This window comes from Melanotaenia boesemani, chromosome 18 (genome assembly GCF_017639745.1).
Source record: "Melanotaenia boesemani isolate fMelBoe1 chromosome 18, fMelBoe1.pri, whole genome shotgun sequence".
Lineage (NCBI taxonomy): Eukaryota > Metazoa > Chordata > Actinopteri > Atheriniformes > Melanotaeniidae > Melanotaenia > Melanotaenia boesemani.
In genome coordinates, this window is record NC_055699.1 from 14,955,743 (window position 1) to 15,077,638 (window position 121,896).

Genomic DNA, 121,896 nt, shown 5'->3' on the forward strand with positions numbered 1-121,896 from the left:
TCACCCACCCACTTTGATGGGAAATGTGACATCATTAATGGACTACATCAAAGCGCCAACAAAGACACAGTATAATACAGAGAATGCAGTATTATGTGTTTCACATAGACATGGCTGCAGAAGTATAGTCTATGTCTTCACATTAAGGCTGAGACAGTGAAGTTTACAGAAGGCTAAAAGGAGGAGGTGCTGCAGTGCTTTTCAACTTGTACATGTCACAGTAAAGAAAAAGATGTGCACATAGGATATTGAATTGTTAGCAGTTTTTCACCCCATTATCTTTTAAGAATTAAGAAGAAGAAGACTAGCTCTGTGATGGGGACAGGTCTGGACGTACTGGAGCTGGTTATCCAGAGACTGCACAAACTGCTGAGCATTATAGAAAATTCTTCACACCCTCATCCGCACACAGAGTGTGTTGAGTTAGAATCTGACCAATTCCTATAAACAACATTAGAAAACATTGTATGAGAGTCTAGTAATCTTGTATGTATTTATATGATTTTTAGTTTTTTCTTACATTCTGTTTGGCTTGAAATACATACTGTTCATTTTTAGGTAATGTTTTTATTTAAACTAGTTATTTTTATTTTTATTTTTATTTTTATTTAATCTGACATTTGCTCTTCAAAGCCACAGCCATCTTTTTCATCCTGACCTGCTATTCCAAACAAAGTTTTCTTTGTAGTTCACTGTGACATTTTCAACAGCAACATCACTCAGTGCCATGTAACTGAGTGAAATGTATTACACTCAAACAGTGTGGAAAATTCGCAAGGCTGAAATGGAGCAGGTATGTTTAAGGGTGAGGGGGATCTCTGCAGACATGCTCTGTATTCAAACGCCGGGGCAAATATGAAAGGTCATGTCTTCGTTCTACAAAGAGCCCAGCTGGCATTTCCACAGAAATGAGTTCTTTCCATGCCAGCTTACTGTGGGGCTCCGTGAACACAGGATGAAACCACTTTTACATTCCCACAGTTGGAGTAAGGAAGGGTGAATTAAAATAAATACATTTTTACAAAAAAGTAAACTGAAGCAGACTTCTTGTTTCAGGCTAATTACTTCAGCTTATGGCAGCTAAAAAAGCCCTCTGCTTGCAACCATCAACCATATGCACACTACTGCAAAATTAAAGGGGAAAAAAGACGTATAAAGTTATACTAAAACTAGATCTCCAACTTTTATTCCCTCCAGAAAAAATATGCATACTGTAAATAGGTAACGCATCAATATTCACACTATTTAATTAACCATTTAAAAGGATGTTAATAAAGAAACTGAGTTATTCTCTGGACATTTTATTAAGCAAGCTGAATATTTTCTAAAAAATGTTTCCCACTAAATTCAAATAAAACTCTAGATGAAATTAACTTTGTTATGAACCCTTTTAAGCCAAAAGAAAATATAATTATATGATGCAAATATAATGTAATATATTTCAATTTCAGCACTCACCAACAAGACTAAAACAGAGGCCACTGGAGATTATGGATACCTACAATTATTTACCATTGCAGCTTATAATATGTCCTCTTTTAAGTGTTGAAAATCTTTGTTTAAACCTTTTTTCTATTTCATGAGACACACTAGAGCACCAAACATGATGCTCTAGTGTGTCTCATGAAATAGAAAAAGTGTACCTGCATCAATAAACTTATTTATGTAGAAGTCTATTGTCTGGTCTCAGAAACCTTTTTAAGCCAAATATTTATTAAGTATGTAGTAATTTTGGTCCTTATAAAGTATTTAACAGATTAGCAGTCTGATGGTTGTGATGACTATGGTAGCCTATCAGATGTCATGATATCATGGTGATGCTGCTACTGTTAGTGGGTCCGCTCCTTTACCGTCAACCGGGTGATTACCCGGGGAGAAGTGATGACGAGTGGTGGAGGAGGAGTTTAAATGAAGAGGAAAGCTTTTGCTGGTGGAAAGAGGCTCTACCAAAACAAAAAAGGCATGGATCTTTCAGGGTGAAACTGATCATAAAATAATAAAAAAGTTAACAATAAAGCCATAATTTTGTACGCATTTCTTTGAGGTTGTAGTCTGCAAAGTGCAACAGCGTCCATTGCAGGTCTGTTAACATATAAGGACAATTAATTGTATTGGAACAGAACTTCGCTGCCTAGAGCAGCTGAAAAGAATCAAAAGTAGTTAACGTGAAATTATACATTATCTCCCTGTTATCACCCGTCCTTAACAGAGAGAAAACTCCGTTCACCCGGCTTGTTGCCGGTTCGCCGGTTTAATGCAGGTTATTGCACATAATGTTTAATTATATTTATCATATCACTATTACATATTATATTCTATTTCTATTTAAAAATGTAAATAACCATATATTAATTTGTAGTTTGTTTTATTATTTTTTAAATATTAATTTTTATAATATTTTTGTTTAATTTACTCATCAGTATAATCTATTATTTTGTTGTGATCTGATTCGTGCGCTGGTTATTGCCCTCATGCTGCTCACCTGTTTTGTATTCATGGTATTTCCTTCTCTTGTGTCCTCCAGCGTCAGAATGTCTGTTGCCATTTGTCCAGCAAGCCAGCATCATTCACCACTTTTAACACAATGTTAATGACATTTTTTGCCTTATGGATATTTTTTTTTTTTTGCCTTGCCCCTGGGACTTATGCCTCCTTGTTAATGACCCTTACCTGCCTTGACCTCATCTGGCCCCCTTCCAGTCTTTTTGTTGTTGTTGTTTTTTTTTTTTTTTCTTTGTTTGTTTGTTTTTTTTGTGCACAGCCTCTGTGTTTCAGATCTCACAAGTTTACTTCTTTAAATAACAGATTAGTGGTGTATTCAATGACAAATGTGAAATAAAAATTTTCAACTTCTAAGTAAACAATAAAATAAAAGAAACACCAATAAATATCAGAATTTCAAAGTAAGCATTAAAGTCTTACCAATTTCATTTTTTATTTAATTAATTAAAGTCTTTTAAAAAACCAATGAGAATTCACTGCTGGTAGGAAAATAAAACTAAAAAACAAGTGCAAATTTCCTTCTTCAGAGTTAGTGTGAATGGGGTAGAGGTCCTTAAAACTAATCAGATAGAAAATTCAAACAAAAGTGAAATTTAAAAAGGAAATAAATAAAAATTTCTAAAGTTCAGGGACTGACTCAGATCCCCCTGTTCATGTTTAAATAGTTTCATTAATTATGATGCTCTGCTGATATAAAGATTGTATTGTGTTGCTTTTTTTTCTGTTTCCAATTATACTCATTTCAGTTCTTTGGATTTATGTTGTTTTTTTTTTTGTTTTTTTTTTTTTGTTGTTTTTTTACTTAAAAAACTTTAAAGATTAACAGCATTTAGTCTTTCTCTCGTTTTGAAGCCTGAATAATTAATTGATATAAAATAAATTGTGATGAAAATTGTTGTTGAATCTTTCCTTTACAACAGTTGTTCTCAAACTTTTTAAACCACAGTCCCAAGATAACATACGCTGATGTTTCTTTTGATCACTGGTGTAATTTTGAAAACGTAGCCTTGACATTTTCTTAGAATTATCTGGCAATACGATGGCTTTTTTTGTGTGTTTGTGTGTGTGTCCAATATGATTTCCTTTAACTATGCTCTATTTAATCTTTTACACCTTTTCTAATCTCTCACAAATAGAGATGGCCACACTTTTTTAAGACAGAAAGAGTGAGAGAAAGCATTGGGCTTAAAATAGCATGCTGTGTTGCAAAGCAGCAACAGGCCCTCCGCAAAAATGAAGCCACAGGTACTTTATGGGCTATCATCTGATGGAATTATTTTCCTACTGGCTCTAGGTGCAGGACCAGGATAAAGGCAGTCCATCACCTCAGACCCAGACAGCTAATGTAGCATAAAGGCTGGCATAGATTGTGCCCATGGACAGATCCTCTTTTTGTCGCTGGATTCTGTCTAATGAACTATAATGCACCTGGGATGAGGAGTCTTTTTTTTTTATTTATTTACGTTCAGGTTGACACAGTTAAGTGCATAACTAATAGGGTTAATTTGAGTCCCACTGGGCAGGAGGCGCTGTCCCCTGTTAGACTGACAAAAAAGCACAAAGTGCTTATGATAACATTAAAAGTGAATGCTCTATTTATTCATCAGGTTTCAGCTGACTGGAGAGGATACAGTTTATTGCTGTTTTAAGAAAATCTAACAGAATAGTTTCTGTTGTGACTGCCTGTTCTATGTAAAGCTCATCAGCACTGATGTTTAAGGGGGCAACTGGACTATATAAAATTGCAAAATTTAGCTTGAGATGTATCAGCAAAAGGAGCACAAAATTGACACTTTATACGATACACCTTGCTAGTAACGGGTTTGACCCCCTTTTGCCTCCTGAATTTCTTTAATTCTTTGTGGCATAGGTGTATGCCACAATGTATTGGAATTTGTGTTGGAAACATTCCTCTGAGATTTTGCTCTAAATTGACATGATAACATTCCACAGTTGCTGCGGATTTGTTGGCTGCACATCCATGATAAGAATTTCCCGTTCTACCACATTCCAATGGTGCTCTATTGGAATGAGATCTAGTGACTGTGGAGGCCATAGTCCAATTAACTCATTGTCATGTTCAAGAAACCTGTCTGATGATTTGAGCTTTTTTACATGGTACATTATCCTGCTGGAAGTAGCCATCAGAAGATGCTACACTGTGGTTATAAAGGGAAGGACATGGTCAGCAACAATACTTGGGTAGCTTGCAACATTTAAACTATGCTCAGTTCTTACTAAATGGCCCACAGTGTGCCTACAAAATATCTCCCACACTATTACACATGCAGCAGCCTGAATGTTGACACATGGCAGGATGGATCCATGCTTTTATGTTTAAACCAAATTCTGACCCTACCATCTGAATGTTGCAGCTTTCATGGAAACTCATCAGATCCAGAAACATTCTTAAATCTTCTGTTGTTTGAATTTTAGTGAGTCTGTTTGAATTGTAACTTCAGTTTCTTTCTAATGGCACCCGGTGTCTGCTCCTGGACAGTATTCTGCACACCTTGGCTGTACCCACCAATTATTTGATTTAAATTTTCCTTTTCTTATATCATTTCCAACCAATTTGTCCATTATCCTCTGGCCTCTGAAATCAATACAGCATTTTCCTCCAGATAACTGTCACTTAAATCCCTTTTCTTCCCCATTCTGATGCTCAGTTTAAAATTCAGCAAGATGTCTTGATCATGTCTCCATGACTAAATGTATTTAGTTGCTGCCATGTGATTGGCTGATTAGGTATTTGTGTTAACATGCAAATTAACAGGTGTACCTAAAAAAATTGTCTGGTGGATCTATGTAATTACTCCCTGCTTTGATGTGCCTATTTCGTTAAAATGTGTGTTGCAAGTTAAATATATGGTCCTGTGCCTGTAGATGTCCCACTTCTCCAGACTGATTACAAATTTCAGTGAGCCCAACACAGCACAATAATCTTTTCCGGCCAAATAACAGACGTCCATAATGAAAAAATTGCAGACTTTGAGTCTGCTGTTGAATCTGTGATTCCCAGTGCTGTTGAGTCATAAAGACTGTTTACACAACCAAACTAGAAGCTGTTAAATTCAGCAGGGCTATTGTTGCATATAGAGGAGCAGATAAGACCTATTTAAATAATTCCCATCTAGCACTGCTGCTTTATCTCAGAGTTTACCCATCAGAAATGTGTGGTGCTGTGTTTATAAAGTTGTCAAATGACACAGCATCATTTTTTTAAATCAATAACAAGCTTTGGGCATCACATTGTATTTTGGCTCAGATATTGCCAAAATCCCCTCAGACTGTAAGATCTATAATAGGCTTTGCCTCTGCAGTAAAAATTGACATTTTAAAATCTTTGAGACTAGCAGTTTTTGTTGTCACATTTTTGGAGAAAGCAAAGCGAGCTTCACTACACTGCAGGTTTTTAGGCTTCATGGGAGTTCACTTTACTGTAGCAAGAAAGTGGCTAAGCTTCAATTCTGGTGTGTGGAGGTCTAAATCCCAAGGCCATTATATTGCTGTGTATGACAGATTAACAGAAGGCTAACAGCTGAAAAGAGTTTCCTTCTCTTACATGTATTTTCAAACACAGTATGGCACCTGCAAAGTCTGTTTTACATCTTATAAAAGCAAACACTTTAGAAGCAGACCAATCTCTGTGAGAGGAGGTACTTTAAAGAACTGTAGAGATGCTATTAAGTATTTTTTAAAGAAATCTCAGATGGGTTTACGCACTAAAATGAGCAGACAAAGTTGTTTCATAAACATCTCCTGTCCTTAATTGTCTGAATTAACATGATCCACACTAGGGAGCAAATGCCAACCAGTAGCTTTAAACGTGCGCACTGAGGAATGGAGTCCAAGACTGCATCTGCAGCAGGAGTATCAGAAGATGGATATTGTCTCCTGGGTGCCAAGACTATTTTGGGAGCCTGAGCCCCTGAGTTGTCCCTGGACACCCTCTGATCAGCTTTGTCATCAGGTGTGAGAACGAGTAAGGGTGTGGATAAATTCATACTGACATGCACACTTCAGGAAAACAATCTCACTTATTTCAAATAAGAGAGACAAATGCAGTTTCTGTGCCTGCATCTGTTACCTCTCTTTTCAATGTAGACCAAAAACATGCATAAAGAAATCTTATGTTGCCTTTAATTAAAACATTTAAAGTTGCAGCAGCTTGTGTTTCAGGCTGCACTAAATAGAAAACAAGAAGACTGTTTATGATCTAAGCCTTTGTTTATGGTCTCTGCATTTCGTAAGTTTATTTAAGTTTTCTTGTTGATTTATTTATTTTGTTTATTTTTTTATTTTTTGTTTGATCTGCCTGTGACTTCCTTGTTTACCTTATTTTCTTTCTCGGTGCCTTTTTTTGCTTACCCTACCTTTTTTTTTTTTTGAGTTACATCCGCGAGTTATCATGATGCTACTTTTGCTTTATTTTTTAAACACACACACACGCGCGAGCGCGCGCACACACATTAACACACATGTGTACCCGTGTGTGGATGACGCCGTCGCGGAGAAGTTTTTCCACGCGTGCGTCAAAAGTGCGCGAGCGCGGTGGCGCATTGGTCGGCTGTAGTCGGGAACTGAATGAAGGAGGCAGATCGCACATTAACTCCTGCTGGCTGCGGGAACTCTTTATTTGACAGAAGCCAAGACAGAGGGGGCACGCGCACACCACCACTGGCAGCCTTTTGAGAAACACCGAGGCGACAGATGAAACCCAAACAAAAATCCCACATAGCGCTTTTTTTTCTTTAACAGAAAAAGAGAAAGGAAAACAGAAAAAAGAAGACAGTCCTATATTTTGGGAATCTTTACGCACCACAAAAGAGTAACGCAAACGCCGCAGAGATGAGGGTTTCATGGTCTTGCGTGCTTTTGAAGGATCCCCGCTCTTGATAAAGGGACAAAACAAGGCTCTTCGTGACATTTTCCAAAAGAAGATCGCAAAGGTGGAGCGATTAGAGAAGGGCTGATGAAGGGAGTATTAATCCTTTCAGTGTACCCAAAGCACCAAAGGGTATTAGAAGCGTTTGGATGGAAATCGGGCGAGTGTTTGGAACTGTTTTTGGTTTTATATGAAACTGGTGATTAGTTGTGGCACGTTTTTTTTTCTTCTTCTTCTTCTTCTTCATCTTCATCTTCTTTTTTTTTTTTTAATTACTCGCGACTAGGAGTATTTCTTCATCTTCTTCTTCCACCGAGAGAATGTATCATATGGACGTCTAAATTTGCAAAGAAAAAGAAAAAACCTCTCACCTGTCTTTATATATTTTTTTCTTTCCAAGTATTCCTTAATCTAAATGGAATTAGTTGAGTCTGAAGCCGTTTGTGAAAGGAACAGACATGGTACATGGGCACAGCTTCCAGTACGGTAAGATATCATCCATCAACTGAGGCACACTCGCTCAAAAGCTCTTTTTGCTCGCTTTAGAGTCGCACATAAGGAGTCCAGTAATCCTTTAATCAGTTCTGGGTGGACTGTAAATATCAAAGCAACTGATTAAAGTGAAACTAAGGACCAAACAGAGATTTATCAGCAGAAACAAATGCCCATACTGATTGCTTTCTCGTGTAAAGAAAACTTATTTGTGATATTGATGTTTTGCCAATAAGTGGTGATAATTATGAAAAGAAAAACAAACACAGATGAGTGATGCTTATGTTTGGACAGAGTTTTTATATCTGCCTATTTGTTATGTTCAGAGAGAAACCAAAATCCTTTATTTTAAGCACCATGTGCTTCTTTATTATTTCATAAGGTTGCAGCCAGGAGAGGTTTACTATGATCATAATGGGGGCTTTGCTGACTCAGACTTCAAACCTCAATAAAATATATATTTATCCTTCTGATGTTGCAGTTGTTGCAAGTCTGCTCATATTTGGGTTGTCTGGGGCAACGAAAAAGGATTCAGCTACAGGTAATTTCTACTTCCTGTGTTTATTTTCTGTTGTTTTTCCTTCATCAGTATCCTCAAAGCTTTTCTGTTCATTTTTGCTGTGCCTTGGTTTAGTAAAAAACAATTCTGGAGTGAAGCCTGCAGGTCAGTGTGGAGCATGGGTGAAAGAACCAGAAGGAGGACTCTTTACTTCGCCCAATTATCCAAACAAATACCCACCGAACACAGAGTGTGTTTACATCCTTGAAGGTGAATATTATATTTATACACAGGATTTATTTATTTTTGTTGTTGTTGTTTAAATGAGGGCAAGGTGATGCAGCTATAATTATTCCCGTGGTTTTCCTGATGAAAATCCACTAAATGATTAAGTGTTTTTCTTATTAATGTACAAGAGGCTTTTTTTCCATGCTGAAAGATGTGATCTGATTTCACATAATCTGATTAGATTATTATCAACGTGGAGCTAACTCTTCTGGTGTTTTACAAATGAGCTAACAGCCAGGACTGAAAGTGCAAATAAAATGTGTGGACTCGCAGTTAATGAAAGAAATTCATCACTCAAAGCATGACCAATATTTTTTGCTATGTGCTTTGGGATAATTGTTTTCATTGTGTCTTCCAGCTCCCCCGAGGCAGTGTATTGATCTACACTTCGATGACAATTATTCCGTTGAGTCCTCTTGGGAATGTAAATTTGACAACATTGAGGTTCGAGATGGACCGTTTGGCTTCTCCCCAATGCTCGGCCGGTACTGCGGTCAGCACAGCCCACCAGACATCAGAAGTAGCGGCCGGTATCTGTGGATAAAATTTGTAACTGATGGAGAACTGGAAGGGGTGGGATTTTCAGCAACGTACAACTTCACTGCAGGTATGGTTTTACTTACTTTTTGAGCAGATTTGTGTTTTGTAGCTCAAACTGCGAGACTCTGAACGAATAACAAAAATAACACTTCCAACATGACCTTTTGGGAGCTTCCTTCAGTTGAATTGATTTGTCTGTCAGCATACAGCCGTGTTACCACTAGCAGCATACTGCCAGTGACTGCCTTGGGATGGCTTTGACTGCTTTCTTCTCCTCATCTGTTTTTGTTTGGACTGAAATGGAACGGTGTCATTGACTCCACTACTTCTCACGTAAGAAGCAGAAAACTGATCAGTCCTGTCGAACACAACCTTTTCCACTTTAATTGCATGTATAACCTTGATTTTCTTAATTCGCCTCATCTTTCGTTTGAAATCCCATTACAGAGGCAGTGTGTGAGGATTGACGACAAAGAATTGGGTCATAACAATGATTTAATATTCCTTCACCCACACTTGACTGGGTTTAATAACACTATCAACGTTTTTAGTGTGTTTGAGCCTTGAAAGGCACACTGCCAGAGAAACATGAAGTGTATGCCAATTTGTCTCCACGTACACTGCACCTTCAGGGGCATTTTGCCATTGGATATTTGAGTGTGTCATTGTTTATGTGATGAACACGCATGGAGTACTAAGACCTTTCATCCGATAAACATGCTACCAGCCGCAGGCTGTTGAGAAGAAAGCAGTCGAGGTGAACAGGGGGCTATAGATTTATCTCTAATGACTGTTGTTATTGAGAAATCTGAATGGCTAAGCTCTTTATGGTAAAATTACTGTGAGGAAGTGCTGCTGGTAGCAATGAGGTAAGTCAAGCTTGATCCATCAAAGTAATCACAGTAACAATCATAGTGTTACATGGTCAGCTGTTGTTATATTTTCAAGAAGTCAGAGGGAAGCTTGAAATCTTTGCACTTTACTTAATATTACTCAGTGTTAAGTCAGATATCTGTTGTGCCTTTGTACTTTTATTATTATTTTTTTATTATTTAATTGTTTTAAATAGTTACTTCAGTGTGGAAATGTCCTGTCTTGTCTCCACCGTGGGACAGTGGGAAACATAATTTCAATTCCTTTGTATGTCTTGTACATGTGAAGAAATTGACAATAAAGCTGACTTTGACTTTGAAAGGAAAAAAATACATATAAGTTTATTAAATAAAAGATGAGTGAAAATGCTTTCTAACTAATGTTACATTAAAAAAGAAAATACACTGTCCTTGTTTGGTCCTAAAGATTTATATGTTAGGACATAAAAAAGAGAAAAACATGTACTTAGAAGCCTTAAAGCTATCAAATAGAGCCTCACATCAACAATTGATATAATAACTGTCATTATCTCTGCAACAAATTCAAAACCAAATTGCAAAAACAAAGCACTGGAAGAAATAAAGTATGGATGGATATGAGTTGGGAGATTAAGCAGCAGCCAGACACTATTTAAATTAACTTGTTTAGCTGATCATGGTCAAGCGTGAGTCCCCTCCGTTGAAAGCAGACAAAAAAGACGCTGTCAATCTGAAAACAGCTGCCTATCATGCCAGGTGCAGATGTCTTAGGCCTTGTTCACACATAAGAATTTTTTAATCTTATGAGATTTTTTATCTGGTCGAAATCTCACACGTGAAGATAAAAAATCAGGCGTTGCTCGTAACACACCTCAGACCAAATGCCAATTGTACAGGAAAATCTTATAAGACTGACGATAATTGGGCGTTTGCCATCCTTGGTCGGGAAGAGGCAAAATCATGACAAAAACAGCCCAAAAATCCTTATGTGTGTACCAGGCCTTAGAAAGTTCACCCAAGGTCTCAGAAAAAAAAAAAAAAAAAAAAAAAAACTAAGAGATAAGTCTCAGACTCTACAGGCCTCATTTAGCACTGAATAAGGCTAAACAAGTTAGGAGTGGTTGCAGCTTAGGTTAGCAAAGTTGCATCTGAATAAACTGCATGACTTCTGGAACAACATCCTTTGGAAAGACACGATAAAAATGGCCATAATACCATAGTTTGCATGTTTGCCCCCTGCATAAATAAGATTTATTTGGTTATCCATGTTAGGTTAATTTGCTACTCTAATTTGAAGTAAATCTGCATGGTTGTTTAACACCTTTATGATGGCCTGGTAATTATTCCAGTGGCCTATACTATGATACATGATAATTGGCTTGTTGAAGAAATTTCAAGTTCACCTCTGGATTTTTGGTGTCAGCAGCTGGTTTGGTCCTGACCGTTGTATCACCATGGCAACTTTGTCTGAAAAGGTAACCTTCTCCAGAGCGTATGTAGTCTCAAATGTAGTTTAATTACAACAAAACAAGCTTCTATGGATCTTTAAATATTATAAACTAACTTATTTGTATTCTTTACAATGTTCACTAAGCTATAAAAGATTTCCCTTTGTCTTCTCTGTGTGTGTGTGTGTGTGTGTGTGTATCAAACTGCAATAAATAATGTCTGCACATCCCTATCCAAGCCAACTAATATCTTAAAACTCATTAAAATCAATGGATAAATTCAGTCAGAGTCTGGATGACAGAAAGTGAACTTGGACATTAACAATAAATCACCTGACTGGTTTGAATCACTTTTACTTTTCCTTTTATTAGTTGCAGAGATTGTTCAAAACAGTCAGTGTTGCATCTGATAGAAATAAGATAGATTAGTTTTATAATGTATCTCAGGAATACACACACACACACACACACACACACACAACTATTGTAAATTATTAGATCTACATGAGCTTTAATGATGCAACATGATGTTGACCAGCTTTTTCGTTTATACTGTCATAAAGTCTGCACTTTGTCATATTTGGCTGCAGTAGCCATGTTTCTTTTCAGCCTGCAGAGATATATGATTGATACTGGTCATCCGTGATCAACTTCACCCGATTTACATAAATATGCACACATCCAGAGTCACAAAACCAGAGTTAACTGAGAGAATTGATTATCAGCGTTGTGCTACCGCTTGCTGAGATTTTCTTGTTTGGGTTAGTTAAGCTGGATCACTTAAAATACCGTTGAACCCGCTTCGTAGTGTAGACTTGAGGGTGTATGACGGTTAAAACAAGCCCCAGCAACCCTGAATAGGATCAAGTAGAAGATTAATGGACTTCATACTAACAGTAAATTAGTCATTGCTGCTAAAGGTGCTTCAACACACTGTTAAACAATGGTGGGTAATTAGTTTTTCACATATAGTGTTCACTATAGTAGCAGTTTTGTCAAGCAACAAATCACCATGTCTACAACTAGTAAACTTATGTTTTTAAGTAAACTAAGCATTTTCCCTTTCTTTCCAGCATTTAACCAGAAATAATGGTGAATGTTCTGGATTTGTTAAATATATTTATTTTGGCTTATCCAATGTCTAAAAGAAACTGTAAAAAAAATTTGATGTTGAGTGGAGGGTGGATATATTTCCACCACGTGTCTTTATATAATCCCAATTCCAAAACAAACATTAGGACACTGTGTAAAATATAAATAAAAACAGTGCAATGATTTTTAAATTTCATAAACTCATATTTTATTCCCAATAGACCATAACCAACACATACGATGTGAAAACTGAGTCATATTAACATTTCATGAAAAATATTAACTTATTTTGAATTTCGAACAAGGGTAACAAAAGGCTGGAAAAAATAATTGGCACAATAAACAACTGCAGGAGCATCTGATAACTAATTAGGTTAATTGCCAACAGGCCAGTAGCATAACTGGGTATAAAAGGAGCATTTCAGAAGAGCAAAGCCTCTTAGATGAAAAGATGGACCGATGTTCACCAATCTCCAACAAACTGTGTCTAAAAATTGTGGAACGTTTTAAAATTTAATTGTGAAATTCTGACAATCTACAGTGTATAAGATCAAAAGATTGAGAGAATGAGGAGGAATCTCTGGGTGCAAGTGACAAGACCAAAGGTCAAAACTGGAGGTTGGTGATCTTCAGGCCTTCAGGTGGAACTGTATTAAAATATGATTCTGAACTAGAACTCACTGCGTGGGCTCAGGAACACTTCCAGAAATGACTGACTGTGATCACAGTTTGACCAGCAAAGTGGAAAAGTGTTGTGTTGTCAGATGAATTAAAATTTGAAATTCCATGGACGCCATGTCCTGCAGACTAAAGAGGAGACAGACTGTTCAGCTTGTTGTCAGCAGGTAGTTTCATCTCATTTGTTTAAAACTCCAGCTATTGGTCTTCTCACTTCCCAGATATTTACAAACAGGAAGAGGGGATGCTAAACATTACTTCGTTATAATTTTTTGAGATGTCAAAATGAAAATGACCTCATGTTTTTCATGGAATGGTAAAATGTCATAGTTACAACATCTAGTATGTTGTTTATGTTATATTGGGAAAAAAATATGGGTTTATGCGATTTGTAAAGCACTGCATTCTGTTTTTATTGACATTTTACACAACATCCTAAATGTTTTGGAATGTGGCTTGTACATTTAGTTTGAATTAAAGCTATTAAAGGTAGTAAAGTGACAGTTTACGCAATGTCTAGTCCCAGTCAGAGCATTGATTTAGTCTGTACATCTATGCTTTCATCAAATTTTGCTCTGAGCAGTTGTTGTAAAAAAAACATTTTCATCATCAAACTTGGTCTTTACAAATCAAGCAAACTCATGTAAAAATAGCCTTTGATGCTTATATTTAAAAGACATCAGAGATATGAATAGGTTTGACACATGAATTTAATTTGCACTTGTATAATCATATTTATTGAAATTTGAATAATGGACACTTAAGCTAGTGTTGGTATATGGTGTAAGGTTTATGTGATCATTTGATTAGAACATGTTCACAACTCAGCTGGAAAATATGTTAATCAAAAGTCCATTTACAGTAAACTAAATTGTCATTGTGCAGATGTGAAAAACTTAAGTTCACACTAAAGATCAAGCTAAAGTGTTAGCTTTCATTCGCCACTTCTTCTCCTGAATCTTATATCAGGTACAAATATTAGTCTATGACAGAATAGTTCCCTTTTAATCTGCATTCACTGGAAATGCGTACCCTTATTGTTAAGTATGACAGCGTGTGTTGTATTCAGTGATCTCTGGACTTTTCCATTTTCTCTTCTATTTCATCTCATTTGTGTTATATTCATATTGTGAAGCAGCTCGGGGACATGTGCAAATTCTTTATGCAGATCTTCATCTCAGCTCCCACCACACCATGCTAATCTAGCCTATTAATTCACTGTGCTGATTTTTGCTCATGTTAGTGTGTTCCTCATCATCATTGAAAAGTTCACTGAAAATCTTGTATTTGTTGTTGGATTTCAGGTAAGCATTGCTTTCCATGTGGCTCCTTAAACCAAGTAGCTGCTGGCTTCACATTACATTATATTGTAAGTCTTCTCATTCTTGTGAGAATAAATGAAACTACAGATTTCATAGATTAGATTACGATTTCCTTTGAAATGTAAACTCTGATGAAGTGAAGGTAGATTGTGTAAGAGAACATATTGAAGAATGTATAAATATGGTTATCACTACTTTTAAGATCTAATCACGACATTAATGAAGAAAAAACAACTAGAAAAGAAGGATTATTTTCTTTTTTTCTATCATGAGAAACAGAGATAAATAATGTGGGCCACTTTTCCTGTAATGTGCAATTCAAGGATTGTTTCTTCCTCCTGCTTCTCTTGGGAGTCTTAGTTAAACTTGCTGAGAGGAAAGAAAAAAGATCTTTGCCTCTCGACTTGATAGGAAATATCTGTGGCATATGATTTACATAATTAAAGAAGATAAAAGTCTTGAATTCACTCGCCTTGATACTCTGAAATCTGGCAATATGAATAGTGCCTCACATCTGCAGCTGCTCTGCTAGCCATGCTAATTCACACAGCCTTCCTCTGGTGAATAGGAGTGAAAAAAACTGGCAACAACAGTGACATGAATCAGTTCCTTTTACTCTATTTTCTCAGACATTTTAGGAACAGAGAGATAAAATAAGCCTTCTCCTTATCCTTCTAATTCTCTTTTCAGAGCGTAATGCTCTAGATGACGAATGCAGCTGGTAACGTTGCTTGAGAAATAAGCACCAGTGAGTGGAATCTTGCAATACAGAGGATCATATAATCCCTGATATTCCATATTAGTGTGTACTTACCCATAACAAGTGTGTATGCTGGACAACAAGGTAATAATAGTTTTGGATTCTTCATTAGTTTTAGTTTTTATTTCGTTTTGACTTTTTGTTTCTTAAATTCTAACTTAAATTCAGTTAGTTTTTTTTTTTGACATTTTTTATTTTTATTGAGAGAGCAAGATGATACATTGCTTATTTGTTCTATTACTTCTGCTACAAACAATTTTTTTCCTCTTTCCCCCCTTTTTTATATGGAAACAGAACAGAGAGGAGAAGATAAAAAGAAAAGAAAAAAAAACTGTGTTAATTTTGATAACTGAACAAACTGGGAAAGAAAGGTTTAAGTGGAAAAGCTTGTATTGGGGGATCAGTCAAACTAGAATGTTCAATATCCTTCAATCTAGCTTGGAAGGATGGATAACACAAATAATTTAGGGTCTAATTTGAGCTGCATAATAATAATCTTAAAAATTAGGTAGAGACAGTCCCCCTTGCTCTTTAGGGAGTTGTAGAGTTTTAAATCTAATCCTGGGATTTTACTCTGCCAAATGAATCTAGAAATAATCTTGTTCAGGTCTGCAAATTGTTTTGAGGAGATTTCTATGGGGAGTGTCTGCAATAAGTAGAGATATCACGGAAGAATATTCATTCTTACAGATTCTATTCTATGAAGACTAAGGAATGAGATTGAGATCCATCTGTCTTCTTGGATTTTCTTAAAGAGGGGGCCGTAATTTCTGCCAGTGTTTGAATTCTTTTTTGAAAGTTTATTCTTAGATATTTTAATGTATTTTGATCCAGTTGATATTATATTTGTTCCTAAGGTGCTTTGTTGGTTGATAATTGATTGTTAAAATTAGTGTCTTTTGGCCATTTAATTTATATCCTGAGTAATTACCAAATTTTTCTAGAATGGCCATTAATTTGGGGAATGAGTTGGAAGGGTTACTTAAATATACCAGGACATCATCAGCATATAGCGCGACCTTATGGTTTTCTCCATTAATGCAGATGCCATTAATATTCTGGGACTGTCTTATCCAAAGGGCTAGGGGCTCTGTATAGAGTGCGAATAGCAGGGGCGAGATTGGGCATCCTTGTCTTGAGCCCCGTTCCACTGAAATGGTGTCAGAAAGATGTCCATTTATTTTTATTCGTGCAGATGTACGGATCCCTCTAATAAAGTTGTTGTCCATGCCAAATCGCTCTTAAATTTTATAAAGGAAAGGCCAACTCACCTTGTCGAAAGCTTTTTCTGCATCTATACTAACCAAACAGGCTTCAATATAATTTTTTTGGATGTACACTGGACACTGCATCCAGTCTAATGTTGTCATGAGTCTGTCTTTGCAAAATAAATCCGGTCTGATCCTTATGTATAAGTTGGGGGAGGACTTTGTCCAGTCTTCTGGTTGTGTAAAGTTTATAGTCAACGTTCAACACCAAGATAGGTCTGTATGAGCTACACTCTGATTTATTTTTTCCCTCCTTAGGAATAAAGGAAATAACAGCCTCATTTCAAGATGCAGGCATTTTAGCATGTATTAATGTTGTATTGAAAGCTCAGAGAAGGATTGGCGCCAGCTCAGTTTTAAATGCCTTGTACCACTCTAAGGGGTTACTAAGGGGTAACCATCCAGACCGGGCAATTAGTATGATTTCAGGGTGGAAGTGGCCTTATTTAGCTCTATCTCCGTTATAGGGGCTGTTGGTGTTTCATTTTGTTCTTTTGATATGGATGGTGAATTGAGGGATTTTAAAAAATCTTCAGTTTGCTGATCACCTTCTAATTGGGGTTGTGTATACAAATGCTTGTAGTACTCTTCTTGTTTATACTGTATGGTTTTAGAAGCTACGTCTTTAATCTTGTATATTGTGTTGCCTGCTCTTTGTTTTTGCAATTTTCTAGCCAGAAGTTTTAGTGATTTTGCACCAGACTCATAATAAATTTGTTTTGGGAAGATCTTTTTTTTTTTCCAACTTCCTGTGCATATACCAAATTTATTTAATTTCTAACAGCTTTAATTATGTTCCACCTTGCTCTCTGAGACTTACAGAAATAATAGCATGGGTTTGTAATTGCCTACATTTGCCGACAAAGGCACATCAGTCCTTTCTTCCACAGGCTGCATGAAAAGGGCTTTTGACAGCTTATCAGCAGGAAAGTGAGCAAGATGATATTCACAGCTGAAGTATTCCATTCCTCAAAAAAAAAAAAAAAAACATTAACATTGACAAAACATGGATGCTTTTCCTTGCCGGGTATGTTTATGTCACAGCTGGTGTGTAAAAATGCACACACAGATCCAGCAGACAGTTTCATCTGCAGTGGGAAATTGTAGCTTCCCTTTTAACATTTTACCACACTGAAGCATTCATGGTGCCTGATGTTTTATTTCAGACCTTGCATCCTGTTGTTGGTCTAAATATTGAGTGATATGTCATTTTTATCCACAATTAATCAAACAAAAAATTACACACTTGTACATTTTTCACTTTTAAGAATATTTTTGTTTTCCTGCAGATCCATAAATTATTCATTGCAACCAGCAAACCTGTGTAATATCAGTTCTTGATAAATAGCATCCTACTGTGCTTTATATCCAGGAAAATGTGTTATGATTTTATCAAGCATACACCAATCTAATATTGTCAACTTCACAGTGCAGTCAAAGTCCTGCTACCTGACATCTGTCACGTGAGGGGGTACAGATCCTACACTGTTAAAAAAAAAAAAAAAAAAAAAAAGCAAAGACTTAAATTCCAGAAAATTCCAGTCCCATTTCTTAATAAAAATAGAGTTTATACATTTATTTTACATAGGTTTTTTTCTTTTTTATTTTGGATTTTTAATGAAAGATGATAGTGCAAGTAATAACATTTCAGTTGGTTGCCAGTTCCGGTAAATGAACAAGGATCCTCTAGCCTCAAGTCTACCTACTTAACTTTAAGGTCAACAATATATGTGTTATATAAATAAATTTACTATACATTAACAGTAAGGCAAATTTATTAGTATAGCACATTTCATGTACAAGACTATTCAAAGTACTTTACATAAAACATTACAGCAGGGTGCAGAAAGCAATACAAGTGCATTAAAAAAACTGTTTACTGTTAAGATTTTTAACATTATTTTACATTAGACATGTAAATTGGCATTCTTTACCTAAACTTATTAGTATTTGTCTTAAAAAAAGTCAAAACTGTGAAATAGCACAAAAAACTAAAATCGCAGATACTTTTACAGTGCAGGTGGCAAACTTTACTGTGGATATGTCAGTTTTAAAGCTCTTCAGTGAAACATTCAAGTTCTCATGATTAATATAAACTGATAAAGCATCTTGAGAAGAAGACACCCTGATGTAAAAGAAACTAGAAAGTAATCAGATTCCAAATTAACTTGACTGCCTCAGTGATGACACATGTTATCAAATAAGCTAATCCCAGATGGCTCATTTTTTTTTCTTTTTTTTTTAATTACAAAGTGAAAGCTGTCTTTATTTTCACTTGGTTCAGTGCTTCACATTGTTTTGTGCAAACAAAAAGTCTGCATTTTTATGAAAATTTTGCCCAGTGGCTCTTTTTTTTATTTTATTTTATTTGTTTGTTATATTTGTAGTTTGTGTAGTAGCATTGACAAGTGACGGCATGGATGAGATGTGGTTTTACCAAAAAACTAATTTTTTAGATCTATGGTCATAGTTAAAAAAATTCTTGACTGTGAACTCTGAACATTCTGAAGTTTAATCTGGCTCTGTGTTGAATTTGAACACAGCACAATCCAACTAAATGTGCAACAACAGCCTGATTTTCAGAAGACAGAAGTTTCCAGACTTTGCACTGAGCAAACAGGCTGTAGGTCGTAGCTTTATATGCAAGAAAAGAAAGGCAGTATTTATTTTCTCATCTAACTTCTGGCAAGACAGCGGGAATAAGCATATTCATCAAAATGTCAAACTGTTCCTCTAAGTTTATGAGAGTCTTAAAAATACCAAAATGCAGACCTGTAAGTGTATTTCAGAAGTCACCACATTTTCTTTTACAGCAATCAAGTCCATTTATAAAAGATTATTCAAGTCAATACAGAGAGGGGAGCAGGAGACAACTGAATAAGCAGCAAACTCCCCACATAAAAATATCTTTAGCAAAAAGGCTGAAAACCTTAAGCAAGAGGGCAAAGCCTGTTTGAATTTGAAAAAGACTTAATAATAATTACCAATAATATTATTATAAAAATACTTGTTTTTTCTTTGTTTTTACTTTGAGTGTTTTCCATAATATATATTTATTGAAACAATAATTTTGTTAAGTAATGAAAAAATGGAAATGTGACATTTAGATACCACCTTGATGCTAATTTCTGCCATGTGGTGATTCAGAGCACCCGAGCAGTGGCAGCTTGTTAATACAGGGTACTGGTGCGCCGCCCCCATCAAGACAGCAACTTCTGCTGTAAATCATATATTTATTACATTATGTAAAATTATTATTAAGGTAGAATAATTACTCATACAGTCAGCATTTACTGATGTTAAGTCCGTTCAGACAATGGCACCTGCCAGTACCCTTTTAACAGGTCCAGCTTAGTTACGAACGTAGCAGATCCAACACTATCCACACAATCGTCTACTCTAGGCAACGGATAAGCATCAGTAACAGTCACGGCGTTTACCTTCCTGTAATCCGTAATGAAACGGGGTGAGCCATCGGGTTTAGTCTCCACCAAGCAGGGAGAACTCCAGGGACTTTTACTGGGTTTAGCAAAACCGTTTGTCAGTAAATAATCTGTTTCCTGTTTCATTAATGCACGCTTACTTGGATTACAACGATACGGATGTTGCTTGATGGGTGTATTGGTGACAACCTCAATGTCATGAGTTATTACATTCGTGCGTGATGGAACGTCGTTAAATAGCCAGTGATGCTGTGAAATCAATGAACTTAAATCGGCCCTACACTCAGGGTCGAGATGACTGATTGTCTCTGGGAAGGAAACCAGCATCTCGGAATTGGCCAATCGTGGCGTCAATTTCGCCTCAATCTTCTCACACAGCGTTCTGTCGGAGGTGAAGGTTTCAGCCACAGTAACCCCCACACTTCGAGGAACGGTATCGGTCTGAGTCGTGGGCTCTCCCACCGAAGGTGGAGCATGATCCTTCCGGGTCATGTAAGCCTTCAGCATATTTATGTGGCACACTCTGGTTTTACGGCGGCGCTCAGGGGTTTCGATCACATAATCGGTTTCACTTAAACGGTGTTTCACAAGGTACGGACCTGAAAATCTAGCATTCAATGCCGTGCCTGTCACGGGAAGTAAAGCCAACACTTTATCTCCTTCGCGAAACACCCGGAGACGTGCCTTTTTGTCATATCGGCGCTTCATGGCCGCTTGAGATGACGTCAGCGCTACTAAAGCAAATTCGCGAGTTTGTTTGAGTCGTTCACGGAACGAAGCCACGTACTCCGAGACATTTTGTTTTGGTGACATCTGTGTTTCTAGTAGCTTGTCTTTCAAAACTTTAAGGGGACCCCGTAACTCATGCCCGAATACGAGCTCGGTTGGACTAAAACCAAGCGATTCCTGTGGAGCCTCGCGAGCTGTGAATAGTAAAAAAGGGATTACCTCATCCCAATGACGTCCTTCCTGTCCGCAGTATTTTTTTAACATTGACTTTAACGTCTGATGCCACCGTTCTAGGGCCCCCTGGCTTTCAGGATGGTACGCAGACGAAGTCACGTGTTTAATGTTTAGTTCACAAAGCACTTGTTTAAATACTCTCGACATGAAGTTACTCCCTTGGTCAGATTGGATCACCCGAGGTAATCCAAAAGTGGAAAAGAACTTCAACAACGACTTAAGCACAGAACGAGTGGTTATCCGGCGCAATGGAATTGCTTCCGGGTAACGAGTCGCGACACACATCAAAGTGAGCAGAAACACATTTCCCCCACGAGTTCGAGGCAACGGGCCAACACAATCTATTATTAGATGTTCAAAGGGTTCCGACACTACCGGAACTGGATGCAAAGGTGCACGCGGAATTTTCTGATTAGGTTTTCCCACTATTTGGCACACATGACAGCTACGTATGTGAGCAGCAACATCTCCTTTTAATCCCGGCCAGTAAAAATGTTTTAGCACTCGGCTGTAAGTTTTTCGTATGCCTAGATGTCCCGACCAATGATCATCATGAGCTAGCGCTAAAATTTGGGGACGGTAGAGCTCCGGAACAACGATCTGGGTCTCCACATTCCAGTCAGCTCCAGGAATTATCACCGGACACCAACGTCTCATAAGTACTCCATCCTGTACGTAAAACTTACAACTGCCTGTGGTCAAGCTGTCAGCACTCACCACCTCTTGGTAACAACGTTGTAGCGTGGGATCCCCCTCCTGCGCCATACGCAATCGGTCACGTGATACCGGAAGAGTGGGGCCAGCCCGGGGCAGCGGAGTTTCCCGAGCTTTTATGTCGGGGACCTCCACCCCCTTAGTGGTCTCCCCCTCCTCCGCCTCACTCGGCACAGCAGACTCTAAAAAGGAAGATAAGAGAAAGCTGTCAGAGAGGTTAACGGTTTTGTCTTCAGACTCTTTTTTCCGAGCCACGCCCACAGAGGTTAACTTATCTTTTTCTGGTTTGTCCAGGACTTCCAGGGCAGGAACCACTTTCCCCCCTGCGATGTCGTTTCCCAGCAGGACAGTCACATTCGCGATGGGCAGTGCAGCACAAACAGCCATAGGGAATACACCTGAAACTAAGTCAGTTTTTAAGCACACATAATGAACTGGATGGGGTGCATAACCCATCTCCACGCCTCGTAAGATCACACTGTAGCCCGCATATGACTTCTCCGTAAAGGGAAGCGTATCGGCCAGAATGAGTGTCTGAGAGGCACCCGTGTCCCGCAGAATACAGACCTGTTTTTGGTCAGCGTCAGACACGTTCACTGACACAGTTCCCACCATAGAAAAAGGTTTAAAGCAAGGATCCACTCCGCAATCCATAGCGTTAGTGGTTTCCAGCTTGCTTACAAGGCCCACTTCCTTATTTGGAAGGGAGGCTGACTCTTTTTGTTTTAGCTGCGGACACTGAGCAATTAAGTGTCCCGGCTTACGGCAACAGAAACAAACTCTTTCAGATGAGGGCTTGTTTCTCATGCGATTAGAAGCCTCAAATACAGTCGGTTTCACTGTTTCTTTCGGTTTCAAGAGAGTTCACACCGCATGAAGCACACCAGCGGTCAAACAAATTGCTTTTCTCTCTTGCAAACTCAACATAGGTGTGGCGTTGGTCTTTTCGGAATCCTCTAAATTTTTGTCTGTATGCCTCAGGAACTAATTCGTATGCTTTTAGGATGGTGGCCTTCACAATATCATACCGCTGACTATCCAGCAGCGGAAGAGCGGCAACCACCTCCTGAGCTTTTCCAGAAAGTTTACATTGTACGAGGAGTGCCCACACATCTTGCGGCCAGTGCAACGCTAAAGCGATGCGCTCAAAAGCAGAAAAATAGCAGTCCACATCAGATTCTCTGAAGTTAGGCACAAACTGGATGCACTTAGAAATATCAAATAGACCAGAGGGAGAGGTAACAAGCTGGGGACCGGCTGAGGTACCAGCGCGGGGCGTCGCAGGAAAACCTGCTTGAGCTTCTAGCTCCAAGCGGCGCAGATGGACAGCCTTGTCAGCCTCGATTTCCAGTCGTCTGATCTCGAGCTGCACCTGCCGTTGCTGGGCCTTTTCCTGGGCCTCCAGATGCAGCCTGGCTATTTTTATTTTCACCTGGGCTTCTACCGGGGAGGCTCCAGAGCTACCTTCGGGGGTAAACGGTTCAAACCGGGGAAGAGTAACAGGTGTCTCGGGCCTGTCATCTCCCACTGACCCTTCATCAGAGACATCCGACTCAGGCGGATTCTCCGGCTCAGCCTTCTGGAGCCCCGCCTCCACAGGCAGGCCTTTCACACAAGCCAGCTCTGTCTGCACACCCACAGCCTTCAGCACCTGTCTCTCCACCAGACCAGCCACCACTGCTGCCCTCATCTCTGCCTTTTTCAGAGTACGGGTCAGAGGAATCTCATAAAAGTCTGCTATCACGGCCAAGTCATCCTTTCGGCAAGCGTTTACCTGCTCCAGAGAGGGGTTCTCCTTAAACACCTCCAGGTCGAAACGAGCCATCATCTCGCAAGCCACTCCTAGTGCAATGTAACGATTCACAATTCAGTGAAAAGAGTCTCTCCACACACCTGCTACCAATAATCTCCCGGACGAGCCCCCACTTTGTTACGTCCTCCCCGCTAGGGGTACAAGGAAAACGCAGCAAAAGAAAATAAAGAAATAAAGATCCAATGTAATAAGGAAAACAAGTATTTATTCTACACAAAATCCAAATCAAAATCCGGTCACAAAACACACCGGGAGCCTTAAAGGTAACAGAAAAGATCCTATGAAAAGAAAAACCCGCAAAATATGTACAATTACAAATCTAACGAAAAGTGTCCTTCTTCAGGTATTTAGCTATTACAATTACACAAATCAAAATCAACCAGGAACCCTGGGATGCACAAAATGAGAAAACAAGGAATAAACTTAACTGAGAGAGTCTTTTCACACTTTATAAACAAACCAGAATGCTCAGCTTCCAAATCCACCATCTACCAATTTAACTTTCGATTCCACACAGACCAAAGCCACCCTTGGCGCACTGGTGTTACCCAACCACACAGCCGCCCTGTTAGGTAGACAATGACCAGCTTTTATGTGCAAGTGGTCCCTCTGGGCGGTCCTCCGGGTAGTGTCGCCATCCAATCCGGTCACTGGAGGGAGGGAACTTTGCGGACGTCTTCAGCCAATGCTGGGAGTGCTGCCACACAGCAGCTTAACGCTCTCTGCAGGTTCTGCAACTTCGACCCAAAGGCCTGGGGTCGTAACAATTGAGAATCATTTGCATTTGGTTATTTAATTCTGTGTAAATGTATAAGTTTAATGGCCGAGGGGCACACAAAATGGGTGTGTATCAGACTTCAAACTTCTGACAATCAGGTGACTTGAGGCTGCTCTCTCTTATTGGTTGTGCCAAGATCCTTTCCGGAACGCAGCACTCTGCACCCCTGGCCAATCAGCATTGTTTTAAATAATTTTTTTTATCTATCGGTATTGATACTACACCTGTCACTATACCTGAATGTCACAGCACAAAGAGGATGGTGAACGAAACAATGCAAACAGACACACCTAAAGAGCAATTACAGTTTTACAAGTAATTAAAGAAGAATCTGTAATTTCTTTACAGTAAAAAATAAATAAATAAATAACCTGACATACAGCGTTAACTTGGAGGGAAAAAAGAAGGATAAAGGAACTGGGCCCAGACCAGCTTGATTAAAAAATCCAGCAGCAGTCACATTACTGAGAATGGAGTTAGTCCTGGGGCTTTAGAAGCAGAATGAGAATACCCTTTATTGTCATTGTAAATGGTAAATGTATTCATATAACACTTTATATAGCGCTTTTCTGTACCTGGAATGATACCCAAAGTGCTTTACACATACACATTTACACACTGATGGCGGATGCTGCCATGCAAGGTGCTATCCACGTCCCATCAGGAGCAATTTTGGGGTTCAGTGTTTTGCTCAGGGATACCTCAACATGAGATTGACAGGCCGAGGATTGAAGCGGCAACCTTCAGGCTACAAGACGACCACTCTACCCACTGAGCCATGGCATCCCTACATGATGCAACAAAAATTGGGTGCTCTGTAGAAACAGTGTAAAAATCTGAATAAGAAATATGAAATGCAAAAAAAAAAAAAAAGTTAGAATAATAACCGAAAAGAAGGCTGCACGGTGGTGTGGTGGTTAGCACCACAGCCTCCTAGCAAGAAGGTCGCTGATTAATGCCTCGGCTGAGGGGGTGGGATGTCGAACAGAGGCCTTTCTGTGTGGAATTTGCATGTTCTCTTTGGTATGCATGGGTTCTCTCTGGGTACTCTGGCTTCCTTCATGGACATGGAGGAAGAGCCATGCAAACATGCATGTCCACAACATGCATGTTAGGTTTATTGGTCTCTTTAAATTCTCCTGAGGTGTGACTGTGAATTGTTGTTTGTCTTTGTTGGCCCTGCGATGGACCGGCAACCTGTCCAGGGTGTACGCTGCCTCTTGCCTGCTAATTGCTGGGATAGGCTCCAGCTTCTCCGTGACCCTAAACTGGACTAAGTGGTATAGAAAATAAATGAATGAATAGAACATAAAGATAGCAGTCTAAAGGCCAGACAACCTGCATCTTCACAAGATTGCACAGCATTAAAAATACTTCATTAACAATCTGTAAGATGGCATCATTGTCTCATCCCGAAGGAGCATCATTTATTAAGTTTTAACCATTTTGTTAATTTCTATTTGATTAAACTTATTAAGTCTTTAAACAATTTGAAAATAAGCAGATATTTTATCTCAAATGGTAAACAAGCAAAGTCATGGAGCTACAACTAGAAGTGGATTAAGTGGAAACTGTCTAATAGCATGACGTCGAGCATAATTTTTTCCATCACTCATCAGTGATAAGTATAAAAATATGGAATACAAAACCACGTAAACTTAAGAATTTGAAAGAAATCAAGGTATTTAACACATACAAAGAAATGGTTGAAACTGAAACAAGCCTGTGAACACTGACTGCAATAATCCTAGATCACACTCAAGCTTGCATGTACATATAGACCTGCACACATGCATAAGCAACTGCAAACACACACACGCTCTTACACACACACACACGTACCTGAAACTTTAATTTTATTTCTATTTTTTTCTTGTACTTCTCTAATTTATTCCTGTTTTATTTGTCTTTTCTGGAAGTCAAAAGTCTAACCAGACACAGGGGTTGCAAATTAGCCTTGGTTAGAAATCTGTATGCATGGCATTTACTCTAAATGATGTTATGAAGCCATGTTTAATGCATTTGCCCTTGTTAAATAAACACATAAATATATAAATACATAAATTCCACAAATGAGAAACATGGCAATTATTTCATATTGAGACTGTATTTAGCATACTGCTGAGTATTCCTCAGTTTTTCAGATGACTGACTTTAATCAGCGTCATAGAGAAATTTTGCTTGCCAGAGGAAATGGTCTGAATTCATGTCCAAGTACTGGTTTTGTTTTGTTGTCTCTAGGCATAGAACTTTGAGCTACACACACACACAATCACACATAATAAAATGCATCCCCAAACCCCCCCATTTTTTTTTTTTTTTTTTTTATCACCAGCCTCCAATGGACCTGTATAATGTGTGTGAAATTCATGTTGGCTATAAAAGCCTGCATGATAATAAGCTTGTCATTTTTCATGGCACATGGAAAACTAAGTCTCCTGGATTCACATCATCTCTGGAGGTCACACAGCACGTGCCACATTGTTACAGGTAGCTTTGTGCTTATGTCGTATAACATAAAATTACTCATGGAAGAGTTGAATAGAGTATGTGCAGCAGGGAAAATTACTAAATGGAGGAACCAGCGTGTGAGTACAATACTGTGTTTGGCTGTTGGGGGAATTGAGCAGCATTCTGCTATTCAGGTTGTCCTAGGGTGCTGTGACCTCAGACTCCTGTGGTCTCATAGATTAAGTGGTGTTTCGGCACCTTAAGCCAAAGCCAGAGCAAATAAAAGCTGCAACTTCTCCTCTCCCTTTTGCTCTCTGCACTCTGATCATTGGCTGTTTGCAGAGCCAGGCTTGCTGCTGAGGCAGATGCTGCTATGGAAAAACTCCGGAACTATTTGTCATGATATAGTACTTTATATATATGATGCAAATGTGGGATTAATTATTATGAAGCAGTTTTATTGAAACTGGTCACCAAGCCTCAGATTTGACCTGTAGTAGCATTTTATTGTAATGATTTCGACTACTTAGAATTCAGGCCATGACTAATAATCATGATGGTGATTGATCAAAGTGCCTTAAAGCCCATCAGAGCTCTAACTGGACTGAGAGTCATTTTGGGAATGAAATGAGTCAAGTGGCATTTAGTATTATAGCTGGAATAGGATATATGGGCCCATCATCAAGGAGGTAGGGTCATGAGATTGAACCTAAATGGGCTCAAACAGGAAAATTGGAAATTGAACCATAGAGATGGACTCGTCGATCTTGGAAGGACCTGAGTGCCGCAGTGTCATTGCTTTGGCTGAAGAATTCCCATTTTCACATCTGCCTCCAAAGACATTTACTGGTTGCAACACCGACATTTAAATGTTTGAATTGCCATTTGTTTAATTGGATTTCATACACTGCTTGAATGGAGTTCCTAAAAGACAATGACATTCAACAAACTGGCAAACAGAGGTTTGTGATAATAAATACAAGTTATTAATTAGCCTTAAACATGACCGGCATCTTCATACTGTTGCTTACTTCTCATTTATAAAAAATATGTGAAATCAGTCATCCAGATGTTGAATGTTTGCAGTTCAAATACAGCGTGTTAATTTGAATTTCTGAGACCTAGTCAAGCTTTTTTATTTTCATACCTCCCAAGATAAATCCAACAAGAGCACAGTCAAAATGTTGTTTCGCACTGTTATTGTAGCTGAAGCAGTGGGAGTGGAATTTAATTTTCCCTGGCCCAGCTCTGCTGGTGCTTTAGATTCACAGAGGAGCACAGAGTTAGATGAAATCCATGAGTAGAAATTGAGATAGAAGTCTCCTGTGGTGCATTTTCTGTAGTGCACTTGTCTGAATGAAGCTGGTTGCATGTTGTCACCCGATAAATTGCAAAACAAAAAAACACACACACACACAAAAAAGAAAAAAAAAAGTGTCTTCAGTGTTTTGCTACAGTGCCTAATACAATTAGGGCTCCCAATAATGAAAGTTACATTTTCTTAAAGATTTCTCCCTGATTGTTCAGGGTTACCTACTGTTTGTTTGTTTTCCAACACCAAACTCTTATATGTGGGTGCTTATATGTGGTGAGAAAGAAAGACGGTTGATACGTTTGAGCTCAACCTCCCTGTTTACTGTTTTTAGCAAAGCGAGATGGATGGAGCGAGTTAGCATTACAGGCACACCTCTTGCAGCTGTGGAAGAAGTCTGTCTCTCCTCACTTGTCTTTTCTTTTCTTTACAGCTAACACTACATCTTTTCTTCCATCACCACCATGAATGCTTTATGATTCCTATGTGACTCAACCCAGATTAATATAAAGGAAAGGTTTCTATTCTGTTATACTATTTCTTAGAGAATTAATTGCTAAAAACAATATGTGAGCCTAGAGAATCATTTTGTTGCAAAAACCCCTACATTAATCAGACCTTTTGAAAAAAAATAAATAAATAAAATAGGTTATCATTATCCTGTCTTTCTTCTATTTATCTTTTTAAATACCCAAATTTCAGTTTGCTTTCACTTATCCAAAGCTGAAACTGCGTAATTTATGTTGGAGCTACAGCCAGTAAGTTACCTTTGCTAAAAAAAGTTATTAGGTATTGGACTGAATGCCAATTGTTTCCAGTTTAATGTTACTGGCCGGCAGTGGTGAAGGAAGTACTCAAACACTGTTTTGAAGCAGAAGTATGAATAAACAGACAAAAATGTACTCTTGTGAAAGTAAAAGTACCACATTAACCCTTTTACTTGAGTGAGTGTAAGACATTTTAAAATAAACTGGAAGTATTAAAAAAAATATTTGCTGAATGTCTGGCTAATGTATCTAATGGTTTACTACATCATTAAATATGCTGACTGTATGTGGATTTTAACACGTCAATATGGGTTGTACCATCAATTATTTGAAAAGTTATTCTTCTTAATGTGTTTTCCCTCTGTGACACAGTTCACACCTGGACTTATGATTCTGTGAATTATAAATATGCTCTCTCTCTCTCTCTCTCTCTCTCTATATATATATATATATATATATATATATATATATATATATATATATGTTCAATGCAACTTTACTTCAAGACGTCAGCTTCTTTTTCAAGATGATGTCAAATTATTCCCATTTGCTAATGACAAATCTCAACAAGGCTAAAAGCTCATTATAGAGGATGTTATGCTAATGTGCTGCTTCATCCGCATTAAAAGAAACTTCCTTTGTGTCAAAGTTTTGTGTGTAAAGACTTTGGAAAACAGTCAAAAGACAAAAAAAGCAACAGTGGCTTTATTCAGCTTGCCAGATTAGAATTTAAAGGCACATTTGGCTGATATTTTCTGTTAACATAACCTTTAAAACTTGGCTCTTCCTCCCCACAGCTTCTTAGTAGTGCTGCATTTGGTATAAGCCCAAAGAGGGATGTCAGAATTTAAAATCAAGTCATTTTGACCTTGAGACCAAGATAAATGACAAATCCTCCTTTGTTTACTGTGTAAGCTTCTTTTTGGAGAAGCGTTGTATGAAATACCAATGAAGAAATTCAGTCCATTTCCGTACATTCTTCCTTGTTGGACACTTAGCAGTTTACTACAAATGCAGCTTTGCAGTGAAACATAATGCAGAAGTGGGACACAAAGCATCAAATCAGAGGCTATATAATGTAACTCACAGGTATTTCTTCCTTTGTAACTGTGTGCTGTTGCTGTTGCAGCTACGAAACAAGTAAAAACAAGGAAATTACCAGCCAAGGGCTGCAGCCATAAAATGAATAAAAATAAGAAACATAGCTAACTGGCTAACTGGGTTCAATGCGAGGACTGGAACACCACCACCGTTATAATCTGATTCATTCTGATTTAGTTTGGCTAAAAAGTTAGTCAAAATAGCCAAATGTGATTCAAAAGTGAAGAGATGGAAACAAGAAAAGAGAAACTGTACCTTCCAGAGAGAAATTGAACTAGTCTGCCTATAAATGCAACAAAACAAATATTTATATGCTTGCTCTACTCAGAGTCATGGTGAAATCTGATACCCTACCAAATTCAATCCCCCTTTCTTTATTGGGTCATTCAGTATGGTAAACTAAAACTTTTAACTTTTTTAATTGTCACTTCTTCTCAGTGGGTGTAAAAACTAGCTATATTTTAAATAAAGTAGGGCTGGACGCATTAAAGCACATGCCATTCTTTTTTTCATTCCAGTTTTGTTTGTTTTTGTTTTTTTTTTTTTTTATTTATTTGCTCACTGGCTCTGAACACACAAAGAAGCCACATACAGAGGCTTGCAGGTCAATGCCTCTTCCTTCATGTCTGGTCCTGCTGCAACGGTGCGTCTGTTGTAAACAATCAGGAGAGAGCAGGTTTATTAAAATACAAAAAGAGGTGCTTTCCTTCTGGCACTTAAGAAAGAAGAAAAAGAATCAACATTTCTCTTTTTCAAAACCCACGCAAATGGGCAGAAAATTGTGATGAGGAGTCGTTTGTCTTTGTTCATGCCGTCAGGTGGACATGGGGAGTCATAATTTGTGTTTTCATATTTTTTTGGACTTTGTGTACCTTGTCTTTTAATTGTTGTTGTCTTAACTGTGTTTGGTGGTGGTAGAAATGGTTTACTGAGCTGTTAGCTGAGATTCTGTACTCTGTGTATACCACACATGTTTATAGTTACATTTACAGATCTGACGTTATACCCGTAAAACCAGATGTTAACCCCTTAACTCCTGGTAGCGGAGGGTGCAGGCGCAAGTTGTTAAGCTAAACAGTCAAGCTAAGAATGAAAAGTTAGACAATTTATAGTCAAGAAATCTGGACAATGAACCTCTAAAGGTACATGGATGGAAGTTATTGTTCATATTGTGAATATTTCTCTTTCCTCACCATCTAGAAGCTGTGAGATTCTAATTCTGCTTTCTGTCTGTGCACCTGTAAAAAACAAAAGGTCCACAGTTTCCAACCTAATGACAAGAAAAATAGAAAAAAAAATATATTACTGGTACTTTTAGTGTCATTTATGTAATGGAAATTCAATGCCATTTTCCCATTAAAAAATGTCATTATATCTATATTTAAAAACATTAGTTAGTTCTTTAGCATTTTAAGCCATGCATTAAGTGTCAGGGCTGGTGTGTGTGGATCCAAGGAGAAGGGAACGTAAGGGAAGAACAAAGAACACTTTATTCGAGGATATACAGATGGATAAGATGAGTTCGCTTGGAGGACGGGCTGGAGCGGGCAGACAGGATTTTCGGTATGGCGAGGTCCAGGTCGGAGGCTTGAGGGAAAGAGAACAAATACAGGTCAGCTTTCAGTTTCACCAAGATATGAACTAGACTTCGAGCTTGACTGGTTACCACAGTGAGTAGTATAATCCAGCGATGACTGGAGGTCCGGGTGAGGTTTATATGGGGATGAGAAGGATGACTTGATATCCTCCAGCTGCGTAGTCCTAATAGCGGTGATGATAGGTGATCCATATATGGTCAGCAGGAAGCGGGAATGAGCATGGGCCATGACAGTGCCCCCCCCTCAAGGGGAGCCCCCGGGCGACCCAGCAGCCTGACGGCGACGAAAAGCCCGGATGAGGTCATCGTCCAGAATGAAGGAGCGAGGGACCCAGGACCGTTCCTCCGGGCCATACCCCTCCCAGTCCACCAGGTACTGCAGGCCACGACCCCGGCGGCGGACATCCAGGAGCCGGCGAACAGAAAAGGCCGGATCACCGTCCACGACCCGGGCGGGCGGAGGGGGCCTGGAAGGAGGGACCAAAGGACTGGAGGAGACAGGCTTCAGCTGAGAGACGTGGAAGACGGGGTGAATGCGCATGGACCGGGGCAGCCGCAGCCTGACCACAGCAGGATTCCGCACTTCCAGGACCTCAAAGGGACCAAGGTATCGGGGGGTCAGCTTGCGGGACTCCGTCCGCAGGGGGATGTTCCTTGAGGACAGCCAGACCTTCTGCCCCGGACGGTACGGAGGCGCAGGAACCCGTCGCCTGTCAGCACCCCGGCAGTTCTTGTCAGCAGCCCGAACCAGGGCCGCCTTAGTCGTCCTCCACAGCCGGCGACACCGGCCCAGATGCCGCTGGACAGAGGGGACAGCGAGCTCCGCTTCCTGTTCCGGGAAGAGCGGAGGCTGGTAGCCCAGGGACGCCTCGAAGGGGGAGAGACCCGTGGCCGAGGAGACGTGAGAATTATGAGCGTATTCCACCCAACACAGGTGGCTGCTCCAGGCTGAGGGGTTGTCAGCAGCCACGCAGCGTAGGGCGGATTCCAATTCTTGATTCAGGCGTTCTGCTTGGCCGTTGGTCTGAGGATGGAAACCTGAACTCAGACTGACGGAGGCCCCCAGCTCTGTACAGAACGCCTTCCAGACCCTAGACACAAACTGAGGTCCCCGGTCCGAGACGATGTCCGCAGGAATGCCATGAAGACGGAAGACCTGGTTGGACATGATCTCAGCGGTCTCCAAAGCCGAGGGCAGTTTGGGCAATGCCACAAAATGAGCGGCTTTGGAGAACCTGTCGATTATTGTCAGGATGGTAGTGTTACCTCGTGATGGCGGGAGACCGGTAACGAAGTCCAGTGCTATGTGTGACCAGGGCCTCCCAGGGATGGGGAGTGGACGCAGGAGCCCCGCGGGAGCCTGATGGGAGGTCTTTCCTCGAGCACAAACTGGACAGGCGGCCACGAATTCCCGGACGTCTCTTTCCAAGGTGGACCACCAGAAGCGCCGCCTGATGAGAGTAGCAGTGCGCGCTCGGCCGGCGTGACAGGCCACCCGGGAAGAATGTCCCCACTGAAGCACCTGAGAGCGGACATTGTCAGGAACAAACAGTCTGTTTGGTGGGCCAGTACCTGGATCTGGATGAGTTCGTTGGGCCTCCCGGACGTTTTGCTCGACTTCCCAGGTGACGGCGGCCACCACACAGGACGCAGGCAGGATGGTGTCAGAATCTGTGGACGGGCCCTCGGAGCTGAACTGCCGTGACAGTGCATCTGGTTTTATGTTCTTGGTGCCTGGTCTGTAGGTTAGAGAAAGGTTAAAGCGTCCAAAGAATAATGCCCACCTGGCCTGCCGGGAGTTCAGCCGTTTGGCCGACTGGATGTACTCCAAGTTGCGGTGATCTGTCCACACGATGAATGGATGAGCTGCCCCCTCCAGCCAATGACGCCATTCCTCCAACGCCAATTTTACGGCCAGCAGCTCGCGTTCGCCCACGTCGTAATTTCGTTCCGCTGGGGAAAGGCGCCGGGAGAAGAAGGCGCAGGGGTGTAATTCGCCCGACTGTTCTGACCGCTGGGACAGGACTGCCCCCACCCCAGTATCGGAGGCATCCACCTCAACCACGAACTGCCGGGTTGGGTCAGGCTGAGTGAGCACCGGAGCCGAGGCGAAACGCGCCTTCAACTCCCGAAAAGCGGAGTCCTCGCTCTCCGACCAGAGAAAGGGCGTCTTGGGGGATGTCAACCGTGTAAGCGGGGCTGCCACCAAACTGTAGTTTTTAATGAACCGGCGGTAAAAGTTCGCGAAGCCCAGAAAGCGCTGCAGTTGTTTCACTGAGTCTGGTGTGGGCCAGTCCAGAACCGCCTGAACTTTAGCCGGATCAGTCTTCATCTGCCCGCTCGCGAAAACATAGCCCAGAAAGCTGACAGTGTCCGAGTGAAAATGACATTTCTCTGCCTTAACGTACAACTTATTCTCGAGGAGCCTCTGAAGCACCAAGCGGACGTGGTTCTTGTGTTCCGACAGGGTTTTTGAGTATATCAAAATGTCGTCGAGGTAGACAAACACAAACCGGTTAAGAAAATCTCGGAGTACGTCGTTGACGAGGGCTTGGAATACTGCAGGGGCGTTAGTGAGGCCGAAGGGCATGACCAGGTACTCGAAGTGGCCTAGCGGGGTCTTGAATGCGGTTTTCCACTCGTCTCCCTCCCTAATGCGGACCAGATAATAAGCATTGCGGAGGTCAAGTTTGGTGAAAACCGTGGAGTCTAATAAGGCATCGAACGCAGAGTCGATCAGGGGAAGTGGGTATTTGTTACGAATGGTGATTTTGTTCAGACCCCGGTAATCAATGCAGGGCCGCAGAGATTTATCCTTCTTTGTGACGAAGAAAAAGCCTGCGGCTAAAGGAGAGGAAGAATGTCTGATTATACCTGCATCAAGGGATTCCTGAATGTACTTTTCCATAGTTTCTCTTTCAGGTCTGGAGATATTATACAGTCTGCTGTTAGGAAGTGAGGACCCTGGCAGGAGGTCTATGGCACAGTCGTATGGTCTGTGGGGAGGCAGAGAGGAGGCCTTAAGCTTACTGAATACCTCGGTCAGGTCATGATATTCACTAGGAACTGCTGAAAGGTCCGGAGCTTCTGTTCCACTGTTGTCTGCGTCTGTGGGGGGTCTGGCTGACCGTAGGCAGGATCGGTGGCACTCCTCGCTCCAGCCTGTAATGGTCCTGGAGGTCCAGTTAATGTGTGGGTTGTGGAGTGACAGCCAGGGATGACCGAGAACCAGCGGGGAGTCAGGTGCTGAAATCAGCTTAAATTCAATTAGTTCAGAGTGATTGCCGGAGAGTTTCAATTTCACAGGTGCGGTGGTGTGTGTTACCTGAGCGAGGGTTCGGCCATCCAGGGCTTTGGCAGTCATGGGTAGGGTCAAGGGTATCAGGGGTATCTGGGCGTCCTCTGCCAGACGGACGTCCAAAAAACTGTCCTCTGCACCTGAGTCGATTAATGCCTGGACTGTGAGGGTCTGATCAGAAAAGGATATAGTTGCCGGGATCTGGGTCTTGGTCTGGGTCTGGCCCGTCAGAATCCCGACCTGAACTGACGGGCCTGGTCTTTTGGCCGAACAGGACAGGTGGCTCGGAAATGTCCCACAACGCCACAATACAGGCATTCACCTGCTTGTAGCCGTCTCTGCCGCTCTGTCGGGGTTAGGTGTGTTCGACCCACTTGCATCGGTTCGACGGCTGAAGCGGAGGAGAAATCCTGAGATGGTATGGGTGGAGCAACCTGGATCTCCACAGGTGGCGGAGCTGAAACAAGACTGCGGCGTTCTCTGTACCTCTCCCGGAGGCGATTATCCAGACGGACGGCCAGGTCTATCAGGTCGTCCAACGTCTCCGGGAGGTCCCGAGTTGCTAACTCGTCCTTCAGGGTTCCTGTTAGACAATGCAAGAAATGATCCTTTAAAGCAGCTGTATTCCACCCAGAATCGGCGGCCAGAGTCCGAAACTCCACAGAAAATTCTGCCACGCTGTGGGCCCCCTGTCGTAGGGACATGAGACGTTTGGCCGCCTCTCGGCCCCGAACTGGTCCATCAAAAACTTTTACTAGCTCTGACGTGAAGGTTTGGTGAGACAGAGTGTGGAGGGGCGTGGTTTCCAGAAAAGCTTCCGCCCATGTAAGCGCTCGGGAAGTGAGCAATCCTATGATATAAGATACCTTAGATCGGTCGGAGGAATAGGTGAGTGGTTTCTGCTCGAAAATCAGAGCACACTGGAGGAGAAATCCCCGGCATTTTCCTAATTCTCCGGTGAAGGGTCTGGGATCCGGAATGTGTACCTCACGTACTGGAGTTGGCGGAGGTGGCGCGGAGACCGGCTGTGCGGCTGTAGGAGCGGAGAGCTGAGAAGGTTGGCTAAACAGGGCTGACAATGACCTTGTGATATCATCTAATTGTTTCTGCAGGGCGAGTTGGCCCTCTCCAAGAGATCGGAGTACCTGAGAGTGTTGACCTAGCAGGTTTCCCTGTGACGACACGGCGTGATGTAGATCGCTTCCTGAGTCAGGTTTCCTGGCGGCTGATTTGGCTTGCTCCATTGGATCCATGTTGTGGCTGGATTATTCTGTCAGGGCTGGTGTGTGTGGATCCAAGGAGAAGGGAACGTAAGGGAAGAACAAAGAACACTTTATTCGAGGATATACAGATGGATAAGATGAGTTCGCTTGGAGGACGGGCTGGAGCGGGCAGACAGGATTTTCGGTATGGCGAGGTCCAGGTCGGAGGCTTGAGGGAAAGAGAACAAATACAGGTCAGCTTTCAGTTTCACCAAGATATGAACTAGACTTCGAGCTTGACTGGTTACCACAGTGAGTAGTATAATCCAGCGATGACTGGAGGTCCGGGTGAGGTTTATATGGGGATGAGAAGGATGACTTGATATCCTCCAGCTGCGTAGTCCTAATAGCGGTGATGATAGGTGATCCATATATGGTCAGCAGGAAGCGGGAATGAGCATGGGCCATGACATTAAGAGCCACGTGTGTCCAGAGAGCCACTTGCAGCTCCAGAGCCACATGTTACAGACCCCTGATTTAGTGTTTATAAACCAAAATTTGTTGCATTTTATCCATATAACAGTGCCCCTTCTTTTAAAGGAAAATGACATTTTGCATGTAACAATGCGATTAATCATGATTAATCACATTTCAAATTAAAAATTTTAATCATTGCGCAGCACTAAAATCAAAAGATCATTGTTAAACTTGTTCAAAATGTTTGTTTTCTGATCTCTGGGAAAGACCAGCACTTGGAAGTTAGTGATAAAGTCACCAGTTAGGCCTGACACTTGAGATCACATCACAAAACTTGTAAAACGACACACATTTCAATGGAGGATAGATTTTTGCTGAAACAGTTTGTGGTTACATGGATTTCATTCTGCTCCACTCTACTCCTCCTGCATGCCTTGCACTGATATCACACAGTTCAGCACAGTTTTCACCAGTTTATCAGACAGGGAGTCTTCACTCAGGAGACAGCAAATCCGAGTTTATTGCTCTGGTGGAACTTAACTCACTATCAAGCAGGGTTGCTGATATTTCTGTCCTATGGTGGTTTCAGCTGCTCCTAGCCAATTAGACTGAAGATCAGTCAGTGACTCGGCCTGCCTCCTGCTTTGGTCCTCTGCGGCAGTTTGTTAGCCCAGCCTGCTGTTCTGCTGCAGATGCTGTGTGGTCAGGGCACAGCTCTGTTAACTGGAAGTTTGCTGTAACATAAACCATGTTGGGTAAGTGGCCTGAAGTGGAAAGTTGCGTGTGTTTGGTGTACTATATGAGTATTTTTGTATAAACACATATCATATACCTATATGTGTGTATACATGTAGTATCCTGAAACATAGTTTTGTGTGTGTCTTTGTACCATACACCCCCTCAGTCTGTAACAGTGTTGGCTACTTTGTTGTTCGGGCTCTTTCCTGTGCTACAACTGCAATAAAGTGATGTCATCTCTGCTGTGAGAGCAGCATTTCAAATGAACTCAATTGTTTCTAGTCTGTTTTTTCCGTTGCTTTCTTCTTTTGTGGGCATAATAGTTGGCAAAGACTCTCTATATCATTAGAATATCTCTGTGGTAGATCCTTGGCTGTCATGCCAAGAGTCCAACTTCGTCCATAATGTCCACTGAGGTTGAGTTATGCGTTTAATCTCTGCACGCATTAGAGACTCAATCCATCAAAAATCTCTTAGTTATATTATTTTAAGAACTGACTGAAAAGGTCCTTTAAGTTTTGGAAGGTGAACAGTTTGGTGCCTGATTTGTACTACTGATTTTAGAGCAGGTTGCTTTTGGTGCTTGACTGGTTTTCTTTTTGTTTATATTTTCTCACCAGTAGGATAGCTTCTGTATTAATATAAAGGGAAGAAAAATAAAGGAGCGAGAATGTTAACTGTTCAGTTTTCATAATTTTCTTACAACCTGGTTGGCAGTGGCATGGGCTCTATATTCCCAGCTTATCATCTAAGAGCAAAGTCTGATTACAAAGCAAGCTGAATTACATTTGGCATTAGGGTAATCTAATAGGTAATGGCAAGGATTTGTTTTGCTGCCAGGAGCATGATGGCAAGATTCAACAATAAAGGAAGGCAAGGCCATGATGGGATTATGAAATATGGAATGTAATCCTAACAACACTCAAGAATGATAAAACTGGATTTGAGCAAGCAGCCAAAGCAGTATATTATATTTCTTATAGGAAATGACAGTAAAATGAGTTGATGGTACAGTTCATTAAATAATAGTGTAGCCTGGGTCATATACCAGCAAATTCATTCCATACACTCTGAGAATCATGTTGGAGGTTTAATGCATATCATTACTTTTTGATTGGCTCATAGTAAAGCCACGACAACTGGTTTATGGTTTATAGCTGGCTATAAATCTGTTGTTCAGTCCTCAGTCCAACATATTTTACAGATAGCAAAATAGGTGGGATATGTAAAAACAAAACAAAACAAAAAAAAGTAAACAAAGTAACATTAGCTAATTGTCACACTATTGTTTGCTAACCTTAGAAGTGGACCTCAATGATGTGGTTAGCAAGTACTTTGCTTCGGGAGCAGACAGGAAGCATAAAGCTATGCTGAACAGGACCAGAAAGATCTTAAAAACTGATTGTCCGGATTCCAATTCAATATGTTGAATTGGGTATAAAAGAAAAAAAAGCATGAAAAGGTTTGAAATGCATAAGTACATTACACACTGACAAGAGCTGAGAAACAGACGTTAGCTTGGCGTTTAAGGGTTTCATTGTTCACAATGATTTCATTACACTTGGTGCCTTAGAAGCATAAAACACTTTGCTCTGGAGTTCCTTGAGTCAGAAAAGCTAACTGGACTATCAAGCAACAGCATTACAACTCTAAAACATGGCTAGCAAAGTCTTGGTTTTAGTATCTTTTCTTGCACATCTCATCTTCTTTCACCCTCATTGAAGCTCACATTGTTCATCAGTTTTAATAAATTAGGCGAAGGGGGGCAGGAGAGAGGTGGAGGGTGTTACAATAAATTTTAGCCCCTCCCTAAGACCACTCACTGGACACCAGTTGAGTCCAGTAACTCAATTAAGACAATCTTCTTCCTGTGATAGACTGAAGTATTCCTGGCACATTGCCGAGAGCAAGGACCTGGAAAAGTCAGAAAGTCGATCATGTGCGTTCATCTCCGCTTCGGTCTCAAACAAACACCAACAGTCTGCTGAACAGCACGGCCTTGCTGGCATTTCATTTTCCATTTGGCAAGCTCGATTAATCACAGCACTCCTATACAATGCGGCGCACATGGCCACCCACCGCTGCTGGCTCTCATTATTCCCCTACGCAGTAAAATGTACAGCAGAAGGGGAACTGAGGTAGGGAGAGAGCAAAGAGAACACTCTGCTACAGCAAATACTGAATGAATGAGGGATAAAAGTAACATACAAACAAACAGGAGACAAAGGAGGAAGGATTTAGTGGTGCACAGAAAGATTTGGATTGGAGAGAGTATGTTATGGCCTCAAAGGAAAAAAAGACGGATAAAAGATTGGGTCTTCTCCCCAAGGTTCTGCTTCTATCTGCTTCTATCTGAATATTCATAGAGCTGACACTGGCTTTTCTTGCCACCGTCTATAAAAGGATGCCAATTGGCTTTAACATAGTGGCCTTCTAATAAGTCCCAGTTTTTAAAATTGCAGATAAATCACATATCAAAACACTCATAGTTGCTCCTACACTTCCTTATGAACAGCCTTGAAACAGGTTAGAATGCCAGAAAAAAAAAAAAAAAAAAACATGCAACCTCGTTTCTCTGGATGGCTGTGCATCACTGGATTGTAATTTTTTATTGTGACAGTTGTTTGGCTGCATATCTCCAGGACTGACATCAAGACTCGCTGACTTTATCTTCTTTCATGTATGCACTATGATTGTTTGTTCATTCTGTGTAATGAAAATATCTCATCTGCTGCAGGGGAAAAGATTGTTTTAGGAAATCTTTCAGTTCATCAAAAAGCAGATTATTCATCCATTCAGCACATTTATATAATACTATTATGTTATGATCCTGGATAGTCAGTTTAACAGTTAAACAGCTGTCAACAAAACATCAAAATTTCACAGGAAGGAGAAAATCTTGGCTGCCAGTAGTGACCCTGAATCTTTTCTTTGAAAAGTCTGCAGTTACAGACTCGCCCATAATCGCCCTGAAGCCTCTTTCTGTGGAATCTATAGAAGAATTGAGTTGTCTTTTTAACAGGAAGACATTGAACACATGTATTTCTGTGTCCCATGCGGCGAGGAGGTTTGTTATCCAAGAGTTCAGTCCAGCTGGATTTTAGCTGGAGGAAACTACTCAAATCTGTATGCTGCTCCTAATCCCCACGCACAAACACAGACACACACTCTAGACCTCCTCTGAGCTGCTACATCTCAACCCGCACATCAAAAAAATCCTTTTTATTTTGTTCTCCAGTTTGTTTGGAAGGGTGATATTAGTTCTGGGTTGTGTGAAAAAAAAAAAAAAAAAAGAAACGGCATTTTTACAAAGAAGTTGAAAATAATATGAACTGAGTGGCAGAGCTCTATCTTCCTGAGGAATACACGACAAAAACACCACATAACTTTGTCCAAATCTCTAAAAATACTGGCTCATAACCAACCTCACCATGTACATTGTACTCAGGCATAATCCTTTTTGGGGTCCTCTGGTAAAATGTAGAATTCAAGTGAGATTGAAATCCCCGTTCTACCCTAGATAACTGTGTGCCACAAGGACATCATTTTCTTTCTCTTAAATTAGAAAAAGATTAGAATGAATTTCTGGAGCATGGCTTAAAATTTTGATACCCTCAGGGCAATACAGTTTTCTTAATATTTCAAAAGTCTTCCAACTTTACCCCTCTGATCTCAAACTCACTGTCTTTGTAATAAAATGGAGAGTAGTTTTGCTGCATTGATTGTATTATCGATAATATAGGCTGCAGTTGGGTTTCTGAATAAATTAGTACTTTAGTAATAACTTAACATGCACAACTTCCTTTCTTCTTCAGATTTGCATTCTTGTATCGGTAGTCTAGTTGTTGACGATTCTTTTCCCATTTTAACATTAAGGTTTGAAATTTTGTCACACACAAAAAAATAATTTCCTGTCTTTCTTATCACCCAACAGGGGACTGCACAGCACACCCACATGCATTTAAATCACCTCTGCACAGAATGAGGTAAAAGTGCTTGAAGCATCATCACAGGATCAACAGCCAGATAGAGAAATAAGAAGTGGAAGCCGGGAGAAGAGATTAGATTTTAACTTTCCTATAAACTGCATTGTGTGTTTCTAGTTTATAAAAGAGATTGACTTTGATCAGAAGGGAAGTCTGAGTCATTGATTTTATCGCGCTCTGCCTCTGAAGAATGAGGCTTTGTGGAAACGTACGTTGTTGAAAGAGCTCAGTGAAAAGGCCTAAATTGAGTGTATAGAGAGGAGGGCTTTAGTGTGGCTTACTCATATGATGGTGGCACTAACTATTGAGCAAGGTTTTAGCTTCTTGGTGAACAGCTGTGAGTTTTCTAACACTGTTTTCAAACATCTGTTACTTTGCCAATTTGACTGAAGTAAAAATAATAAAGAATAAATAAAATGTTATGTTTTCGTGGTGAGTTACAAAGTATTGTTTCTCCAACCTCCAGGTGAACTGTCTCCCTCCAGCTTGCAGCAGTCATTCAGCAGCATGTTAACTTGTTTGCTTTTTGCATGCCGTACACAACCACGAAACAACTGTGTTTCCTCTGCTGTTTGAACATTTCCAGAGTTCATATCCTTTATTATCCTTGGAGCTGCTCTCTGTCTGGTGAGGAAGTAATCAGATGTATGGGTTGCATGCATCACTAGCTTTCTTCTTCTTACAGATTTAGCTGCTAAACTTGCTAAATAAGGCAATTAAATCCCTTGGTATTGCCAGTGTAAGCATGTTTACTCTCAGTGCTCAGCTTTGATGGGGTACAACTGGTCACTATGAAAACATAAAGGGATAGCATTTCACTATATTCTGAAGGCTGTGTTGGATGTACTTTCTGATCATTTTTTTGAGATCATTAAGCTAGTTTATTATTTTTTTAACAGGACTAAGGACATTAGCCCACACAGCAGAACACAGAGTGAGATGCCAGCTGTCTTACATACAGGGGGGAAAAAAAGATCAATCTCTTGTCTTTTTGTTGTTGAGTTGTTGCTGTCAATATCAGTATTTCTGCAAAAACAAGTGGACTCTGTTCACTCTTCATCATGTTAACCCAGGTTTTATGTTTCCAAAACCCATAAATACTGCAGTTATTTGACTGGGGACAGCATGCTGAGTAAACCCATTTACTTTGCAGTTAAAAGTCAGATGTAAGCAGGCATTAGCTTTTTGACCTGTACAGAAAGGGCAGTACTGATCCTTAATCAAGAATGTGCTGCATCAGTTTTGAAAACAGCAAGAACCCCCAAAGCATAAATTTTAGACATTCTAGGTCTCCCAAGCTGGAAACAAAGCTGTCAACGAATGCATGATACTTAACCCATCTGGTGTGTCACCTGCCAGTGAAGAAAAGAACAGCATTTACCAGTAATGCACCGTGTCATGTACCCATGGTTATTAGCCAGTCATCTTGTATGGTGCTGTGGCCAGTTGTGCAAGTAAGAAATAAGGGAGTTGTAGCCTAGTGGTTACAGAAGTGAGCTTGAGTCTGGAGGACCTGGTTTTGAGAAACCCGTGTGCCAATAGAGGTGAACCACTGTGTGCTCTTGAGCAAAGTCCTTAACCCCTCCCAACTGGCAGTCCACTGCTCTCTAATACATTTAGCGATGGGTCAGATGTAGTCAAATTTCCCAATTGGGATGGATAAAGAAAAAAATATTAGCATTCAAAATGATATTCATTGAAGAACTTTGCAAATACAGAGTTGAATTCATTAGTCTATTATAATATATATGTTATATATCAAGATGCATATTTGCAACGTCCCAACAGGGCCTTAGTGTCTAAGGTGGTTAAAGCTTTATTTGAAGCTTTAATCAATAACTTTCTGCTCATAATTAGCTTCTTCAAGCAGGAGAGGTTATTGCAACTATGTTATGGCTTAAAGTAATGAAGCTAGATGCTTAGATGGTCATCTGGACTTAAACAGTAGATTTTTATATAATACTGTCAATGCTAAGAAAAAGAAATAACTGCTGAGCATGTGATGCTTTATTAATTTAAAAGAATTGCTCATGTTTTGTATGGACTTGCCAGTTGTGTGTTGTTGCTACTCCACCACTAAAAAAAGAAGAAAAAAAACACAACTAAATTTTGTCAGTAATATATTAATGACACAACACTGCAGATATTAGGATTAAATGCTAACTCTTAGCCAAACAAAACTGTAGTAAAACTAGTTTTCATTAACAGTGTACAGTACAGTGTCATGTCTTGTTACACAGCTTCTTAAAATCTCATTTGGATTTGGATAGGGGTGGGGTTTTCATTTTCAGGGAGAGGGTTTTCATTAGCTAAAGGCAACAGTTTGCTTGGGGTTTAAATATGTAAATCCACAGAAATTATCTTTCCCCCCTCCTAAAATGAACAGATGGGATCATTAAAGAAGTACTGTACGACAAAGGAGTTTACATGAGGGCAGGACACGTAAACCAAAAAGGTTCCAAAAAGCACATGGTGAATGAGTTCATAATCACTTTATGACTGCCCCACCTCTGTGTTTTTTAATTATATCTTTTTTATTTATTTATTTATTTTTTTCTGGGAGCAATCTGTGCCGGCATAATTAGCCAGCAAACCAAGTAGCATAGAACAGTGTTTCATTACGCTGGAGTGAGATCTTTATTTGATCCCGCTCTTATAGCACATTTCCCTGTTAATACCCCTTCTGATGTCTGACTAAGACTCTCACAGCAATCTGCCTATAACCTCTGCTCCCCCAACCCACACACACAATCACTCACACACCCTTAACAGACTCAAAAAAAAAAAAAAAAATGATTTAAGAAAATTATTTTTTTCTTTTTTTCGGTGCAGTTATCATACCCTTTACCAACGGACATTTTTATGCAGCTCAATTGATGCATGACAGCTTCTATTAACTTCTGATCCCTAAGTTGGTATAAATACTCTTTTCAATTTAGATAGTGGCAAGTGGTGAATGGGGCGTTGCGTTGGTGTGCATATCATGTACCAGACTTAAGATCATTCATTCTTTAATGATTTATCAGATGTGAATACTGCAGCTTTGCCTGCAGTTTCACAAATATATTTAGCATCTCTCTCAATATGAAATAGTACTTGTATTTTTTTCCATTCAATCATGTCAGTAACTTTTCAGTCTCCTTTTGAAATTCCACTCCCTTATCCACTTGTGACTTTCCCAAATCCTATCTAGAGTAAAAGCGACCTTGAATTATTGTCCCTCAAAGTCGGTCCTCTTGGGCTCCTAGTCTGTAAGTGTTTGCAGGAAAGAGAGAGTGGGTAAGAAAGACAGATAATGACACACTAATGGGTTTTATCAAAGTCAACCTGAATACCCTAACAGTCTGGGCTATGAACATCAAAGCCTAGTCTCCAATCCACTGCCAACTACTCTGGGCATCCATCAAACACCCAGGCAGGGTATAGGCCTAATTTGACTAAATTGGATGACGGAAATGTGCGTATAGTAAGGACAGATACTCTGATGAAGGACTAATTCCAGCTTGTCATGGTGAGTGTGAATAAACCTGACATTTTAGGGAGTTAGGCGCAGGTGTTGCAAGAAGTTAATTTCTGTTTGAAGCCACACAAAAGAATCAGGAATCGGCCATCTTCCCATTTGTAGAAAAAGCCAGGATGCAGCGAGGTCAGCTCCAACATACTTTATGACATGCTGTCGATTCAAAAGAAGATGAAAGGAAATACTGTGTTGATTTGATTTCTCATTCAGGAGTCTTAATTCCCCTAGACACGCATTGAGAAACAGAGGCTCCTTTTGATTGCAGTGAATCTGACCAACAGGGTTATTCTCTCTGGGAGATCAGAGTGTTTCTTCCCTTTTTTTTATTAGACTTCAAAGGTTGCATGCTGGAATAAATTCCTTGCATATACAGTATATATAATTCATCCTCTTCATAGATGCGACTACTTGAATTCGTCATGAATCCATGTGTCTGTGTGTATCTGTTGACTTAAAGAATAGTGTTTGCATACTTTCTTGGCACTGACTAATACAGCACTAAGAAAATACCCTGACACTCACAGCAAACCCACGTCAGGTAAGAATCATCATGTGAATTTGCACTTTGTGTTCTCCATGTTTCAGAGAAATGGATATTTGGACATATTTTCTCCCCCTAAATAGATATTTTTTTTACTTAGGATTGGGCAGCAAATAGATTTTATTATTGTTTTTCTGCTCAGTGAGATCAGCAGGGGCTAAAGATGAGATATAGAGACCACAAACTATGTGATGTGGTTTGTAATCAAGCTGAGTAGGAGCAATATAATCTGTCTTAATCAGTTAAAGGGATTTCCAGAAGGTGCAAACAATGTAATGTATTCAATGTGTGTCCACACTGAGAGTGTTTCAGCCATTTTTTTTCTTTTTTTACTCATCCCATTATTTGATGGAACAGATATTTTCCTGCTTTTAGCAGTCAAACAGCATATTGAGGCTCCAGAAAGAGGTCTGAAGGATATTTTTGCAGCTTCTTTGTAGATATTAATGCCTAGACATAATAGAAATGTCATTCCATTAAATTGGCCTCCTCTTCTTGCCAGATGGCAGCTATGGTGAGCTCTATAAGGTTTGAGTCCCCAGTGTGCCAACAGAGGTGAACTGCAAGGCCCTTAATTCCAACTGGGATTAATAAAGTAAAAATGATTGTTATTGTTAAGACGTCAGTTCTTAGTAATATTTGGTCTCTCATCTCATCCATTTTATGTCACCTTATCAACCAGGCTAATTAATCTGTAATCATTTTAATTTAGGGTTATTAAAAAAAAGAGTTAATTTGTTTATTATGAAGAGATTTTTTTTTCAAAGCCATATACTGTAGCATTAGAAAAAACTAAATGAGGTCTTATAAATTCATAGCTTAATTTCAATGTAACATTTACAATATGTAGGTTTACTGAATACACACAGGCTGTGTGCTCCCAACAAAGAGATGAATATGGATCTCCCACCATCATTTTTATATAGTCGGTGAGATTTATTTATTTATTTAAAAAAAAAATTCAACAATTTTTTTTTTTAAATTAAAGCAATTCTCACTGTGTTGTATTACATCAAGTCTTAAAATGATTAAGGCAAATTTTAAAGGTGCATCACTTTTAGTTGTGAAATATTACTCTTTAGATCGTAAAAGTCCATCTTAAAAAACACAACAACAATTTTGGTTACATTTTAATGCAATTGTGACCCATAATTATGTTTAAAGAATATGTATTCTTTTGTGGTCTTAAGAGCATCTACATGTGAAATACTAAACTGGCATCTGTGAACCAAAAATTTTGACTATGGCAAAGTAATATGTTTAAACCCTAGCAAGTATCTCATTTGTAGCCCTAAAATAGATTTAAGTACCTAAAAGGAAACAGGGAGGAAGGTTTCTTTGTTGTGGTGTTGCTGTGTTGCCATCAATGTAACTAGCACAATGTCCCCCATTTTAAACCAATCTATAATTTTCTAACCCTGTCTGAGGAGTATTGACATTTTGATGTTAGCAATGTTATTGTCTAAATCTAACCCAGAAGTCACAAACCATTTTTAGTAGAATGACATCAATGAATGTAACCAAGAAGCAAAAGAGTAATAGTTATATGTGGTAGCCTAAATCCCACTTTTTTTTTTTTTTTTTCATTTAAGGAAACACTTGGAAATAGGGCCTTTTGCATGTCAGTTTCACTCATTTGGTTAAAAGGAAATAAAGAAATAAATAATAATAAAGATATTCTTATTAGCCTGCTGCTGTTCCTCCCTGGTAATTCACACATGCCAAACAGAGGAAACTCAGTGTGAATCATTGTGTCCTTTCACAAATCTAGCAAGCATTGCAGAATCAGCTGAGTGACAGCAACACCGATGGTTTTATTGGCAAGTTCTGCAATGCCAGCTGAAAACGTAAGAGTACACAGGAGGCAGGCCTGCTGTTTTAACCTCTGTTACTACTTTCCTCTGAGCTGTGGATCAACTTCAACCCTCCATGCCACTTCTTTCTTCTCACACAAGCCACAATGCGCAATGAGGGCACCTTAGTCCCAGCTTGAAAATGCATGTTCATATGAGTCATATTTCATTCCTGCTCTCCTAGTCTATTTATCTTATTTAAGGGTATGCATAATTTACCTGTGTCATTGTGATAGGATGATAGGATTCTATTAACAAGTTTATAGAATCAGTTTTCTGTGCAATGCAATTTTTCTTTTTTTTTTTCTTCTTTTTTTTATTTGAGATAATTCTGTCTGTTAGGTCCAGAGCTATGGAAATATATGTGCAGAGACTACCTTGGTTTGTTATTTGGCATGCTCAGAACTAAGGTCTCAATCCAAGTTGCTAAAGTATTAACGTATGTTATCACGGATCCTAGAATGCATGGAAACAGAAAAGGGTCTAGGGGCATTTTCTGTAAATGTTTATGCACCTTATGGTGGTCTTGCCATATACATGCAACAAAAAGCAACAAGAACCAGCAGCACAGATATTTTAAACTAGATTTGAGGCAAGCTGAGTCCTTATAAATTATGGATTTGATCACAAATTTAAAACTAGATTCTGATGTCGAGATCATCCAGGTTCAGGGACTGAGGTGAATTCCCCTCAGAAGATCTCCAGCCGAAGTTTGACGTTCATCTTGTGAAGCAAACGCTGTTAACAGCCTAGCTACCATGCTTCCATCAGCTATTTCAACTATAAAGAAATCCTGAGTGACTGGCCATTCCCAGCGCCATTCCCAGGGCCAAACAAATTGAAAGCTCCAAAACATAACCCAACATGCTCATCCACCATTTCACATTTCATTCAAATATTAGATATTTCTATCAAAATGAAGAGACATTCTGTAGATGCAGAGTAAGTATAACTGCACTGGGCAATGCAGGCATAACACACATAAACGTACACACTAGTGTGTACTCGCACCTTAACTGTATAGTTATTGATTGCTCCTCTCTGTTTTGCTGAGACAGATGCTGTTTCTCCCAGGATGGTACTAGACCACTTGGCTGGTGGCTGGTTTCTCTCTAGAAAGCTATCCTTCATCTGCAGACACACACACACACACAAGCACACAAACATACCCTACCTCAAGTCATCACATCACTGCTAATCTCCTGCCCTCCTTAATGTGGACGGCTTGCAGTCCTTCACATTTGTCTTTTCTCATCTCTCTCTGCTTCTTTCAGGTGCTTTTCTTCCCACTCGGTTTTCCAGTTTTTATTTGATTTAGTATGCTCTATTCTTATTTCTCTCCTTCTCTGTAGTGTTTTGTTATTTTCCCTGCTGTTTGCTTGGCGTCCTTTACCTTCAAAACCTGTCTCTTTCTATCTCTCGACAGCCAGGCCAGATTTTCCTCACCAGTGTTAGTCTTTATATTATTCATGTCATTTTGCAGTGGACAGGTTTCGCTCTGCTTGTCTCTTAGTACCATGTAGGGTATCAGACTGAATAGATGATTTCCTGAGATGCTGCAGGGCTTGTCTCTGGCTATTACTATTGTACTGGCATTCATTCATTATCTGTACCACTTTGTACATTACGGGTCTCAGGTAAGCTGGAGGAGATTTAAGCAGGTGAGAGGCAGGGTACACCCTGGACAGGTCACCAGTGCATCGCAGGGCCAACAGAGAAAGAGACAAACAACTCAGAAGAATTTAGAGTGACCAATTAGCCTAACATGCATGTCTTTGAATGATGGGAGGAATCCAGAGTACCCGGAGAGAACCCACACACACACAGGCTCGAACCAGCAACCTTCTTGCTGTGAGGTTGCGGTGCTAACCACTACACCACCGTGCAGCCTGTGAGTAAGAGCAGATCATAGAGGATGCAAGAGGCCCTCACTTCACAGGGGTTATATAAATTGGATATGCACATATGCAAAATCATAACAGATTTACTAGATTTATAGCCTTTATGAAGATCCTAATACAGACTTTTCACCCATGATGATTTTCTATCTGTTTCTATCTTCTTCTTATACAATGCTCTCATTTTATTATTTGTACCATGCACCATCGCTGTAAAATCTTTACATGGTGCCGTTGAAAGTTGCATTTGGTAGTTCTACAGATGCCGTACCATATGTCTGAGTAGTTTCTTAGAAAGATATCCCACCAGATTGTGAACGCCTGATTGCTTGGAATGTTTTTGACAGATACGTTCATGGTAGCTTTCCGCCACTTCAGCAAAGTGCTTCTGAGCACGGCAGTCATTTTGACATTTTGGAGTTCTGTTCAGCTCCACTAGCCCCCTGATTCATGACAAATATATGGAATATGTTGCTTTTCGCTTGAAACAAGCTGGAACTGAAATGCGTGCGAGGTGCTGATGAGAGAAAACATTAAAGCTGAATGCTTTTTATTCTCCTTTTGGTGAAGCGAGCAGAAGAAAAAAAGTTTCATAACTTATTCACATAAACATTGAATTTGATAGCTTGATCACTGTCTTCTACAAATTGCACGTAGGGTAAAAAATGCTCTCAATGTAGTGTAATTTGCATTAACTTTAATATAATGAATGTTTTCACCTACTTAATGAAAATTACTTGCCAAACTTAAACAATAATTGACCAGTAGCCTAAGTGGTGTTTCAGGCATCCTTCCTGTTCTCAGACGGCTTCCTTGTATAGTGAACTGTGGCCTGTTGAGTAATTTGGTTGTGGGAGCCACATTTGGGACAGCTTAACCAGCAATAATCTCCTCATCTGGCACTCAGCGCTGTCTCAAGCAGAAGCAGACTTTGCTTCTCTTACTTGCTGGAATCTATTACACATCTAACTATTTTTAACTCGGCCGATGTGAAATAATGCATGCGAGGGAAGGATAATGAATGATCATAGCAGGTGTCAGAAGTCGTCTGGTTTAAAGCCTCGGGGTTGAGGGAAAATTGGGCAGATCTTGCTACGTTTATTTATTCATGCTCAAATCTGGAAGACATGTAGCAAAAGCTATGTTGCATTGCAGCCTCCCTGCCGCTTAGACCCTTGCAACTAGTGCTCAGAGCTAGTGTTTGGCTAGCTTCCTGTTGCCTTCTCATAGTGCTGGTGGCAGGCAAAAGTCCCACTGCCAACTAGGCCTTAGATTTCCATAAAGCTGCATTTATTATTATGGAGGGACATGAAGAGAGTATCATTACTGTTTTTAAATGAGGCTGCGGAAAATCTTTAATTTGAAATTTGAAGTCCTTCAAACCTTAAATTGTTAAAAAGTATCAGTAATATTATGTTTGCATCCATTTCTATGAACTCTGACAAATCTTTTTATTCTAAAGAAGTGAAAACAAGTAAACAAACAACACCAGTGTTTGTGAGATTTGTGAATTAGTAAGAACTGAATGCTCCCCCTCTTTAAAAAAAAAAGCATGTTCTTTTGCATAAATATAAAAATACAGACCTGCAGTTTCCACACAGAGAAGATGCTGTCACTGCAGCTGCATCAGTCTCCACAGATATAGAGGATATTGTATTTGCAGAGCTACAGTTAGAAATGTTAAAGTATGTGCCTCTCTCTGGAAGAAAGTTAGAAATTGTTGTCCTTGTTTTGTCTCTAGTGGATGTTCAGTGATGTGGGTGTTCATACAGTATTCCCCTAGGTCCTGACAACAAACTCAGGGAAGAAACCTGAAACTTCAAGCAGCTTTTAATCTCCCTTCTGGCTGAAAACAGAGCTAGGGATCCATTTAATAGACACCTATAAATGTACAGTATATACTAAACCACAAGTATTTACTGTGCCCTTGTGCAGGCAGCCAAAGTGTTCACTTACCATCTGCAATTTTGTAACACACAGAGTTATTGAGACAAACTCACACATGTTAATCTAATGCAATGCTGCTTTAAATTGTGTCTTCATAAGCTCATAATGCAAACTCATAAACAAAGACTAATATAAAGTTGTTGATTTAAAATATGTGCCATCCTGTGATGACAATTTTATGAAAGGGAAAAAGTTCTCACACATCTATTTCCTGTTTGACTTTATTGGTCTGTGTTGTGTGAATAATGTTGTACATTGTAACACATAATTGCACAGTTTGCCACATCAGTAATATACTGTCCTGTGATATGAAGATATACAGACCAGAGGGCCATGTAGAAAAGACTAAAAGGTTTAGAGGTTATTTAGAAACCTGGTGTAGAAGAAATCTGCTCTGCAGCTTTGATTAGACCATCATACTCGTACATCATGCAATGTTAAGTATGTGACTTGAGTTGAAAGGCTTGGCAAGGCAAATATCTTACGAATAAAACTGTCATTGTTGGCTGGCTACAAGAAATAAACAGTTTGACTGCAAATTATCCACACAAATGCACTCAAGGTTTGTGAAGGTCCAAGGAGTTTTAAAGGCAATTTGATTTTGTTTCCTTGGTTCTTCAAGGCATTTAACCTCATAAAAAGGCTTCTTCTTTAAAAAAAACCTTTGAGGGGTAAAAACTTTTTCAAGGACCAAGAGAAAAATCTGGTAACATTTATTCTGAGTGCTAGGATTGTCATGACTTAACACCAACCAATCTGAGGGTTGTATTTAGAAGAGTCCTATCAAACGTTAAAGCAAATTAGTTATTTGAAAGTAAAAGATGTCATTTGCATGTGTAATTGACAATATTATTATTGACAATAACAATTTGCTTTGTTTAGATACAGTACTGCGTTCTGTGGCATGATAGCTGGTCTAGCAGCTTGTTCATGTCAGTAGATGGGAGTCAGCTGAACTTAACTTACATAAGATTAAGTGTCTGGCTTATAATTCAGTCTTAAGTAGACATGTCTAAATAGAGCTGTGACCATTTCCTTGGATCAAGCCACATTCAGATCTGGGGCCTCATTTATGAAGCTGGCGTAGGAACAAAAAACAGCGTACACCAAATATAGTCAACTTTTAGGGTTTATGAAAACCAAACTTGATGTGAAAATATTCTTACCTCAACGCAACTCTGACCCAGGCGTACGCACATAATCTGGAAAAACAGGAAACGCAGATCAGGACCTTAGTCTCCCACCCTAAAAAATTCCGCTTCTTCCCTCTTTTTCCCTCCGGAGCCATCATGGAAATGATGTGATGAATAAATTAAAGACGTTCACCTGACCATTTATAGCCACCATGTGGGCGTGGGAAGGCGTTCCCTCACGTGCGGCCGCCTTAAAGTTGATTCTGATTTATAAACAGAAGCAGGCGTAGGACGTGCATGCACACACTTTTATAAATCTGAAAGTTGAAGTGTGCCGCATATCCTTTGTGCGCCGCAGACACCACCTGTAGTTTGCTTTGCTACGCACAGTTTGATATGTGAGGCCCCTGGTCTGCCCCAGTGTGGCCACTTTCCTCTATAAAATGTGAGAAGTGATATATGACAGACCACCTAATCAACTGTCTCAGTAAGAAGTTGTAAGTTATTTATTTTTATTATTTTTTTATTCTTGCAGGTCCATTTAAAAGGAAAATAAACTTTTGTGTAAAACAAAGTGTAAACACACCATATCTATCATCTACAAAAAACATGTTACCACAGAAATGTGTTCATTTCTGAGGCAACAGGGAGCAGAAGAGCTGTGACTGCAGTGCCAAAAGCTCTGGGTCTGTCTCTGTCTCCTTTTATTCCTGACACTGTGTGTTTAGAGCCAAGCCCTGCATATTTCTAGTCTTCAAAACACAGCAGGACTTCATGTGGAGTGTTGGAAAGGGCAAATGTGCTGTTGGACATTACAAGATGCACTCAGCTCATTAATTCATTACAAACAGCAAATTTGCCTTTTTATGTTAAGTGGAGCATTTTTTAGTTTTTCAGATTACATCTGAATGAAAGTTGGTGAGTTTCAGTTTGTGTGTCATCAGTATGCAGAGGTGCGCACTCAACACAACTCTATCATTTCACAGGTTTTGCTTTTTGTACTCTTCTCACATATATCATACATATTAGCAAAACCTATTTCAAACTTATGGTTGTCATCACAACTCAGTATTTCTCAGAAGCAATATTTGATGTTGTATTTGTTTCCATAATTTGAAGGTTGGCAGTTTGGTTCCCACTCCCCCAGTCATTTGTTGTTGTGTCCTAGGGCAAGACACCTCACCCTCCTTGCCTCCAGTGTTGGCATCGCTGGTGTATGAATATGGATATGAATGTTCGGTGGTGGTTGAAGAGGCCATAGTGGCAGATTGGCTGTCACGTTTCTTTCAGTCTGCCCGTGGGCAGCTGTGGCTTATGTAGCTTACCATCACTAGGTATGAGTGAGGAGTGAATGAATAATGGATACAATGTAAAAAAAAAAGCCTTGGGTGCTTTGAAAAGTGCTATATAAGTATAAATAATATTTATAACGTAATCCATTATTATTTTTCCAGGCCCAAGTTCACCTCTCTTTTCTGAGCTTTCTCCAGCTAGTAAACTTCAGTCTATTTATGTCTCTTGTTTTATTTCTTGCTCTGTTACTTTCTCACTTTCTTTCCATTGCGTTCTCCAATAATGTTCTCTTTCAGTTCTTTGCTTAATCAGCAATGATGGAAGTCTGAAACATGCTAGCAAGTTGTTTAGACCTCGTGGGGTGCACCCTCGGAGAGGTGTGGTTTACTTTTTTCAGACAATTGACAGCAGGCTCCTCCTGGAGCAGTGAGAGCTCAGATTTCTAATCTGCATATCAGGAGGAGTCGGTTTAGTGTTATAAATGTTTCTGCTTTCTTCATCCTCTTGAGTCAGAATATTAGATTTAAGCGTTGGTGAACTCCCCTGTAAGTTACATGTTAACACATTAAAAGTGATACACATACATAAAGCCTTGATCGGTCATTCAGACAAGATAAAACAAATACAACAACAACAAAAAAAAAAAAAAAAAACGTGTAACGGAGTGGATTTTCTCTGTGATCTGAAAGAACAAAACCCATTAATATACAAGTAAATTATTAGTAGAAAATATGTATATCTTTTCTCATAGCTAATCTGGTATTCATGTACCAGATCTCCGGACTCCAGGAGTACTATTCAGCAAAGTCTGATTTAGATGATTTATATTAAATCATAAACTTTTTCCAGGGTTTTACAGCACCTCTGGAATGTTAGTTAAAGTCTAAGTCTTCCCTTGGGAAAAGTTAATCCTGTGGTTCCTGCAGGAAAATCAAGCTAAGATGTGTAAGTTAACAAAGTTCCAAAGCATGGTTTGCCTGTCTAGATCCTTCCTATTAGGAATACTGCGACAATATAATATAATATAAAACTCTGGGCTGGAACACAAAGTTGCGGAGTGCAGATTTTCAGCCACGGGACGCTGCAGGGCAATGGTAGCTTAAGGAGTGTGCATAATGAATGTCAGTTTGGCAGGGGAGTTTCCTGAACCTGGGAACATTGGTGGCTGAGCCCACGACCTCACAGAGGAATATCGGTGAACCACCACAGTAAAAACGGCTTTTTATTTAAGCGTTCTTGAGCATTGTGTCACCTTGTTTTTAAGACAAATACTGCCATATGTGCTTCAATATGTATTTATTTTCAAGTTAAAATGTGACAATGTAAACAAGATCTCTAAAATCAGTATTAAATTTTTCCCCAATTTCTTTCTTTCTAACTTATTCCTTCTGGGGTGAAAAAGAACATTCCTGACTTGATGTGAAATGTTTAGGGCTAGAGCCGGGAATGCCCAGGCCAGGTGACGCCCCTGCAGTTTGGTATCAAAATGAGTCTGAAGGACATTGTTTTAAGGTCAGAAATGTATGTTAAGTAGCATCACAGTGTCAGATTTGTGCAGTTGTCTGACAGAAAAAAAAGAATAGCTTCCTTGGCAGTTCAGTGCTAAAACTGGAATATGGAATACCAAGAAGCAGAAAAGGAAACAGATGTAAGGGCTGACAGGCAGAATACAAATTATTAGTATCACATTATATGATTCTAATTCAAATTATATCTGGAGTGCTAAATAATTGTATGAAATACAGAGTTATATGTAAGTCTGTAAGAATAAGATTTTAATTTAAGCCTCATGAAACCAGGCTTTTGTTCCAATAATATCTATATGAGTGAAAAAGTGAAGTATGTGTTGCTCATCCCTTAGGTTCAGTACCCTGACTCAGATGTAATGCGACTAACAAGACAACACTCAACATCCTTGCTACAAAGTGATGCGAGACATGTGACATGCTGAAATGATGCAAACCTCTGGGCCTGAGCCTTGAGTCTTTGTTTCTGGGGTTTCATTATTCTCATGAGTCTGTGGCTCCTGACCTCAGACTTTCACACTGACAGCGAAGCACACACACACAACAGAAACCTAAAACAACAGCTGTTTATGTCAAACACATGAACTTCAGGAGGATGGAGGTCGGATGTTAAACATTGACCAAAACATTGTCTGCGCTGGACGCTGAATTTGATGGGTGACTTTGTTGACAGTATGTCATGCAATGTTGCAGAATCTCTGTGTCTGATAAAGGAAATAAATAAATATTGGGTAAGGCAGGAAGATGAAAGAGGGTAGAGAGAAGACGAGAGACATTCCTAACCCCACTCTGTTCTGCACCATGGGATAGAGAGCACAAGGAGAGACGTTGATGCGACAGGAAAGAGAAAGGTTGGCATGTTGACAGCTTCTCTCTCCCACTCATTCACACACACACCCACACACACATACGCACATTTACACAAACAAGTATCCATTGGTATGTTTAAGCAGGATGAGGCGGATTTCAATTCAAAAGATGCATCTATGTGTGGGTGTTGCACCGTCTAACGTCTGTCAAAAGACTGGCTTATGGTTTTTCTTGCTATAATTTGTTTTTTATAAAGAAAGTAGCAGTGCTGTCAACACCATCATCTTGACAAAAATATTTTTAACCAGGATTATCTTAAAAGTACACAGCAGGAGCAACAAAAAGACAAAGCCATCAAAGCTAAATGTACATATAGCCCTTATCTTGTGGAATTTTTCCTCAGCCAAGCCTCTGATGCAATGTTTAAAATGGAGAGGGAGTAGTTTGTGTTCTTTGTGGCCCATAAAGCATGTGAAGAAATCCAAGACATGCTTGTATAGCAAAACGAAGCTCAAAGAACCATTACAGTATGTATTGTCCTGTCATGAAGTGCATCCATTGAAAAGGTTGTTGTAAAAATTCTGCAGTCTAAGTATATCTGAGATGAGGGGAAAAGACTATTGTATCAATGTCTGCTGGAATAGTTTCTCACCTTTTATCTATCCAAGACTAGGACATTTCAGTGGGGTGCCTCGAGGCTTAGTGCAGTAGCTTACAATAGAAATTGGAGATAGACACTGAAAAGTGGGTACATGAAAAATGAAACGGTATGAACGAGAGTCCTCTGAGTGTACAGGATTGCCATCACTATATTCTATGGACATCCTGGGCACCAAGAACATATATCCTAAGTTTTGGTCTGATCTCATTGTACAGACTGATTAGAGACTGTGCTTGACTGAGGATTTCAGCACTAGCGAACAATTCAACTGGAAAACAGTATACTCAGTTTATTTATTTTCCCTTTTCTCTTTCTACCCTTCCACTACTTGCAGCCTTGTCCTGTTTTCGTTCTGAAGCTTTCAGCTCAAATCTCCAGGTTTAAATCAACAAGCAGCTCACAAGCTAGCTTTGTAAAGCAGAGCTTACCCTGACACTCAAATTCAAGGCTAGCTATCTGCAAAACCCATGATGACAGTAAGGGAAAATATCAGTTTTTCAGCAAGGCCATTAGGACTCATTATCTGGTCACCATGGGTACCAAATTTCAGTTGTTGAAATATTTGACTGTGGACCAAAGAAGACATCAGATTACAGGGTCAGCAGAAGGACAGACATTCTTAAGAAGCTTAAATCTCAGCCAGTATTCTAACCAACAATCAAACTGCACTGTTGCTCATTCATAATCATACAGCCTGGACACTCAGTGTAACACATTGAGCCTGCTAAGTAACTGAGGAAAGCAGTGAAAGTGTTTTGGTGTAAGATTTCTAGTGCAGTGTTAGAATATCAACACTGAACAGGGATGGATGTGACACTGCTGGCACTCCACTGACATTACACTTCTTGTTAGTGGCCTTCGCTTACCCGCATGTCAGTTATCATGAAAGCGATGACAGCACACTGAACAACAAAATGGATCATCTGGATGCTATTTGTAAGGAATGCATTCAGATCTTTACAACACATAAGCAGCCAATGTTAAGGTATAAGTCGCATTGAAACATGCACATGTTAAGAAAAACATGATGTCCTGTAGGAGCTCTTTGACGACAGCGCCATATCCTCCTCCTGTCAGCGCTGATATTGAGCAGTGATGTGCTGTGATGAGCGTGTATACTGCAATGAACTGTGGTTTTTATGTGCAATTAATTGCTTACCGGGTTATTTCATATCTAACAAGAAACTTTATCCGTGGCAGGGTGGGTTTGTGCACATGGCGGTGTCCGAGTCTTTTAATCATACAAATGTTATGTATACATTTACTTACTTTCTCACGACCTCAATCAGCTGTTTATCAAAACTATCTGTTCAACCTTGCATTAGGGGAAATGCAGAAGCCACAACTTTCCGCTTCATTCTTTTCCGCGTTAACCACGCCCACCTCAACTGGCTGACCAATCACACAATTCTTCTTGGAGCCCCAAAAGAAGAAAGTTATGCGTGGTTGATGTTTCTGAGGGATTAACGTAAAGGAAGATGAAAGCAGAGACTCTATGTTGAACTTTTAGACCTTTAATTGACAGATATGTATTTTGACCTGCTGTGAGAGGAGCAGAGGAAACTTAAATTTAGCAAGCTTTTCTACATATGTCCACAATCTACGATATCTATGATAACTACCTCCTGCTGTCTCCATGCTAGTTTTCTGCTATCCTAAGTTATCAGATAGTTGGTAGTTACTGGCTTTCTGTGAGATTAAAGTGAAGGATAATGAAAGTAGAGTATCTAAGACTATATGTACAGAAGTGCTTAACTTTTAGATCTAGAACTGACAGATCATGAAGTTTTCACAAGGCAGATTTAGTCAGATTTTCTACACATTCACAATGAGATGTACAAGCTAGTTGCTGTCCTCTGCTTTGATGGTATCTTTGTGCTACACTAAGCTAACAGATAGCCAGTGTTGCGACTGGCTTTCTCTGGGATTAAAGTAAAAGTAGATAATTAAGTAAATAAGCCATGGCTGTAGAAGTGCTAAACCTTTGGACCTAGAAAGACTGATGATCAAACATGTTGACCTGCTGTGTGAGAAGAGGAGGGAGCTTCCTTTGCCAGTTTTTCTACATATGCACATTCATATGAAGCAAGTATGAGTTGTGTAGAATACTCTATCAGGTCAGTTTCTGTGCTAGACACAAAACACAATCTTTATGGTGTAATTGGAAAAGAAGACAAGGATCAATGAAAGCTGAACACTTAATCAAAGTCAGGAGCAAAACAAACAAAAAAGATAAGGAAGAAAGTGATAAAATAGCATAAGAAATGACAATGACAAAACAGAAAATAACACCATAAACCACCATAACAAACCATTCTTTAACCTGTTAATGATATTCTTTAATCCTTTTATGACCCTTAAAAGGGAATACAATGCAAGTGATGGATGGGTTCAAATAACTTAACATTTGAGGCCCCAGCTCTTTCACTGTTCCCAAATTGCTAACAAAATGAAGTCCACCACTATAGTCACCCTTCATTACCTTGTAGCCTGTTCTGCTGGGAGACGTTTGGAACAGCTGGAACCATAAAACCTGATGTTTCGATGTGCACACAGGATCTTGATTTCTATTACAGTGCCATCCCATCCAGGACCCCCCTCTGCCCCATCAGTGATTCCATTTACTCATTTAGACACAGTGGTCGGCCATGTCTTGAAAATGCTGTACTGCTAGGGAAGCACTCAGGCTGGATATCAGCCATTGCTGTGTTTAACCATTCCATGAAAGTACTTATCTGGCAATTTCATGTTATTTTGTTCTCATTCTGATATTTTGGGAGCAGTGACATAGTCTCTGATCCCTTGCTTTTTTTTAATCAAAATACAATGATCACCCAATGAAATGGGCTTTCTTGTGAATGTAAAGTGGGATTTGGCAGCTGCCTGTCACTGTCCAGCAGGCTCTCATAGAGTGCTTTGCTGACTGATGTATTTTCTGGCCATTTTAACCTCAATCCACAGTAAGGGCCTGTTGCACAATTCATCAGGCATAAGTGTTTTGGAATTATTTTTTACAGGAGAGAATGAAAGCAAGACAAAATAAGACAATGGCACAGTGTAAAACACTGGGACATTACATTATTATTTTTCTTCAGAGACTTTGTAAAGAGGAAATGAATCCAGCTGAATCTAATGCAAGTTGACCTTACTTACCATGTGTAACAGTACTGTACAAAGGGAGAAAGTAATCCGGTTTAGTTTGATCAAATGACAAGAGGAATTAAGACAGGGGTCAGAATGGTCCTATGTGACCCCATACAGTGACTGTTTTCAATACCAGTTTGATGATGCCAGTGCTATGTGGATTATTTATCAGATGGAGGTATCCGTACTGTATATCCGCTTTGTGAATTGGACAGTTAAAACTTGGCATATCCAAGCAGAAAGAGGTCAAAACAAAGAAAACAGAGGCTTGTGTTTCTTCTTGTCAAAGTGTAGCAGCTTGTTGTTGTCTTTGCATATGATGCTCATTTGTCCTGAGGCTGTTGTGTCCTGTCACCAGGATGTCCTGTAACCTGGACAACAGGTCTGTGTCCGTATTCAGGATTCCTGGGACATGCGTCGCCCTCAAGGAGAGGAGACGACCGCTGCTCCAGAGGATCAAACTGTGTGCTAGCACGTGTAACTGAAGGGAGCACAACCCCCCTTGATGGTTAATGTACGCCACCATCATTGTATTGTCCATTCTCACCAGGACATGATAGCCCACGAGGGACGGGAGTAAAGGCTTCAGGGAGAGGAAGACGGTCAAAAGCTCCAAACAATTTATGTGAGACTGCTAGAGACCTAAACTCCATCCGCCCCTCACAGATTGGGCATTGTGGATCCCACCCCAGCCTGTCAGGCTCGCATCCGTAGTGACCACCTTCCTGGACAGGATGGGGCCCATACGGACTCCCTGCATCAGAAAGGTTGAGCCCCGCCAGCAGCACACTGTCTTGGCACATTTCCCTGGACGAAAAAGCGCGAGACATGCTCTGAAAGCTTTCACTCATTCCACTGAGAGGTGCGCTGTGAAAGTCAGTAAATCCAGAAACAATCTCAGAATTATAATGCTCTGCACCGGGGACAGGATGCTTTTCCGTGTTCATCACAAAACCCAGATTGGACAGGTGCCTCACGAGAATTTGCGTGTATGCACTGGCTTCCTGCTCAGACTGTGCCAGCAGCAGCCAATCATCCAGGTACGTGGCCAAGCGGATGCACTGCCACCTATTGCCACTTTTGTGCACCGCACGAAGACCCGCAGACTCAAAGAAAGACCAAAAGGAAGCACTCGGTAATTTTCTATGGGGACGTTAGATAGTGATGTGGAAATACGCATGTCCGTTTGATGCAGCATGGATTACAAGATACTTCTCTTCAGCTGAATTATTGATTATTGATTACAATAAATTGGCAGCTATGTCAAGCTGTGAGCCCCTGATGGCACCAGCCTCCAGTAGCACCACCGCAGCTGCTTCCCTTTTCTCCTCTTCCTCTTTGATATCAGCACCAGCAGTAGGTGATAGGGGTCCTGTCCAGACAGGCTAACCTGGCAGGCTGGCCATCTGCAGAGACTATTAATTGTGAACACCGAACAGTGTTGACATGATGGCCAGCCAGGTGTGTTCCCGCGCCAGGCAACTCGAGCAGACCTGATGTGGGTCTTTCCTTGATATCTTATTCCCGCAACAAAAGGCACGGGCCACAGAGTCTCCGAGCCCTCTGGTATGTGGGGTTTTAGCCTCCATTCCTCGCGAGCTAGTGTGCAGGCAGGGAGTCGAGGCAGCTAGCTGGTGTGCTAACCGTAGGGAGCTGGTGTGCTAACGATCAAAAGGATCAAAAGAGTCCAAAGCTAGGTAGTGCCCAGCGACTGAAGCCAAAGATCAGCCTGTGGATAATTTAGCTAGCCAGCCCTGGATGCAAGATCGGCTCCGAGTAAGAAGCGGTTTTTGAATGAGCTGGTGCCGTCCACATGAGCTATTTAAGGTAGACGACACTACCTGATGCGGACGGACGTGTTCACACATTCACCAGCCAATCAGGATTGGCGCAATTAGATTAATGCTTCTGAGGGCTGCAGAGAGGCATCCTTTAGTGAGCCATTAATGGCAGAATATTATGAAAGAGAACATAATTTTGCTTGTATTATAACAGCATGACTCTGTATTTAATAATCAAAGTGCTAGATTTTCCTGACTGCAGCCCAGACTCATCACCAAATGGAAATACTGGATAAATTATGAAGGAATAAATAAGACAAAGAAAAGCAATATGAATTTAAACAATATTAAACAGGAATAAGAAGAAAATTTTTCTTTTTTTCAAAGCAGATCCCAAATGTTTACATCGTTATTGATGCAACACAGTGGTAAACATGTTCCTTCACAACTCTTTTGAAATGTGTCAAGAGGATTAAATATAAAATGAGAAAATGATTTTTCAGAATCAATATAAAATGTCTGATTTTGTACCATTTTCAACTCAAAAACATTAAAGTATGGCAATCCTGATTTTTTAAGGAAACCAAGTTGTAGCACTACCAGTTTAGTGGCTCATCGAATGACTGTCAAAATAATAAAATAGACATTTCTCCAAAGTGTCCTTCACATAATTTAGGGTTTTCTACTATAAATGAGCTCCTATAAAGAGCACAAGATAAAATAGTGTGCTTCCCCTTGTGTGCCCTTGATTTGTACCATCAGTGGAGGACCATTTTTAACTTTGTAAAAGTCTGTTTTATGTGTTTTGAAACGGATCCCTCTTCTTGTCTTAATGATTAACTTAGAATATTTATTTACCAGCTCTCCAAAGCTACTACTCAATTAAATGATCTAATTCTTTGTTGTACACAATAAATAAATAAGTAAATAATTAAATTTTATTGCTTTTGCTGTTTTCAAAGTGCTCTATGTTCACAGTCTGCCAGCCTCCTCTTCTACACAGCCAGCTTTGTTTCTAGAAACATGTTAGAAGTAGCTGATGTAGTAGCTAGTGTGTTACAGGGATTATGTTCTCAAAGGAAACATGAATATTGAGCATGAATCCAGCATTGCAGACACTAGCGAGTGTTACCAATCTGTGGATTTTATGCCGTAGCTTGTTCTGCCTTTGGTCTAATGACAAGTTTCCTGTTGCGTTGTTGTTGAGTTTCTCAGCTGCACCAGCTGTGTAATGTTTGAATGTTTGTAATGCAGCTGTAAATGCTGCTTTGGTGCCATGCAGCAATTTGTCACTTTAGTGAAGATAAAGGGTAAGAAACTGTGAAGCTTAAAAGCAAAATCCTTATTTGCATTTTGTCTTGTTTCTTAATCTCCCTCACTCATCTTCTCAGGGACTTTGGGTTTATTTAAGACCTAATCATGCATATAATGGGAATTATTTCTAATCTTAACCCATGTTAATATAATTGCATGTTAACCCAAACCTGCATTAACATGACAGTTTGTTCAGCCCCAACTCAACCTTCATTTAATCCACTTGTGTTTGTATTTGCTACTAGCTTAAGTGTGTTTGCCAGCAGTTTATCACCCCACTGGGTCAAATTGTAGACTGTGGCTGGCAAAGAAAAATCTGTGAGCCACTGATTCTCCCCTGGGCCCTCTGAAATACCTGCAAAGAAGCACTGGAAATTGAAACAGAGGTTTGCCACCTTTTAGAATTCAGTGACAAGGAAATGAAACTTAATCTAAAATAAAAAATAAAAATTCTGAATCTTTGACTACCTTTCTTGTCATTACATTGTTTGCAGATCAGCAGAATGATCCCTGCTCTGTCCCTTTATGTCTCTGTATCTCCCTCTCACACCCCGGCTTCCTGCCTATCTGACACTCTGTGGGATGTAATGAGTGGCAGAGTGGTGATGTTGTGTTGATTTATTGCTTGGTTGGCCAAATGGAACCTGGATGGAATGTGTCTGTCATTGTGGCGTCACTTAGATAGTAACACCTGTGATGCCTAGGGACAACTAACTGTGCTATCAGGAATGGGTCCCCACCTGAACCATCAACACATCCTACACACATATACACTCATAGACTCTGTTTACACAGAAACACAATCATCTTCAATACTAAAACAAAATATGCAGATTGCTTATCATAGTGCAGAGCTGCATGTTTGTGTTTATGTTTGTGAGTGTTTGACAGTATGCGCACTACTTAAGAGAGGGGATCTACGGCATTTCTACCTAAAGTACCTAAATTATGTATTGCTAATGATTTTATAGGGCAATGCAGTCAGTTTTGTTACAGTCTCTTGTGTGAACAAAAGAGAAAAACAGAGTAAAGAAAAAAGAGACAAGGCTACAACAGAGAAAAAGCAACATCTTCAGCTGTTTAATCTAAACAGGAAAAACCAGACAACCAGCAGCTACACCTGTGGGGAAACAGAAAACCACCTGCAACATCTGCAAGAAAAACAAAGTTGACAATCATCGGGAGCACCTACAAGAAAACAGACAAGCTGGGAAAAAAATCATGAACCACAACAAAAACATAAGCAACACAAAGAAAAACCATGAACATGTAGTTATTGATTAAACCCACAGGACACCACAGTGACTTTATCAGCATGCAGGTTAGTAAGTGTGGGAGCAAAATATCAGGCATGAATAGTCATCATTCATCATGCAAATGCAACTAGGCCCCTGCAAAGATCAAGGGAAGATGAGGAGGACCCGAGGACCCAGGAAATCAGCGGCCACGCCAGAGCACAAACCGAGCCAGCCCATCACAGAGACAACCACGCATCTGCTCAGAAGGCGGCAGAGGATGGCTCCAGCCAGAGCATCCCACGGCCATGAGGTATAGACCCTAGAAGCCAGGGGACAGCAGCCGTCAGCCCGCGAGGCTCTGGCCCCTCAGAGGCCCCCCATTCAAGCACCCTGGGAACCAGGGCTAATTTAGCAGTTGTCTTGCATTCTGTCTCCTCTCTTAGCTCTCTCCAGCCAGCAGTAGTCAGTCCGATGTTAACTCTTACTCTGACTTTTTCTTTTTCCTAGCTTCCTTGAATGATGTCTTCTTGCATTTCTTTGCTAAATTGCCCCCGGTCCAGTTGTTGGCGTGTAATGCAGTGCCATAAAGCATAATACAGCTGTCACATGATGCCCCAGGCTGGGGAAACAAAAGTTAGGAAGTGCAGTTTCTCAGTCTTGGATGCTGCAGGCAATCATGGCACCAACATAGAGTTTTAAGGCCAGAAACCTATTTAGTATTGCCTAAAAACAACACTGGTGTAACACTACAACAGTAGCTGCTGCACCACAGCATTTTACATGTACTAGTGATCAGTGCCACTCAGAGCACTTCTCTGTTACTAGAAGTTTTACTGTTACTCAACCACTTTACAATTGCAAGTACAATTTTAAACTAGCTGATCTAGCAGGGCATCATAATGACTACAGCAATATTCAGCTGTCCTATGGTTATTTTAAGACACTTGGTTTAGCAAAGCAGAATTCACTGCTCTAATCAATGATACAGTTGTCATTCATCTGATTCTGTTATGCTGGTTCACTTATCAGTGATTTGGCACAGAGCTGTTTGTGTTTGATTAATATGAATAGACAAAGCCAAAAAACAGTGGCTGGTAATGACCTCCCACTTATTTATATTTCACCTAAACCATAATTCACTAATAAAAAATTTAGGGAAAAATGCATATACCTATTTCATACCATGTGGTGAAAAAATGTTAGATACCCATACAGCCCTGCAGTATATTACTGCCTAATAACACACACAGAAATATATGTATTCACTCGATAGGAGGCATTGTTCACAAGGTGCTGGTGTACTGTGGTTTTCTTTTTGTATCTGCTTTGTGTCCTTGTCATTGTCTCACAGGGGCATTGAAAGGAGGAGAACAGTTAACATTTTGATCAATGGAAGACATGGAGAAACATACACACACACTTACAGCTTTGAACAGATACAAAAGAAGATTTCTTCAAATCCATCACTGGGTATAGAGGCAGAAAACTTCACCTCACTGATCATATTCTGTCCTCTCAGAGCAAAAGGTTTTTATGGTCCCATTCATTTGATGTGTGATTTACTTTATTCTGTTAGAGTTTAGCTTACTGCAGTATGTGCCAAACACAACATGGCGGCTGTGTTACAGAAACAAAATATACTGTGGGAAAAAAAAGTGATGAATAGGCAAACAAGTAGATTGATTAACAAATAAAAGGCTTTTTCCTTCAATGCCAGAGCACTAAATGATCTGGAGAAAAAAACGAATTAAAAAAGTAAACGAACAAAATATTGTAAAAAGAATCCATTTCCATACTACAGTATATTTCTGATTAGAATGATTTAGAGAACTCAATATATAGCATTTGTCCTAGTGTATTTGTTTCAAAGATGTTTTCCAGTCGCCAGGGGCTACATGGAATAGCTCAGATAAATCATTATAATATGTATCCATACATCAAGAATCCTGTAATGCCTTCATATTATAAAGTACATTATAACTAGCTGGAAGCTAAAAAAAATAATGATGGAAACAGATTTTATAAGAAGCTAGAACTAATAGATAGATGACTAAAAGGAGAGCTAAGACTGCATCCTTTTGACAAGGCTAAAAATAATCCTGCACTTTATAAAAGTATGCTTTGTCAAGAATAACTACAAACATTTATATTCTATCAAAACCTTTTTATGTCTTTGCAAGTGACTCAAATTCATTAAACTGCTGTTGAATTCATATCCTCTTTGCCCTGTTTCACATTATTAATGACTGCTTTAATATCACTGGTTTAAGGCTTGTAGGTAGGTAACTTTATTGATACCTGAAGGTAGATTGGATTTGCAGTAAAAGAGAGGCCATCCTTTGTACAAAAGACAAAACACAATAACAAACACAAAAGGAAAATACAACTGCACAACCATAAAAAGTGGGTATTCATTTCACCTAAAGCCAGGACATCTGTGCATATACATTATAGACCAGGAAAAGTATAATTTTTGTCCTATTGAGGTGTCCTTGAACTAGATACGTCATCCCTATCAGCTCCAAGAACTTTTCTATAGCTGCTTCCCATATAGAGATCAATAATGTATCATGTGAATCATCAGATCACGTACAAGGACAGAGATCACACAGTTCTTGTAATCTATATGCCTCCGAAAATGCTGTAACAGTTCGTCCTCCAAGTGCTGACAGAGGATCTAATTTTTTTAAACTGATATATCTGGATATTGAACACCTCCACAAGAACATCCTGGGGTTAAGTGCTTTTAATCAAGGGCACTTGAACTATAGATGGTCATGGCTAGAGTGGGGATTACTCAGGAGAATTTTCCCTGTTACAAGCTCATCCTGCTGGGTTACACGCCATATTTTACATGCAGGGGTCAAGGGCAAGCTGTCGGTATGAATGTAAAACAGAGTGAGTTAAGCTTGCTGAGATAAATAACAGAAAGACTGCATATCACTTTGGGGATCTTAAGCACAAGACACACTTCTCGCTCAGCTCCTCTGCAGACAGCCTCAGTGCAGTTCTTAGCGGGATTGCTTGTGCATAGCTAGAGATGCTTGTAAGGTGGCGTTGGGGTACACATTGGTGCTAATCACTGTTCAGGGCACAGACCCAGCTCACTGGCCATGACACCCAAGGTCTGGTGAATCCTATCAGTCTCCTGCAGATCCTGTGGCCTCTTCTTTTTTACCTACCCTTCTGTACAGTTGTGTACCATGCCATGGTGAGTGTATATTAGGTATATGGCTTATCTTTAAAGCACTCTTTCATCAAAACAGATTATCACATTGGCATTTTATTTGTTTAAGCATAATTTAGGAGTTGGATGCTGTTTGACCTGCTAGAATAAGCCATGGACAGTCACCTCTGGCAGAGCTCCTCTATGTTTTTTTTGTAGCATTCCCTCTGTGCCTGGTGTGATTAATAGCAGCCATTCATTTACTTGATCAACCACTTAAGGAGAGATTATTAATCAGATGCTTATTTAAATATCACCACTGAGCAGCTGAAGGGAAATGAGGCCACTGGGAAATTGAGTTTTTTGTGTGGGCCGCTTTCCTGTTTGAGTGTATGTGCGTTTGTGCAGCCTGCATGTTTAGTTTATGGAATATTCCTCCCCACTCTTAACCATTTGTTTAATAATTTGCAGACTTACAAACATACATAAGGCAGCAGCGAATACTAAAGGGATATGAAGCAATGAAGCCCATTGTTAAACTCCAAATGAGACATACTATCTCTCATTAATAAAACTTTGTATAGTCTAAAAAACAATGGGATTGTATGGTTATTAGAAATTTGCGTCTCCCAACAGCTCTGTCGCTCTTTGTTTAATTTGTGTGTGTGTTTAAAGGATATATGAAAAACATTTCCACTATGCTGCAAGCAGGGCTAATCAGGATGTTTTCATCAGTTGTTTCAGAGATATTTACTACAACAAATCCCTAATCATTATTTTTGTGTCAGAAATCAGCATTGTCGCAACCACTAGCTGGATAAACATGTTTTTGAAGAAATGTAATGAGAACATTTCAGTTGGCATTTACAATCTGCTGCTGTTTACTTTTAGACCGCATCTATTTGTTCAGCAGGCTCCACGCCTCAGCACATTCAGTCCGAAATAATGCATTGCTGGTCAAAATAATTGGCTACAATGAATTTGAAGCACAAAATTCCAGTAAACCAATCCTGTAAAATCAAGATGTTTAAAAGAATAAAGAAAGAAATTGAGCAGTTATTAGCTGACTATGTGCCTCAAACATAAGGATTAACACTATTTCATAACTTTAAATTAGTTCCTAATAATTATAATAATAATAATGATTATACCCTGTTACTGTTTAGAAAACCCAAATGGTCAGTATTAGAAATATAAGCTTATTGTACTTTACTTTTCGCAGTGCATCAGAAAACAACATACTATAACAAAGCACATAAAGCAAGATGTAATGTTTGTAAGAACCTTCATAGATCAGCTACTGATATGCTGGGATAGTTTTATATGGACAAAGGAAACCAGGGTAGAGCTATCTTGGAATTCATCTGCTTCTTCAGTCTAAGAAAATCATGTGCTCATGGAAAAGAGGAGCTGCCTACAGTAAAGCATGGTGGAGGTCTTATCATGCTGTAGGGCTGCTGTGCCACATTTTATATGTGCGGCTTTGGATATATTAAAGGAACCATGTCTGGTTCTGACTCTGGGAACTGATAAGAAACTGGATCCAGATGACCTGAGGGTTCTGGTAGATTCATCCTGGGTCAAGAGGTCACTGATGTATTTTGGTCTTAAACCATTCAGAGCTTGATAGACCAGCAGCAGAACTTTAAAGTCTATTCTCTGGCGAACAGGCAGCCAGTGTGAAGACCTCAGAGCTGGACTGATGTGGTCCACTTTCTTGGTCTTAGTGAGGACTCAAGCAGCAGAGTTCTGAATAAGCTGCAGGTGTCTTATTGATTTTTTATGGAGACCTGTAAAAACACTGTTGCAATAATCAAGCTGACTAAAGATGAAAACACGGACTAGTTTTTCCAGGTCTTGCGCAGACATCAGACCATTTACCCTTGATATGTTCTTAAGGTGATAGTAGGCTGATTTTGTAATTCCCTTAATGTGTGAACCTGCAAAGGATGATTTTGTTTTTTTCCTTTTTAAAAAATACAGAGTCTAACAAAATCGAAGGTCAGTGACAGAAAATTGTAATATATCTGTCAAGGTTGCAAAGAGGACCCAAGTGGAGGCTTACAAGACAGAAAGCAGACTGGTCCAGGAATGTCCATTTTACTTATGACACTTCTGATGAATATATATATACATATATATATATATATATATATATATATATATATATATATATATATATATGTGTGTGTGTGTGTGTGTGTGTGTGTGTGTGTACATGAATGGACAAACAACTATGTGAAATGAGCCCTCAAAGAAGCTTTTAAAGTTTCTGCAATCCATATGAGCAAGTACCAGTAATTGTGTCAGGGAAACATTTTGTATTTACTTAGTGTGTGATTTTCTTTCTCTTTTTTTTTTTTTTTGTGTGTGTGTGTGTGTGAAGCAGGAAATTTGAGTTGCGTAATAGAGTTGGAGTGTTACAGTGTATTGTAGAAATGGGGTAGGGCTATTTACCTTTATACTGCTACCTTCTTCTTTTGAGACATGAAATGTGAAGATGTAAATATTATAAATGAAAGAACATGTTTGAAATATTTGAAAATGAAAACTAAATGAAAATAAAATGTAGTTAAATATTTTATCAAAACATCCACATTATACATGACTGTTTTGTTCTTATCTTTTTCAAATATACCAACTCTTCTGATCAGCACTATATTATTTTTGTGCGTGCTGAAGCTTAGAGGTAAAAGATGCTGGAGAACAAAAAGCTATGTAATTCCTCCAACAGGGACATACTGTATTTATAATATGGCTACAATATAGTATGTCTCTGCTTGAAACTGGAGTATTTCATTCTAGGGGAAGAAATTTTTTTCAGCTCAGCATCACAACAAACACACCTCTCCCTTCAGTGTGCCTTTAGAAGCTACAACAACCTAATTAATAGATGTGCATTTCCAAGGCAACAGAAAAAACTAGGCTGCCTAACAAAAAAGGCAGAAATGTTCCATTATTCTGCAGCGTGGTGGCAGATGTCATGTCTTCATGCATGATACAAAAGAAACATTGTTCAAAAATTGCCAAATGAGCAACATGCAGGCATACAAACTCAGCATCCAAGACATAAAGTGAAAAATGCTTAGTTGTTTTAATTGGTTTTACAAAACGGCAGTCAAAGAGAGGGTTGGTAATTTTCTTGCTTACAAGAAAGATTTCCTATCATAACTTGAAGAATCAGTCAATATCACTTTGATAGCAAACTTCTGTGTTTAGGCCTCTGTGACTAAAAACCTATGTAGTATTATGGTACTTGTCACATCCCTGTGTGTTCCAAAACCTTCACTCATCGGATTTAGATCATTTTCCATAGGGTGCATTCACACCAGCACTGAAACTGAACTGAATCTTAGTCCATTTGCTTGGAAATTCCAGTTCATTTGGGGAGATATAAATGTGCAACTAAACTCTGATGCACATCAAAATGTGAAAAATGTTCATTTAAAGCAAACTAAATGCAAGAATCGGACTACAACTGATGTGGCAGGAATGTAAGTTGTCCTAAAATAACCAATAAATGAAAAACAGAAAATAAGAGGGTTGTGCTTAAAGAATGACTTATCTCCAAGAATGTGGGGGATATTATCTGGACTCTAGATGGAAAGTCTGGGCTTCTCTTAGGCAGCTACCCCCATGACCTGAGGAGAAAATACTCTTCATATGGATGGATGGATGGATGGATGGATTCTTTTCTAGTTTACCTTTTCCAAACATTTTTTCCTATTCAAATCTACTCAGTGCAAATCAAATGCATAAATTAAAACCCAGCTATTGTCTCAGAGTTTGGATTTCTGTTGCCACTCAGAAATCACCCCCACTATAATAGGCAGAGCAGTGCCTTAATCCTCTGAAATGATCGGAAAATATGTAAGGATTCATATGATGGATATAAGTGTTCTGTGAACATAGAATACAGATGGACAGCTACTGAATTAAGGAGGGATATTAGCTGAATTTAAAAAAAGAAAACTATTGGATTAGCATTATTTACATTTAAATGTAGGAATGGATTATGCACATCAAGTAAGGACTATGTGGGAAGTATACTTTATAGCCATTTACAGGACTGCCCTGCAGACACCAGAAGACTCCTACCTGGTGAACCACTCTGAGAGAAAAACTCAATCATTTCTTTTTGTGGAGGCCCTAGTCTAGTTTTAATTAAGTGGAATACTGCTCAGTTAGATCCAATACATTTATTTAGTCAAGGATATACCATCTCTTCACTCAGAAAAGCTGTTTGGTTGATGTTTAATATTGCAGCCAAAGCAAATGAAAGATAATCCGTGTTTTTGTTGTGGTTCATTGTTTACCAACCAGTTATTTCTGAGTCATTCTAGGTTCATGGGTCACGAATGACATAATGACAACAAAATCAATAGTTTTGGTCACCACTGGTTCCTTCCTTTCCTTCATTCTGTCATCTTCATTGCACAATTCTACCGATTTCTTTCTGAGTTGTTGCTGACTGCTAACTGGTTTGACTGTTTACCAGGTGTTTGTATTTGGGTGAGTCCTCTTGAGTTCTCATGGTAAAGTCTTCTCATTATTGAAGAGGAATGATTTTTGCCAGCACTGCCTTGTTGCCCCGAAGGGGTATTTTGAAATAAAAATGAATGTTTTTGTTTTTGCACTCCTTGAGCAGCTAGCTTATTCTCATCTATAGATTTAGGCAACCACTGGTTTATTTGGTCAGGATTGTGCCAGAGAGTATTTGCGCTTTAATATGTGCATGAAAAGCACATGTTGGGCAGCTTAAAGTATGTGTACTGGGCTTTAAAGAATGTATTTTTGTATTTGTATGAAGGATGTGGCCAATTGTGGATACGATCTGAGTTCTTCTTGCTCGTCCATAGATGCTACTACAATCCAGAGAGCAGGAACTGTAGAGAAGGTGCAATAAACACAATGACAGCAAAAAACAAATACAAATTCTGCATCTTAACATACTGTGCTCCGGAAATTTCATGTGTTAAGAGTGCAGCGAAGATGAGGCATCCTATGTAGCTTATAAATAACATCTATATCACCTGCAGTGGAGAGAGTACACATACTTCATGTAGTTAATAAATCATATTATCAGTCCATGTAATTGATTGAGTCGATCAATCCGGAAGGACAGAGAAAGAAGGAGCAGGGAGATGGATGATGAAGGCATGAAGCCCACTTGATTGAAATTCAGGGACCAGTATAAAAAGGTCAAGGATCAGCCGGGAGACATTTATAGCCATAGCAACCTCATAGTGGGACCACTGTCGCTATGTTAAGAAGAGCCTTTTTCATAGGTTGTGCATGAGCATGCTTGTGTGTGTGCATGCACCTCCATACATGGACATATTCCTTTCAGGTTACTTGGCCTTGTGATCATGGTGGGGTAAGTGATGCCAAAAACTCAATAATAAATCTCTGGCACAACCAGCATAGATGACCTGAAGGTCACTGTTTCATTAACTGTCTTCCACTTTGATTTTCTCTTCTCTCGTGGACATGAGGGATGAGAATGGCAACATAAACATAGATAAAGAAAATGAGGGCTTTTGTAAGTGTTAAAGATAGACATGCTTATAGAAATACTCTGACATTTTGGGAAATACGCTAAATTACTTTCTTGATTAGATTTAGAAGGGAAGGTCAATGAGACTCTTCTTATCTGTCTGTTAAATATCAAGCTGGTGCTTTGTTGGTAGCTACACTGACGTTGCTAGGTAACCTGCAATGACTCTAGGACATAATTGCCAGCATGGGGCAAAAGTGTTCATTTAGATAAAAGAACTTTATGAAAGGTTTATTGCGACAAAATGCCAACCGGCACCTGGCATGAATTGAGTAATATTAAAGCTAAAGTGTCTAAAGACAAACTCAAATTGTGGTTTCTATTTGAGCCTATTTGGTCCTACCATTCAGGGCTTAACTGATCTTTTAAAGTTTTTGGGTTTGGGTTGTGTGTTTACACGAAGTCAGACTTTTTTTTTAAAGTTAGATATGTGTGAGTTTCATGAAATGTTGTAAACTCATATTAACTTAAATAAATGCTGAGGACTGCAGATTCTTTGTTGTTCAGCTCAACAGACACAACAGGAAAATTACACACAGGCTCCCAACCAAGGAAACTACTTACTATATTAAATCCTATAAGTACACTGTAATATATGTACACAATATATTTCTTGTGTGCTTTTCATAATACCATTTGTAATTGTAATTCATGTAAATTAATGCTCAAACAGAGCTATTTCCAAAGCCTAGGTTTATTTAATTATGAATAAAGACAGGGAGTATTTGCCGTTCATTCATTGTCCCTCTAGTCCTCCATTACTGAAATCAGCAGCAAAGTGAGTCCATTTGCAGCATTTCTTCCCAGATAGAGAGCCGACGGACTTTGCCTGATCCTACAGACTGCAGACAGCGGCTCTTTGGCCGTTCCACTACAAATTGTTTAGTTTTTTTCCAACTCGCATTTAGAACATGTGGTCCAGGAAGACCAACGTTATAAGAAACACACTCTTTGCCCTCCCAACTATACAAAGTTATTTCATTAAGATTATTTACTTTTAAGTTAAAAAAAGAGCTTTTGTTCTTGGTTATCTGTGCTTCCTGTTATATTTTAGTGTTCCTGGTGTTCTCTGTTCTGTTGAGTTATCTTGTTACCTGCCATTAACCTCTAGATGACCTCAGTTACCCCTGTCTGCTCTCTACATCAGTTACCACCTGTCCCTTGTTACTCATCACTCACCTGGATCCCTTTACCTATTTACCCATCCCAGTACATGCTCCTTTGTTTTCACTGTTCATTGACAGGTTCTTGCACTGATTGTCCTTGTACTCATGGTTTGGGTTTTATTGTTAAGTCTTTGGCTTTCCAGTTGCAGCCTCTGATATATTTTTTCTACCTTTTTGTTTTAAATGAAGTCTTGAGTTTTGACATCTGTCTGTCTTCCACCTTCTTATCCTACATTTGAATCCTTAACCTCTTTAACCAAGGATTTGAACAAAAACAGCATTATTCGGTGCAGAACTGCAGTACTCTGTAGATTAAATGTATTTCACTTACTTAAAGTGATAGAATGATGGTTTTCTGCTTTTTATCACTTCATTATAGTCACATTTTTAAAGACTCAAACAGTTAACTGTGAGTGAAATGAATATTGTCAGCCTGATGGCAAAGATGCACCTATGATGCTTCTTAAATCCCTGTGCTTTGGGGGGAGGAAAATAACCTCTTAGATAGACAAAAGTAGATTTGTTTGAACTAGATTCAAGCAAGGCCTTGCTTTCTTCCAAAGACAATAACATGAAAAGAAAAAGACTAAAAGAAAAGTCCTGCATCACTGAGCCTTTCAAGGCCAGTCTAGTGGTACAGTCTTCCACTATTCCCCCGCTAGCTTTTCACAGATTGAATCATTTGAGCCTTGGTTGAAAGCAACAATTAATCAGGAGAGAAGTGTTGTAAAAGCCTCAGGACCTCCTCACTGGATAAGTGTTCACACAAATGTTTTATAGTTCTGAGTGACACAACGACAGAGGGTTTTCTGCACCTTGTTTAGTTTTTTTCTCTTTTTTTTTAACTCTATGGGGAGGTTCACATCTTCTTACTTGGGTGCAGCTATAATCGAGTAAAGAATCATTATCCTTTGGTTTGTTTAATCTAGAAAGCAGCATCTCTGCTTAAACACCATTTCAAGTGTTCATATATATATATATATATATATATATATACATATATATATATATACCCATTGACATTTTGGCTAGGTGTTCATGCTGTGCAATCAGAATTCATTTTCCATCGTGAGCTCAGTCAGTGGTAGCCACGTCACCATTTGGCAAGGAACAATCAGATTTAATGTGACGCCTTTACTGTGTTTCCTATTTGAGCAGGCTCTGTCCTCAAGTGAAAGCAGCCCCAGAGATTACAGCTAACAGCATGTCTTTGAAAGCACAACAGCTCTGTTGCTGGAATAGAATTTAATGTGATCAGCAAGAATGTATTTAAAGCTATGGATGTCTTTAGTTAAAAGATAAGTCAGTATGTTGTGGTATTATGTCAGGGTTGCATGTGGAAGACTTGCTCAAGGGGTGTTTTATCTGTGGGTACTAGTTTTCTTTATATCTTGATGAAAAGTGGAACAGAAGTATTTGCAAGAAACTGTTAGTGATATAACATTTTTTATGAATTGACATCCATTTCAAAGTTTGTGGTTCAAACTCGCTCGCACAGCATGCACCCAAAAAGGTGAGAGAATGTTTCAGTATCAGCATCTGTACGTTGGGAAGTCGTCTGAAGAATGACACCAAATCTTTAGGGACAAGATGCTCTGAGGCTGAAGTAACAGGAAGAGGTAGCACCCCTGAGCAGCAGTGGGCTTGTTGATGTAATTTATTGCAACATTATAATACAAAAACTCTTTCAAACCATTTGCAACAAGCTGACTTACAGAACTTTATCTTTTAAAGCTGGCAAATTCATTGCCTTTACTTAGTTTTTTTTTTTTTTTTTTCTATCACACAGTCACGTCACACTTACTTTAAACTCACTTTTTTCTTTTTCTTTTTTTAAATGTTTAGAAATTTGTTTAAAGACTGGATTCGTGGTAACCAATGATCTGCTGAAATTTATTAACACATTTTTAAAGTTATGTTTAATGTGTTTATTTTTTGCTAAATGGAATAATGATAAAACTTCAAGTGGCGTTATTATTTATATTTAATAGGCCAGACTGTCTCCTGAACTACAAGTACTAAAAACCTTATATATGTATATCTGTGTGACCACCTTTTATTTTCAGACCAAACTATCTGTAACTATCAATGATTCGTTTACCTTCAATATTTTTCATTTATAAAACACATATAAAACTCAGTTAACTGGAAGTTACATTTGCCAAAAGATGTGCTTGCACTGAAGAAGAAGCAGTGAATTATAGAATCACTGAGATTTGTCTACTGTGGAGGTGGAGGTGTCCATTAAATGTTTTTTCAATGGAATGCACAACATAGTGCAAAAGTCCCCATCGCAAGACTGAATAAAGATGCAACTCATTATCAGTAAGACTTTAAATAGAGTACATAATGTGCCATGTTGTTTCTGCGCTGGGAGGAAGCTTTAACGTTGCTTTCTTAATTGTCATTGCTGTTTTGGCAGCAACTACAACCAGGTGTGTTTAATCCTCAGTCAGCTGCTTTTCTTACATTTGTCATGCTTCCAAAATATTTTTAACTGTTCAACAGTAAAGTTAAAGTTTCCTTGTGTTATTTTCTATTGCAGCTTTCTGCCTCAGCTATCTTGTATATACGGCCAAATGTCCAGGTGTTTCACTTGCACTTTTACAAATTCCTCCATTTGTATTATATCAACATTTCATTGCTATTTTCCTGCATAAAAAGGTTGTTTTGATGTGTGTGTGTGTGTGTGTTATTAGTCTGTTCATGCTAATAATATATGAATTAATTAATTGAGAATACTAGTTTTTGAGTGCTTCAGAAATCTATGCAGGAAGTACTAATAGAGAAAGATTGTGTCAAAGTCCTAAATTTTGACTTTAAGGATTCTAAATGTGAATTTCTATTAGGAATCATTGGTTGAAACGTGACTTTATTTCTTCACGTTTTCCTAGTAGCTACAAGTTTTAGGGACTTGTACTTTACTTGGTCTTTCTACTCCACGATATTATTATATGACAACATATTATTATATGTAAACAGATACTGTAACTGTCCCAACAGTGTGCAGTGGGAATATCATTTCAGATGTCTATGAGTGGGTTTAATTAGCACCAAACAGTGATTGTTCTACTTCATGTATCATCAGATGATTCAATCTCTTTTCAAAATATAAAGATTTAAGAATATGCCCAAATAAACTACACAAACTAAATCTTTACACCACTATTTATACACTATTTTTTTTCTTTTATTGATCTGCAGTAGCTTTAATTGAAGTGAGGGTTTGAATTCTTCTTATTCTTATCTAATAATGTTAAGTAGTACTAGTGTAGGTGTTAGTTAGTTAGTGTTAGTAGTTTTTGCAGGTAGTTCACCAGTGCAGTGTTGTGTGTTTTTAATGTTTTCTCTTTTTTTTCTTTCTTTCTTTTCTGTGAAGATTCAGATTTTGCAATCATGCATTAAAACTGAACATCTCTACTTCTCCCCCTGCTCCTCATCTGCTTTCTCCTCAGATCCAGACTTTGCAGACTTGGGAGTACCCCCACCTCTGCCCTGTAGGTATACTTCTTCTATCTCTGTTTCTGCTTGTTTTTCCCTTTTTTCCATTTTTGTCTAACTTTAATAAACATTCTTTAATTACTTTTCCAGCACTTCTTTTATGTCACTATGGTTATATCACTGTACACTTTCATTTGTTCATATATTCTCCTTAAGTTTTCTATCCTATCTGCTTTCTTGAACTGCACATGTGCATGTGTTTGTTTGTGTTTATGCATATGTGTGTGTTTCAGTCTGTCAGTATGACATGGTTGGTCCAGAAGGTATTGTTGAGTCTCATCAGATCATCAGAGATGGGAAGGCTGGTGCTGCTGAAGCTGTGGACTGTAAATGGTACATCCGTGCTCCGCCACGCTCCAAGGTTAGTGACATAAACCATTCTCCCATTCAACTGTAAATCCAATGTGAAGATACATCTGAAACGTCACATAAAATAATATAAAAATTAAACTACATAGGCTGGTGACAGCTCAACCAGAAATACTGTTGCCCAGCTAACAAATACTTTGTTTTCATTACCATTCCTTTCAGGTTCTACTAAATATGGTTTCTTAATAATTAACTGTTTCCATGCAGTATTCCTGTGCTCATGCAGTAAGATAAGGGGTTGCATCAGAATGCTTTGATATTGCATGCTGATCTGTCTGTCAGCAGTATTCCAATGTGAGTTTTTGTGGCTTGGTTTGGAACATCTACTCCTGTCAGGGTCAGACACTCAGCCAGAAGGGTTTACTTGGGGTCAGACCCATTTTTTAATCAGCATACTGTTGCCAAGAGGAACAGAGGGGTGGATGTAGAAAGAGAGAGAAGTAGGAGGGAAGCAGAAGGAGACTTGGGTAGACCAGACAGACAGAGAGAGGCAGGGAGAGCTTCTCCTGATGAAACAATGTTGCCATGCACAATGACCCCAAGGCCTGCAGCAGCTTCCATTAGTTTTCACTGCTAGTGTTCAGGATGCAGCCCTGCATGCATATACAAATACAGAAGTGCACACATGCAAATCCACACCTTTACTTCAACCCCCAGCACTCACTAGGCATGCTTCCTTATCTACCAGAGGTTGTGCTGTGCTGCATTAATGCTAAAGGATTAAAAGTCTCCTAAGGCTGAGGCTGTAGCAGAGGAAAAGGCCTCTTTTTATGAATGTTACAACCTCTCTAATCTGTCTAGGGCTTGAACCTAGACGCACATTTAAATTCCACTTCAAGACTGCAGCAAATCTACTTGTCAATTAGTGTTGGCTCATTTCTTGGTGAATTTGATTTAATAGAATATGAGTTTCTAAGTTTTTTTTTTTACTTTAACTTTTATAACTGGAGCAGATCTTTCAAGGACAGAAAGTATCCTGAGCTCTGTAATTTAAAAAGCTAAAGGGTTTGGTCACTATTTTAGGACTTTTATTAAAAATGTTGAGGTTAAATAAATGTCCATCTTATATTGCAGTGGCCTATGGATAATTTCATTCTTCACATTTTTTTTTTCAGAACTTTAAGTTGCAGTATAAAAATCACTGACCAATGATTTGAAGAAGATTCATTGTCATGTAACAATACAATGTTCTGATGCAAAATGTTGGATTCTGGCATTCATGTGAATGCAGTTGAGTAGTACTGCCATCCTAACGTTGCTGCAGATTACATCCCTTCACTACAAGTAATGGTAGCATTCTCCCGCTATACATCCCACCACCACACAAAGATAGCTCAGGAATGGCTGTAGGAACATATTTTTTCACAACAGTATGCAGCGCTGTTTTGGCAAGTGTAACCTTCACAAGGTTGGTCTGGTGGTTTTAATGTTGATGCTGAACGGTGTGTTACATATTCAGAGCTTAGATTAAAAATGCCTCCTTTAAAGTGGATGTGAAATTTAATTAAGTTTAGTGTTTAGATGTCTGCTTATGTTTACATTGTACTTTCACCTATGAACCAATATCCTGCCCAGAAATAGATATTAAAAAGTCATTGTAGAAATCATTTGATTTTGTTTGAAGAAATGTGAAAATAGTCTTAACTTGTCCTGCAATCGGGAGTTTTGTACTATATTTGCAGTGAAAGAGCCAATGAAGAAGGGCGGGTGCTGTTTGATCAGACCACTTCATCTGCCTGGGCTTTACAAGGGGGGATCTGTATGCAGAGGGGGGAAAAACCCTGTGTAAGATACGGAGGCTGTAAGCAGTTCTGTCATTATTTGTGTCACTAAATCAGTACTTGTTATTGTTACATAAAGTTCTTCTAAACTTTAATGATGATCTAAGGGTCTTTGTGATATTATGCTGTGCATTTAAGGAAAGGTTTTGTCATGCTCCATCTCCAGTGTAGCTGCATGTCTGTCGGCCTTTGATTAAACAAATTAGGGGACAAAATTAGGGAAAACCAGCCTATAGAATTACAAATTATACTAAGATTTATTAATGGGTAATTTTGAGTGTTCTCTTGCTTCTTTGAATTGAGAAGGAACCATCTTCTCTTTCCTCTACCAGCCTTATGCGGGTCACACATACAGGCTGTTGATATGACTGGCTGATAACATTGGTTGGACTGTGATTCATGGCCACAGCAGCTGTTCTTATCTGGCATACTCTTCGTGTTACATATTTCCTGCTAATGTCCTTGTTTCCTTTCAGAAATGTCCTTCTTATTCAGCTGCTTTTAAACTCAAGGCCACGGGAGCTATAAGACTGTGCTATCCATGTTAAGACTTTCTGAGTCATCACGGTGGCTCCTGATAAATGTAATGGGTAATTTTTTCAAAAAAAGCACTATTAATAATTCTGTCACTCTGTGAAGTGCAAATTCTGGCTGTGCATTTCAGGCATGACACCAAAGACGATCACATTCATAGCCACAGACTGAAGTGTGTGAGGCTATGAATGGTTGGATGCATAAGAGTGCTAGTGCATGTGAGCCTGGCAGAATGATATGCTTTACTTGATTTAAATGAGCATTGAATTTTCAACCTGCAGCCATGTCTCACGGGGCAAATCACGGGCCGACGGCAGGCAGCTATTGGCACTGATAGACAAGGAAGCAAAAAAGATTTCATGTATAGCTTAGTCTTCAAAGGCGCAAAGCTCTCACCTGCACTGCAACACCCATGAAACATGTACAACCTCACTTTAAGGCTCTTTGTCACACATGCATGCTCATAAGTTACTGCAGTGAAGGAACATCCCCCACCCCCATTACTGTATATGTGCATGCATGCGGTTGCACTGAGTTGGGCAAGGCGTTCACTCCCCTATGCTGCTACAGTGCTGCACTGTACCCAGTGTGCCAGAAACAGCAGAGAGATAATGACATCCTATACCGGAGGCTCTAATTAGACTGCACAGGAGCACTCCAGAGAGAAAGCAGGGGTACAGAGGAGGAAGAAGGAGAAGGGTGGGGGAAAAGGAAAGATACTTAATAATGCATTTTATCAAAGGTCTAAACGTATAGGGGATTGAGTTTAGGGGTGAGATGGCAGATGGCAGAGAAAGTTGCTGAGGGTAGACGTACCTGCAGGTAAGCAGTAATGGCGTGTGTTGTTGCCAGAAGTGACAGCATTGCAGCACTTTTAATGCCATGGTTTTATTACTTTATTCCAGCATATGTCATTTTAACGTCAGCTTCTGCTTCAAAATCACTCAGTGGAAACTAAATGGAAATAAATAAATAAATTTAACTGATATCTAAAGTAACTAAACCAATGTTTAATCAGCAGCAATACTGTGAAATTAAATTCCACTTTTCAAATACATCTGTCTGTTTCCGCTGATGACTTCTTTGACAGCCGTCCAGATTCAGCTGACAGATGTTAGTCATATGGAGGAATATTTCAGTTGCCTCATAGACCATTTTTGTCCTCTATTTTTCCGCCACAACTGCCTGCACTGCCTGACACCTTCTGCTTGTTTTCATAAAGATAATGGTCACAATACGGACAGTCTTTCTGACTGTAATGAGCAGCATCCATGGATGCAGGCACGTTTAAACCACTGAGAGAAGATATTCATCCCCTGGTCAGTGATGGAATCCTTGTCATTAATGGGCACTGCGATCAATAAAGCAGCAGCCCATTTTCTAACCTTTTAGATTTTGAATTTGTGATTTTACCTATCCTGATCCACTGCAGTCCTTTGGGTTTGCGATCGGCTGTTTTTCTTCATTATTGGTCTCATCAGACCTCATCAGAATGAGCAGCAGAAAATTGTCCAAATGTCTTAGTTCCTGTTGTGTATTTGTCACATAATTAGGTGCCTGTGTTCACCCTCCAGTCAGTGCAAACAGCAACAGTATCTATTAGACAATGAGTTTGCATGTGCAGCACCATCAAAGATATTACATCTAAGAAGGATTTAGTTATCTTTCCTCAGCAGGATGTGCACGGATGAAATGGAACAAATTCAGCCCACAATACCAAGAAACACAATTTCATTTTATAAAGAGATCTGTGAGCATAAAACTGTAATTTTGTATGGTATAACAGTGTTTGCTATATATGTAATCTGCTTTTTTTCCATTCATTCAAAAATTGTGAAACAGACATTTTTGTCTTAAAAAAACAGTATTATTCAAATTTAGATAATATTTAACCTAAAACAAGAGTAGGACAATGTCTCACTATTAACTTTGATGTGTTTTCTATATTGTTATTATGAGTAAAATATCAGTTTTTGAGATTCTTAAGTCAATGTCTTAACTTTTTGAAAAATTGAGTACAACTTGTATATAAATATTAAAAAAATTAAGTATGCATGACATTTTAATGCACTATTTTCCCCACAGTCTATCTTGTAACTAGGTGTTTAAATATAAGTGAATCCATCTTATCATTTATTGGGTCCTCCTCAAGACGTCTAACAGCCTCCTGCCAAGTATTGCAAGAGTCATGCTTCCATCCAGACAGGATTATATTGGTCAAGATGCTCTTTAATTACTGCAAATGCAATGTTTTAATTACCTCTTAGCTACCAGATAAAGTCTATGCAAAAAGCTTTCTGTTCATTTTACAGTGTTTTGTGCTCTCAATTAATTTCCCTCGGCTGAAATAACTCCATAGCTGCCTACGGATGGTTGCTTTCAGCGCATTCTTTGTGCTGTGGGTGGAAAACTCCATGCTTAATTTGCACACTACTCACTGTCAGTTGAATGTCCTGGCCAAGTGTCCTAATTAATATGCCTCCCCAAATTGTTTTATTTTACATTTTAAATTAAAGAAGAATTTTAATAAGACCATCTAACCATAACCATAACCGTGGCCATACAGTGATACTGAATTGAATCTCATTTTGTTGCCATTAGAAGATAAGAATGATATTTTTTATGCCATAGCCAACAGAGAGGCTGACCACTGTAATTACAGTACCAGTCAAAAGTTTGGACACACTTTCCTATTAAATCCAGTTGGTAAATGTGTCCAAATTTTTGACTGGTGGTGTATGTATATATTTTGATAAATATTAGATAAAAGAATAGTGACACCTATAAGAGCACAGGTGATGAGCTTAGCTTGTTTTCACCCTCTGGTCGCTTGTCATGTTATCAAATTCATGTTGACATTGCAAGGTCCATTATCCTGTTCCATCTGTAGCTTTCGTCTTTGGGAATTTAAAGCATCACATTTCCCTGTCACAGTTAGGGAGCGGTCCAGTCATTAACTGTAATGATGCCAAACGCTGTGCTCAGCCAACCAAAACCATAGCTGCTATGCTGATGAATGAGTGACAGACAATAATGTGGAGGCAATCAGAAAGTGCAGAATAACTGCTCTGGAAAGTCAAGCTGAGAATCAAGGTGGATATTCTGTTAAAAAAAAAAAGTATTGTTGAGAAAAAAAAAGCATAAACAGCTTACTTGATCATTAAAATAAACCTAAGGTAAGTCTGCATATATAGTTTAATATTTGGGGTTCATTGGTTCAAAAGTACTTTGAATTTTAGGGATAGTTGGTGACATTTTTACTCTTGACATGCAAAGCTTGAGGCAAAATGCCTAAGGGTTCCTTAAAGTTTAATAAGGTTGTAGGTTTTGTGTAATGCTTTATCTTAACAGATATGGGTAATGAGTCCTAAGCTAATAGACTCTGTCTTTAAGTCTTCATTTGATAGGCGGATGTAATGACTTTGTACTAGCTGCAGCCTGTCAGTCTTATTTCATTAAAGAGTTGCTATATCAGCCACTGGGATAATGACTAAGATGCATGGACAGTAATAAGAAGCAGCTGAAATCATTTTCGCTCAATCTTTTGTCTTAATTGGTCACTTCTTTCCCATTGATATGTTCAAATGTTATGATGTCCTTTCATTTTCCTCCTTTTTTGCCTTGTTTTTGTTCCCCTTTCTTCTTTCTACGTTGGACAGATCTATCTACGTTTTCTGGACTATGAGATGGCAAATTCCAATGAATGCAAGCGCAACTTTGTGGCAGTGTACGATGGTAGCAGGTGTGAATTTTTAATATCTCTAATTTGACCTTTAGAGCCCTGATGTTGTCATGTTGTGCTTTTGGCCAGAGCAGCCCGAGAGTGTTAAACATAATTAAATCAAAACAAGAATCAATTTTGACAATTTAAATAATCCTGTTCATGTTTTAGGCACACTGTTTAGCACATAATTGAGTGCATTAATTAGAAGCTTTTAAGGGATAATTGTATTTGATGAAAGTTAAATGAAATGTTTTTAACCTGTTTGACATATGACACAAACAGAAACTCAACTTCTAATATTTTGACAGTTTTTTTACTCTACTACTTTAATTAATCAAAACGGATCTTCGATTAGAAGCAACAATAAACCTTATTTGATAAACATTTGCTTCAGCTGTAAAAATGTGATATTAAAAATACTCTGTTTAGGTTTTATTAATTTTGAACAGTTCATTTCGCTCATTTGCCACTGTTGTTGTTTATGTTGTCAACGTTCTGGGTAATGACGTATAAGGGTTGCTGCGGTCTCGGTGCAATGTAGCAATAAACTGGCTCAATGTTTTCTGTTCGGTCTTTTCAACATGAAACTGAGCTCACTGACAGAAACAACAATCCTGACTAAATCACTGACAACACACACTTAAAGATGATAATGATCAGATGGATAAAGAGGACAGAGTCAACCAAAATATTTGTTTAGAACCTGCTGGTCAAAAATACTCAGAGACAGTTGCTGAAACTATAACTATAGCTGGGACAATCACAATCACACAGGACTAACAATATTAGAAAACGTGTGAAATCTCAAACCACTCGATTATGACTGCAACTGTACCTATACAAGGGCTCACCTCATCATGATTACCATCATCTCATCATCTGAAAATAATGACTGTCTTAAAATAGCCATCAACCCATGTTCCTCCATGTCAAGGGTCGGTCTGATTGTTCAAAGTGGGGGCCGATGGTTCAGAGGCTGTGAGAGGGGGAATGGCTCATTTACACCCCAGCAGGGCATCCAGCATCTCTGATGTTTCTGTCCATGTTCTTCACTCGCCAGCCTGAACTGCGTTTTTCAACCACCTGCCCTGTTACCTCCATTACCATCTGTGATCAATAAATTCACTCAAAGAAGGAGAGAAGAGTGGAGAACATAAACCTGGGTCATTGGGAAGTTTTGTTCATCTACACTTTTTCCAATTTAGTTCTTCTCTTCCTATATCTCGGAAAACAGTCTCACATTGCTTTATTTGTTTTCTGTTGACTCTTTGTTTTCTTTTCTTTTGGAAACTGAAAACAAGAGTAGCTCAGTGCTGCATTGTTACTGTGGATCCACAATTTAAAAATAAAGACTTGCCAAAAATAGGTTGCATTTGCCTTGCCTTCAGGTATTCTACTCTTGAGAGCAACCCTAATATGTCATCTCCCAGAATGCATTGCACGAATAAAATAATGGTGACCTCCATAGGTCAAAAACACAGTAAATACATACGATTTTTAAAGTAATTAGAAATTTCCATATGAATAACTGTCAATTTTAGTAGAACAGAGCAATAACTGCATATTAAGACCAGCAAGTGCTGATAGTCGGGTTCCTCTTAAGGTCGGAAAGTTACATAGTGTGTCTTAAAAATTTATTGTAAAGTACCCAAAAATGGGTTTCTATGAAATAATGCTGAATAAAGACAATAAAGGATTCCAGAAAATATCTTATTTGAAGTCTTCTGACATTGGCTAGTGTTTGAGAAGGAAAAATGCTGCATTCCAGCATAAGAATCATCAGACATATCCCATTTGTAAACATGGTGGTGGTAGTATCATGATTTCAAATCAAATTTGATTTATAAAGCACTTTTCACAAAAAAGTAACGCACCATTATCTACATAAAACACACAATAACTAACAATATTAAAAACATACACCTGATCATAATCTCTCTGAAATGCACTCATACTCAACATTGTGCGAGGAAACCCATCAACATTGCAAAGTTGGGGAGAATTGTGGACTAAAATTCTTCCAAGTCCGTGTGTTGGGCCAATCAGCTGATCTTACATACATGTAAATGTATTGTTTGGTAACTGGCCTTAATAAAATATATGACCAAGTACAGGATCTTAGTAGAATTATTTTAATTATATTCTTTTGCTCTGGTGTTAGGAATTGTGTGAAAATTGGATGATGTTTTTGGTCAAAAACATGAGATTATCAACAAGTTCACAAGATGTCAAATTCCATTATAATATTTTAGGAGGATTTGTTTACCTGTCAGGAAGCAGCAGACTTGATCTTCTATTTCCTGCCTTCATAACTAACAGCTGCTGACCTAAGCTTCTCATTTTAAACTTAGACATGAAAGTGATATTGATGTTCTTGAAATTTGAACATGCAGATTTCCTGTTTCCTTCCCACTCTCTTATCATTGACATGGCTGCTTATATAAATAACTTTTTTTTCATCGTGAGATGAGATATTAAAATACTCATTAAATATAGCACTACTTGATGAAATAAGATAAGGTTATAATTGAATTGTTATCTATAATAACCATGAAAACAAATACAAGGACGGCCCAGGCCTGAATGGAAACAGCAATGAGCTGCTATGACACTCTGTTTAACTGTGAGGGTTATTAAGATGCACAGTGGATGCCCGTGTTACTTTGTAATGAAATATGCATTTTTATCTCACCCTGTCTCTTTTCAGTTCAGTGGAAGACCTGAAGAGCAAGTTCTGCTCCACGGTGGCCAATGACATCATGCTGGTCTCCACGCTGGGAGTCGTCCGCATGTGGGCTGACGAGCTCAGCCGCAAAAGTCGCTTCCGCATCCTTTTCACAACCTACCAAGAGCGTAAGGAAGAACTCAGAAAAACTAAAATCTACATTCATGCTCATTTGATGTAGTATGTTGATGAAATAAAAGAAAGGATCGTGTTGAGTGGCAGCCTTAAGTCAGAGCTGGATGCACAGTGACCATGTCTATGAGAAGTTAGAGGCAGAATAATTGCAGTCAGAAGTTTACTTTGGTGTTTTCACAGTTTAAACAGCAGCAAACGGGAAACCAAGGACCACAATTTATGGTGCAAGAGATTATGCCTGTGGGTGACTGTGAATATGACAGACAGTATATTGCAGCTCAGTTCTGCGGCAATAGCACAGGTAGGGGGGGGGTAGGCACTATATTACTAACTCTTTTCTGAGGCAGAGAAGAAAAGGCTAGACAGAGCCGGAGCCCGAAGAATTCCAGGATGAGCTGTAGTTTGTTTGCATCTTTTTCAGTCCAACACCTGAAAGAGATTCCAACAAATCGACATGCAATCTTTCCTGTTCTCCTTCTCTGGCTTCATATTGACGGAGCATCAAGTTGGACTTTACAACAATGGTGTGCATAAAAAGGACTTGAAAATCGTAAATGTACAACAATACCTTTTAATGACCCACAAACAGGAAACTAGGTGTGCATGGTCGTCCACCTATAGTGAACTTTTAGCATCTGTGTTTTTTGGATGTCAAAGAGCATCTTCTTAAAGGTAGGGTAGGAGATATTTTCCAGGAGCATTTATTCCTTTTATTATTCCATTTATTCTTTTTTTTTTCTTGCAAAATTATAAACTCACTCGCTCATCCGGCTTATCCGGAGTCGGGTCGCGGGGGCAGCTGCTTAAGCAGGGAAACCCAGACTTCCCTCTCCCCGGCCACATTCACCAGCTCAGGATCCAGAGGCGTTCCCAGGCCAGTCGAGAGATGTAGTCTGTCCAGTGTGTCCTAGGTCTTCCCCGGGGCCTCTTTCCGGTGGGACGTGCCCGGAACACCTCACCAGGGGGGCGTCCAGGAGGCATTCTTACCAGATGCCCGAGCCACCTCATCAGGCTCCTCTCGATGTGGAGGAGCAGTGGCTCTACTCTGAGCCCCTCCCGGATCACTGAGCTTCTCACCTTATCTCTAAGGGAGAGCCCGGCCACCCTGCGGAGAAAACTCATTTCGGCCGCTTGTATTCACGATCTCGTTCTTTCGGTCACTACTCTGGCGGCCACCCAGCTCACACTGCACCCGACCCCTGTGGCCCCTCCTGCAGGTGGTGAGCCCACGGAAGGAGAGGCCCATTTTACCCTTTTGGGCTGAGTCCGACCGGGCCCCAAGGGCAAAGGCCCGGGCACCAGGCGCTCGCCTCAGTGCCTGGGCCTGGCTCCAGAGGGGGGCCCCGGTCACCCATGTCCTGGTCAAGGAAAAACTTGGTCCTTGCTTTCTCATCATCATAGGGATGATTTGAGCCGCACTTCGTCTGGTCCCTCCCCTAGACACCTGTTTGCCATGGGTGACCCTACCAGGGGCATGAGCCCCCGACAACATAGCCGCTTGGAAAATAAAGCATTTTGCCACAAATATTAGAAACCTCAATTATATAAATGATTTATATATTTAAGAAATAATAATACATTCCTACATTTATTTCTCTTATATTTCACTTCTGTCGGCGGCAGCAGTAGCGGCAGCAGTTAAGTTAGTCAATGTCTTTTTTGTGAGGCGTTTTCACCAAGCACAGCCAGGATGTGTCGTTGCTGGGGCAACGCTTCAGCCTAAGTCACTCAGGCTATCCCCAGCCAGACCTCAGCCTTTAGAGCAGCATCCACCACGACTCAGCAGCATTGCACCAACTCTGCCAGCAGTTACTCTGTCAACTGAATGCACAGATTTACCAGATCTCTGGAAAGCTAAAGCTTCCCATGCAGATCAACTTTTCTCAAGATATTTCTAGACTGTAAACCTTAATGCTTCATAGCAGCTATATTTCCATTTGCTGCAGTAGAAAAAAAAGAAAAAAAATTGTATGTATAGATTATAGCTCAAGGAAGTGCCAAAATTAAAATAAAAAGTTTGCAGCACTGCGGTGGTGGTGGTGATGGTGGAGTGGTCTCATCTATATGCACTGACTCTGTTACAGTCACACATTCAGCTGGATTTGCAGCTTACAAGGCAGTTTTTATAAGTTTTCCCCAACGACAGTTGATCCTAAACCTTATTCATGTTTGCTCCCAGCGGAACAAGCAGCTGTTAGAGGATCATTCACAGCTGCTGACTCCCAGCGAGTTGCTTCTGTGTGGAGAGCAATGTCCCCAAACACAAACATCCACTTTTATCATCTGTGCAGCATTTACACCTGCTGATAAAACTGATCTAGCAAAGTTTCCAGCTTCACTCACGCACTCACACAGCACTACAACGCACAACTACAGTCTACAATTACAAATGTGACATATAAGAAAGTGAAACCCGACTTTACCCAAGAAGCAATTATGTCCTAGGTGATAAACGTGACTTTGTGACATCTCAGCTGTCAGTATTGTTACGCTTCATCTGCAACACGTCTCTGGGGCTGCAGATGTTTGCTAGGGTTTCAAAACATGCTTCACTTCTTGTTTCTTGCAAAGCTTCTTTATTCTGTTCATGACAATGTCAGAAACTGACACTCAAGTCTGTTGGTGTAGAAATCTCTGCTTAGTCATAATCACATCATATTGTTTTTATGCACTTTTTAGTTTGACTGCTTTGCAATGAAGAAGATACAGATGGATGATTTGTTCTCACTACATCCAGGATGTGTATTTACTAATTGGTAAAACTTGAACATAGAAAAGTCATTTTACCCCGAAATCACTATCCTCTCATTTATTTATCCTTTAGTTATACTTACAAAATACCATAGAGTGTGCGTACCAGTTGATTAGGCAACTGGACAAGATGTCAGCCTATCACAGTGAGACTACCATGCTCACACAACCAATATGGAATTAAAATCTTTCTAAAGTGTGGGGTTAGAAATTAAAGGGTTACAGTGGACAACTAGATAACAAGCTGTTGGATTCATTTGATTTGAACCAGGTGTGTTGGAGCAGGAAAACAGCTAAAACCTGCAGGACAGTGACCCTTGAGGATCAGAGTTCCCCATCCTTGCATTAGGGAGTCATCTTATCTGCCATCCCTACATGGGACCAGAGAGAAATATGAGCATAGCAAACTTAAAGTCGTCTCGAGGTGGAAACAAGGAGGAAGCAGGAGGAAAAACAGCATGATTATGCACAGAACTTCAAATCAACTGATCTGAGTTCATACCTCAGATTTGACAGATTTTTTTTTTTTTTTTTTTTTTTTTTTTTCATATGTCTTCATACACCAACACTTACATCTTTAGGCTTGGATAATAACATTACTTACATGGAGTTTGGGTTAAAAAAAAAACAAAAGAAAACAAACACAACATCATGCTTATGCCCATTTATGCTCAATGTTAGATATGCATATGTATACAGAAGGAACCTTCTGCCCATCCTCTGCTTTCTTGTCACACATATTTGTCATGCAGTTGTCAGAGAGCTTGCAGGTGCCAAACACAGCAAATAGGGCAGCACCACAGGACATCGTGTGGGCAGTCTTGCACAGTATGGCATACTTTTAACCAGATAAAGGCCGGAAAAAGAGGACAGAAATGGCTGAACTTTTTGAAGAGAGGCTGACAACTTGTGCTGCCTCTTTATACAGTATGTGTCTTTCTTAGAATGTGGGTTATCATGATCTCCATAGGTACCATGTTTGCTCTCCACTTAAACTGACATTGTGAACTCTGAACTCTGGACTGCCCTCTAGTGGATATATTGCCAAACAACACTGCCAACATGCAGTATGCATGGAGAGTGCGTGGGCAGCGACATTTGACAGTTTTTGAAAAGGATATACATATAAATATCATATTTTGTAAGGTAATTGCAGTTGTCATTGTTTAGAAGAACAAATAATGGATTGTTTGTCAGAAATGTTTTGTTTTACAATACAAAACACAAATTAAGTATTTATTAAACTTCCTTATGGGAAAATTTCAAATGTCATTAAATCACTAAGATGATACATTATTTTTATCTGAAGTCGCACCAAGATTAAATGATTTTATTGGGTTTTCACATGCCCCAACAGGCTCTGTCATGCTTCAACAAGTTTTGTTAATTTTTTCTAGATTTTGCTACTTCATGCTGAAAAGCAAACACATAGCATGAGGCATTCAGTAATCTAGGAGCAGCATCACTGTGTTCACAAATAGCATTTTATTCAAATAAAAAAAAATGTAGCATATTAAAAGTCTACAAAAACAGAAGTTTACAAGTTAAAAACAATAACTGGTTCTGGCAGAACTGAGTTACAGAAATTGAAAGATTATACGACAGCAGGTGCTTTTGGAAAAAATAGCATTATTTTGACTACATAGACAAAAGTGCACCATCTTTTTTTTTATAGACATAATATAACTATACTCTTGGAAAAATAAAAACATAAAAATAGTGAAATGCAGATTTACAGGAATTATTGTATTTAATAGTTTCTCAATAACAAGTTGCAACATTTCAATGCAGAAGGGGCCTCTTAACTCAAAAAGAGCCCAGCTAAGCAGAGACACCCAGCCTAGTTTCATCTGCCACTCATTAGGAGTTAATTTACGCTTCCAGCAGTGACTGTGAGCATTTCTGTGTGGGCAACGAGGCAGTTATAGCACAATGTCTTAAAATTAATTTTCCAGGAGATTAGAGTGAATCACTCTTTCTACAATGTCTGGTTACACTGAGAGGGAGTGGGCTCCCTCTGGTGGCTGTTGAAAAAGAAAACACAGTTTTGATATACTTTATTATACTTTTCTGAATAAAAGAATGAAAATGAGAAACAGAAGTGTGAAAAGAAAATGTGTGGGAGAGTATTATTATGCATGGACAGCCAGTTGTACTCAGGAAATGCTGGTAAAGGCCCAGTTGGGACAGGTCACAGAAAGAGATAGAGATAAGTCACTGTAATTTAGTGTGTTATTATTCACTTGGGTTGAGAGCTGTAATAAAAACAGCTATACATCACAGTGCTAACACTGTCAAAAAGTCCCCGGCTTTGCCATACCACTGCCAAGCTCCTTCAGTACCAGTGGCAGTATTGTGTGGGAGTGGGGACAAAGTGAAAGATAAAGATAGACAATGAGATGTGCAACAGCAAAGGGGGGGCGGGGGGACATCTCTGGAACAGCCAGCCAGCAACTAAAAAGAGTCATCTGTTATGGTGACACATCAGGAGTATTTTTTTTTAAACTTTAGCAGTTCTACTACAGTAATGCCAGACTTTTACTTGCAACTGGGTATTTCTGCAGCATGATAATGCTTCTTTTTCTCAAGATATCCTGCTATGTGTTGTTCTGACAATGTCTATTTCTCTACTCTGGTTTTGCACAGACAGGGATATACAATAATACTATATATATATATATATATATATATATATATAGAACATTGTATATAGTAACATTGTAACATTGTAAAATAAGCAAAGATTATGTTTTTTTTCTACTCCTGTGAAAAAGAATATCTGGCAAATGAGGAGCGATGTCATATAAAAACATATTTATGTCCTATATGTATGTAAATAGGAACGTCAGTTTCTAATGTCACTGCTCTCAAACTTCCATGCATCTCTTATGTTGGTATTGTTGTTTGGCATCCACCAGAGGGCATGGTAGAGTTTAGAGTTCACGTTCGAGTTTTAAAGTCTGTGACGGTGGAAGAGATCGTGACAATGCACATCCTCAAAAAGAGACATAAAAGAAACAGCGCAGTGACTGACGTGGTGTGTCACGGTCATTAAACTTTTCTTCTTCGTCTTCTTTTTCATCTATACTGATCAACGCTGCCCCCCTCTGTTTGCGGTGGTACTAATCCATTTGCTCTGAGTTATTTTAAGCTTGTCAACCAAAACAACACAAGGGAACATATTGGGTTTCAAGGGTAGTGTATTCACTGTACTCACTCTTTTCTGTTATTTCATGGTCTAAATAATAAATAGAAAATGAAATCAATAGCCTGAAAATTAAAAGGCAATATGATAATTCATAATTTGCATGTCAAATGCAATTAGCCTTGGCTTTGTGTGCCACTGTTTTTCCATGGGATTGACAGACAACGATAATGAATCAACCATTCAGCTGACTTATGCATTAGTATGATTAGTAGTTGAAAGCAAGGGCACCTTGGTTTGAATTCCTTTGCTCCACTTAGCACTGTAGACAAATAACATCTGACATAAAAAAGACACAGTTTGGGTTTCCTTGTTATGTCACAATTTCACATGTAGAATAAAGACAGATTAAAGAATCCTTTCATATCCTCTATGTTCTTTATGCAAATGTTTGAAGAGGAAAAGTCAAGATAAAAATTGAAAAGGAGGTTTAATTTAATGGAAATAGATCTGATTGACTAATGCCCATATAAATTTACTCTTTCTGAACCTGTCACATGGCAGCTTCTCTTTCAGCTGTACTTTAAATGCCACTTTCTGCAGAAGCATAAATTAATTTTTCTCAGATTTGCTTTCATTAAATATGGTAAATTTGCAAAAGGAAATAAATAATAATAATTCAACTCTCTTGTCTTACAGCTCCATGTGACGCAGATGCCTTCTTTTGCCACAGCAACATGTGCATCAACTACACACTGGTGTGTAATGGCATGCAGAACTGCGTTTACCCCTGGGATGAGAGCCAATGTAAAGGTGAGATGTAAGATCCTTTCTGCTCCTCTTGTTTCAGTATTTGCATGGTTTTAAAAGTAAGTTGCAGTGCTATAATCTGTTAAATGTTTCAGCACCATGGACAGTGACATACAGATGTCTGTGTGCAGGCTAAAATGTGTGGACACAGAGAAATTTGGAGGCCACTGTCACACACTGGGTGCTATATATGATAGTGCACAGCACCTTTGCCTAATGTTAACTTAGCATCAAAACTATGCATGGACCTAAATAAATGTTGATTCAGAAAACGTAGCAGACTAAGAGATAATCAAAGGATAACATGGATGTTTGTTTTAAGGGGAATCTGCAAGACTTTCTCCACAATTACTTGAAAATAATTGCATGCCACTGCATTGGAAGCATCAGTATTGGTGATTGTTATAATTTTATACCATTTAATATGCTCTTAGCATGATTGTCTTCACACTTATAGCCTTTTTACAAACAATGTTTTGAAACTGTGTAGTTGGCAGGCAGGCAAGCTACAGAATAAACAGGTCTCCATGTTTCACACTAAAATTTGGGATTTTTTTTTTTTTGTTTTTGGTAGATTGCATTTGTCATTATTAAAATAAACATGCATACTTCTAAAAGTGGTACCATTCTGAAAGGTGATGCAAAGTGTGTCTGACACTTATATTATTTACTGCACTGCCTGGCAAAAGAAAAGGTTGCCAAGAAGAAAAAAGGTCACACACTTTAATACTATAGCAGCATTCACTGTCGCATTGTTTCTATGAGCTTCTGCAACATCACAAGATTTATTTCCATCCCGTGTTGCATTAATTTTTCACCAAGATCTTACACTGATGACCATTGTGCAAAGCCTTCTCAAGCACAACCCAAAGATTCTCAGTGGGATTCACATCTGGACTCTGGTGGCCAATCCATGTGTGAAAACGGTCTCAAAGTCCCGCAACCACTCTTTCACAGTTTGAACTTGATGACTCCTGGCATTCTCATCTTGGAATATGCCTGTGCTATCAGGGAAGAAAAAAATCCATTGATGGACTAACCTTCTCATTCAGTATATTCAGGTATCAGCTGACCTCATTCTTTGGGCACATATTGTTGCTGAACCTAGACCTGACCAACTGCAACAACCCCAGATCATAGACTGTCCCCACAGGCTTGTACAGTAGCACTAGGCATGATGGCTGCATCTCTTCATCTGCCTCTCTTCTTACCCTGATGCTTTCATCACTCTGGATTTATCAGACCACCGTATTAAACTCTTCATGTCAATGTAGCAAGCTTGCAATTGCAACTGTATTTCCATATGGGTCTATTTTGCCTTGCATATAGCAAAGCTTTCCAGAAAAGGTTGTATATTCTGTATGTAACTTTTAACTCTGACGAATCAGACAGGCTGACAAATTGCATCAATTACATGGATCCCGCATGACCTATTCTTCACACAGACTAAGATACTTTTTCACCCTCCAGTTTCTGTCTGGGATTTGTGCAGAACTCATCAAGAAATGCCATGTTTCCCAGCCAGTTACACTGTCTTCCTCCTTTTTTCAACTCTAGTAATGCATAAGGCCCACATTTGTCCTCATTAGTGGTAGAATGTCAAGTTTTATTCCCTTCTCCTTTATACGACTGAATGTAACCACTTACTGTCACTGAAGCTCAGTGCACTGTGCCACGAGTTGAACCATTTAAATGTCACAAATCTGCCTGCAGATTCAGACTCTACTTACTGTTTGTCTGGACTACCCTTTGTAGATTTTCTTGTAATAAATTGGCTGAAGCTGTGACCCATCTGACCTTTGTATCCAAGCAATTGAGAGCACAGGAATTCATGTCCTTATCTTGTACATGATAAGGTTGATTTGTTCATCTTACTCATGTGTTTCAGATTTCTGCTGTGGAACTACATAAAGGCAGTTTAGAATACTAGTTATTTGCTAAATTCTTCCAACAGACAGACATAAACTAGAAGGGGATTCTCATTACTAGCAAATCACAGGTGATTTTGTGAGTTGATATGTGCGAAATTTTATCAAGTCCTGAGTTATTCCAGTTCTATATATCACATCATGTGAACCTGACAAATTATTTCTAGATCTACACTGATTTAATGTGACGTGAGATAAGGCAGAATCTAAATGTAATCCTAGATACTTAAAACTTTGGTTTCATGGGACCTAGGTAATAACAGAAAAATGTAGTATCAAGGCAAGCTAGGGAGGATTGCTGGGCTACCTACTGTATGTTAGTCGAGTTGCAGACAGGCTTCCCAAGTTATAGACGGTTCTCTCCTCTTGCACAGAGAGAAATGCTATCAGTCTCATACGGCTTTGGCTTCTCATGGGTACATTGTGTTCCTGTCTATAATGAGCACAACATTCAACTGCATTTTTTGTACATACTGCAGTGACGTCTTGTCTTCACTTGCACAAAATACAACCAGGCAGGAACCCTAACTTCGTTTGGTCAGAAAAAACTGTTTACGTGCCTAGAGGTTGGAGTTGGACTGGAGTTGGCTGTTGGTTGTTGGCTAAGGTGATGAAGATTGCAATAAAAAAGAATAAAAACAAAACTGAGCTGAGACTGAGACAACTCTGCCATGTGGTGTAATGTTTTATAGTAACAGCTTGTTTTAAGTTTGATTTGTAACTTCAACATAGTTCAAATATTTGAAGGAAATATATATTTTTGTTTATGACACACCTGCAAGTTACATTGCATTTAGCTATTTAGCAGGACTTGATAACTCCAGAACCCCCCCCCCCCCCCCCCCCCCCTTTTTTTTTTTTTTTTACTTTTTAAAGCACCACTCAAATTGTTTACCTGCAAAGTATCTTTCGTAATGAGTCCTAAAGTCATCTGGAGTTTGACAAGTCTCCTAAAAGTAAATATAAGCTACAATAAACTGTGAATACAGTTAGTTACAGTCATCTCCATTAGAATTGGAATATACCTGTCTGTGCTGTATTTTATAAAAGCTAACAGAGGCTATGCTTGGAAATGTTACCTCAAAATACTTCTTTAATTAGTTAACATAAAAAACAAGCTTTGTGGTGTCAACATAACAGTATCAAAAATAAATAATTACAGTTATGGCTGCCCTTGGCTTCTGTAGTGTTTGCTGTATTGTCAATTAACATTTCCCTTTCTTTTACCGTCTCTTCCACTGAACAGAGAAAACAAATACCAAATTCCTGGACAACCTGAACACCACAAATGGGGCCATAATTGGTGTAACCTGTTGCATCGTTTTCATCCTCCTCATCGTCTCTGTCATCGTTCAAGTCAAGCAGCCACGTAAAAAGTACATCTTGCGGCGTGAGGACTTTGATCCCACCATGTTTCAGGAGGTCTTCGAGCCCCCTCACTATGAGCTATGTACTTTACGGAGTGCCACCACACCCACAGCAGCCTCGGCTGATTTAGTCGACCTGGCAGAAGACTTTGAGAACTACCACGCCCTTCGCAGTGCCTCCTCACGCTGCATCCATGATCACCACTGTGGCTCCTCCTCCAACCCCGGCTCTGCACATGTATCCCAGTTGTCGCTCACCGGACGAGGAAGCCGTTGCAACTTGAGTGCCCGTGATACAGCAGCCGCCACTCTGCTCGCAGATCTCCCACAGCCGCCTATAGCAGTGCGGCCCCTGCTGCCGACCACAGGAAACCGCAGGAGCATCTTGGTCATGAAGCACAGCTACTCACAGGACGCAGCGGACAATGGATGTGACCTGGACGACGACCTGGACGAGGTTCCCACCACCAGCCACCGACTTTCACGCCACGAAAAGGCAGTACAGCGGTCAGTATCCTTAGATTTCTGATGAGACAAGAACAGCAACTATAGATTTAACTTTCGGGGTGTTTGAAATGTGGAAGGGATATTTACATTTCTTTTTGTTTTTCTTCTTATTTTAGCTTTGGTCTTGCTCTTCCTCTTATTTTTGTTTTCTTCTTACAATTTTAACCTTATTTTTTTTTTTCATTAACTTTAGTTGTTTCCCCCTTTTCCACCATTGCAACTTTTCACAAAGGGCTAAATTAACATGCAGTAGATAAATATGTCCCTTCTTGCATGCTCATCCTTGAATGTGTCAAGCTTCCCCAGATAGATTCCCATTAATGGTGTTTTATAGTTTACTGACTTTATTAAAACTCCTTTATGCTTTGAGCTTTGTCAGAGATTCTTACATAAATGCAGACCTCATTATAAATTTAAATTCTGACATAGTCCAGTTTTGACTGTTCACACAAGGGCTTGAATCGGTGCCTCATGGAGATTCCGAATTTTATTCAAATGAATGAAAATGATAAAATATGCATTTGTATTTCTAACTGTGATATTGAAATTCTTATATTCTACATAAAGTAGCTGACTATTTTGGCATGAGCACAGTGTTTAATAACACAAAGAAGTACTTAAATGTGAAGTTGCACTTTGTCAGCTTGAAGAACTAAGTACATGTTCACAAAAAAATGATGTGACATTGTCAGAGTACAATTTTTTAAGAAAATACTTAAAGTGCAATATTTGTTGCATGCACTTTTAATGTGCTATGTTTCTGATTGTATTGGTATAATACAAGTCTGCATGCAAGGCTTTTTAAGGCTATCAAAGCACCAATAAGTGTATTGATTTTATGTAGCACATTATGCATTCTGACCTCTCTATGCAAAACAAGTGTGATATTAAATGAAAGAGCCATGACATTTCAGGTTCTGCCTCATTGGCTCTTTGAGCAAACATGAATCAGAGTACAACACAACTAGGGTCTAAGAGACAATCTCAAGGTAAGCATCCTTATCTAACAATCAACATTTTTATATGTTGTGTAGTCATCATTTGCCCAGTCAGTATACACTTTTATATTTAGTTGTTTTTGTTTTTTTGTTTTTCTTTGTGATTTAAGTACGGGCTGATATTTTATTCTATTGATTTGTTTTTTTTGTATGTATTTGTTTCTGTTATTGTTCATTTTCACCAAGATGGTCTTCTTGCTTGCAGCCATCTTGCTGTGTCAGTGAGTTTGTTTAAAGTCTTTGTAATGCTGAAATTTACTGTATGTCCACCTCTTTTGAAGGCATACATTATATCACTCTGTGGACGTTCATTAGCATGGACTTTTTCAACCATTTTTATTTGGCGTTATCAATTATAATGTTTAACCCCATCCTGTTTCTCCTTGTAGGACTACAGGTCAGTTCATGCCAACTCATCAAACTCTCCCACACAGTGTCATGGATTTCTTTGAACATACTAATATAAAAACTTATATTTAGTTTATGGGATTCTAAAAATTCTGTTTTTTTTTTTGTTTGTTTGTTTTTTTGTTTTTTTGTTATGTTTTGTCTCCCTGAGTTAAGATTTATTCTGTTTAATGAATTTGCTTTGCAGCAGGGGATAAAAACAGCCTTGTGAAATTTCATAACAGTTACATATTTTTTAATCTGTTGTAGTTAAATAAAAAGTGGACTATGGTAATATGTTATATTAGCCTATCATACATTTTTCAATCATTTTTTAATTAAGTAGTGTTCTATCATTGGTAAGTATTTATGGTGCGTTGACATTGTGTGATACCTCTACTGAAATTTTATATGTATTTTTTTCACATTTGGATAGAAAATTTATTTCTATAATTCAGTTATTGGTAAACATCAGGCAACAACTAGTAAGTTGCGTATTTGTCTCAAATTTAACGAACTTGCAGTGAGAATGTTAGATGTTAGATAATATGTCAGAAAGAATTTTATGTTATTAAATAACGATCAATCAGTTTAAAAAGAAAGTGAAACAGGGGTCCAAACAAAAGCTGTAACGGTTTGAGCTTTTGAATTTTACAAGAAAATCCATGACATGAGCTGGAAGCGTTTGTTGAGTTAGTGTGGACTAACTTCTTACAGAAAAAGATTAGTCATTCTTGTAAAGAAACTTACTAAGACCACACAAAGCACATACGTAAAAACAGATATAAACTTAGATTTACACTAAATAAACCAAACTGAGATCACTTTATTTCTCTCACTGTTACACAAAGTACTCTGTAGAGCTGCATGATTTGTGTCAGTTGTATATGATTTTATGTTTAGTTCAAATTAAGCATCGTATTTATGCCTGTGTGTAACATTTCATGTGCATATGCTCCATGACGTTGCTTTCATGAAGTTGCAAAAAGCACAATATAACATTAAAAATGTGATGGATTCAGTTGAGATGAATTCATTTTATTTTACCCAATCATTGAACTATTGATTTGTTTAGAATGTGCAGACCTATAAAGGATCATGGTTGCAGCTTCATGCCTGCATGTAATGGAGTTGTCACATCAAGTGCTACCCATTGTTTTGTCTTATAATGTGAGGAATGTGCTGTCCTGATGTTTGTGTGTCTGCTTATGTTCTACATTATGTTGCATTGTCTCCATCATGTAGACTTCTTGAGAATAGTGCTATCCTGGATCAGTACGAACGGGCGTCACTGACATATGAAAAAGTGGAGCGGAGATTTACACCAGCTTGAGGCTTATGATGATGATAATGAAGGGACACTGGTGAAATGGATACTGAAGGTGTATTCATGTGCAAAAATGAAGTCAAAGGACTAGATGAAAATCCTCCAGCGACAGTGCTGTGAAGAGGTTTTGGAAATCAGTCAGCTCTGTGCGCTACTCTAGTCAACCCAGATGTTTTGTCTCACTGTAAAGATATGGACCTTTATATGGAAAACAGTTACTGAAGTTGATATTTGGGATGTGAAAAACATATCTGTCATTGTTATAAATCCCTTACTGATAACACAGCTAAAGTGACTAAGCATCTTCAAGTTCATTTTAAGCATGTATTTCTCCAATGAATGGCACACATTTTATGATTTCTATACACGATTGTGGATGTTTGCAGTCAAGTCAAATCTAATAAGTTTTATTTAAGTGAAAATTGGAATTAATCTGAATTTAGTACTAACTTTTGAATTTAAACACCGTTAGGATAACCAGAAGCTGTTTAGTTTGGATAATAATTTAAGGTGAAGTTGTTTTGGCTTATGCATGCTTCTTCTAAGCCATTGAAGTATTAACATACTAACATTAAAATCGGAGAAAAAAAAACAACTGTGCTAATACATTAGTCATGTAGGTATAAGATGAGGTTTATGAAGCATCTTCAAGTAGATTGCATTGCATGCTTTAAGTTAAATCATTAACATGGCAAATAAATTTCCATAATACTAATATGTCATCTAACTTATTTACAGCAATTTTTTATTTTAACCCAGCGTACTTGCAGTCTGTTAGACTTCTCTTTTACTGTAGGAGCCTATTATCTTTGTACTGAAACAGACTTTTGTACTAAAGAAAATTGAAGGTATGACCGTTTTTACAGTTACCCAAGTTATCTTTCAGGGCTGATTTTACTGATGCTTTTTAAAATAAATAACAATGAAGCTTCACCTCATTCCTTTGATTTATTGGCTTTTCGTCAGTAGCTGCACACACGTCATCCATGTCTTCCAATTTTATGCTTGTTTATTTGTTGCTTAAAGTATCTGACAGACAAATACATTGACAACTGAGATCATCCCACATATACTGGACAAGAGAAGTGGCTTCGTACTCTGTAATACTCCAGATGGGTCATTTGGTTTTAACTTACTTGTAGAGATTTCTTCTTTGAAAACTTGAAAACTGTTCCAAATAGAAAAAAAAAACAATCCAACAGAAGTAATAACCCACAAAAAGTGTTTTTATGTCTTTATTGAGTGACCACGTACAGTGCAGGCTGGAAAAAGTAGGTAAATTGAATATTGTACCTTGTAGAACCTCCTTTAGCGTCAACTTCCATCAGGTTTCTGATATCATCTCCTAAGACTGTAACAGAGATTAGAGGGAAGTCTAGAACAGTGGTTTTTAAAGTGTGTGTGTGTGTGTGGGGGGGGGCTGGGGGGGCAATTAGAGGGAAGCCACGAAAGGAAAAAAAAAGTTCAGCATCAATTTAAGAACGATGATGTCATAATCTGTGCAGACCTGGCGGTTATCGGGCTGCTCTGTTTCTTAAGCTAGCGTGTAGCTAGCTAGCGCAAAATGGACAGGTTTTTGACAACAAACAGACCAAAGAGCCGACCAACAGCCCCGCTATGCATGCTGCACAAAAAACCTAAGAACTCATTCCAAATAAAATCCTAAAATATGATGCAGCATACATTAGGTATGGCTTTACAGCCATATAGAGAAATGGCCATGACTGACTGAAATGTGTTGTCTGTCTGAAGACTCTAGTGTCCCACTAGTGTAATCTCTGTCTGTCACTCCTTGACACAGACACACACCCGCACGTGTACACACATGCATGCACATGCATGAAAAGTTTATTGTTCAGTGGGAATAAAGAGTGCTAAAAGGATGTTCGTTAATGATTTTCTTATGCTAAACAAATGTAATAATAATTAAATAGTGAATAAAAGTAAGAAAATACATTCTAAAATCTGACATTTCTTTACATATATTGTAGAATTGCCTGTGGGATTTGGGGTCCCCTGCCAGAAGCTAATGCTGTTTTGGGGGACCTTGACAATTCATTTATATTTATATTTCTTCATTGATATCATACCATTGTGTCTTAATTGGCTTGAGATCAGGGTTAAACTCAGGTCTTTCATAAATATGTTTGCTTTGAGACATTACCGTGTTGCTACATCCAGCACCTCCTGCACTTGCTGCAGCTATAAATTCAAAATTCAGGAGTGTAATAAAAATACATCCATCTACAATGATGCATCAGTTCAATGATCAACATACCAATTTATTTACATTTGCCTTGTTCTATCAGCCAAAATTTCTCATGTTAATATGTTCAAGGAAAACGCTGTGTGTAACATCAGCGTGTGATATTGCTTCATATCGATTGCCAGCTCCCAAATCACATGAAATCTAAATTGTATCGTGGCAGAATTTCTAATGTTGGCAAACCGACTTTTCCAGGCTAATCTCCATCATTTAAACACATTATTCCAAGGATTTACTTCCTTTTTCTAACCTGGACTATGAGTGTTGAATAGTTGTCTCCTGTGTCTTTTTTCTTACACTGCCATTTGAATATTTTTTCTTTGTGTGACCATTTTGATTGCATTTACCACCTGCAGTGTGTGTACATTAAATTTCCATTTCCTGTGTTTATGTAATGTATTTTTATTTAATTCATAATGTCAAATTTCATTTTTATATGATACACAAAGTCATGCCCAGACATATAATTGAACTTACTGAATGAAATATTTTGCACACACATTATACGCATACACACATACTCATCCATAGTTTTCTGTCTTTCTCATCTCTACTTTCTCTCTCTTGAACACACACATACACACACAAAAAGTCACAAACTCATCTGCCAGCGCAGAGATGGAGGCAGAAACGGCAGTTATTAAGTAAGTCTGAATCAATTCAATCACAAGCAGCTCAGGCAGCAGATGAGAAATGTGCAGGGCGCAGAGCACACTTAAACTAATGCTGTTTTCATTTCTCTGCAGATACATCAGACAGATGCATCATCCCTCTACATCTTGGCAAGTTTGACAGCATTCGGAGCTAAGGTCTCTCTACAACGTGCATCTTGAGCGAACTGTTACCCTGAGTAACTTTACCAGTGTAGAGTGTTGTGATGAGAATACTTTTTATTTTCCTTTTAAACTTTGTGATGAAATTTTTCTTTTTTGCTCGGACAATAATGGTGCATTATCCCCTTCCTGTGCTGCTCCACGCTTTGCCGCGGTTGATGAGCCATGGAGCGACTGAACATTTCAGAAAAAAGACTGAAAGGTTGATTTTTGAAGAATACAGTACCTTTAATGTAAAGTTGTTCATGGAGAAAAAAAAAACAGATTCAGGTTTTTAATATGATTTTCAAGAGACCATTAAAACATGAAAATACATATTTCAGCTGCTGATGTTGCTTTTTTTATGTAGTATCTTTACAGTAGAGAATCAGGTTGTTTTTATATCTAAACAGTAACCAGATGATCTACACAGACCAACAGAACAAGATAGAAAAATTCAAGTCATGTTAAACTTTTTAAATGGGCACATACATAATTTAACTGACCCATCTACTAACATTATTTAGTTTATAACACTTCTACTTTTTTATTTTTTATTTTTCTTGTCACAGTTCATTGCAATTTTTTTTAGTCCATTTGGATATTTATTTGATAATATAAAGAAAATGCTGGATTGAATGTTTTCAATAAACTAATGTTTACTGACTTGATTGTGATGCCTTATTTTATCAATTTAATTCAAATTTGTATATTTTTTGTTCAGCATTATGTTATGACTAGTTTTGTTGGGAATTAAACTTGGGAATACTATAACTAAACATTTTCACTCTGCTGCACACAATTGTACAAATGGGAAAGCTGGAGGGAAGAGCAGATGGAAAAACAGTTCATCTGAATATTTTCCCATTTTCAAAAGTCCAAATGAGGTTAAAATACAAAATACATCCATTCATTTCTGATAATAGACACCACATTATCCCTTACATAAATGATCTTCACCCTGGCGGATGTAAAAATCTGGTACACTATGGGTTTTTATAGCACATTACTTATCCATCAGAAAGATTCAGGGGCCAGGCTGACATAAAGTAAAAGTTAGACTTTTGAGCATATGCAATACGGATGCTAAACAATTTGGCATTTGTTTAAAATTCCATGAAACTTTGAGGCTTAAATTGTTTTTAGATAGCAAAATATTTTTCCACTGCCCTCATTAAGTGACTTATTGGTGGGCCACTTACTATTACCCCACTAAAAAATAAAATAAAATAGATTTATATAAAACTTCTCTTAAGATATCACTTCAAGGTTATTAGTTTAGGCCTGAAGGTAAATGGTGAATTACCAAACCAAATGTATGCACGGAATATGATTAGCTCAGGAAGGAAAAGACTTAATGAGAATTAATCATACAATACAGAATTTGAACAGTAAGGCTGGAATATTTGCTTTATTTGGGTTTCTACTCATGTTAGTTGGTGTGAAGGTTTTGGGGGAAAAGGAAACTAAGCCTGAATGGTTGAATATTTCAAGCCAAAATTCTTACAGAATCTCAACGAAGAAGGACTGTGGACAACTAATAAAATTAGTTACATAATACTAAAATTAGCCAGTGTATTATGATTTTATTTTTTGTCTGCGGTTATCGTGCCATGCTGTAGTCCTGTAGGTGTCAGTAATTCACCGTAAACTGCTTTGCTGCAACTGAACCCAGGCGAAGAAGAAGAAGAAGCAGGAAGTGACGACGACAAAATGAAGCGTCGGTCTAACAGGCTTGTGTCTTTGACACAGAGCAACAGTAAAAAATCTCTGTAGTTCAGTAAAATAAGTTGCGTATTCATGTATTTTTTTATGTAGTTATATCTTTCAATTGTTTAGCAACAAAGCGGGTTTTAGGACTTAACTATGGCTTACACGCTAATTTTGAAAGCTCTGCACCGAAATGTCCCACACACGGCGACCCAGTTCTCCTTGCAGAAATGTAAACTCGCGCAGGTTGGCGTGCTTGTGCACACGCGCAGGGCAATGTCCAAAACATCAGGACTAACCTCATTTAGAATAGATAATCTTTCCTCTGGTCTGAGCTGTCTCACTCACGCACAGAGCCGGCGGGGTATTTCTGTGGACTTTACAGCCAGAAACAGAAGCAGCCCCGAAGACAGAGAGAAGTCAGTGTCCAGGTATCAGAGTGGGAGACCTTCAGCTGGCCAGAAAGGTATGCAGAGAAAAGACATGCAAATGACCCAAACAGTCTTCCTTTAATGTAATTGTAATATAACTTGTGCTTCACATAAATGAAAACAATTTCCCATGAGCACTCCCGTCAGTGTAGTAAATTCCAGTATGCTCTAATTTAACTGTATCTGAGTAAGAACCCCCATAAATAACAAAGTAAATATCTTTCTTTCTTTTTTAAAAAAATCATGTTGCTTACTAATACCCTGCTTACTGACTACTTGTTGCTCACCGTTCAGTAAAAGAGGCTGGCAGAGACTTCACCTACCTGATAGTAGTACTCATCGGGCTTGGAGTGACAGGTGAGCAAGATGACAATATTTCAAGACATGCACCAGTGAACATACCAACTTGTGCTATTTAACGTCAAATAACAAATATGTGCACCGTTGTGTTTAGTTGCTCTGCGTGTGTGTTTCAGGTGGGCTGTTGTATGTGGTTTTCCAGGAGCTCTTCTCCTCCTCAAGCCCAAATAAAGTCTACGGAAGAGCCTTTGACAAAGTTAAATCCCACCCAGAGGTAAATATAAGGCCAAAAATTATCTCCAGTAAAACTTATTGATACTGTAGATACATTGTCTGTCAGTTCAGGTTAATGCGCAGTTGCATGCATAAAAACTATTATCCCTTATTCAACATGCAGGTGATTGGTGCATTTGGTGAGCCAATAAAATGTTATGGGGAAACCACACGTCGAGGGAGGAGGCAACAAGTCAGGTGGGAATCACTGTTAACAAGTAGTTTTCCAACATTATATTGCAACAGACTGGTTTTTGTGGATCATCACAAAATGCAATACTTATGCCAGTTTGGTTGGCAGAGTCAAGCTTCTAAACAGCAAATACAAGAGAACAAAATAGAAATAGATCACTTTACTCTGCTGAGAACAGAAGTAATTAAATTACAGGAACCTAAAGGAATCCTATAATCACAATGTACAGGATTTTGGAAAGTCAAAAGGTGAACAAGAGTTCCATGACTTTCAGAAGTGTCCACTTTGTATCTGAAATAGTAAAACATTTCATAAGACTTTATCTCGTGTAACTTAACAAAAATCCTAAACATTTATGTGTCAGGCTGTGAATTTATTCACTTGAAAATGTCAAACAGTTTCTCAAAAATAGAGCACGGATTTGGTCATTTCTCAGGATATTTGCTGGTGAATGTATTATGTTGGCATGGACATGTTAATTAGAATTTCAGCCATATTTGTGTTAAACAACCATGTGTTGTGTGCTAGTTGTATTGTAGCATCCTGAGAGTTTTCAATATATATAATTTATATTTTTTCTTTCTTTTATTTGTGTGTGTGTTTCCACTACAGCCATATAGAGTACCTAAAAGATGGTCTGAAGCATATGAGACTTAAGTTTTACATTGAAGGCTCGGAGCCAGGCCTGAAAGGAACTGTTCATTCAGAGTCAAAAGAGGTGAGTGGATGTCTGATCCGAACAGCATTTCCTAACATATGCATGACACCTTTCCAAAAGTCTACATAATTTCTGCTGTTCATATCTGTGAAGGGAATGCGGTGTCGAGAATGTGCATGTGACGTTACCACAGCTTTCTCCACCACGTTGTGGGCACCTGGCTTCTATTTCCATCAACCCTTCCAGGTTTCTCACTAGTAAACTTGTGCTAAAAACATGTCTAAGACGCTGAAAAGAAGTGTCTTTACCGTGATAAGCTCTAAGAGAAAAAAAAAAGCATTATTAATAACTTAGTTACAATCTGCTGAACAATGGATGAAGTTCAGCTTTCGATGCGTTGCCACGTGTTTCAGTCTCAGACGTCAGTGTTTAGCTTGTTTAGTGGAAGTTCCTACACTTGTCACGTATTTAATAATTAACGATCAATAAATGTTCATGCAGCCATTTTACAAACGGATGAACTAAAACCTGCGAGTCTACAAACTGTCAGCTGCAACTACACCATCACACTGAACATTTATGTTAATTAAAGTTTTATTTTTCTGACATTTTGATTCCAAATCCAAATATATTATCTGTTTATTTGTGTGGATTAATTTCGGATACATGAATATATTCTGGGAGTTATAACAGGAAAAGACATGTCTAAATATACAGGATTAATTCATTTAAAACTTCTTGTTTAAGCAAAAGGAGCAGTTAAAATATGAACGCAGTCAAAAATATGAGGAATTGTATTTATTTATTACAACAGTGAAACAACAATAAAATATCCCCAAAAAATTTACTAGATCTGATAGCAGATCTACTCTTAAAAAAGTGAACCATCCTGAATGTTGTGACTGGATGTCTGGCAGAAAAACACCAGGACTCATAATCAGAGACCAAACGATTACAACCTGGTGGAAGAAAGTCGAGTTCTCATCTGAACATTAAAGTTTCATCCAGATTGTTAGTGTTTTTTTTTTTTTTTCTTCAAACCTGCAGCCAGTAACCTTTTCTATATGAATTCTCTGGTGTAGCACCTCACCTGTTCTCTCATCATCCTGTTCATCTAACTCACTGGTTCCCAGCCTATTTTCCTTGAGGACCCCCTTCATGGAAATACTATAAAGCCGTGGACCCCCTGCCCCACCCCATGCTGAAACCATGTTTGATTTTATGCCTTTAAATTTGAGCCTTTCACCATAAATAATGTTTTCTGACTGAGTCATGTCTTTCAGTAAAGCCAAAGTTAAATTAACAACATATAATCTTACTTTTTTTTTTCTTAAATTAATGTACACACATTGTCCCTAATTACAATGGCTCCAAATGTTTAAAGCCGCTGGGGCCCCCTGTGGTTTTTAGGGGACCCCCTTGGGAGGTCCCAGACCCTAGGTTATGAACCACTGATGTAGCCGACACATCAGGGCTGCTCGATTATGAGAAAAATGATAATCACGATTATTTTGATTGAAATTGAGATCTCGATTATTTAACACGATTATAGATAAGAGGTGGTGGGGGGGGGGATTTTAAGTGTTTACTGTGGTAATGCCGACTAGTTTCTTTCCACCAGGTCCACATAGCTATTGTTTGTCTCAGACCAGCAGCTATGTTCCACCTGGTGTGATCTGGAAAAAAATAGTCTGGAGACATTTCGTTTTCCCGTTTAAATCCGCGTCAATAAAATGTAGCGCGACATTTCACCACAGGTCCGTAGTGGTGGCGAAACATCGGATGGTCACCACATCTTTCACAACACCCTCACTACACTCATCATACAGGGGAGAGAGAGACAGTCCACTAAAATGGTGTTATGAGTTTCTTAATCCCGGATTGTTCACTATGTTAATTGAGAAAAAAGTTGTTTATAACGTTTTTCTCTCTGTGACTCTGGGAGCTGATGGATTTTTTAGTCGCGACTCACAAAAGTTTAACATTTTTCTATTTTTTGTGTTGCGTTGCAAGCCTCCGTGTGCACGTCTGCGTGCACGAACGCAACATTTTACATGCACGACTGTCGCCTGTCGCTTGGCTGGAGGAGGGCAGCGATTTTCGCTTCCTTGCGCAAGTTTACATAGAAAATGATGGAGAAGGAGTGACGCCGCCTCCCGTGTGTCCAGGTGTCTGCAACTCGTTCTGAATAAAACTAAAGCGGTCGGGGCTGTGGGAGGAGTCTGCAGCAAAGCGCTGCAATGACAGCTGCGCTCGATTTGAAAACAGCACAAATCGAAGGACAAAAAATAATCGGACCATTTCATTTTTATGATCGTTCAAAACCCAGATCGTAATTGCGATTAAAATTCGATTAATTGCCCAGCCCTACGACACATTGTAAATGTGGCCATTTTTACTTCTACATATAAAACCCAAACTGTCCTTTACATCCAAACAACGGTCAGCCAGAACATCGCCTGGAAAACTTGGTGCAGAGCTGCACAAAGACGAAAGTAGGGATGAAAATCTGCTGGTTAATTTCCTTTCTGTACTCTGATCACAAAGCAGCTACTGCAGACAAGTTCTCAACTTGGGATGTGATAAGATTAAATACTTAAAAAAAAAAAAAACAAGATTAAGAAGACAAGAGCCACTGCTGGACCAATGTAAACAGACCGGGGTTACACCCAAAATGGCGAATACTACCACAATTCTGTGCGTTGATGACGGCGGTGCACATTCTCTTACTGATTTCTTATCTGATGGCAGAGGATGAAAAAGTCATTCCAAACTTTCAATGAATGTTGCATATAAGTTAAAATGGGTTTTCAATGGTTTTTCTCATTTTACAGAATCCTGAAACTGGAAAATACGAGTTTCGATATATATTTGTAGATGTAGACACCTACCCAAGACGGACCATCATTGTAGAAGACAACAGATGAGAAAGATGTCTGCCACCCAGAGGTGTGACTGCACTGATGCAGCATTATTAGAAAACAAATCATGTCTATATGTTTATCTAAAAAGTTGGTTTGTGTGTCTGGATGAAAAGATTTAATGCCTATGCGCTCTTGATTACTAAGTTATGCAAGTTCCCAGTGTTAATTGAACCCTCCACTTTGTTAAATTTGATTTGCAGTCTTGTCCATGTAGATTATTGCCATGTATTTGTATAAGTGTTCTCAATAAATACTTCAGTTTTTGCCAGTTGCAGGTTGCATTGTATTTTAAAATAGTCACCACCAGATGGAAGCAAAGAATTGAATCAGGGACTTTGTAGATTTTATTTTCACTCACATCTTCAGAAGTATTTGTGTATGTCTTTTGGTTATAGTGTAAAATTGCAACTTTGAGTCTCATTAAAACTGAATTTCTAAATTTTAGTCAAAGAACATTGTTTTTCATTTACATAATTAAATGTTGGCCATGTGCACACAAATTCATTCTTTTCTTTTTTTTTTTTTTTTTTTTTAATATCAAAATATTTTCAACATAAATAAAATGCATTTGCATTGTTGGCATGTATCTAAACCTACAAAAACATTTTGACATAACACAAATGTTTGCTGTATGTTTTCGTCAGTGTGTGGGATGGTATTTGTTGTACGTGGCTGCTGTGGTAAAGGTCATGTCATGCCACCAAAAATACAACCAGAGAAGGGAAAGCTAAGCATATTTTAATATGCAATAAAATGTATTTGGCATTTAGAATTGCCAAAAGCAATGAACTAAAAAGTAGACAACTAAAACATTGCTATGAGAGTGACGTGGTGTGTTGTAGCCATATTTCAAATATGTAATGCCATCTTTTACAGTGTGTAATAACTTTTTTCAAATGTAATTGGGCAGATTCTAATTACTTTGTTATTCAGATTACAAAACCGGGATCACAAATAATCTGTTATTTACCAACCGTACTGATTTATATATGTTCATTTGTGTGAATGATATTTTATTTTAAACTCTGTCAGGTTGACAGGTGCTACCTTCAAGAACCCTCATGAATATGGGAATTTGTGATGCATCGTGAAAAGTCGCTGTAGTAATGGTTTTCTTAACTACCAATAAATATACATTTTTTTATGTTCTGCTGTTAATGTGTGATCCTTGGCAAGTAGAATACCTAACTGCAGTTTATAAGTTATGCTAGCAGTGTAAGTATGTAGCAGTTATACTCTGTTAAATAAAAATTACACCTACTTGAAATAGCTTCTCTTTTGCGTTCCCATACCTCTGTATGTATAAAAGAAAATGTCTGAACTATCTTTTCGATCTAAAAACTTACACTTGAACGGAAAAATAGCCATTAAATGTCATAACTATGTGTTTATGTGAAGGGGGAGAGGCTTTACACTAGGAAGCAGGAAAGCAGCAGTCTCGTGAACGCCCACTGAGAAAATCAAAGGCATCAGTGAACAGAGGGATGTGCTCAGTCAGTCCGCGTTAGCTTAACTCCTCTGGGCTAATTAAGTTGTCACCCTAATGTTCAATCAACGAATTACTCATCGAATAGCAAGCTAATCATATCGCAAAAACACCAGGAAGGTATGCTTATAAAGCAGACCAGTTTCGGTCGTTGTTTAGCTCCCGAGGGGGGTAAATAGAGCTATTGTTGTTTTGGCCTGCTACACGATATCTTAGCTAAACTAGCTGCAGCCTACATCTGGCTCCTGGAGATCCGGTCTTGTCCACAAAACGGCTAAGAAAATGGCACACCTTGTAAGCTAACTCAGGAGGCCGCCTTGTCGTTAAAAAAGTAAGTTTACACTTGAGCCGTGGTGCTCAAGTTGCAGTTTGTTTTACGTTACAGTAAGAACTGCAAGGTTTATAAACGTTAGCTAGTGTAATTATTACCCATAATACAAATTTTATATGTAGAAAATGTAGTGGTGAAAACGAGTAAAACATTTCTGTCTACAGGTGAAATTGAGGAGTCAGCAAGTTGTTCTCCAGTTATGAGACTACCCTCAGTGATAAAACGCTTTTAAAATGGAGCTGTACTGGTACATGTGAGTATAACTTCAATTTTACAGCCGTTTATTGCATTTTTAGCCTCAAACTGTGGAGTTTAGAACTTAAACTTCAGTGTGCACCACTCCCCCCTATTCCCCCCTTGTCTGTTTCTTTTACAGAGTTGTTATCATCTTCATTATTATAAAAATATTCTTCTACGTGTGCTGGTACCGGTCAAGACAGAGACAGCTGGCAGCGTACCTGAGCAACACACGCAATGCACAGATAGTCATTGTCGGAGGAAGGGCCTACCTTCATCAGATGTGTGAGAGACAAAGTGTAAGTGTAGAGCTACACATGTCAACTACTGAAGTGGTTTTCAGCCTGTAGGCTTTTTTTTTTTGTATGTAGTAAAGACAATCTCTAGGTGTGACCTGAACATGGTTCACTGAATAACAACAGTGTAAGAGAGTCAAATAAGGTCATAGTTGTGCAGCATTTTTGCAGTGGAGTTGTTTGCACTCTTTTTTTTTCAAATATGCTTGTGGTTTTCCAATTAATAGACACGTTTCATTTTTAGCAACACTGAGCGAGACTGGTTGTGCAATGATGAGCTCTTGTTGAGTTTATTTGTCTGTTTAGACTCTTTGAGGTTGATGACAGCCGTGTTTAATGGGGGAAAAATAAGTTTCAGCTACTCATCCTGGGGTTTTTTTTTCCTCAAGAAATCCTATCAACTTTCCTGTATTCATGTGAAGCATAAGATATGAGACTTGGGTAAAAAAGAGATACTCTTTTAATGTTTAATCTCCTTGAGCTTGTGGTTAATTTACATGGCTCCTTTTGGCTGCTTATTTGATGTAATAATGTAAGCACTATAGGCTTCAAAATGCCATCGCACTTCTTACCGTCTGCACCGAATGTTTGTTAAAGGATCTGTAGTTTGTACGGATTCTGTAGACATATTTTTTATCTGTGTGGTTAAGTGGAAGAGGGACAGACACTGGTATTTTCAGCCTTGTTTGGAATATTTGTGCTCCAGGAAATGCCCCATTTGTAAAAAAGTAAACAAATGAAACTGCACAATTTCTGAGCTTGTAAGCCTTGGGTTTCCCCAGATCATTTACGATATCTTTTGTTATCAGAACTGTTTGTCTAATTTGAGAGGACATGCAGTTAAGTCTTAAGACTGCCAGTCTACGTCTCTTAGACTACCCATTCATCCACTCCTGAATCCCTCTCACGTCCTTGAACTCCACTTCTTTATGATTTCACCCCTTCTTTAGCTTCCTTGAGGTCACTTAGGTTTACTCACTGTTCCGTTCTTATACCTTTCTCTGTTCTACTTTCACTTTCTGGTTTTTGTTCTGCTACTCTTTGTTTCTTCCTGCTCCCTTTGCTTTCTCTGACTTCTCAGATGTTTAATGTTCCCTGTTTAGATTTTAATGGAATGTGCAGCAAGGAGGCACCTTGGTCATCCATAACCTGGTACCCCAAAGGTTTTCTGGAGAAATTCCTCTACAACTCAGACTCTGGGTTTAAATAATGTAGTATGACTTGCCAAACCTCTTTGACAGTGTTGCAGTTCTTATACTCTGAGCCAACAATTAGCTGTATATTCTGTAATGCCGGTGAACATCTGTCTCTCTCGTCTTTGTGGTGGGAAATGCACCATTGGCTTTTTTTTCCCCTTTGTGACAGAATTACTGTCTTTCAGTGAAAGAAATCACTTGATTGGCTTTTTAGCGTTAGCAAATGGACATTGACTTGATTTTAACTATGTTGTTTTTTAAGATATATACATTAATGAAAGCATAAAGCAGGGGTGGCCAACGTTGGTCCTCGACAGCCACAATCCTGCAGGTTTTCCAAATTTCCCTGCTCCAACACACCTGACTTAAACTAATGAGTCATTGTGCAGATCCTCATAGGCTGTTGGATCCATTTAATTTGAGACAGGTGTGCTGGAGCAGGGAAATTTGAAAGACCTGCAGGATTGTGGCTCTTGAGGACTGACGTTGGCCACCCCTGGCATAAAGTAAAAAAATATATATGTTAGACTAAATTAAATTACATATTTTTGAATTATCTAAACACACCTTACTGAATGGTATAATATTATATCCTAAAATGTGAGCAAATAATTTCCTGACATAATTCAAACAATGCATTGTTTCCATTCTTCTGGTTTTCTTAAAGAAATGATCTGTAGGCTACAACTGCTTCTGCTCTGCAAAGTTATGTCTGCACACAGGTCACATGTCCAAGCTGAGAGTTAGATTTGTTATTTGAGTTGCATTCAAGTGTTATTTTCTATTCCCAACGTAGGTGGGGCAAACAGCATTGGACCTTTTATCACTGGTGATTGTTTTTATTGGTTTGGTGGATTAAAACAAAAAAAAACAACTTATGAAACAACAAAACCTTGAAGATAAATTGAAGCTCTTAACAGGTTATAGATTACTCTTCTTCATTTCAGTTGGTTCAGTTATTTTAAGACAACATAAAGCATGGCTTTGTTTTTTGTTTCTTTTTTCAGTGGAATGGAATGGAAATGGAAATTTGATTAGTTTGATTTGATTATTAATCATGTGACTATATTTTTGTATCCGTTTTAGATTCGTAATGCAGCAAATACAACGAACTGGGCAGTCTGTGATAGATGATTGCTCAGCTTTTCCTGTCAACAAAATAGTCATTTTGAAGTAATGAAAGCATCAATCTGCTTGGTTATTACTCTATTATTATTAGATTTGCCTGCTCTGCCTGCTTGTACATGATACAACTACAGAGCTAAGATGGGTTAAAGCAGACTAAAGCTTTCTTCAAAGGAATAAAATGTTTGTTTATCAAGACTTGTACTTGTCAATTTTGGCCAAATCCAAAGAGTTATAAGGGACAAGTTATTCTCAGAGGAGCATTATTATCATAACCATAATCTCCAGAAATGAGCTTAGAAAAACCAGGCCTCTGGGGTAACCTAATAGTACTGTGCTTCTGTGTTTTAACATGCTTCTGCTTTCTTGTGTGTGTGACTAACTTGTATTTCCTTCCCCTTTCTAGCAAACATCCGCCTGGCCTAATTGGTATGGAGTCCAGGATGACCTGTCGATAGAGGAACCCTCCCCAGCCCTGCCACCAACCACATCCATCTCCCACCTGGACATGCCGCCACCATATGAGGCCGTCTCTGGAGGTAGCATACTTTTATAAAGCCAGTGATGTATAACTTTTGCTTCTGTGTTTGATTCAGAAGTGAGCTTGCAAACGTTATTTTTATGTTTGTTTGTTTTTTGTGTGTTTTGTTTTTCTTCACCCTTCTTTTTCATTCATTACTTCTTGTAAGCTACATGCAACATGTTAACCTGTGTAAAAGATTCTTGGGGAAAATTAAAGTTGGATACGTGTGTATATGATGCATTTATGTTCAAGTCCGCTTGTAGGCACATGCTCATTGTCATATTAGTTTATGGCACCACAGCATTAGCATCAGCACATCATATGCGCTCTAGTTGACATCTCTGAATTGTGTTCAGCACAGTAACTACATTTGCACTGATTCTTGGTTCATGACTGAATTCAATGTGGTTACTTCATTGGTGTGGTTTCATTTATGTGCTGCAGAACACAGATTATACTGAAGAGAATTTCCAACACTCTTGTCATGTTCATTCCATTAAAGAAATACACGAGTCAGACATTTGCCAGAAAACCACTAATGATCTGACAATAACTGCAAAGTAGTCTCTTCTCATTATTCGTTCATAAACTTATGTGAACAAATGGATTACTGTTTTGTACTTTGCTTTGTGATCAAGTCATAACGCTATATCTGTAGCCTAATCTCAATGGAAACTTGTTTTTTTATAGCATTAGAAGAGTAGTCTCGTGTCTGTTAGGTATGTCTTAGTGAAATAAATTTTAGCTGTTATGGTTGCAAGCTGAGAGGCTCCCATTTTTTTTTTAGAAGTTTACCTCTATATTTCCCTTATTACAACTTTCTTTTTGTCTTTTTTTATAAGCTAATTTCCACCCCTGTGCTCATGCTAGCCTTTTCCCTTTTTACATTATATTTAAATGTGCTGAAAACCTCTGTATCCTTATATTAACATGCATAACGCATGACTAACCTCAGATTTTTTTCTTAATAAGATTCTGTGTGTTAATTTAAAAACACTCAAGCTGGCTGTGCCAATTGCTTAATCTTCAAATCAGGTTTTAGAGTGTCCTCTTTTTACAAATGATATCACATTCAGACAGAAGCGCTTGTTCAATCTCCGTCTGACTGCAGGATGTGGTTATAGAAGGTGGATATGTGACATCTCGGCACAAATGCAACTGCATGCTGCCTTTTTTTTCCAGGGGCAGACACAAGAGGGGGTTTTATGCTTTGTTCTAAGCAAAGCATTTTAATTGATTAAAAGCGTGAAGATAAAATAGACAGCGTAGGCAGGTGTTGCAGCCATATAAGGAAAATGTGTGGGACCACTTGTTTTACATCCTGTGCTGATCAAAGTAAGTTTTGTTGCCACTTGATTTATTTATAAATGGTTTTTGAGAAGTGGTTTATGAGAAGAGTACCAGGGAGGATTTAAAGTGGTGATATATTTGTTTTCTTCCTGAGCATCTCTCTTGTAGGATAGGAATTTTAGTGTTTATATCAGTCCACAATTTGCCATAGCATATGTTTATTAATGAGGCTGAAAGATTATTGAAGAGCATTGCCTCAGTGCACTGGATCTCCTTGCAAATGTAAACCAGGTGTGAGTAATGTGGCATGAAGATTCACGTAATTAAACCTTCTTTTTATCAGTCGCACAACTTTAATGTTCAACCTTGTAACTGCTTGACCTTTCCTCTGCTTTCCTTTCAGAGGTTGATCTGAAGCCCCCTCCCTACAGTGAGTGTGCCCAAGGGGACGAAGTCGACGCCCCTCACCCTTCTCATGTCACGCTTCTGATTTCTGAGGGCGCAAATTCTAATAGTGTCAACGAAGCCCCTCCCCCATACACACTGATTCCACCTGCACAAGTCAGTCAACAAGACTGACGAGATCACAGTGAGTCCCTGTCAGAGCGCAGGTTCACTTAAAACAGTCGCTGATGCCAGTTTGCCTTTTTTTTTCCATGCACTGCCTTCCTACATTCAACCTCAGCGATCGTTGCCAGCCTAACTCTCATCACGTGAGAGCAAACGTTTATTTTGGATGGTCGTGTGCCTGCCTGTAAATGTGTACTTGTGTGTTTATTGTTTGTTTGTTTTTTTTACTTTTCCTCTTTGTATGAAAAAGTGGTCATCTGATAAGTTTTGCAATAACTGATGACAAGCCTTAGCAAGCCTGTGTGCCTCAGTCAGGACCACAGAACCTTCCATACAGCAAGGATAGCTAAGAGACTTTTAAAGTGTGTTCTGTTTCATACACATGTTGTTGTTGTGTGTCTATGACCATTTGCTGAACTGAATTAATAGGCTCATTCTTAAAGCATGAATTAGGGGAAATGAGAGGATGTTGAACAGTTTTTGTTCCTGATTCTGCATCTTGAGAGTGTCTATAGTTCTGCATGCTGTATCTCAGCAACAGTGTGATACAGACAACTAGAATGGACAAGCTGTTAATCATCTGGAGCACCATGGTATGCACACATTCATAATAGCTTCAACTTCAAACTCAGTGCTTCATTTCTGCACTCAAGTACTATATAAGAATAAATACATTAAATGTTCTAGATAATTATCCTATTAACTTATGTTTAATATGTTGTGGTGATTATACTGGGGCATTGGGTAATTCAAGTGAATATTAGTTATGTGAATGGCATTGAGTCAGACCAATGAGAAATGGGGAACTGGTTGAAACAAAAACATTTCGTGGCAGAAGATAAGGTTTTTCTCTGCATATCCTCATATATGCTGCCTGTCACTGCTCTACATTTACAGTAGAAGAAGAATTTAGCTGAAAATAATACTGCCTGATTAAAAAAGTGTGCAACAACCCTGGAAAATGACCCATAGAGCTTATAGGGAAAATGCCACATGGTGACGGAGCTGTTAGTTCCTGTTTCTAAAAAAAAACAAAAAACAAATCTTAAACAAAATTATGCAAAAATAGGATAACCTAGAAAATTCAGTTATTGTTTTTCCATGACAATTGATGCAAAGTAAATACTAACCAAAAAGACAAAAAAAGCTTCTTACTAATGTCATATTTCTGTTAATCTGGAACAGCCTGGTACAGATTAAGCAATTATTGTATTTTCTTATAAAGCATTTCTTTGAAAAAGACTTTTGCAACTTTTTTTTTTTTTTTTTTTAAAAGCAGAAATAAGTGTAACAAGACGCTCTCTAGTCATCTACTTCCAGTAATGGTTTTAAGCGATGCTACATTTTGTGGCTATGCAGGGAAGCTTTGTAGCAGCATGGGGCTGAAAAACAACTGTTTTTGCTTCTAAAAGTGGCCTGACGCCTTGCATGGCAGCTTCTTTACATTTCTTGTTTCTTTAAAATTGAAGTCTGTTGTAAAGCACTTCAACACAGTCTTGAAAATTGAAGATGCACATAATGTCGCCTTATTTTCTATAAATGAAGCAACCAATTTTCAGCCTGGGAGTATTTCTATTTAGCAGCAGCCCACCTGGTTTAAGTTTTAATGTCCTTGGCCGGTAATCTTATCTGAATAAATTTAGGTTTGTTGAATTGAGGAGAGGTGATCTCGGGGACATATTGTTCTAACCTGAACGCATGCAGTTATTCATTGCAACCTTTACTTGCATAATCATACTCACTGCTCCACATTTGAACAAAAATGAAGCCTTAGTTTTAAGCTTGCAAAGAACTCCTGTTTAAACATCAGCACAAAAACTTAAACTTAGCAGAAATCAGACATAAAGCACTTCTCCAAAAATCCAGTAGTAGTTCTACACATAGGCAACAGCTCTAAATTTTCTCCCTCTGATAGGACCTACCTGCAGCCCCAAATGACTCAGATAAACATCTGTGTCCGCACTAGCAGCACCTCCTCTCCTCTCGAAGTCACCTCATCACCTCTGTCTCTGTGTTATGATGTTCTCAGATGTTTAAGGAGGTTTGTGGTCTTCACACACATCAGACTGCATCGTCGCTGTTTGTGAACCTGAAATATCTTCACTCATTACTGTATGTTGGACTGAGTGAACGACGCTATGCTGCGATGCTATTCCGCGCCTTGTTTTTTCTTATAGCCTATGGCAGGCCAAAGAAAAAGCAGTTCCTACCTATCCTGTAAGTTTAGTTATATAAATGTTGGTATATGAGTAAGAGATATTTTAGCATGGACCCACACATCACTTCTAGTTCTTCTTCTAAGATAACTACTTAGATCTCCCTATTAGCCACTCTGGTATTGCTCTGTTCTATAAGTTTTCTCTGACCTAAACATCTGCCATATTCCTTGTTGTGAACATTTTCTAATCCCCACTAACTGCTGCACAGATTGTCTTCTTCTATAGCCTCTTGGTTACTTTTTATCTGTAATTATTTTATTGTTACCTAGAATATCGCTAGCAAATCTGGAAAAGAGACTAAATGAGCATCTGTTTCCTGTTTTGACATCAAATGTGGTGTTTGCACTCTTGGTGAGGGTTGTCAGAAAAAAGAAATACAATCTTCCTATTAATGCTTAATGACCACTTTCATACCATTTATTTTATTTCAAATATTTTTACTTTACCCACCAGTGGATTGAGTTTCCATGGCAACTCCACTGCTTAACTGCTTGGCCTCTTCATTGCTTGCTTGCACCTACATTTTATATAAAGTTTCTCAGCATAAAAGCGAAAGACAAAGACAATTAATGCTGTATAACTATTTTTTGTGTGTGTGTGTGAACTTTTGGATTATATGAAATGAGATATTTGAAACAAATGTGATATTTTAATGGTAATCCTTTACATTGTGATGACAAGCTGTCACTGATGCCTTTTACCAGATTTTTTTTCTATGTGTGGTTTAGCAATGTAACGGGTGCAACAGAGAAGCTGTGAGGTACATATCTGAATGTATGTCATCTCTAACCTAGCAGCCACATGATGATTGACTACCTTAACCATTGTGTTAGAGGCTTCTTCTGTCATGTATGTCCTATTTGATAACTTCATGTTCATTCCCGTGGTGGTTGACATATCAAATTTCTCCACTTTGTAGCTGTGTGAGTTGAGTGGGAATTAACTTTTTCTGAGTCAGGGGAAATAAAAAAAAATGTTATATATACAATGTTTCAAGTTTCATTCATACAGAACTTTTTGTCTTTTTTTTTTCTTCAGATGTAGATGCAAAGGACAGCTCAAAATTACACTCTTTGGTTTTACAACATTTATGCTGCAGCCTTGTGCTTGGAATAAAAAAAATATTTTTCTTATCAATCTACTTTCAGTACCATAATGACAGCAAAAAATAAAACAATTCTAACAAAGAAAAACTGAAATTTCACAGAGACTTTTATAAAGACCTTTTGCTGTGACATTTAAATATTTAACTCATACTGTTCATTTGCTTTGAGCATCTTTATTGGACTAGATGTGAAAATACAAACGCCTGTTTTATATAAGGCTTCACAGCTCACAATACATATAAGAGCAAAAATGAGGTCCAAGAGAGATCTAAATTTTGATTTAATAAGACATTTTATCAAGCTTTTTTTTTAAGTACATAAAATCCTACAATACTGTTAATGGCACACTGAAAAGACTACCATCATACATTTTCTCCATCTTCTCCCAGTGCATATAACACTTCCTCTATGTCCTAGGTACATTTAAAAATCTCCATCTTGAAGCTTTGTTTTTAACAGACATCATTTTTCCTTCAGCACAACAGATTTAGATTTTTTTTTTATAAAAAAAAGTTCAGCAGTAGCCAAAATCAAATGAACAAGTTGGTGAACGTACTTAATTTGGACCGTACACAAAGAGAAAGAAAACACTTCCCCCAGCCTTCACATCCCTTTGGGCATTGTACAAGTAAATGTGCAAGAGTTTCCTAAATGATTTGTACTAAGATGTACTCTGGGTCTTTTTGTACTTATGGCACAATATACAATCCTCCACTGGAGGTCAGCTGCTCGGTTTTTAACAGGCAGCTTTGCCTTATTAGAGTGGCACCTGTGCTAAAACATATCCAACTCAATGCTTTTAAATCCTTTAACCCTCTGGTGCATGAATTATTACAAAACTACCACATTTTTTTTAAAAATAAAACATTTTACTTCTACAGACATGCACATTGATGTTTTTCTGTTGTTTAATATTATTTTAACTTTTTCGCAGTGTATTGATTTTTCTATTTAATCTATGAAAATATTTATAAAATATAAATTTTCTTTAAAAACAACTAGATCCTTTTCTTGTCCTGTTTATCACTGAGGCAAACTTGATAATTACAATGTATGTATATATACTATATCAAATGTATTTATTCTTTATACATGGCAGAGTATTAGTGACTCACTAATGTCCAATGAAGTTGCTAATGTACGATCCACACCCATGCATACCTATGTAGTGGACACTATGCACCAAAGGGTTAAAACCCAGAAATGTCTCACTTCCATGCAAACATCATGTGTATCTTTCTTTTTCATGTTGCTAAAGTCCTCCAACTCCAAACCTGTGAAAATATAGCCGGGATGATGACCAAAGACTTGAAGCTTACAAATGTGAAGGTGTCATTTCTAGACCAGAATGAGCGTGTGAGTCCCTGATCCGCCACTAGAGGGAAGCCTTGCACAGCTGACGTTTACATCCACATGTTTTAAATCAACCTGCACTTGTTGCTGAGCACCAAACAAGTAGTATGCCTGGCTGAAATCCCCTCAGTGCAGATTGATGTCTTTTTATCACACATTTAGGTCAGAAAAAAATGCCATTGACTTTTGTTCCAAAGTTTCATACTTTTGATGGAAAAAAATAATTGAGCCCAATGAAGATCAATTGTCAGGCCCTCTTGTGGAATGTGTGCTCAAGAATCTTTTTTTTTTTTTTTTTTGTATTTGGTGGCTCTCAAAGCTGCATACAGATAAGCAGAGCTGGAAATTTTCTGCAAGTGTGGGCACTGTATTTCTTTTTAAACTATGATATGTGGGAATCTAACTCAAAGAAACAAATTACTTGGAATATGCATATAGATGTATTTTTAATGAAATGAATGAAATGAAAAATACTTTATTAATCCCAAAGGGAAATTCAATATTGTAGTAGTAGTAATTTTTTTTTTTTTTTTTTTTTTTTTTTTTTTTAGTAAAGTAAAACAATCACATTAATTAATTAAGGGCTTTGTTCTTCAGCCTGATAGCTGCTGGAAGGAAGGATCTTCTGTATCTCTCTGTCTTGCATCGGACTTGAACAAGCCTCCCACTGAACACACTCTGTTGTTTCGTCACGGCGTTGTGTAGAGGGTGTGAAGGATCTTCCATTATCTTCGTCAGCTTGTACAGAATTCTTTTTTTGATGATCAACTCCAGCGGCTCCAGAGTTACTCC

General features: G+C 38.9%; 3 protein-coding genes across 11 annotated transcripts; all 3 read left to right on the forward strand.

Moving 5' to 3' along the window:
* Positions 1-7,104: 7,104 nt before the first annotated feature.
* On the forward strand, positions 7,105-103,112 carry neto1l (neuropilin (NRP) and tolloid (TLL)-like 1, like). Of its 7 annotated transcripts, XR_006008344.1 has the most exons (13): positions 7,106-7,876; positions 8,364-8,423; positions 8,517-8,651; positions 9,028-9,276; positions 77,272-77,313; positions 77,551-77,678; positions 83,661-83,743; positions 86,433-86,578; positions 93,181-93,294; positions 96,466-97,093; positions 98,008-98,082; positions 102,664-102,715; positions 102,818-103,112. XR_006008344.1 is itself a non-coding variant. In XM_041968767.1 (12 exons), exons 1-11 carry the CDS (start codon positions 7,849-7,851, stop codon positions 98,066-98,068), a joined length of 1,674 nt encoding a protein of 557 aa, XP_041824701.1. In that variant the 5' UTR covers positions 7,106-7,848; the 3' UTR covers positions 98,069-98,082; positions 102,664-103,112. The 7 variants fall into 7 exon arrangements, 5 of the variants coding, with proteins under 5 accessions (XP_041824701.1, XP_041824702.1, XP_041824703.1 ...); XM_041968767.1 differs by having other exon boundaries at positions 102,664-103,112; XM_041968768.1 differs by lacking the exon at positions 102,664-102,715.
* A 1,470-nt stretch (positions 103,113-104,582) lies between these two features.
* timm21 (translocase of inner mitochondrial membrane 21) lies at positions 104,583-109,814 on the forward strand. Its single transcript, XM_041969032.1, has 6 exons — positions 104,583-105,059; positions 105,319-105,381; positions 105,501-105,598; positions 105,722-105,795; positions 106,403-106,508; positions 109,283-109,814. Exons 1-6 carry the CDS (start codon positions 104,750-104,752, stop codon positions 109,373-109,375), a joined length of 744 nt encoding a protein of 247 aa, XP_041824966.1. The 5' UTR covers positions 104,583-104,749; the 3' UTR covers positions 109,376-109,814.
* Positions 109,815-110,845: 1,031 nt separating this feature from the next.
* si:dkey-118j18.2 lies at positions 110,846-118,612 on the forward strand. Of its 3 annotated transcripts, none has more exons than XM_041968406.1 (5): positions 110,846-111,193; positions 111,354-111,442; positions 111,566-111,725; positions 114,450-114,582; positions 116,260-118,612. In XM_041968406.1, exons 2-5 carry the CDS (start codon positions 111,423-111,425, stop codon positions 116,433-116,435), a joined length of 489 nt encoding a protein of 162 aa, XP_041824340.1. In that variant the 5' UTR covers positions 110,846-111,193; positions 111,354-111,422; the 3' UTR covers positions 116,436-118,612. The 3 variants fall into 3 exon arrangements, with proteins under 3 accessions (XP_041824340.1, XP_041824339.1, XP_041824341.1); XM_041968405.1 differs by having other exon boundaries at positions 110,846-111,189; XM_041968407.1 differs by having other exon boundaries at positions 110,846-110,978.
* The last annotated feature ends 3,284 nt before the right edge of the window (positions 118,613-121,896 follow it).

What these genes read in the sequence shown, in the direction of transcription:
- neto1l (XM_041968767.1), top strand. Translation starts at nt 7,849, where the DNA reads ATGGTACATGGGCACAGCTTCCAGTACG. An exon ending in AGTACCCCCACCTCTGCCCT is followed by an intron (nt 77,314 to 77,550) that starts GTAGGTATACTT and finishes TGTGTGTTTCAG; the next exon opens with TCTGTCAGTATGACATGGTT. An exon ending in GGATGAGAGCCAATGTAAAG is followed by an intron (nt 93,295 to 96,465) that starts GTGAGATGTAAG and finishes TCCACTGAACAG; the next exon opens with AGAAAACAAATACCAAATTC.
- timm21 (XM_041969032.1), top strand. Translation starts at nt 104,750, where the DNA reads ATGGCTTACACGCTAATTTTGAAAGCTCTGCACCGAAATGTCCCACAC. An exon ending in GGGAGGAGGCAACAAGTCAG is followed by an intron (nt 105,796 to 106,402) that starts GTGGGAATCACT and finishes TTTCCACTACAG; the next exon opens with CCATATAGAGTACCTAAAAG. An exon ending in TTCATTCAGAGTCAAAAGAG is followed by an intron (nt 106,509 to 109,282) that starts GTGAGTGGATGT and finishes CTCATTTTACAG; the next exon opens with AATCCTGAAACTGGAAAATA.
- si:dkey-118j18.2 (XM_041968406.1), top strand. Translation starts at nt 111,423, where the DNA reads ATGGAGCTGTACTGGTACAT. An exon ending in ATGGAGCTGTACTGGTACAT is followed by an intron (nt 111,443 to 111,565) that starts GTGAGTATAACT and finishes TTTCTTTTACAG; the next exon opens with AGTTGTTATCATCTTCATTA. An exon ending in ATATGAGGCCGTCTCTGGAG is followed by an intron (nt 114,583 to 116,259) that starts GTAGCATACTTT and finishes CTTTCCTTTCAG; the next exon opens with AGGTTGATCTGAAGCCCCCT.